The following is a 144,179-nucleotide window of genomic DNA, read 5'->3' on the forward strand; positions in this document are numbered from 1 at the left end:
TTTATAAGATAATCTGATGCCCTCCTCGAGATGGGCCGTTTAAAAAGCATCAAACTCAACAACACATAAACATAAAAAAACAGAACCTAACAAGCCCAACAATAAAAGACAGAACAATACAGGTTACAAAATAATGTCTCTTCAATGTAAGTAGATTATGTAAAATAGCAAACACAACTTCCTGACCCCAACATGCAGACCTAAGGTGCTCTCACATTGATCCTACCTTTTGGTTCAAATGATGTAAAGTTAGTCTGGTTGGTTTGGGCTGGCATTGGTAGCATTCTGATGCCATCCAAACACAACACATTGTTGTCATCACATGTTCTACTGTTCAGCTTATTAAATAAGTAATTCATGTAATGCCAACATTCACTGTGATTTATTTATCAGCCCTGAGTTGTAAAGGTTTTAGTTTATTTAAAAAAAAAATCAAAGTTACCAAAAAGATATCAAATGCATATTTCTTAAAGAAATAATCTTAAAAGTTATTCAAATCAGGATAAAGAATTCACTGCGCTCACCTCTCAGGCATATTCAAAAGACGTTAACACCGTCACACCTTAATGCTCAATTCTGATTTTTAAACATGACTTTTTAAATGTGGTCTGTATCAGACCCCTGATGGGATACGCATATGAAGGTAACCCAAATCGGATTTGAAAGATCACATTCCACGTGACTTGTGCTGTTCACATTGTCTTTAAAAAAAATCAAATCGCAGTCACATAGGAGCAAAAACACTTTTGACTGCAGTGTGAACGTCGCCTTTGAGTCTTTACCGGAAAGCTCAGTAACCTTCATGTTTGAGTTTAGATCTTCAGAAGTCACCAAAGATCTCAAGAATAAAGGGAGAATGTAATAAAAGGTCAGATGAATAACTATAGGGGCTTGTTCCTGCTAAATTATCAACACGTTACACTATTCTTTCTTACATGACCTCCAATCAACAGTTTCCATTGGCCGAGTTTAATTAACCAATCAGTTGAGACCATAGACTGTAAAAATAGACCAGTGTCGTAGTAGGTTTTTATTAGGTATATTATTCATATGTCTATATGTTCTTCATCGTCACACTGCTGGGGGCTGGGAGAACAGCATTTTGTCTTTTTTTTGATTTATGGAGATATATAAGATAAAGTATAAATCATTTAAATCTTGACTCTTGAACGTTGACACTGATGTGTATTAATGACAATGCTCTTGTTCCCCAGTAGGTTTTAGTTGAAAACAGTGGAAGAAATGTTGGTATATTCAGACATTTTGACCCAATAAGGGATTTCATGAAGGTCATAAAGATTTTCTAATTACGAGTAATCAATGCCAGGGTGTTTTGCTTGCAGAAGTAAGTCCTCTTTTGGTTCTAATTATTAAAAATGTGTTTTAAGAGTAGAAAAAGATTTTTAGAGAAACAAAGAACTATTGAGGGACTTGTTTTTAGTGTGCTTACTCACAGTTGAACCACAGTCTCTCTCTTTTTTGTAAACAGCTGCTGCTGCTTCAATGAACTGAAGCAGCTTCTGCTCAATGACGCTTAGAACTGCAAACAGAAAATCACCATTGAAGAACAATATCGATATTTTATAGTATGAGACAACGTAGTCAGGCCATAAGTCAGACCATAAGCATGCATGATATTGCACTTTATTCAATTAACCCAGGAGGTTACACAGATCTTAAAAGGCCTTCCTGTCAGCGCTCCGTGAGTTGTATTGAGTCATTAAGAATACAGGTTTGACTCTGTGCCAGCTTCCTTCATCTGTTTAACATAGGCAGCAGCAAATCACCCTCTTAGTGATATTGATCCCAGGTCTGAATTTTTTTCTTTAAGTGTCACTCTGTCAATTAAATCACCATCCAAGCTGACACTAATGTCCATAGTCCAATTGTAGGCATTGACATTCTGTATTGGTTCTCCATAGGTTGTGAAATAATACACTCAGACAGCTTTTAGGCGCTTTGATGAGACTCCCGGAGACACCGTCGGGAAAGAGAGCAGCGATCAGATATGGGGTCATCGTATTACAGCCAAGTTTACTTCCTCTTCCCTCTGTCTTAACACTGCATTACGTTGTTGCATGGAGTGATGTTTCACTGAATGCCATCTGATGTAGGCTTCAGCTAGAGCAGGAACAAAGTGTTTTGTTTTTGAGATGAGTGTCTGATCTGTTATTTTTAATGCTGGGATTAATGGTGTGTTTAATTCTCCTGATTCCTGGACTTGTTTCATTGAACATTATTTTTGACTCCTTTGTTTTGACTAAGAAAGATGCATGGCCACTCTCCGTTTTTAGCACATAATCAGTAATTTTTAATTAGTGTAATCAATATTAGTGAAATAAATCCTCCCCCGTGTGGTGCCTGTGGGTTCCCCTGAGCAATAACAAGGTTAGAAAAGCAACACAATGCTTAACCATTTCCACCACGACATGCATGAAATAATAATATTCTCAGATGTACTGCAGCTGAAAAGCATTAATCCGCTGTATAATTCATGTGTTTCTTCATCATTTGTGTACAAAAATTTCCCTCCACTATCCTGTGTGCTTTCATCTTATCCTAAATAGGACAAAAGCTTGTTACATTTAAAAGCGGTTGTCATTACTCTGTACTCCTGTCATCGCCTGATGCCAAAGTGGGAGTGATCTGAGTTGAGCATTGTCTGATCCGGCGTAGGCTGGTTTCCATCTGTCAGTAATAGCAAGTGATCACAGAGAAATGTTCCTGTGTCTTCCCCCCCCCCCCCCCCCCCCTCTCACATCCAGTGCTAACCCATTGGCAATTTGACTCCAAACATCTCGGCACAAATTGTTTGCTCGGTGTGGAGTTTTATCCTGTGTGTTTCTGCTTTTAAGATGTTGCAGTAATTTGTTTTGTATTAAAGAAGACGCTTCCTCCCCTGCTTGCTACCACTTGTCTTGTTAACCTTGTTTGCCTCTGTTGTTGCCGTCCAAGGGTACTTAGTTGGAAATGCATCGAGTGAAGTGCTGGGGCTCTGCACAGAAACATCCTGTGGGGTTGGACCTAAGGTAAACATTTGGAGTCTCTATATTTATTTCTCACTGGATTTAAAGTGACTGCATCTCAGAGTGGTTTCTTTACTAATAACATGAATCCAAATCAGATTCAAATTCACAAATTCTCTGCACAAGAAAACAGAAGAACGGTCTTAACTGGGACAAGTGAAATGAGAGTTGGACAGATACCATAGCTCAGTAGTTTGTTACCCAATGTGGGAAATGTGCTTAGCAAATGCATAGCCTCAAAATCTCACCTTAAATCAGTGAAACCCTGACTGACAACTGCAGATGTAACTGTCTCCAGTCCGGGTTCCTTATGTAACTAAAAAAAAAGTGTTGCCTTCCCCTGGTGCTCTGGCAGCTCAGAGCTGTTGAAGCAATCTGAGCAAAGGCATGTTAGACCCTTATCTGACAGCATGGGCCTGAGACAACTTCCTAACATAAAACCAACTGATTGCAACAAATCTTTATCTCCCACAGACCCGGAGTCAAAGAGACTCAGACAGCAGACCCATCCCTCCCCTCACCCCAGAGTAAAGAGACCAAACTCATGCCTGACAACAAATGTTCACAGAGTTTGATGCATCTGATCCTCGGCCTCGGGAGAAAAGTTGTACAAGTCTTCCAGGCAGTCATTTTGGATATATGGGAGTTGGGTGCTTAATCACAAGATTACATTTAGTAGGGGGTTAAGGATATTAAATGTGCATGGAGATATTTACATGCTGGAGGCTTTAAGCATTGCTTAGAGTCAAAGAAAAGTCACTGGGCTTAACTGGAGTAGAGCTCTTTAATAATAATAATGAGTCATTATATTGTTTTATGTTTTATGCCTCATCTATCTGGTTTTAATCTGGAATGACATGCTTAGAGCCACTCTGCAGACTTTCTATTGAAAGCTAAATCTGGTGCCTCTATTCATAAAGCAAACCTCTATTTATGTGCTTTAACTCACAATGTTTCCCTCCAAGGAAATTATATTATTTGTTATGTCTCAATAATTTATTGCTCTGATGTGGACTTATTTGATTCCTAATGTTTGTGTGTGTGTGTGTATGATCCTCAACACAGGCTTTTAAGAGTTCAAGTGCCTAAATAGCTACAATACCACAACCATCACCAAAACTAAAAGTTAAAAATAATAATACAAATGTTATCATACATGTGTTGCTCTGCCAAAAACTGTCTCAATGCTTAGTTTTTTGGGGCATCATGCACATGTTGTACTGGACCACTGGGGCAAAGGGTGGGGACCAAAAGAAGATGCAGATTCTGAAAACTGAGCGGCCATGTTTTTACTCCACAGTGGCTGGACATAGCCTTACAAATAGGGTGAGGGGGGGTCATCACTGATCATACATCTGTCCACAGCAGCATTGTTAACTTGATGAAAACACAAACACACAAAAAACATCATGGCCTTTTGATTTTATTATTTTATCCATCTGAGTGAGAAACACTATCAGGGAACAATTAATAACACAGTCTGCCTTTGTTCCCTCATTCTGTACCTGTCTGCCTTTACTGAGAAACATGCACACACACACACACACACACACACACATACACACACACACACACAAAGGTTGTAAATTAAGGTCTGATGAATCAAGACAGGTCCAACCATTGATTTCATCTATTGACGAGTAATATTTTCTGTTTAATAGAAAATCGACTCCTGTGGCTCTTTTAGAAGCTTGTAAAAAGTTCTAATGCTGTGCAGAAATTACGTTCTTTTCGATCGATTATTTCTGTCATTGACAAGAAGCTTCCTCCATGCGTGGCTCACGTGCTGTGAAGACTGATGTGGGGGGAAAAAAATTAACTTTTGAGGCTCACAAAACATTGATGAAGAGGGAGAGAGACAAACTGAAAGAGGGGTGTGCCGCTGTGCCGTGCTTCCACAACGCAGAAATGCAATTGGAATTCACAGACAAGGACACCAATATTACAGTAGGCCGTCAAAATTATACCGTTGGTTCAACTAAACCAATAGAGGATTTTAACTGTTATCCAGAGAAAGAAAAAACTGAGTCAAATAAACATGAACAGAATCCTTTGAGCTCAAAATGAGTGCAATTCTGGCTCACACAACAGCTCCAGCTTTTTTCAGTCTGATTGTTTTATCCCCTACCTGCATGAGTTTCAAAAAGGGGATTACATCACAAACTCAAATCAGTTAATTCCCACACCTGAAGCGCCTCACACTCCTCACACCTCGTCGCTGACATTAACACTTGCTTTGGAGAGAAATGTTGCAGGAAGAAGGAGGCTGTCCTGATATGTGTGCAGGTAAGTGTGACTTTAATTTGACAAGCTTTCACTTTGTGTTTGATTTTAATTTGATGTCTCCAGAACAAGTTACACTACTGTATCATAAACATCAACCAACACATTAATGTACTGTACACATAGATAGTGCAAACATAAAAATATGACTTAGGGCGCATCTGGGCAATCCGTACTAAAGTCCAGCTAGTTTAAGTAGTGTGAGAGCTCCGATCCAGCACGACACACTTCTTTTGCCCAGGCACGCTTCAGAGAGGTGTGTTTCAGCTCAGCACAGTTCATGCACGAGCACAAGCACGTGGGTACACAACGTTGAGAGCCTTTATTCAGGAGAAATCCCTGAGTGTTCTGTCTGTATCTGACTAACATGACTCAAAGTAAAGACACAAAGTATCAGTCATGCGGACGCGGACTCGACCGTGTGTCTCTTCATTTTTTTAAAATGTATTTACGGCTGTACCTGATTAGAACTGACTTAAAATAAGCCTCAAAGTCAGTAAAGTAGCTGTCATGTTCTCTGTGTTGTTCTCCGATGTGCAGACTCGGACTTGACAGCGCGTCCCTTTTTTTGATCTCCAGTCCGCCTGTTTGTAAACTGAGCACGTTTCATAATAACATAAAGCCATGCTTGTGCTGTATTACGATGTTATGTAGCCTACAAGAGGTAACCGTGCTTATTCCCGGTTATTCCTGGAGTAGTGTGAGCGCAGGCCGGCGGGGGGAATGGGGATCAATCATGCTAAAGCAAGGTACACTGCTAGTGTGAGTGCGTCCTGAGTGCACCCTGAATCTAAATGTGAGCTTTGTGACCAACATATAAACATTTGAAATATCTGAAATCTCTGTGTTCTTTCTTAATGAGTTTGTAAGATGTTTTGTTGACTGAACGTAAAAAGGATGCAGAGGCAGCCGGACCACAAGCCACGACATGTATTGCTATATTCCATCAGTACCTGGTTGTGTTTGTATAACCCCACAGCTACATACAAGCAGAGGAGTCAGCAATGAGAACAAACCTGGCACAGAGGGTAGAGAAAGAAAAAGCTTTCAGGATGTTGCTGACAGAGCGGACATAATTTATTAATACATATTACATCCGCCTTCCACTATCAGTTCTTTCCTGCTGTGTGTTTACTAAGACCATTGTGGAGGAATGAGGGAGGGATGTGTAAACACAATATTTCTCTGGAACCAGTGGTCAAGTAGTGTAAACAATACAGCGTTGGTACAAAAGAAAGAAAAGATGAAGGCCAGTCGGCTTGATTTGGGTTTCTGTCGGTGTAATAGCTTAAAGTGCTCTTGTGATTGGCTTGTTTGTTGCTTAATGAAAACAAACATTCAAAGAGCTCTTTGTTCAGTGTAGTGCCATGATGAAGGCCGCTGCCTGCTGAAACTCAGTGCAGTCAGTTTGTGATGTTCTTTTTCAAAAACAGCCATGCAATCAAAAATGTAAATTTCTGTCCTGAAAAATGCCAAAGACAACGATTAGAGTCCAGTGGAGAGGATACAAAACAAGGATTTGTAATGTTTGAAAACAATAACACTAAAGCACAGGTACTTGTAGAGGGTATGACCTGCGTTCAGGATCAGGGGCAACACGAGAGCATCATTAACTTAAATAATTGAGTCTGCTCTAACTCCTGAAATCAACATGATGATGATGAGAGAGTGTCAAAAGGAAGCCGAGTAAAGTATTAAAGCTCTTGTTATGGATAAAATGCTGACATATTAAAGCTGCAAGTTACAGATAAATAGCTTTGAAAGTTATCAAAATGTAATGGATACATTGTAGAGAAAGTGAGGAGGTAATTTCATGTTCAAGCTTTTATTGTTGTATTCTTTTAAATGTTCATGTCTGTGACAATTAATGAATCAAATGCTCTGACCTAAAAAGGTATCTGTGATATGATATCATTGGCTGTCATAGGTCTGTATTCAGTCTGTTATAGGGCTCAACAGTGTGTTTCTGGAAGTAAAAATCCTGTTCAATTTCTCCACAGCTGATTTGATCATCAGCCATAATGTCATAACCATAGTACTATGGTAATGACATTATAGTTTATGCTCCTGTAGGAGACATGAGTTCATATGATATCAACTTCGTTTAAAAAAAAAAACAGATTTTTTTTCGCGGGAACTACACTACCAACAATCAGAGTGTCGCTGTGACGTCTGTGATTAGTTGAACTTGCTGTTGCCATGGCAATGTTTCCCTCAATGCCGTATGCAAGACAGATAAGTTTAGTTAGTTAGTTAGTTAGTTTAGTTAGCTAACAGTAAATGTACTAATAACCTTGCAGCAGTGAATGTAGTTTATATTTTCACACAACACAAACTACAAGATAGAACAACATACGTTAACAACTACATTAACAGTATAAACACGATAACAACGACTAAAGTTACTTTTAAGAAGAAACATTATCATTCCCAATGGATTGTGGGATGGGTAGTTCATTGACTTCAGAGGAACATTTTGTACACAGTCTTGTACCTTTGCCTTTTTTTTTCCATATTTTAATGCTGTTTTGGCTCCAAATTAAAAGCACTTTAGTCATGAGTATTGGGGTAGCTGGTTGTCTGGGTTCCAGGCGCCAATCTCTTGATATAAGGATGTAGTGAAAAATCAAGGAGGATTTGAATGGGAAAATTTACTTTCGGAACCAGAGACGCTGAAAAAGTGTGCGGTCACTGTAGAGCTCTATTGGTAAGTTAACCTGAGTGACTACCAAACTGCCTACCTGCGCATGTTCTGCCCGTGAAGTCAGTATGTATGAGCGGAATCTTACAAATGCTAAGGCTAACAAAACAGCAGCACAAGAAGGGCAGAAATAAAGGTGTTTTCATTTGGGTTAGTGTTAAAGAAAGATGCTACCTCCCATACTCTCTCTGCATAGAGTCATGACACCCACCTCTACTGGTCACGTTTTTTTTAACCAAAGCTCCTCAAAAGGTTGGTCAACCTAACAGCATGTAATCATTAAATGTGTGCTTCTGACATAATGATGGAGAGGGTGTAAATAGCCGTGCTCTTCTTTCCTCAGTTGTGTACTCAAACTTAAAGCAATGAGTAATCACAAAAATCTACAAAAAATGTAATTATCCTCGAGTAAAATGTACTGTCATAATAATAATAATACTTTTATTCATGTAGCACCTTTAAAAACATATTAAAGCATTTAAGAACAAAGCCTAAGAACCCAACAGTAAAGGCACCCAAACAACAATAAATCCCCAACAGCAAAATACCTCATACAAAAACCCAACGTTATTAACCAAAACATTAAAAATAGTTAATAAAAAGTTCACTACATTTGAAGCTACTTGGAAATAGACTGTACTAAGGGAAGAGTATTGCACCTACAGCTTTATCTGTTCTGAGCTATAGTAGAATAAATCCAAACAGATCCAAACATGAACAGATCATTAATATAAAATAAACAATAATTAAATCCACATCTATAGTTTACTATATTTGATTTTAAATAAACACATTTAGCACATGATGGGTGATGTAGTTTGATTCCACCTTAGCTCATCAAACAGTGATTTTTGTTTTTGAAAAAACATTTATTTGTCAGCAGCCTCGACATGCAAACCTAAACTTCCACAGCCTGCCTGTAATAAAACGTCACTAAAGACTGGATTGATTTCTGTGGTGACTTTTGACATATAATGTTTTCCACGTCAGGGAGAGGACAACACAGCACATTACTTCAAGGTTTACATGCCACTCACAAAGTGTGACCTGACACTCCTAAATGAACGACACAGCACCATGTCAGCACTGCTGCTCAGTCAAGGATGCAAAGACTGATTTGATGCATGAATAACCAAACGACCATCCAGCCAAAAAGCTTTGCTTGTGTTTTTTTTTTTTATGTCGAATACACAGTAAGTGAGATGTCACAAAATGAAGCAGTCTCTAAAAGTTTGTAAACTCTCTGTAATCATCCCTCTTACACCCTCCATTACTTTTTTATTCCTGTTCATTAATGGAAGTGGCACCAAAACTGACTTTTTTTTATCAGCCCCAGAAGCTCAGGCTTGCACTTTTTTCTACTGTATTTCTAATTCTGCTCAATCACCAGTCTTTCCCTCTCATCCACCTCTGCTCTCTTCACTTTTTCCATCGCTCCATCTCCCCCTCCTCCTCCCCTCCCTCTTCTGTATGAAGCTGTTCCAGTGCGTGATCAAAGCACAGTGCGCTGAAGTTCTTTCCTCCCCTCCGTCAGAAGCAAAGAGACAGGGGAAACAAAGACCCCCACAGTAGTCTGCCACAAATAACCTCCTCGCAGCACAACACTCGCACACAGAAACGCGTACATATCGACACAGCCTATGGCGGTGGCAATAAAAGTGAGTGAGGCAGATCTGTTGGAGAGAGAGAGAGGAGTGTATGCTGCCACTTGTTGGGTCTCTATAGTGATCCCAAAACATAAAAGGATACAGCTTCTAATTATCTGCTATTCACACCAAGCCGACACAACACGTCGAGAATGACTTGACTGATAGGGGAGTCGGCTTCCTGCTTTGTGGTGCAGAGCGAGAATCTGAAATGTGTCGCAGCCTAAATAACAGCATGAGATCCGAAATGCAAGAAAAAGGGAAAGCATGAAGTCAGAAGAGAGAAAAACAGTTATCATTGTCCGTGAGGTTACTGCAGAGACCATCTTTTCTCTGTCGTAAGAAGGTGGCCATTCGAGGGAAATAGTCTATTTTAATGCAATTTCCACAGGAGAAAAGTCTGTGGGTATGGCCTTTGAAGCGGCTACAGCACAAATCTCCTGTGGACATGCAAATATTCCTGGAATCTCTCTGACATTTTGTCGATTTTTACACCATTTTCTGTCCGTCTCTGTCAGCGTTTGTATCCGTCTGTCCTCCATGAAACACTCCCAAACTCCCATCCACCACTTCAAACTGCCTATATCCTGCATTATGCAATGTTTTGGGGGATTAATCAGCAGCCAAATTGAGTCTTTCAGATCAGGTGCCTCAATCGAAAATGAAAAACCCTGCAGGTCCAGAAGCCTGACTGATGTTGGATCTGAGCAAGAGAATATGACAGGAAGGCTATGTGCCACTTTGACATTACTTGTTCCAATTTGGCCTCCGGCAGTGAGGAGGCTTGATGAGAGCCGTCTGTTGTGGCACCTGACGTCCCTGAAGCCCCAGCCACAGCCATCGGACTGTGTCGTCCCCACAGCCACCTCCGTCCTCATTCATGCACGGCCTGCTCCGACCTCCGACTCAACATAACAATGAGTAAGGTCTTTTACCTGCTTTTTGTAAAACATCTCAAGATAACATTTTTCATGAGAGCCAAAATCAAGGTCTGATTTATGACTTCTGCAATTTTAAGACAAGTGATGCAGGTGCTCAACTCTTTTGTGCTACTCGGTTTAAAAAAAAATGTATCACTATATGACAAAGTGATGTGAGTAAGTCTCACAAATGCAGAGATCATGACCCAGCAATTCACATCTTTCTCCTCTGATTTGCTCCCTCCATAGAGGGGGGATTGTCAGGGATTGCGACACTGTGACTCAGTGGTTACCAAGTCCCTGCTCCATGTCTGCTAGGCAGCGGGGGAACTGTGTGGCTCATTATCCTTCATTAGGGTTTTTTGGCTGAATCAGTGTGGAGGCAGCTCTGGGCCGTATAATGAGTGTGGCTGAAACCACAAAGGACAGGCTGCAGCGAACAGACTCACAGAGCAGGTGCCACTCCAACACAAACCACACCACTCTCTGCATCTCCGCCGGGGCTGCAGCATTATTACACAAAATCTGTTTTCTGCACAATGATCATAGGAATATGTGTTGTTTTTTTTGTTGCCTTTGCATGCATATCGCTGCACACACGTGAACAGAAAAATAAATGTTGTGCTTGCCTGCGCGACGATCGATAAAGTCATTAGAGGGAGAAGAAAAGCAAAAGGAACTCAATCTGACAGTAATGAACAGAGCCAGGATCAATGACAGAATGAGACTGATGCTTCCTGACATATCCTGTGAGGACAGATTTCTTGATCTTTTTCTCATTTCCTTAAAATGCACTAAGATGTCTCACTTACCCTATTTAACACTTAACGAACGCATCACAAAGCTTTCTCTGATCTGAAGAGGACACAGGTTCATCCGTCTTGATTTCTGTCTATGCTGTCTTTCTGCTACACTGGAAGAAGTTGCACTTAAGTTCTCTGGTATATACCAACTGGATTACATTGATAACTCTCATGCACCCATTTGTTTTCTGCTTGGAGATAATTGTTAAAGTAGCTTTCTCTCTGTGGCTCTCATTCTGTTATCTCACTCTGCTCACACCAACAAATGGGCTTCTGTCCCGGCTCCAAATATACATTTTGCCAAAATTACAGCAACTAAGAGTTCTATCGCAGAATATCACACCTCAGACACTGGAGATTTAGTACCATTAACCTTCTCCGGTTTTTAAATGTTATCAGAAAATTGTTTCCATGCTGTGGCTTAATCTCCTGTTTTGTTCATAATTGTTTTTTATCTCACCCATATCTGTTTGAACAGCTATTTGGAAGCGTCCGCACATTTGGTTTGTACTGTGGTTGTTTGTTTGAAATGCTGCAGTTACAGTGTTTGGACTATAAACATAATTGACTGTGAAACATGAAATTGACCATTGACTAAACTTCTTTCTCCAAACAGTTATTGTCCAATCAAAGTTTGGACCATGGTAACTAGGAAGAGCAGATCTGTTAAGCTCTGGATTTGTCAACACGCTGAGGGAGTGAACAGAGTGTCACTCTTTATATACTGGATTTGGTCTGTGTTTTTTTTTATTCTCTCCAAAATGGGAAATACAAGAGCCAAAGTGTAGGAAACAGATTAAAGCGTTTGTTCTCCTGCTCTGAGGTAAGCTGCAAAGTAAAAGCTCATTAGCTTCTTACCTGCAGTTTTATTTTAACAGTGTTAGTTCTGAGGCCAGGCACATTTCACACAACATTACTTTTGAGAGGAGACGGGTTACATTTAAAAAAAGCCCTCTTAACTAACAGTCGTATATAGACACTGTGTGTCATGGATGCTTATACATCATATTGAATGATACCAATGGTGATTTCTAGGGTTTTTTATAATTTACCTTTTAACTATCCATCATAAGGTTAAAAAGTCCAGTCAGTGTTTACCAACCATTATGCCTATGGATGCTGCAAAGACATATTTTCTTAACCATTAGGCTTTTTTTTTTTTAATCTGTGTAACATCACTATCTAGGATCTATAAACTAGTCAGCTGTTTCTCCTTGCATACCTGTCAAATGCTGGGTCGCTACACATAAATAAATGGACAGCATTCTTTTTTTTTTTTAAGATTTATTTTTGAGCTTTTTGAGCCTTTATCTGAGAGATAGGACAGTGGATAGAGTCGGAAATCAGGGAGAGAGATAGAGGGGAATGACATGCGGTAAAGGAGCCACGCTTGGAGGACTATAGCCTCCATACATGGGGCGCGTGCACTAACCACTGCGCCACCATTTATTTGGTCTGATAATACCTTCACGGCGTCACCTCCTTTACTTTTTCCTCTCAAAAATAAACTGTTCCACTGAGCACCCCCCACCACTCCCATCGAGATTTCTGGCATTGCAGTGTTTTCACTTTTACAGTATATTAATGTATTTGCTTGTTTTTGACCATGCATGCATCATAAATGTATTTGATGTGTGTTTGATGTTAATGCAGTTATCTCTGCTTTGTGCAGCATGTTTATTCCATATAGGGAATTTTCCGTCATTGCATTTGTTTTGGACTTTGGCATGTTACAATGTTACAACAATTCACTTAGCAGAATGTGCATGTGCTTTTGAAATTGCATTCTTTCTGAATATGCCGCACGTGTATCCAAATGTAAATCTTTTTGGCCGCTGCATGGCCATTGCTCTTATCAGCCACCATACAAAACAAAAACATAGAGAGAGAGGATTTAAAATGTAATCGACTACCATGTTAGTTTTAGGATCACTTCTATACACTATCAACAACACACCCCCTCTTCCACATCCATCACCTCCACCTGTTGTGTTGAGAACCGGATCACAGGTGAAGCAAATCCAGAACCCGAGCTGTGTTATTTGGACGACTTTGTCAAACAAACTGCTGATGGAGAAAGTGGGCAAGTATGCCAGCTAAACAGTTAACAAGGGTTTATAACTTCCTCTTATTGTTATTTCAAAATAAAGGCATTTGGATCTTGACTGTAATACACAAACAGTGTTGATTACCATATTATTTGTTCTTCATGGTTCTTTATGCTTGGGACATAAGAGTCTTTAAGCATTAGCATAAGAAGGATGCATTTGCTTTCCACTGACTAAATTGAAGACCTGCTGTTAATATATGGCTGATATCAAGTGGTCAATCTGCCACTGTTATCACAACAAATCGAATGTGTACGGTATGAGAAAGGGAAGTTTGATGTGCATGGTAACAGTAATTAAGTCTAGCTGAGCCAAGTACCCAGTCGATTGTTTATTTTCTGGCTGTAATGGGGAAAATAGATTTCCGTCTACTCCATTAATCATTTGAATTAAGGTTTCAGAAGTGGGAGCTTTACCGCTGCAGTCACCAGCTAAAGGCAGATATGTATTGTTCATATGATACAGAGAATATTTCATGGCTGTGTGCACAAGAACCTCTCGGCAGCTGCGACCACCGGAGCTAATCGCCCAGCAGCACCTTCACCATGAAGGAAAAAGTGATCATGCATTGAGATTCCTCCCTGTCTTTGTTGTCTGCTGGCTTACAGACTAAGTCAGAGACTGGGGCACTCTGTGGACGAGCTTAGGCTGAGATCTGTTCGCTAGCTCAGTCATCTAAGTGCTACAGATGACCCACAATATGCTAGAGTGCCCACATGGGAAATAAAGCTTCCAGACATGAGACTCCATCACTATGGCGCTCAAGTGAGGGAAATGGAGGGGCAGAGAGCGTTTAACCATGCTCGCTTCACTGGCCTCCCGCGTCTTGTTAGAAGCCGATGGCCACTTATGACAGAAGGGATAGCGGAGATGATGAAATGTAATGGGCCAAGAGGAAAGGGGCTTGGCTGAAGAGGTCGGTGAGGGTAGGGGGAAGAAGACACGAGAGCAGATGGGAGATTTGAATGGTCTTCATGGAAAGATGGGGAGTGTTGGGCTGTGCCCACACCTTGTTTGTAATTAAATGTATGTGTGGTTTAACGTGTTGCCTGAAGGGATTTGTTGCAATGCCTTGATGTAAACAAGAAATGTCTGTGGACAAATATACAAGGTAATAGTTTTGATAGATTTTCTCGTTTCTTTTTTAAGATGAGATTACACTATAAAAAGATACAGAAAATACTTTGTTTAGAATAAACCTTTTCCCCTTCCCGCTACAGGAAAAGATTCAGAGCCTTCTTCATTTTATCCAATAATACTTAAAGGTCACAGATCATCAGGTCAAAATACAATTTACCTCTTCTAACACTTATATGTGTGCCTACTCCCTAGCTAGTATTCCAATCCCCCATGTTGTGAGAAAAGTCCATCCTCTCCGTCTTTTGCCTGCTCCACTTTTCAGAAAATGTGTGCTCAAACAGGCCGTTTGGAGATTTTCCCTTCATGACATCACAAAGGGCAGTAGCCCCTCCCCCAGGTGGGTGACACTCCCACAGCTAGGTGTTTGTTCTGCCCTCTGAATCTCACCGTAAACAATAGGACATGGAGTGAGAAAGCCCAAGCCACCCAAGCCCTTCCAGAGAGGGGGCGTGGTCAGACACCGCTCATTTACATATTTAAAGGTACAGACACAGAAACAGCCTGTTCTGAGCAGGGCTGAAATAGAGGCGTTTATGGGCATGATCAAATACAGGATCAGAGAAACTTTACAGACAAGTTTTGGGAGCTATGGGACTTTGGAGAATTCAACTTTTCAATATAAATAATTTGCCTAATTTCCTAGAGCAAAGTAATATGTTTGATTACACTCTCATTTCAGTCAGTAATGCTGTAAACCATGGCTTATTCCTTTAGGACAACAGCACTTTTTTAACTAGCTCTGCTAGCTTTTTTGCTTCGTTTTAGTCTTCATGCTGAGTTATGTTAATTGACTACGATATGAGTTTCATGGCCTATGCTTTAAATATATTTATTACATTCACTTTACCTAGTTGTGAAAAATAATGGTTTAAAAAAAGACCACATTCATTGTCCTTTCGCTGATGTGTGTAAAAATACTGCAACTTGCTGTCAATATCTTTTCTAAAATGTCATCTGCCAGACTTTAACACAATCAAGCAAGCAAACATTACAGAGTCATTTATATAAGATGTTGTTTTGAACGCCCATTATGTCTCCCATGCAGAGTTCAACATACTGTAGATCCCACGCAGTCAGGTTGTCAGAGTACACATGTTCCCAGGGCCTTGTTGGTTTTAACCCTGCTGTTAGAAGGTCACCTCCTCACTGTTGTAGAAAGCTGTGCTTCCTCCTCTGGAAATGTTCCCGCCCTTATCAGCATGCCTAGGATATATTTGTGACACCTGTGTGATGCCGGCTGGTGAAACTTAAGGTTTATTGTGTGTGTGCCCTCTAACTGAACTCCTCCTGTTTAAATATAAACTAGAATCCTTTCTGCTTCCAACCAGGTATGAAAAGCGTGAAAAAACAATTTGTATGGAGGGTAGCAAGAGTAATAAAAGGAGACAAAGATCAGGCATAAACCAAATTTTAACATCAATTGTTAGGTATACCCACAGTTACACTGCAATATAAGCTTCCCTGTGTTCTCCACTGTGACAACTGTTAGGGCATCAAGAGGAAAATTACATTGTGAAAGAGGAGATGGGAGTCTTACAGCCAATACAGCTTGTCTCCAGCCTTTGGCCTCAGCTGTGTAAACCTAGGAGGACACAGACGAGACAGCCTTATCACATCTTCTGTGTAATGCCGGCAGGTTATGCCCATTAGGACCATAAGATGTGCTATTATCCCCCCTGAGGTTTATTTCACAGTCAGGTTTGTGTGAGTTTAACTAAATTTAAGATATTTTCAAAGTACATTTGATAGTCCCTCCAATGAGGTTTTTATTATTGTGAGAACAGCAATCAGTCAGAGGATTTCTTGTTGTCAATCAATTGGTCTTTTAAATCTGATCCCCATTTACTAAAAACATACGAAGTAGTGATCCAAATAGCTAAAGTGGCTGTTCAGTAGGTGTTGTTAAAAGTTCGTTCAAATGACAAAATAAGTGCAGTTACAGTAAACATGTGAGTGCAGGACCTATAGTGGGAAAGAGACTGAGGTGTATAGGATGAAGTTAAAGAGTCGTTTGACAAATATTTCAGGGCTAGAGAGACAGACGACAACACAGAAAACAGATACAAGAGTTATACCTTAACCAGTAAATAAGGATTAAAGTGTAGAAGAAGAACCGTAGGCTACTAGTAACATTAAGTTACCTATCCCACAACAACAAGCACATTATTGGTGTCTAAATGAAGATATTATTTTTTAACACTCTGTGATGGTGACTGGTAATTGTAAATGGACTTCAGCTTGACTACTCAAAGCATTTCTACCCATTCACACACTGATGGTAATCCATTCATACACATTCACACGCCGCTGCTTGAGCAACTTGGGGTTAAGTGTCTTGCCCAAGGACTCATTGGACATGAAGCTGTAGGAGCTGGGGATCAAACCCCCGACGAGTAAAATGACCCAGGCCTACCCATCAAAGAAATTGTCTGACTTGCCACTAATGTAAACAAATCAAGTGTATAAGACACATTTTGATATCTATTTTTTGATCTAAAAAGTTGCATTGCAACCCGACGCAACTGAAAATTCATTTAATTTCATCATTCATTGTATATTGCAGTCTGTGCTGACCAGGCTGGCAGCGCCACTTTTTAACATCTTGTCTCTGGTGCATCTAAAGAAAACGGTGATATACTGTTCAGTAAATAAAGCTTGTGGAGCGGTGGACTGATTGAAAAGACGCCTCAATTAAAGTTAAGATAGACCAGCCGCAGTGGGCAGCAGGATTCGAGGGACGAGGGTACATCACAACTTTCAGCGTAGGTTGAGAGATGGACTACCGTAATGTAGCTAGTAGGAGCGCAAACTCCACAAAGAGAAATCAGAAGGTGACAAAAAGAGCGACACATCTGCACAGAAACTTCACATGGTAAACTTTCACTTGAAACCAGGATGACAGTCTAAAACTTTTTCTTTCTGGGAGACCTCTAAAATCAGACACTGGGGTGACGTCTATTCTGGATATTACGGTAACACAATAACAGCTGCTGTATGTGTGTCTTTTTTCAATGTCTGATATGTTTATGTACAACACACATTTTGTTATTATGCCCTCTGTGGCATCTGCCTCCAAGTGAATATAGCCTAAAACTGCAACGCTTCACATCACAGTGCTGTTAGCCTGCCCATATTCACTGTAACGTTATACAGTGTGCTATTGGGGCCGCATGAAAATTTTGCCTACCTAATCTTTTTACATGATATTGATATTACTATGATATTTTCTGAGGCCTACCCAATAATAACTGAGGCCTGGCAGTTTAGAGGCAGGGTCAAAAGAAGGCCACTATGCTTGCTCAAAGGCCCCTAGATGCATAAGCAACCCAAAATCTAGAGACTTGTATCACACTTCTTTGGCTTGTGCCACATGGAGCTTTAAATAGAAATGAACAGGACCCTGTGTGTCCAGTTGTCCCCACACTCTGACCACGTTCTGACCATCGTCTTCTCATGTTAATCCAGAGGAGTACGAGGCGATATGATGCTGAAGAGAGAGGGCATACTTTTTTTTTAACTGCATACCCCTGTGTGAAATTAAATCAGTGCCTTTCACTACTTAATGATAATTCACAATGATAATAATTATCAGCGGTTAACAGAGAACTGCTCCATTATAGCAGTTACCGGTAAGACTTATGTGACTCAGGAGGTTGATGAAGTTGGCGATTCAAAAATGTATGATGTGCTCTACTTCCTCATGATTTAGGCATTGTGTGTTACAGATTGCTCATATTTTGTCCAAAGTGTTTCTTAAAATAAGAATTTGTGTTGCCTCTGCCACTTCCACCTCCCACTGTTACGCCTCGTGGGGATTTCTGCCATCGTTCTGTTTGACGAGACAGCTCAGGGACTCATAATCTGTGTTCAGCTGTCAAAATGATTTATCCAGCCAACTGCAAACATATGGACTTTAGTGTGTGTGTGTGTGTGTGTGTGTGTGTGTGTGTGTGTGTTGTGTGTGTCTTTAAGTCTATGTCAGCGCAAAAGAGCAATAAAAAAAAAAAAAGAGGCTGGAGCTGGTGAATTTGTTCAACCAAAAATATTTTCACTTCACATGGACATGATTGTAATTTCAAGCCTCTCGGGGGAGTCATCATGTGGCGCATTGACTGGGAGAAGATAAAGTGTCCGAGGCCAACATACGTATCCCTGCTCTATTCTATCTAACCGCTCCAGCCTGCTGCTCCTACACTGTTTATGTGTGTGCAGTGTGTGGAGAGAACAACACAGAGGCAAACGTCAAACAGGAGAGCTTATTGCTGTGAATGTTTTATGCATCACACATAATGACACGGTGTCATATCTGTCCCCTCTCGTGGATACCTGCTGTCACATCTTCAGTGAGTGTGCACACAGATATCTGCCGTCCCCACAGCCAAGCCGAGCTAAGCCAGGTGCCCTTGCTCCCTGCAGATAAACCCCTAAAGCTTGAATGACAGGTTGAGCACTTTAAGAACACACAACACACACACACATACAAAACACACACAAACACACACTTTCTAAGTCTTTTTTGCTGTTCTTTTCTAACTCTATCTATTTATCCATCTTTCCTCTCGGGGCTCAGCTGGGTCACTTTTGGTTCTTTTCACGCAGTAGAGGCACAGATGTCATCCTGTCGCATCATTGGCTTGCAGATTTTTTGACACAGTCTTGACTAACAGCTGGTCTTTTTCCACACATGTAAATGATCTGGTAACCATCAGCGAAGAGAAAAATTATGAATGCCAACCACATTAAAGTTTCTCAATTCATTCAACTTTTTAACTGGAAATAAAAGGATGTGAGATTGTCCCCTTGGCCTCTGAGGGATATGCAGTGGAATAGGAGGGAGCTACACTCGGAGCTAAAAGACACACACTTGATGGTCTTCAGTGAAAGATAGCTGAGTAATAGCAGAGTGGAGATAGCCGGGACATGTGTGTGTTATCAGGAGAGAGTTTAAATTAGGTTAAAAGGACAAGAGGCTCTGGCTGAATGTTAAATCAGGCAGCTGTGTGTAGCTGAGTGACAGTATTGATCATTACACAGGGTTACATAAAACTTTGCACCTTTGATATAGGGGATGTTAATGTTTTTTAATGTTTTCTGTATGTTGTAATTTTTCCTGTTGTTAATTTCAAGTGTAGAAATCTGTCTGTTTTTTCTTACATGGAAAACTTTGTTGTTTTGAAGAAAGTAAAAAAAAAAGAAGGCTACAGACATTTTGTGGAATTGTACCACATGATGCACCTCAGTGATGTCAACAAGCGAATGTTTGTTTTAACACTAGGAGTAAGCCGAGTTAGAAAATAAACATTCGGCTCCCAGATGTAGGAAACAGAAGCAAACAGCAGTAGGTTGATGAGATACAGGACGGAGCCCCCCGTAGGAGTCGGATAACACTCCAAAAACAAGAGCAACCTCTGTAACGTGGAGAGAAAAAAAACTACAAAGAGAAAAGTCACAACTTTTGTCACTCTCATGATCACATTATCTGTGAGGATTATTACATGATCATAGCAGAGGTTAAGCTGACGTGCACATGCTCACAGAGGGCTGCAATGGTTAAAATAAAGGGATTAACTCCTCTGATATCTTTCACAACAATTTGCACATCTAGACATGTCAATCTGATAACTGTAACATGAGTCTCATGTGACTTCAACAAATACCACGTATTATCAAAGTGTAAATCAAACACGTATACTTTGACTGCAGCCCTTAGTGAAACTGACATTAGTTCCTTTGATCTAATGCTCCAATAGGGCTGCAAGATTAATCAGTCAGTATGGTTACATGGCGCTAGATATTCAAATTTCTGATCGTATCAGACACTGTTTGGACTTTTTAAATGCATGTAAACATCTTAGTCCGACCTACATCGGACCATAACGGACATCTCATAATCGGAAAAGAACACCGAGATAAGTCATTCATAGTCGGCAAACTAACGGTGTGTAAACTCAGCCATCGTATCGTAATCGGATTTCACGTTCTGCGAATGCTCGAGAATTTCCGCCGGGGCTTTCACCTGGAAGTGGAAGGAGACGACGTAATAAATAGTAGTGTTGTTGCTGGAAACGGCGTCCTTCTGCTGCTATCGCCGCAGCCAAAAGATCTGTTGTTCTTCTAATATGAATTATTAGAATGTAAATAACCCTAACCCTATCAGCTGGCCCCCTCCGCAGGGTCTGGGGGCAACTGAGACAGGGGCACCCCTGCATCACACAATGGCTGAAGTAAAAAAAATTATAATATATATAGAAAGAAAGAGGGGGAGGAAAGGGGAAAGAAGAAAAAGGAGGAGAAGAAAAAAATAAAAAAAAGAAAGAAAAGAAAAGAAAAATGGAATGAAGGAAAGAAGAAGGAGAAAAATATGAATAGGGGTATAGAAAAAAAGGAAGAGGAAAAAAAAAATACAAGCATACACTCGAATTACACACACACACACACACACACACACACACACACATACACATACACAAGCAGGGCCCTTCAACACCCTCAACATACAAAATTGCTAAACGTTATTATTACTCCCTGCTTGCCTGTTTTGTCTCAGTCTATGCTGTGCATTGTATCGTCGTGTCTCCCCTGTCTCCTACAGACTATTGCTCTTGTCATGTCCCTCACTTGTCTTGTATTGTTCTGGATCACCTAATAAAAAAAAAGAATAAAATAAAAAAAAATAATGTAAATAATGCACAAAATGTATGTAGCTGTAGCGTCGTCCATGTCATCGTACACCGTCTTTGTTTGAATGCCGCCAGATAGTTTGTTGTTGCTGTGACGTTTAGGTCAACCGGAAGTGGCTCTATAACGAATATTCCACGTGTTGAAAGGGGTACAGCGCCACATAGCGTAGCGGAGTCAGTCATGCTTTGGTCATTTATACAATTCTCGTATCGGCATATATACTCAGACAAGTGACAGCTGTCCGTTCGAGTAGCAAATCGGTATATGGCTTAATCCTATCAAGCTATCCTATGTAAACGCACTGAGAGTATTATTATAACATGATAATAACTACATCTCAAAAGACTGTCTAAAGGGCCTTTCAGATAGGACGCGATGGGTGCTGCACCCTGATGTCAAGCCCAATCATTGTCTATTGTGTTGCTCCGCGCAAGAGCATATCTGCGAGACGGCAAGTTGAGCGCAGTGCAGGGTCCCGTTTGCCGTTCTTTCGCGCTGCCCGGAAGTTAAAACAGCTCAACGCACACCGCGTCCTATCTGAAAGACATTATAGCCTTTTTCCTAAATATAGCATGCATTAGTGATGTCACTTTTTTATTTGAAGTTGGACTGAATATTCAAAATCAAAATGTACAGTCTATCAGCACATCAGGCAATCTAAAGTCGTTAGAGCAGTTTGATCCAGCAGAGGGCGCTCTCAGCATAACTTGACCATCAGCAAATGAAGACGGTAATGTGGCAATAGCAACTGCGGAAGAATTCAAGAGATGCAAACCTACATGAGGGAGACTCCTCAGCTCACTGCTTTGGTGGAGAGACACAGGTGCTCTATACCTGCAACTTTCCAAGATGGCTCGCTAATATTTGTGTCCCAAGAACCTCTGAGCGCTCTGAACGGTCGTTCTCGACAGCAGGACATGTTGTAAATAAAAAGAGAGCTGCACTTCATCCTGATCAAGTTGATGGACTTGTTTTCTTGGGAATAAATTTTTTTCAAAAAGTATTTTCTTTCAAATTGTCAAAATTGGGCTGGGAATCTTTTGGGTGTCTCGATTTCGATTCTTGGGGTTTACGATTTGATTCAGAAACATGAAAATATTTTATTTTTTAGGAATGAGCTTCTTCTTTAATTCATTAAGGAGCAAAGTATAGGGTCTTCCTGTATCAGTCTCAAAAATGCAAAGATTAAATGAAAAACCCAGCATGCAGTGTATAATAAGCATGGCATTTTACAATGACATTGACAAAACTGTAATTTATATGGTTGTGTCCCATCATGGCTGATACTTAGTCTAAGAAAGCATCTGCAGATATCCATATGTATTATTTATATAAGTCACATGGAAACTCTTAACTTGGAAGAAATACAGGGATTTAGGGGACCTGAGGGGAAGGACAGGTTAGCCATGCAGGGGGTCAAACGTGGACTCACACCCTGCTGCATTGGCTGAAAAACAACAACACTCTGATCAGAGTAGGTCGGGTCAAATATATGCAAACACTCTCAGGAACACTCACAGGAAAGTACACTCAGGCAGGCCCATGCACAAGCCCACACAGGGCTTACTCATAGCTCTGGCAAAACAACATATTTCAAGGCGTTAAACGGAGGAAGAGATGGGGGGGCAAGGGAGGGGGTTGTCAACAGATCATTTGGAAACATCTGGGTCCACAATCAGCTTCTCCCTCCCTCTAATTAACTCCCCCCTGCATCCTCATATTTCTTCTCCATCCTGCCCTTTCCAAGATGCATCTTTTTCGCCAAAAAAATTCTCTCCTCTGTGATTCTTCACTCCCCCCTTCCCATATTTTTTTCCATCTTTTTCTTTGCAAAAACAGACCCATATTCCTCCAGTCTGACTCTCATGCAGCACTCTCAAAAGCAGGCACACTCGCTCAAAAAAAATCAACAAAAAATACCAGAGGAAGGCACAAATATACACACGGTTTGATGCAAGGTTGGTTTCTAATGCCATCGTCATGGTAACGCTCCCTCGCTCCTTTGCTAACACAAACGAACAGATCCCAGGAATCTGTGTGGATTCTTATGTAACCGTACAAACCCCACGCACAGATAAAGAGACAGACTAAAAGACAGACAGACAGATAGACAAGTGAGTCAGTGGTAGACCACATAGTGGGAGCATCTGTCATCAACGTTATACCTTTCAATGTGACAAGAACAGTATGTACCGCTGTGATACTTCAGCCTCATTAGGAGACAAGCTGGAGCACACACACACGCGCACACACACACACCCCCACACACACACACCCCCACACACACGCGCACATCAGAGGTTTCTTTGGAGCTAAGTTAACCTATCGAGAGGTGGAAATAGATGTTTAACAAATGATGGCAACACCACTGGCTCATGTAGCAGCATACTAATTACTGCTTCTCATCCCTGAGGGCACTGTACATGGAAATGGTGGTTGGGAAGTAAGTATGGGGGGGTGGGGGCAAGAACGGGGTCAGTAAAGGCATCACCATAGAAATAATGAAGTGGCTGCAAATTTCTTATGGCAGAGCAACATGAGAGAGAAGCATCGGGCGTACAAAAGGGAGATAGCCACTTTTGCTGGCCTATTTCTGTATGGTTTTAGTGTGAAGGAATGAGCAACGCACATGAGTACATGACATCCTGTGTTGGACTGCTTGGGAAAGGAAAGGCATTGGAGTGTCAGAAAGCTGCTCCAACTCCTCAGCAACTTGTTTACCTCAAGTATGGAGTATTACATCTGTTGTTTTTCAACGGCCTTGGAGCAGTGATGATACATTAGTGTGTCACTGGTGTTTTATATACCAGACGTCTGGTGTTTGATTTATTACAGGGTGCCACACAGGTGGACATGTTTAGGATGATTTAGTCGTTCCATTGTTGAGGGGAAGGCTCGTTTGATGCACGAAGACATCAAGTTCACTCACTAAGGAATTTAACAAACCTGTAGCTTCTTTTAAAACCAGTAGAAAAAGGTTGTAACTTGTGCACACGTTCATGAAATCAGAGTATGAGCAGAAGCAGTTTGGACCTGCAGCCTGGAGGCAGATTGATAGATATGCAATAACAGTTTAAAGGATAAAGGGAATGATACTTTCCCCACCTCATCACTTATCACAAAACAAATCTGTTAGGCATTGCAGTGGTGAGATCCACATGAGACATCCAAAGCTAAGTCATAATTTAAATCTTTGCAAATCCTGCAGACATACAAAACAAAGCTTTTAGAAATACAATAAATACTCCAACTATATGCCATATTTACCTTTGTGAAGACTTATAAAGTGGCCAGCAGCTGACAGTTCTTAAGTCCAAATAAAACTAATAGAAGTCAAAACTCTTTTTCATCTTATTGTCTGCTAACTTCTCCAGAGCGCATTTGATTAGGAGCCATTATGTCGTTACAGTAGACATACAGGTTTCTAGCTGTGGCTAATCTGCAGCCCCTGTCCTTGGCTAGGCTTTTATTACAAAAACAGAAGCATTAGACTTAAATAAATAATTATCCTGGAAGTTCAAAACACTATAAGTACACAAACTATGATATGATATATTACAACATTAGTATACCCAGTCTTGTATTCAGGTAGCTGGTTGACTTGGTTTCAGGATTAAAAATATTAATTTAATATTAATTAATATATATATCATACAAAACAAGTGTAATTTTCATCTGTTTTCAGGGGAACCAGGATAATAAGACAGAATAGCTAACAGGATTCATACCATTCAATCAATACTGTTCAATTTAATCGTGTTAGCCAATTACTTGCTCAGGAGCCACTCGCTGTGGACAGCCCCCTCACTCTGACATCTGTTTGTGCATGTGTTTATTTCTGCCTATGTTAGCATTTCTCAACAACAGAGTAAAAAATTGACTGCTCGTGGTATTAATAAAGATTATCCTCCTAATTTCCAATATGGAGAACACCATCGATGGGCTTCAAAAGTCTGCTTCAGAAACCAATGGGTGACGTGACTGAGACTATGTATTAATGCCATTTGACATCATATACATTCCTACATTTAGCAGTTGAAGATCAACACTGACGCAGCTGTAACTTCTTTTGCAACTGTGTGATGCAAAACATCATGCCTAAAACAACTCAGCATTTCTCCCTCCCCTTGTTCCTGCTCACTCTACTTGTGCCTGGGAAAGCCAGCTTCTATGTGAAGGTCAATATTAAGAGCTGCATGTATTTTACATTACAACACATGTTCAAAAGAGTGCACTTACTTATCATGCCCCACTATGGAGAAGGATTCAAATGTATATTGTACAACATCGTTTACTATAAGGAACATATTATATCATATTATATTTCACTGGTGGAAAAAAATGCTAATTAGCATTTTGCTGTAAACAATAAGAGCAGTGCATCTGCTACTTATGCATGGGTAAATGTAACAGCACCAATGTTAGTGTATGTCCATGTCAAATAAATGAATACATACAAATAAATAAATTGTTATTTAAATGTCCATACACTAATCTGAGCAGTTGCTCCATGTACCTGGTGAGGCTGTATCTGTGTCACAGCATGCTAATAGGATGCTAAACTGACAGGTAGCACAGACCCTGTAGCTGTGTTTCACGATGCTATGAGGAGGTGAGGAGGCATGCTAATCTTCTGCCAGAGGTTTGCTTACAATTGGCTCCTCGAAATCGTCCATGTTTGTGAAAGCTTTCTAGAGGAGCCAATCATCTCCCCTCACTCTAAGAGAGAGTGTGTCCGTTTATGGCACAGTCTGTGGTGCATGAAATCTGACTGTCAGGGTCTGCTGACACGCGCAGACAGATTTACGCACACACAGAGACAAACACACACCAAAGCTGATAATTGGTCTCATGAAGCTGAAGGACAAGAACAGCAAACATTTCACCCTCCTGTCTTTGTGGGGCGTCGGAGTGTGCGAGTGGTTTTCAGTGTTGCAGTTCAAACACCTTGGCAAAAAGTCTCGCCCTCGTGAAACCAGGCAATTTCCCTGTGAGGGCATCTAAGTGTGACAGCAGCAGGTGCCTAATGGGCAAAGCTTAGGAAACAGGGCATTACCAAAATCCAGCAAACTCAATTGTATTAATCCCCAGGATTAGCAGTTTTAATTCTGAACAGTTTGAAAAGTCTTATTTCCTAACGGAAAACGGCAGCAGCACGTGAGGGGAATGTTCGACTATGTTACGCCCTGTTTGAGCTGAAAGGGGTTGTTTAAACTTCAGACCGAAGCTGTAGTGACACAGTTTGGAAAAAAAAAGAGGAGCTGTGCTGGAGAAAAAAACATGACCACAAGTCTAGGACTGGAATCAAAGTATCCTGTCAGAATGTTTTGGACACGTTTACCTTCAAATCTCTGCTCTACCTGTCAGTGATGAGGAGCCCACTTCTTTCTAATTAACCCTGAAATCAATCCCTTGTTGACATCGAGGACCCATTATCTTAACCCCTGTCTGCACATTAACCCTAAAACCACTGAAAACTGTCAGTTTTAATCTCCATCCTTGCCCTGTCCTCCCGTCTCTCTTACACACACACACACACACATGCAGCTTTCAAGTACGGGATTTAGATTACAGTGAAGCGTCACATAGCTTCATGATAATGAAGTGTGTGTACTCCGTGGGTGAGCCTTATTGGAATTCATGTGACGTTTGTTGACTCCCTTCATATAAACAGGTGGCTGTGTGCAGATAACGTACAGCATATTGTGCAGAAGCACGCACGCACACAATCATCTGGTGTTTTTTTTTTTCTTTCCCAAAAGCAGTCAGAGGGACATTTAATAATCTCTCTATTTCAGAAGGAGAGAGCCAAAGTCTTTCAGGTGTATGAGCAGGGATTCCAGAACAGATGTCACCTGGTTTCCACACTGTGTGCAACTGCAACAACAAAACCAAACAACATTTGTTTTTGTTGCTACTGCTGCAGAATTTGTGTAAACAAAGGCTGCTTCTGTCTGTTCCCCACCCACTGCTCCTGGTCTCTCAGATATGCTTCCTTTATGGTATAAAGGCTGTGTTTGACCATGTTAGATGACTGCGAGGTCACGTGAGTCGAGTGGATGTGAGAGCTGGACACTTTTTTAATGAGGAGGATGGTGAATGGGTACACGTTTATGTTTGTGGTCTTTGTTTTCAGAGTGGTATAAATGATAAGCTGAAGCACATGTGCACATGCCGTTATTTACTCCATGATTGTTAAGTTAACAAGAACCTGACCGTCTCCTTTGTGATCCATTGGCCCAGCCATTCACTGGCCCCATCATCCACTGGCCCTGTCGTCCACTGGCCCCGTCGTCCACTCCATCATCCACTGAACCTGTCGTCCACTCCGTCATCCACTGGCCCCGTCATCCACTGGCCCCGTCATCAATGATTTAGGATCAGAACATTTAAAAATGACACACAGAGTATTTATGTTTGCATGCTTGTGTGTCTGTATCCGTGGGAGAGCTTCTTTCTATGATCATAACTAAAGAAACGTTTCTCTTGTGTACTCTGTCTCTTGGCTGTCTTTGCCAACACCACGTCTACACGCCGACCTTGCCACTTCAGACCTGGTATCCGACCTCGGTATAGATCTCTTGTTACAAAAAGCTCCATAAAACAGAGCAACAGAGCTGACAGTCATCATGATTCATCACGGCTGAATTAAACACACGTCACACTGAGCAGGAAGGATTTTAGAAACCTGTTAAAGGAGTTTGAAATGATGTTTTGTTTGTGTATAACCAGGACTCACATTTTGAAGGAAAGACAGATAGAAGACAGAGCTAAAAGTGATGTGTGTCTAACTGCTGCCCATTTTACTTCTGTTGGGTCTCAAATTAGTCAGCTACCTGGCTGCATTTCCTTCCATTAAAAAGTGCACCAGAGACTGTTACCGTCTAGGTCCCCAATAGACAATTGGACTGTAAGTTATATATAACTCAGTGCTCCTTTGACAAATAATGCTCGCTTTGAAAGCCGCTATGACTCACTCAGCCCACACAGCTTTTATTTCAATGTTACAGTTAATCATTATAGTCCTCTTACTGTATAAGGTCACCATGGGTATTGATAGAAAAAAAACCCAATGGGAAGGCCGAGAACAAAATGCATTTTCTGATTGATTTAGTAGAACAAGAAAATAACATGCTTTTAGCAGGATTATAATAAAGAGAGAAATGTAACTAAATATTGAAAAGACTTTCCCTAGAAATAGATGTATCTGGGCAGACGGCTGCAGCGCACTTTGTACTGTGATGCTTTTGTTTGTGTAGGAATACTTTTGATATATTTCTTTTACATTTTCCTTAATATTTGAGTTCCCTGTCATTTTCAAAATCCCAAACTTTTAGCTGAACTAGTCACTCCAAAGCACACACTGAGCTACCGTCTGCATTATGAGAGCAGCCACTCTCAAATATAACAAGGACTCTGATTGAGTTTAAAGACCAGACAGTGTGCTGCTCCTCTTCTTTTGGGAAAGGATTGTGAGAATGGAGAAGTGGTGACTTTGTTATGATGAATGTGTGTGTGACTGTGTGTGCAGCTGCTGAACCAAGATGATCATCATTTCCTTAAAACATCAAAATAGTTCCAGTTGTTTTGTTCTTTTTCACAAATAATGATACAACAGCTCTTCTTTGGTATTTATGAGGGAGATTATAGCAACAGGGCTGGTGGAAACATCATTAGAGTACTCCCTTACACTAACATCAGGATTATATCTACACCCTTAACAGGAGAAAACACTTTACTGAGCATTTGTGTGGATTCTTACAAAAATCAGAAACTTGCTATTAGCCAAATACTGCAAAAAAAAAAAAAATCATATAGACAACATTAAACATTAATGCAGTGAAGAGTTTCTGAGATGAATTTAAGATGAGCTTTCAGTTTTTCACATTCTTGATGAATTCAGCAGAAACTGCAAAACTATTTGAAAGATGGCTGACTTGTTGTTTGACAGTTATTGCTCCCGGCTAGTTTAGCCCGCAACACTGCTAAAGTCACATCTCCCTTTATGAATCTTATACTATAATGTTTAGAGTTTCTGAACTCGCAAAGAAGGGAGTGGACTCTCTCTGAATACAAAGGCTCTTCAACTTCTAGCTAATGCACTACTTTAGCTTTAGCGTCTCCCAAAGAGGTGAAACAGGGAGACGAATGAAAGTTTTCACCACAAGCGGGGTCTTAAGGGAACTAGTTGGTTGTCAGATTGAGGCTGGCAGTCAATCCCTCAGGACCTTTTTTCTTTTTTCCCTTTTCCATTAACGTGTTTATAACAATTCAGTGCAGCAGTGCTGAGCTCATATGGCACACCTTAGTTGTCACTCACAGATCCCTCTCTTCTGTTCATTTACATTTCCTTGAACTCTGAGAGTTATTAACTTACTATGAATGTGGTGTGTGTGTGTCAGGCCTGTTGGTGGATATACATCATCAATTGTGCAAACATGAATACTCAACACATGTCATGACATAGATGGTTCTGTTGGAAAAGGTTTGACCATGAAAAGCAAATTAAGCTCAAATCTTCATAAAAATTAAGAATTAGTAAGAATTCTGCAAATCTGGAAACATTTCAAACTACAAACTCAAGACACTAGATCAGTTAACAAACAATATTCATATCAAGTTAAATAGTTAAATCAAAGTCAGGGTCGATAAAAACAGAAATGCTACCATGGCCTGAATTATTGGAAGAATGTGTTTTCACTGTACTGGATCCAAAGCAGAGATAAAACTTTAACAAATGCTTTAAAAGAAGAATATATGATTTTTTGATCCAGTAGATGTCGCTGTTGAGCAACAGCATGAAACCAAAACAACTCACACTGCATTGTTGTGTTAGCATGCTAATGCTAGAATCTTCACACTGCATGTAAATTTACCTGAAATGACCGTGATCTAAAAACGCTTATGTGACATTCAATTAAGCAGTGAGTACAGTATGTTATTCTTCTTTTCTCTAGTCCCTCAATTAAACAACTTTTATACACGAGGGGAGGAGTCAGCCGGCCGTCCATGTAAACACGATGTAGATACGGCTTGGAAAGCATCAGACTCGGGTGTTACACTCATTGTAGACAGTCATGACTCACAGAGGATATACTTGATATCTGCTACACTTAAATGTCACACATTCAGCCTTTAACACACATGTTGCTGGCCTCATATACAAACCATACATCCAAGAAACCTAAAGAAGTCTGGACTCCATGGGGGGGGGGGATTTATTATGTCAACGCTCAGAATTGTTATTCTCCAAACACATCACCCACCCCATAGAGTCCAAGCTCCAAAGTATTTCAGTCAAGACACATCTCCATGTTATTCATTGTAATAAATAATTGTCTTAATTGACTTGTCTCTCCTGATTGATTTATGCTTCATTATTTCATTTGATAACTACTTTGTGTGACTGCGATGGGATGGGGGAGAGCGGAGGTGTGGCCAAACAGCAGTTTTTAATTTGTTTTGGTTTCATACTGGTGCTCAATGTGCGACATCTACTGGATCAAAAAGTCGCACATTCTTCCTTTAATGCTGTGTGCTTTATTTATTTATATATGAAATAATCCCCTCTGATACAGGGGGAAAGAAGCTGCCTTACTGTAGAAACATTTAATTCCTAATTGTTATTTTAATTGCTGTAATAAAAAACATTGCGACGCACTTAATTCTGGATTCCTCAAGGCAACATTTCATTCATCCTAAACTCTTCCTGCCTTTAGCTTTTAAACGTGTTTGTGTTGTCACTCATTTGTTCATTAAATTCACTGATGTGTGGATTTAAAGGACCGATGATTCGCTTAATCTACGCTAGCCACCAGTTGTGTGTGTGTGTGTGTGTGTGTGTGTGTGTGTGTGTGTGTGTGTGTGTGTGTGTGTGTGTGTGTGTGTGTGTGCGTGTGCTAAATGTTTTTCATTTATCCCTGAGAGGAAGTGGAGAAACACAAGAAGAGGAGACGAGGGAGTGAAGTTGAAAGAGAGAAGATGCGTGGAGGATATTTACTTTGATGTGTTAAGCTTTGTAAATAATGCTTAAGCTCACCCTAAAAGGAAAGATATTTCAAGAAGAGTTATGTCACTCGCACACAAACACACACACTGACTATGGTGGGCTTCAAACTCTTAGACTGCCATTTCTCCTTGATGCCTGAAAAGGTATATTACTAACGCGTTTGGCTTTTTATAGCTGTGCTCTTATCTTCCGTCCATCTCTTCCTCTCTTGGTTCCTCATCCCTCATCTCTGCCTCCACCTCCTCTGCTCCCTCTGCGCTCTTACCCTTCTTCTCTTTTCATCTCTGTCACTGTCCCCCCAGCTGGCTAGGTGAGATAACTCCTCCACACCGAGCTACTCGCAGCTCATTGGCCAGATGAGGGAACACAGGGCACCAATCAAACACAGAATCATCAGGTTGTGGAGACCATGAGCTGAGGTATAGAGCCTTTATCTGGTCCAGCTGATTCTTAACTATGTCCCAAACAATCTTACCAAACTCTCCTGAAACACGCTCCACTCTGCACATGAGCTCTGCTCAGTCTAACATGTAACTCCTGTTTGAACAATCAGATGTGTTTGAGAGATAACTCAGGACTCTCACAGTGAGGCTCCATATCGGACTTCCTTCCTTCTGTGGGTCTAAGGCTGATAAAAGTCCCTGGCTGTGTTTCATTTTGGTGAATGTGATTGGTAATTACACTCCTCACTGCCAACACTCACACTTACCCAGTACTCATCTTTTTATCAACTTGGATAATCCAAAATAACTCGACTTGTGTGCAGCGGTGAATATATCGGCGTGTAGTCTAATCCTAACGAGTCCTAAAGAGTACAGAAACTTTTTCACCCAAGCTGAAGAGAACGACATGAACCACGTCACAAAAACAATTATGAACGACATGATGGTAGAAAAGTCAAGGTGAATTGTCAACCATGACAAAACAAGACATTAAGATTCTACAGTCATGCTAGCAGCTCTGTTAGCCATTCGGTATACAAAAAGGAAAATGCTGATATCAGCATGTATCATATGTAGACCAGCTCCTAGTTACGCTGCTATAGACTTAGACTACCGGGGGGAACTGGCACTTTAATATCTTATCTCTACCCCCCTATCTGTACATCTCAGTTACTAACCACATCTTTTCCTGGTAGCTCCTGATCTCTCTCAGGTCCCTCGGGATCGTTGGTGGACGGCCTGCCTGAACAACCCCCCCGCCCCCTTGTTCCCTATCCCTCTTCCTGCATCTTATCCCATCGCCCCCTATCCTATTCTTCAAGCCCGGCACAGTTTCAGTAGATGGCTGTTCAGTGGTGAGCCTGGATTTGCCCAATATTTCAGCCTGCTAAAAGGAAGTTTTTTCTTGCCACTGTAACTTTTGCTTAATGTTGCTATGTTGCTCATGGTGGATTAAGCTGGTTCTTTGTAATATAGCAAAGAGTAAGGTCTTTTACCTGCTTTTTGTAACATAACAATGAGCATGGTCTTTTTTATCTGCTCTTTTGTAAAGTGTCTTGAGATAACAATTGTTATGAATTGGCACTATACAAACGAAGATTGATTGATTGATTGCATAGTTCAGCATGTTAGCATGCTAACAGTTACTGTTAAAAGCAGTGTAGCTGAGCTTGATGGGAGTGTCATTAGCTCAACAATACGTTTTACATCATAAACAGAAAGGTGCCGCTCGATCAGAAAGTAAAAGAATCACCAAAATGTTTGAATTCATCTTGAGGTGAAAAAAAAGATTTCTGCAAGTGCTGATCCAATAGCTGTGAAGAAGCCGACATTACCATCCACACAGCCATGCTGCTCATTTGGCCAAAACAGAACAGAAAAAGTGTGAAAGAGTGCAAAAAGAGAGCAGGAAAAGTTGGAGCTGGGTGAATGGTTTGCACACTATACATGCTCTGTGGAGTCAATACAGATGAAATAGACTGCTGCTGCTTATTTACTCACCTCTTAACATTTAGATATATGTTCTATCTTCATAAACCTGTTTCCTAAAATGAACATAAACCAGCACAACAAATCAACACAAATCGAAGGGGTCTTATAATGCATGCTTATCTGCCATGTTCAGGACTGTCAGTTCTGCTTGACTTGAAGCTTCACTGCTCAATTGAATCATTAATTTCTGCACTCATGTGAATCTCCTGCTGTCTCTTAGCTTCACGCTAAACCACTAGTCACTGCTAACTGCCGTGAAACTCTACTCCCCATTAACACGAGTATGAAAGAAAACTGTGTTGGGAAATGTGTGAAGAGAGTTTGTTTTAATCACATTAGTAACATTAGGACTCAAGCTGTTACGAGGCGCCATGACTGAGTGCTGAGGGTTGAGTGCCCCCTGGTGGTACCTCGCTGACTGTTCGTCTCAGAGCAGAGAAATGTCAAACAGTCCTGTGCTGCCATCAAGTGGTCAGACCGCAAATTACCATGTTTTTTTTTTTTAAACTGTGCACAGACTAATTCTCCTCTATATCTTCTAAATTGGTCAATGTGTTATTCCTTGAACATTATCTACTTTATAACATCTTAAACTGCACTATGTTGCCGTCTCACCCATCCAGAGACGAACAACACCCAAAGCTGGAAAAGGTTTACTGGTCTATAACCATCCACCAACGAGCGCCTGTCTGACAGTTCATTTGGCTGTTTAGTCTGACCTTTGTCAGCGAGCATCACTTCTCCAAGCTTCAAATGTGAAAACATTTCAAACAGAAAGGTTAATAGGAGGGCTGGGGCCAATTCAGAGAAGGTCAAAGATCTTTCCCTCTCACGTAGAATATCACAAAAAAAAAAAAAAACAACTCAATAAAAAACATCCGTGTGAAAGGCTGATTCAGAGAATGATTTGAAGAGCATTGGTACATAATTAGCTCCATTGGGCCGTCACTAGGACTAACTTATTAGGTGTTGTTTGTACTGATCAACAAGCTCCATGTAGAGTGAAAGCAAATCAGGAAAGCATGTTGAATGTGTTAGTTTGCATAAGGTTTCTCTTTAATAAGCAGTTCCACACATTGACCAGTAGGTGGTGCTGCAGCCTCTGTTCAGAGTATTCATGACCACGTTGTAATGCAGAAAAGCCCAAAGTCATCCAGTAATGTGATGTCACACATTAACACAGTGCTCACCAGGACATTGCTGGGCTCCCTTGTGTCATTTCAAAGGTTGAGGTCATGTTGACTCATCATCACTTTTCTATTCTGAGACGAGCGCCGATAGAAACGGCCTCCCTGGCTGCATCTGCAGGCCGTAACTGAACCTCTGTGAACATTAAACAGTTCAGAGCAGCAGGTTTCATGATGTCAGCAGAGGGACATGAGCTCTGCCCGTCATGCCTTTATTAAAGCCTGATGTAATCAAGGGGCTGCTTGATCAGTTGTAAAATAAAGGATGTGACTAATAATGTTTAAAGCTTGCACACAGAGACAGCAATGAAAGCTCTAATGCAGACAACATTTGACTGAAATAGGTTTTCAAATACACTTTTATTTGCTATATTTTTAAGGTAATATAAGCATATATATTTAATACAACTCATGAATACCTCTTGTTTCATGAATTGCTTGTTCTGTCAGGAAAAAAGGAAACTGCAGAAAATCACTCAATGAAAAGGAATTAGTTGGATGGTGATTTTTCTCAAATCTTTGTTTTATCTGACTCAAAAAGAAGAAATGAATTTAATAAAGTTCATAATCACAGGGCATTAAGACATAAATCATTTATTTTCAGATTTTCTTAAACAATGAACTAAATTTCAAAATAACTGCTTCAAGATTTTCAGTAATTTATAATCAAATAATCTTTTATTTATCGGTTGTTCTCATGAGAGATCAGCCTTGTAGTCATGAGTGATCAGGTGTGTGTCGGTTATTTAATGATGACAAGATGACTGAAGTGGTGTTTGGTATTTATTTCCATGCTGAATATTGTGTATTTGTGTAAAGGACCTTTTAAAGGATTGGCTAAATGACATTGTGACCATGAATAGTTTGGCTCTGCTCAGTGCTATAATCAGGTCTCTGTAAAAATAAACATAAATATGTATAAATAGGGTTCTCTACAGAGCTTTGACTTAAAGAAGCGTGACGGTATTCTTGGGTCATTTTATTTTTGAGTACATATTTGTGCAAAGAGGCAGCAGCCGAGCCAATCCAAGCTTCTATAAGAAGTTGTTAAATTGATGATTTTGTAAATGGGGTTTGGTGGCTTTAAAGAGAGAGATGTACCGGCTGTTTCTGGTTCAAAAAAATATATTTCTAAATATTTATTATTCATTTAGACCCCAAAATATATGGAAATAGGATCCAGGTTTCAAAATTACAAGAATTACCTTTTAAGCAAGAACTGGTATAAACTATAATACCGGCTTTAATTCTGAATGCTCAGAAGATATCAATACATGTATGATATCTCAGATCATTTTGACTAGGCACGTTGATTTGATGGTCATTTGATGGAATCATTGATCGGTTTTGTGTGCGTTTTCCTGTGAAGCTCTTGTGTGTATGAATGTCCTTCTAGGGATGGGCACTGCAGACCATCTCAGGCTATAACTGTTGTGGTATGCAGCACTGGTCCATGCCTTACTGGTGCCGGTAAAAATAAACATGACACATAAAAAAGTATTGAAATAAAAACATGTCCCTATAAAAAGAAAAAAAGTCATTACATGACTCAGTACAACGTCTTAAATATTCATACAGACACATTGATACCTCAGCATGTGATGGATATTATAGAGGCTATAGCTACGAGTCACAAGACATAGAAATCATTTACAGATTATTCTGATTATCTAGAAGAGAAGGCTCAAGACCATCTCATGCAGAGTCACTCCGACATGCTCAGCAGAAACAGATTGTTACAATATTACACAAAATCAATCCCAGATAAGCCTAACAGTACAGTTGCTTCCTATCAGTGGTTGGTTTCCCTCCAGTCTTTCCCTCGAGAGCATTAATATTGATGCCGAGAAGGGAGGCTGACCAAGCTCTCAGTCACTCTCTCTTGCCCATCTCTCTCTCTTTCTCTCCCCCCTCCCTCCTTCTTAAACCCACACCCTGGATACAGGCGGGCGTGCACACACCGGCAGATTGACTCAGCTTCCGTATCGCTCTCCCTTCTCCATCTCTGTGTCTCTATCCCTCCCTGCTCTCTCCGCTGGTGGATTTTAGCCCCCTGCTAACACACCGGTAAGAATGAATCAGCTCTCCTTCGAGCATTGTTTTTTAAATTTCTCTCAGTGTGTGCGTGTGTCTATTTGCTTTTATTTTAATGATGTCTAACAAAGGATCAGGGTGTGGCTGGGTGAAAAGAAGCAGGCTGCTGACGGTGGAAACGGGATGCTGAGGGTGATAGTGGTGATGATGAAAGAACAATGGAGCACATGTTTTGAAGAATTAAGGGGAGATTATGGATGCTAATGTTATCATCAAGACTTGGCAGAGCCGGATACACACACCTTTGTAGCTTATGACAAATGATCCAACGGGCCTCGTTTCAGGAACCGCATTGAAATTCTGGCCATGCGCTATGTCGCACTGATTCTATTAGGCCCCATTCACATTGACACGAGTAAGATTATTTAATTTTACAGTAGCTTGGTGTGCAGATGACTGGCTGAAGGCTGGTGGGCTTGTCACATTTCCACAGCAGTCTCTGACAGAGCAATGGTTCAGAGAGGCGTGACTGGGCCCCGACTGTGCAAGACAGATCAGTCAGACCTGAGGCTAGGTCAGGAATATGACTGCAGTGGAGCCTGTGGTGGAGCACTGGCTGGATCCAGCAGGCTGCAGGGGTGGATGCAGAGAGAGAGAGAAAAGGGAGAGAGAGAGAGGATGCAGAGGGAGAGAACAAAGACCTCAGCCTGGGAGAGAGGAGAAAAGGTAGAGACAAAGAAGATCAGACAGATGGGTAAAAATAGGTACATGTTAGTTGCATAGGCATTTTGGTGAGAAGAATATCAAGGCAGAGCGTGTGTGGGAGGCGGCCACCACTCACAGACGTGCATGAGAACGTGTCTGCACAGAAAGGGAGTGGCTACGACATGTGCTGCTCAGTCGGATACAAAGACAGAAAAATCTCATTAAGTGTCAGATAAAAAGATTACAATAAAGAGCCCTCGTTATGATTGTCAATCATTGCTATTATTCTGTAGAATATGTAAAATATGTGTATAATATCTATAATGTCACAGTGTATTATCTTTATAACTGCTGACAGGAAAGGTCAAATATGTATGCTCAGGTTTTTTCTCATCTTTCCCAGCTAAAATGTCTGACAAGCCTGACATGACTGAGGTCGCCCGCTTCGACAAGACAAAGCTGAAGAAGACAGAGACAAAAGAGAAAAACCCTCTGCCCACCAAAGAGAGTGAGTGACCCCTCGTGTCTACAGTGTGTCTGTGTCTCTGGGCAGAATGAAAGCCTCAGTTCCCTGCAACAATTTTCCTGTCAGTAGCTGCTCGTCGCCTCAAGTGCTGTCAGCAGAATACACGCTCGACAAGCAGAGCAGCAAAAAAGCTCATTGTTGCAACATCAGCAGATAACTGATGCAACAGAGGATCCAAAAGCATGAATGCCGCTAATGTATTCACTAAAACAAATTTAAGTCTAGCTGGCCTAATCCGTCTGCTTCTTTTTCTTCTTCCAGCGATCGAGCAAGAGAGGAAAGGCGATGCCACACCTTGACTTCTGAGCACACGAAGAAAAAAAGAAGCTGAGATGCCACAGCAAAAAAAAGCACTTTCTTTTGATTATCACAGTATTTCAATCTCTTGCTTTGTCTTCAGAAAAAGGGTGCTCTTGAGCTCCCTGGGGTGCTGTAAGGGGTATATGGCATCCTCACATGGGGGCTCTCTTACCACTAGGGAGGAAAAACTTTAGCCTGGGTGCCTGCCTTGCACTGTTAGCATGTAGCTAGCGTGTCTCAATCGTTGCCAAACTGGGGAGTGGTGTTAGTTGTGTAGTGGGGTAGCACAGGTAGTTAGAAAGGCAGGCCTCCAGGCTAGGGGGGAGGTGGGGAGGATAGGGACTTGGGACTGGAGTCTAATCATGTGGGCTGTTTTCTTAAAAAAAAAAAAAACTTTTTACTTTTCTTTTTGAAATAAATATGAAGACATTCAACCAGACTCTCCTGAATATTCCTCTCTCTGTGTTCTGTCCATGTTTTCATTTCAAGTTGATGCACAAACTCATGGGGAGGGGATTAAACAAGCAGAAATAATACACAATACGACTGAATAGTCTGGTCCACCTACAGCTGGTCTATACAGTTTATAAAATATTGCATTATATCATTATGTATGTGGCACTTATCATCTTATGATGCCATAATATAAATGCATTGTTTCTATGACAACCTAAGAACACAACATTCATCTACAGTGTTACGTTATGTATTAAGTTTTGAAAAGTTAATGCTCAACAGAGGGCCATATGTCAGATCACTCTGCTACTTATTTTCATCCCTAAGATTCCTTTAAGCTTACGTGCAGCAAACATTTGATTATTAAGAATAAACATAATTAATTAACACAAAGGTTAATACTCAACATTAAAATCATTATGCATTGATACAGATGTCTGAATGTACCGATACAAAAGAGTAAGTGAATAAGTCATTCACTCAACTCATGAAGAAATATTCTATCTTTTTTGTTATATTGATTTAACAAGGTAGCTAGCCTGCCACCAGTTCATGCTAACATGCTAACTGGTTTCCAGCTATCACTGGAGCCTCAGTGGGTTTATTATTGGATAAACAACTGGATCAAACTTCACCGTTAAAGTCGTCAGAAACACAAAAGAGGAATAAAGTGTTAATATGATAAAAGTTTAACAGATGTATTTTGGTTTTGGTTGAGACGTTTTACAGCCCAAACAATTCATTGATAAAATCATGACATAGGAAAGGTTCAGGTCACTATATTTGTATCTGTAGGTTTGTTTGTTGAGAGAGTTACATAATAAAGCACAAACTGTACAGTGGTGAGGTACATAGGCAAAAGTGCAGAAGTGCATGAAGTACTGAGACCCCAGACAAAGTAAATTGGCAGACTAACAGACAATCAACCCGTTGGGTATAAGAAGCCATGCTGATTCAGTGAATATTAACAGATATATCAGTGTAGTAGTTTTAAGACTGGAAGTTAAAAAAAAAAACACTATTGTGGTTTTTCTATTCTGTCTCTTTTGTTGCTGTGGTTATGATGGGCTAGCTGGTAGCTGTGGGAGCCTAATGGAGGCTGATGTGTTGATACAGTGAAGACAGTGAGGATTGATGACGCAACAAATTATTCAATCAAAGACACTATGAAAAAAATCCTTCATGAAATAAAAGTATAACTTTGAGAACAATAGAATTAGAACTAAAATAATATATAATAACATACAATCAATAAGTGAAAAACTAATTTATATATAATTGTATTATTTGGTCTGTATTAAAACAGATACGTTTTTAGGGTTAGGGTTAGCCTACTTTTTTTTTACATTTGAATTAAATAACCGAATTTCATAGCCGCCAACAACAATGGTCATTTATGACCCAGAATCCGTCCCTGAGTGATGTCTCTGGCTGGCGTCAGCAGTCCTGCCACCCTTCCTCAGCCTGACAAACTTGTCACCTCCTGAGCCTTTATTGCTCGATTTCTCTCACCTCACGCTGCCATAAATCAGCCGTCAGCCCTCCTAATGTGTCTGAAATGTCTGTTAGAACTCTTTAATTAATGCGCATTTTTACCCCATGTTATTGTAGGCGTAAAGGTCCAGACCCTGCAGTTTCCTCTCTTATGAATTAGCTGGAATACACATCGTCCAACCTTGAATAAAGAAAATGTCCATGAAATGACGAGCACTTTAACTACTACAGTTAGGATATGCGATAAATGGTGGTCATAAATGTATCAAATGATTCCTTTAAAAAGTGACAGAAATATTGTTGAATAAGACAAATGAACAGTAAATTAAATATATTTATTTAACAACCCACGTGAGGTGTCCTCGAGAGTTTCGATGTAGCACCCACGCTGAAACACGCCCAGTGACATACAGTCCTATTGTTTGCTGTTATTAACCCATTCAAATCGCTAAAGAGACAAATTATGAAGCATTTTGATCGCCCTGAATTATTTGGCAGCCAGGTGTTGAGGGGGCTCTAGGTTTCAGTCATATTGCAGTATGAATGAGGGCCATGTCTAATTAGTAGGGATTATCCTCACCTACACCTCTCCACTATTGTGTGCACGACCTCGCCCAGCTGCCCGGCCATTGTCTGGCGCGCACAGTGAATGGTTGTTTTAGCGGATTTTGAGTGGCTTAAAGAGGATTTGACAAGTGTAAGCGATTTCTTTAAAAAAAAAAACTCTTAATGTTCATCGCTAAGCCACTAACTTCTCTCTCATCAAATCACAAAATGAGTATGAAATGACAGAAACTGCAGTGATGACTGTTGATGATGATGATGGCAGTGATCACGGAGCCTAAATCAAGGAGGATAATCAGCGGAATTAAATTGGCTAATCGATAATCCTACAATTCTATAATAACAGCTCTACATGCTTTCAATCCATATAGGCTACTTACTTTTGCAACAGGTTACAACCATTTTTACACCGATATAAGTGACAATACGATATTAAAATCGCTTGTTAAAACTCCTATTTGTTTATTTGTGTAAATTCCAGACTGTTTTCACACCAAGTTGCTTCCCAGGGAAACATCTATTATCCTATTATCACGGCGATGCCAATGTCGCCACAGTGTGAGGCAGTATTTACATGACTATATACCGACAGCTCCTGAAAGACTTTATGGCTTTGTAGTCACTGTCTTTCCCACTGGGACACTGGTGCCATTTCCCAAATTCAAACTCCACATGTATCCTTTTTATCGTCACAGAATAAGGTTAAAATATGTCGACTACTCTTAACTATCTTTACAGTGACCCTATGCCCAAATTCTTGTTCACCAAATTGTCTCCTTGCACCGTTTTAATTTTAAGTTACATCTAAATAAATACGAACAATAAAATGTTTATTATAACTTTATGTTGTGTTCATTTTTTCGTAATGTCCTCCTGAGATAATATGCGATGTTAAAATGTGCTTGGTGTGTTTTATTTCGTGGGAAGAAAGTATGAGGATTAAGGCCTGGGAACGACAGGTGAATGAATGAGGGGCTGTTTCACTGTCTGCGTCACTTCTTTGAAGTGCACTTATGCACCGACGGCTCCTATTTGTCTCTATAGGACGCAGCAATCAATGTCGTCGTTGAAGCCTTTTCACAGCGAAACGTTACCTGCAGGACAAATCTGTCAATCAAAGGGGCATGACCATATAAATATCATCAGCGTGGAGTCCGGCTACAGCTTCAGTTGCCTTCTTCTCTCGTGGTACTCACATCTCTTGGATACAAACTAACAGGACTTAGTGTGGATTACAGCTACGATGGGACCTTTGAATTTTCTCCCAGCCTTGCTTCTATCCATGTGCTGTCATGTCCAGTTTACATTAGCTTGGTATGTCGTTGACTTTTGGATGAATTCGTTAAAAAAAAAAAAAAAAAACACTACACTACACATGTTTATTTTGTGAGATGGTGACCAGATTTTAACGTTGCTGTCTTGTTTCTCTTTCTCTCTATAGGACGGTGAATAACTTCCTCATGACTGGACCAAAGGTAGATATATATTTTGCTTCATGCATCTGGAACCTAGTTGTGCGTAAAGGCGCATCTGGGGCATCCAAACTATGCATTACCTGTTTTTCCACCAAATACTTTTTTATCTAAAGCACAACGCAACTAACTTTAGCCTTTTCTGTCCAAAGGCTTTTCTGACCTATGCCAGCAGTGTGCAGTTGGGCGCACAGAGTGGAATACAAGAGTGTAAACACCAGTTTGCGTGGGAGAGGTGGAACTGTCCAGAGAACACGCTCCAATTATCCACACACAACGGCCTGAGAAGTGGTAAGACATGTGTTTTCATATATGTGGATGTTGGCATGACATGCAGCTGTGAAGTGATGCGCAAGATTCCAGCAAGTGTACAATGTGTTTATAAAAAAGTATGCTTCATTACATGGAGGTAGTTACCAATGGTGAGCCCTGATTTCAATGGTTATTCAAATTAAATTATTTTAATTGTAAAAAACAAAACATACATACGTTGCTTGCTGGACCCACACTGCCTGTTGTTGTTCAATATTAATCTTCTATGAAGCCTTTACGCACGGTTTACGCACGACGTTTGAGAGTAGCCAATGCACATTTTTGTAGTCAAATTTGATCTCAGAGATTAAAATTGTTCTCTCCTTTCTTTGCCACTTGTTGTAGCCACAAGGGAGACATCTTTTGTCCATGCCATCAGCGCAGCCGGGGTGATGTACACGCTCACCAAGAACTGTAGCATGGGTGACTTTGACAACTGTGGCTGCGATGACTCCAGGATTGGACAGACAGGTACATTATTATATTGCTGGTTTCAAATAGACTATGTGAGATTTAACATTTATTGTAAGAGTTGAATTATTAAAGTATTATGATTTTGAATCCCCAGGTGGACGAGGGTGGATTTGGGGTGGCTGCAGTGACAATGTAGCATTTGGAGAGAAGATCTCCAAACAGTTCGTGGACGCACTAGAAGGTGGTCATGACTCGCGCGCAGCAGTCAACCTGCACAACAATGAAGCAGGCAGACTGGTAAGTTATGCTTAAATTCTGACTGGAATCCATGGATTTATTTATTAATCATTTAAATTATCATCAAAAGTGGTGCATTTTGTCGATGGGATTTAAGCATGTCAAAGTGGGTTTTAAATTTCAATATCTTATTCTCTGCGCAGGCAATCAAAGCTACCATGAGGAAAGCCTGTAAGTGTCACGGAGTGTCCGGGAGCTGCAGCATCCAGACCTGCTGGATGCAGCTGGCCGACTTTAGGGAGGTGGGGAGCTACTTGAAGATGAAGCACGAACAAGCGAAGAAGCTGGAGATGGACAAGAAGCCTGCAAGGGCCGGAAACAGTGCAGACAACAGAGGAGCCATCGCGCACACTTTTCGGAGCATCGCTCGGACGGAGCTGATTTACCTGGAGGATTCCCCGAATTACTGTGTCAAGAACCTTAGCCTGGGTTATCAGGGCATGGAGGGGAGGGAGTGTCTGAAGGGGAGTAAGAGCACGGGTCATCGGGAGAAAAAAAGCTGCCGCAGGCTGTGCTCTGAATGCGGCCTCAGAGTGGTGGAGAAGCGCATTGAGGTTGTGAGTAGCTGCAACTGCAAGTTCCACTGGTGCTGCACAGTCAAGTGTGACAAATGTATGCAGGTTGTTACTAAATATTACTGCGCACGTAGAGAGGGCGGAAGAAAACCACAAAACAAAACGAGGCGCAGACACCGCGAGCGTCGGCAATGAAAACCAGATGTTGTAAAGACTTCTCATTACACTCAGCGTTGGGGACATCATTGATTATAACTCTGTATTAGAACATGTTTATTTATATTCACTTGTTCTTATCACCTGGAGCCTTTAAATGCACTTTATCTGATGGATTTCATTTTGCTATTCTATCAGTTCAATTCTTTCAGGACCTAACTTTCCACGCATGCTCACACGCTGGTGTTCGTGATAAGGGACTGATGGTCAGATGTATTGTTTGTCTTCTGTGAAGACTGAAAAATGTCTAATATTTTATGTTTAAATTGTCCAAATAAATATTTTTTTTATAAAATATGGAGGACTCAGTCTGATATGTAAGAAGTTAAACTGCTCGCAGCTTGTTGTATATTGGCTCCCTGGACTCACACAGCCATAGGGAAGAGGATAAACTGCTGCTTAATGCCATCCTTTGAAGTGCGCATATAGGCGTTTCCTGAACCCGTCAACCAATCAGCTGTCTTGGGCCTATGAAACAAAGAACAAGAGATCCAGTTGTTCTTCATTCAAATAAAAGAGAAAGTTTCAGCACACAGGTCGAAATTAACTGCATCTGTGCATTGAGGAGTAACGGAACAGATGGAAATGATGCATTCCTTATTTTGGCTCCTGGCTCTTTTGCACACAATATGTCCGGGACATGCTTGGTAAGAGACTAATCACACTGTGGCTGCATGTTGTCTCACACTTCAGTTAAATTGAGCGCAATAATTATACTCAATCTTCTTCTCAGGTTGGCAGGCAACTTACTTATGACAGGACCAAAGGTAAATACAAATATTTGGTTTCTCGGGTTATAAAATAGATACGATGTTTTCAAATGAGGTCAGAGTATGACATTGCATTTCCCGCAGGCCTATCTCACCTATACAAGAAGCGTGCAGATTGGCGCACAGAGCGGCATTGAGGAGTGCAAACACCAGTTTGCGATGGACAGATGGAACTGTCCTGACAGCGCAATCCAGCTCAAAGGCCTGAGGCGAGGTAGGTCGAGAATGTAAATACAAAATAAATATGTATTAACGTACTGATGATGCAGAGCTTCTTAAAGCCCGTATGTTAAAGAATGCCCCTACATCCACATCATGAAGTGAAATGGAATGGATAGTTCTTTCTGGGGTATAAAATATGGTTGTCCGTGACCCATTTTTGTTTCACTCATTATCATAGTTTGCAGAGACTGGTTTGTTTTGGTTGCAATCATAATGGCGAAGTTGCAACCAAATACAAGTCGGCATTATTTTTTTTTTGTTTGTTTTGGGGTAGGCTAATTCATTAATATGAACTAATCTTTTTTTCGTTGACAGCCACCAGAGAGTCATCTTTTGTCCACGCCATCAGTGCAGCGGGGGTCATGTACACTCTGACCAGGAACTGCAGTCTCGGAGACCTCGACAACTGTGGCTGTGATGTTTCCAGGAACGGGAAAATTGGTAAGGTTTCCAGAGCCGAAAAATACATTAAAAAAATAATAATATTAACCTGTCTGATATGGCCGTTTGGTTTAGACCTTTAAAATCAATCAAATGATTGTTCTTTAATAATTGAAGAGAGTGATAGTTGGTCATTAAAGGGGTGTGTTGTGTTCAGGCGGTCGTGGCTGGCTGTGGGGTGGCTGCAGTGACAACGTGGATTTTGGGGAGAGGATTTCCAAACAGTACGTGGATGCGCAGGAGACTGGTCAGGACTCCAGGGCTGCCGTCAACCTGCACAACAACGCGGCCGGGCGCTTGGTAAGTCATGGTCACATGTAAAAAATCCCATTTGTTAAATAGAGCGCAGGTTAGGTCGTTTGCAATAATGATCTTTCCCTGGTTTCCCAACAGGCAGTGAAGGCAACCATGAAGCGTATCTGTAGGTGCCATGGCATGTCTGAGAGCTGCAGTGTCCAAACCTGTTGGACGCAGCTGTCTGAATTCAGAGAAATCGGAAACTACTTGAAGCTCAAGCACAATCAAGCGCAGAAGCTGGACATCGACAAGAAGCGCATGCGGGCCGGAAACAGCGCGGACAACAGAGGAGCTATCGTGGACGCGTTCAGCAGCGTCGCCCCCACAGACCTCATCTACCTGGAGGACTCCCCGGATTACTGCAGGAGGAACACCAGCCTGGGTCTGTACGGCACAGAGGGCCGGGAGTGTGTGCAGCACGGAGAGGCTCTGAGCCAGTGGGAGAGGCGCAGCTGCCGTAGGTTGTGTCATGAGTGCGGCCTGAGGGTGGAGGAGAGGCGCACAGAGGTAATGAGCAGCTGCAACTGCAAATTCCACTGGTGCTGCACGGTGAACTGTGAGGACTGCTCCCAGGTTATAGTGAAACATGTGTGCGCAAGGAGGGAGGGAGATGGACACAGCTTTAGACGGAGATACCGGGGACCCAATTCCCTGTCTAAGTCAGTAAATATGTAAAATAAGGTCCCATAAATATGTTGAATGTCTGTTTGCACTTTTCACCTAATTCCATGTCTCTATATGTATAAATAATGATATCTATTTATGAATATTGTGTTTTTTTAAATTGAAATAAAGATTAAAAAAATACATATTCCTGGATCCATCTTTCTTTACATTTCACAACTAAAAACAATTTGGTTATTTTACTTAATAAACCCAGGGGTTTGAATTTTATGACAGGGCACCCAAGCATTTATTAGAATAAGAATGGAGTGAATACACTTAACAGAGGATTACATGGATAACATGGTGCACTTCACACCTAACCCAGATGTTGATCCAGCAGTTGATCCACTATCACTTTGATGTCAACGTGTATTGATTTCATTCAAAGAGCAGGGAGGCTTTGAAAGACAAATTAGAGAAGTATTTCCAGGTATTTGGCCCCTTAATCCGGGACACCCCTGCCTATCCTATAGTCTTTGTCACATCCCACAGGCAATGCAAATTTCTCACAATACATCAAAGCCTTAAGAGGGGAAATGCACTGTCAGATTGTAACAGAACAATTTGATCACGCTCCACATTAGTTTGACAAAAAAAGAGAGAAAGAGAAGTTATAAATAAGCATGTCTTCCACTCCACCTTGGATACCAGTTCATTTCTAATCTTATAATTTGCAAGTAATTAGGTCTTAGAAGAGCCTTGTCTCCGCCCACAGGCCTATCTGTGTCTTAGGAGCCATTCATCTCCTCCTTCTTCCCTCTACCCCCTGTATCTCCAAAAATCTTCCTCTCAGCTGGACGTGTCATAAATCTGCCCCATCTCAGCTCAATGAGTGATGGAGTGGATATTACCTCCATAGTGCCCGGGGGTGTGAGGGGGTGGTAGTGTAACAGAGAGAGGGCTGTTCCACTATCTTTACAGAGCAGTCAGTGTAGAGGCCGTAAACAAGATAAGTGAGAAATTACAGCCTGGTTATCTTTACACTAGATCAACATGCTGTCATTTTAGATTATCAATGTTATAGTCAAAGGAGTGCCGGTAATCATTTTTCATTTAAGCAAACACAGCTTGCTGTTTAAATTTGACATTTTAGCTGAGAGTACAGAGAGAGCATATCCAAACTTCTCTAGAAACCCCTCTGAATAAAATGTCTAGCATTTGGGTAAATGTAAGATAGGGACAAAAGGGCTTTTTTTGCTTTTGAAACATCTCACAAGAAATGACAGAAAAGCTAAGAAACTACCTTTACACGCAGGGTAACGCAACCAAAACACAGACCAAAACGCTCCCTCCCATAGCTCCCATTTGTCTGTTTTCTTTGTGGGGATGTCCTGTATTTCCCATGCTCCCCTGCTGTGTGTTAATGAAGGTTTCACCCCACTGGAAGTCCTCACTGACCAGCCCCTTGTTTCTGCTCCCCCCCTGAGTACATTATTGCTACCATATTGGTCCCATATGATGTTATTGCTTGCTTGTGCTGTTCTTCTACTCCTGTCTGATGCTTTACTTCCACTAATTTGAAATTTAAAGGGGAAGGGTTACTCATTTTCCTTCAACATGTTTGTGCTAATGGCATCTTTCCTACCATCTTGGACATGAACTTTTCTAAACATCATCTTCGGCTGATTTGATACCAAGATAAGTGTTCCATGGTTTGTGTTATAGTTAAAACTCTATACTGTAACTATCCTCCACAGCAGCAGTCTCATGTCTTACTTAATCTTCCCCAATCAGGACAGAAGAGGAAGAAAACAAGAGGGGGATGATCTCCCACAAGGACCCCCCAGGAGGACTCATGTATTCACTCAGACATGCCTGGGGGATCTGAGCATGATTGATCATCCCTCCTCTCTGCTGCCCTCCTCTCTCACCTGGGTGTGAGATACCAAGAGGCCCGGCACAGGACAGGCTGGGACACAAGATCTGACACAGCCTCAGACAATGCAAAGTTGTAAATTAGAAGAAAATAAAAATGACATCACTACATGACTGACAACCAATATCTCAGAGCAGCAACATCGATCTATGCAGGTAAATAAACCTCAACATCCAAAATAGTCTGTTAAGATCTGACAGATATGATCATGTTTAATAACAAATCTACAGCTTACAACATCAGACATGCTAGTTAGAACAAACTAAAGTAGTGACCATTGAATTCAGATACCTGTCTATCTATAGGTGTATGAAAAGGAAGTAACAGCTTCTATGTTTAGAGGCAGCTAAACTCACAGTGCGTGTATGCGCTAGTTTTGTACTCCTTGGGTGCTTTACATAGCCACTGAAACTTTCTACTTTGGTCTTATTCAACAGGAAATGGACACGTGGTCCGTCTTGGCTGAGGACTTACAGAGCAAACCGTTTTGTGAGTCTACTGCAAAAGAAAAACAAGTTCCACTTAACAGGTCCACTTCATTACAGCCAAAGTGATACTAAGGAGAGACAGGCATGAGTTTAAACAATGTTCCCTCCAAGAAGGAGATGATGGGGTGGAATCCACAGAGTCTAGCTGACTACATGAGGAGGGTGAGTACGAGAAGAGGTGGAAATGTGACATTTTTACATCGTCAAGTTCATTGAAAAACTTGATGTTTGGCTCAAATAAAAAATCTAATCTGTGAAATATACATGAAACAAATGAAGCCATATAATACTTCACATTGCTCGTTCAATGTATTCTTACTTAGAATAGCCATTTTTGGCAAAACATTTCAAAACCAAAATTATTTAATCAGACCTACTAAATCTTATTTTAATTATACAAGTTCACACCTACTGGAAATACTTATTATACTGGTATTTTCATGGGTGGCATTTTCTCAGCTAAATCTAACAGGCTGTGACAAAGCAGTGGTGAAGGGCGGCATTAGTGGAGCACAGTTCATGGTAAGTGTGTCTAAATCTCTAGAGGACTTTGCATGTCTTCTGAAATACTTTGATTAACTGATTTTCTGTTTTTCCGTGATATTTAAATCATCATTCAGAAAATGACTGAGCTTGACCTCCAAGTGTTCCCCGGCCTTTATGTCCCGTGAGTCTGTCCAAAATGATTTATGGTGATGAATAGTTTCAGTGCTGTCATGACACAATATGTTGTCTATTTTTGACTGACCTCATCTAGCGGCAGCTTGAGTCATTATTATTTTATCAATTTTTTTTCTTTCAAGAGTAATTTCTAAAATCCAAAGTGAAATCCGCAAGGGAAACCAGAAGAAGGCCGTTGGACAAAAGTAAGAGGATAGATTTTTATTTTACAACTTTAACTGTTGTAAAATGTGTGAGTGTAACCAAACCGCATCAGATATATTTCAAATTATTCTCCTTTTTTTTTAGATCAAAGGCACAAAAGTTTCCACAACAAGGTAAGGAACAGGGAAGTTTCAACCAAGCAGCAGCTGCTGGTGTTTAAAAAGGAAGCAAATGTGCAATAGCTGCAGTTCCTCGAGTGTCCACTTGAGGCTGACTGCAAAAGCCCCAGAAGTCCCTTTGTATTAAAATGCTCTTTTTTACAGCAGAAATACACACGTTTAAAGATGGTTACAAAAACATATTTTGGTCTGAAAAGCTCATGTCTTTAATTGTTCACACTGCATAGGGGGTGATTTTTTTAACTGATCCGTTGTGATTGTATTAATCAATCAATCAATCAAACTTTATTTGTATAGCACTTTTCATACAACAAATGTATCACAAAGTGCTTTACATCAACATAAATCAAACAGCAACAACATGACTCTCACTTCAGATATGCCATTCTTTTGAAATCTCCTCGGTACAGTCCGTGTCAATATGTCCAGCAGAGAGAATGCCTGATAATATCCATGTACTGTCCCATCAGCCGACCTCTGATACTCTGACTCTAACTGACAAAGCACATGCAATCTATCAACAATGACATTAAGAGATAAATAACTTAGGGAATTAAAAAAGGACAAGTTGAGTGAGAAAACTGTCAAATCAAATTCTAATTTTATTTTTCAATGGATGTCAATGTTACTGAGTGTATTGAATGGGCCATATCAATCACAGACCCTTTAATGAATTAAATCAAGACTGTTCTGAGGCGGATTTTTGATCATTTCTCCAGATTTTAATACAATATTATATAGTGAAGGAGCGTGTGAACAATGAGGTTATGGTATTGATAAGAAAATGTTTTCACAGTTCTTTGTTTATTTTCCGCAGCATTTGTACAGGAGAAGGAGGTTTGGGACTCGGATGAGTTTGTAAGTGAAGTATTGAGAAGTACTTGAGACTCAATATGTCGGTTATCAAAATGAAACAGCATTAAGTGATCAAGCAAAGGGCAAACGCCCAAAAAGAATAACTCATAAAACTGAATTCTCCCATCTGAGTCTCTCCTTACTCATGTCACTTTGGTCAGGAAAATGAAAGTGATTATGACGAAGAGGCTCAACATCAGGCGAGAGGGGAAGATGGCTACATCTGTGCCCTGACTGAGCCTCAAGACAACGAGGAGGCCAGTTCAGATGAGTATGAGGTGGTTGAAGTCACAACAAAACCCCCTCTACAGCCAAGACCGGCTAAACTTCAGGACAGTAAAGACAGAGGTGAGAGAAAGCAAAACAATGTGAAAACACATCAGTTGTTCTCATGGTTTCTATTTGATATGTTTTGAGAGCAGAACTGGTGCTCATGTTTCCTGAATCATTTGCTAACAAAATGTGTCTCCGTACGCGAGTAGACCCGGTCCCGTTGCCTGCTGAAAGGACCATAAGACCTCCAATTTCTTGTCCACCAAAAGTTAATAATGTCCCTCAGAGACCCCTGAAAGCATCAGGTTGCCTTTATATTTAACAAATCCACAACCACAAAACTAATTTATGATTATGTTGATGTTCATGCTTGATGTACATGTTTTTCCTTTGGTATCAACAGCAGGCCAACCCATTCTGCCTATTGACAGGAGTAAGAAGCCTGGAAAATCTTGCCCATCAAAGAACGAACCTAAAATATCAAGTATGTGCTGCTTAGTATGTTTGGATTGGTCAGAACTTATTGAAGTTACAGGTTTAACCATTTCCATTTCATGTCCACAAGAGGGCAGCACTGCCGAGGCTTCAAGCCCATCCAGCAGCAAGGTTCCTAAACCGAGACCTCCAAAGCTCACAGATCTGTATAGCAGGTAAGCAAACTCCAACAATTAATGAGACTTAGCAAGACCATCACTCTGAAATGCATTTAATAAAGTTTTTAATTGTGTTATTTTTCATCTCCTCCATCCCAGAACAAGTACACCGATCCCACCCCCTCCATTGCCACCACAGCCAACCCCAGTTAACATTTCAATATCAGATTCAGAACAAAAACAAGTGAGAATTAAAAGCGGGTTCAAAAATATGACTCCCAAAAGTATACTTAGCTTTTTTTAGGTACATTCAGAATAGAAACAGCAGATGGCGATGTTTGAAAAAAATTAATGAAACACCTTTCTGTCATTACAGAAAAAAGAAAGACTTAGTTTACTTAGCCCTTACTATGCCTGTTTTAATCTAGTGCATCCAGGAGCTGGATCCCAGCTGGTATGGAGGACAGTGGACCAGACATCAAGCTGAAGTTGCTCTCAGAGAGGTGAACAAGGTCAGGTGGTGCCTCTCACACTCTCACCCTTCTTATCCCCCACTGGAGCAGTCTGGAGCAGACACACATTCACAAGCATGAAGCTGACATTTCAATGGATTGTAACCACTACTAAATCATGTTCGTTCATGGATTTGTCAATCTTTTTCTCTTTAGGATGGGGCATTTATAGTGAGGGACAGCTCAAAAAGTTCTGAAGATCATCCCTACACCCTAATGCTGCTGAAACAAGAAAAGGTTTTCAACATTAAGATCCGTAACCAAGGCAACTCCTACTCCCTGGGCACTAGACTTAACAACAAGGTAAACTTAAAATGATGATGCCATTATCTAAGATGTTAAAAAAAAGAGAGAAAATTATGTCTATGCTTCGGCAAAGTATACTGAAAAGTTCACATCTTGTGACGCCTCTGGGAGCGTCTGATGCAGACTTGTGCTGCGCTGCGTCATTAGGTCCCTGTCATCTTTTTTGTCTGCTGCTGTGCTGTAGAGTTTCCCTGGGGTGAAGGAAATGATTACCCATCACACACACAACCCGCTGCTGCTCATTGATGCAGCCGACCAGAGCTCTGAAGCACAGAGTCTGTGCTGTCTGCTTCACCCTGCGGGACTATGACCAGTACCAGCATCGGGATTAATGTGGGTGTTTCTCTATGCTAATTTGCGTGCATGTATACTTGAGGCTTGCTAAGAATAATTTCATAAAAACCTCTGAACATATGTCACAATTAAAGAGGTCCCTGTTTTGTTATTCCTTTTCATAGTGACTATAATTATACTTTCAGTACAAAGAATAATAGAAGAAGATTGTTTTGAAAGTGCAAATTGTTTTTGTATATTCTATTAAAGTATGTTTTTGCAGACACACAGCATTACCTCTGTTCTTCACGCCTCAGATTCAGACCAAGCTGGGGGCTGCTGCTGCTGCTTCAGTGCCTCCTCTTGGACTTTCAGAAACGCCAGCTTGTCAGGGTGGCCAACACAAACGATCAGATCACAAAGCTTCAGCTGGGTTTGCACTGCAGGCGGAAAACAAATCTCTTCCTTTACAACTGTCTCAGGCCCAAGATGTCTCATCTCAAGTTACTTAGCAGGGTATGTTTGAGGTTCCACACCAAGTTTGATAAGACCGAACAGGAAATGACCTGAATGATTAACTTCAATATGTACATTCCTTTCTATTCTGTCCTGTTGTTATAAAGTGAAAGTACTCATTGTGCAGCAGAAGAACATTTTAATATAAATAGCTTTGGATCACTGAGAAAATAATTTTATAATAATATTATATATTATTTATACTGAGACTAAATTAGATGAGTACGTGAGTCTTTTTGGACGTTAATTGCTCAGCAAAACAATGCAAAATGGAAAACAGAGGAGCTACTCACAGCTGGAATAATGAAAACAGTTAGGGGACAGGGGTGATAAAGAAGATTACATTTTTATGGCAGCATATTCAATCTCAGTGAAAATAATTATCTTTAAGTTTTTTATGGGTTTTTTTAATTGGAAAATGTCAATAACTCTCTAAAATCACAGCACCTACCCTTGTTCATATCTGAGAGCAACTTCAGCATGATGTCTGGTCACCTGTCCTCATTATCAGTTTGAAATCTGTTTAAGCATGTCTTTTATATTTATATATATAATATACATTTTTTGTACTGTTCTGAAAGTAGCTCAATTTGGTCAAATATACTTCATGTGATATCAAAACAAAATTCTATAAAAGTGAACACTTGCAGTATCAACTGACGAAGAACGAAAAATAATTCCACTTATGATAATTATATTATAAACATCTGTTGATTGTTTTCAGGCTTTGAGTGATTAAAGTAAACGGATAGTTCTGATCAGGTAAGACATCACAACAAGCAGATCTGACTGCTTTTTTGACTACAACCGTCCCCTCAGGCAAAAAAAGAAGAAGTTTTACATCATGCTTCATAACAATTCACCTGGCTGTTGGACATCTGTGTGTGAAATCCTTCAGTTACTCCTATCTACCCGTCAGCCAAGTGTGATCTGACAGACATCATGTAGCATCATGTAACTCTGCACCGCTGACATCTACAAGCAAGGCTAAGGTGCAAAGCAGTTGGTGTGGAAAACATCCACTTAAGGCTATCACATTTCAGATCTAGTGTAACAGTTACATCATGTGCTTTGCATATTTGCAAATCGATCATCAAGGTTATTATGCTGGTAAAATTGATGCTTCCTGACATTTTGGGGTTATAAAGAGGGAAGGTAGGATACACAGTCAGTCATACATACATGCCAGTTGATCCATGCAGTTTGACAAGGAGTCGAGCTCTTTCAATATGTGTTCCAGATCAATGCAGGCAGCTGAGGCATCTCGCACTGTGTCATTTCCTGTGTTCTCCATCTGAAAATACATTACATAACAACAACATAAACTTTATCATATGCCAAACTAAAGAAACAGACAACTTGAAATACAAACCTGTATGCTATTATAACACTCAAACTGGAAGTTGAACATAAATTAACCTCAGAACAAAAAAAGTACCAACAAAGTGTCTATGAATAAAACCACAGAACGCAACTGTAACTTGTTTTATTTCAATGTTTATTCAATAAATCAAGTTAAATACATGAGAACTATTTGCCTACAAAGAACACAAAAATTGAATGCTTATATAAACACACAAACAGCCAAAGTAGCTGAGCAGTGATGTAAAAAACATCATTTTAAATGCATAGAGAGTTCATGGAAGTCCAAAACTTGCTTGGAATAGTAAAATAAAGTTGTTACAATTGCAATATTAGCTTGAACACAAACAATTTCCTATCTGGACTGTGTCAACAAACCGTCCTCTTAACTTTACTGCAGTACTCTTAGTGAACTAAGAATAATTATTGTGAACTAAGAATCCCATCAGATGTGTGCTGCAGCAGAATCCCATCAGATGTGTGCTGCAGCAGAATCCCATCAGATGTGTGCTGCAGCAGTAGGATCAAGAACTTCGGCCTTCTCTGGCTGCTGGACTCCAAACACAGCAGCTCTGCATCTTCTGTAGGCCTCTTCCAGTTTCTGCAGAGAAGAGCCCAGCTCTGGACTGGTGCGGAGTGCCACCAAGTCATAAGCCATCCAGGTCAGCTGAACTACAGGTGGGGAGAAAAATTAAGATTTAAGCGCAGCTAATTTAACACTAATGTTAAATAAAGTCAATTTAATGCTACAGTGCAACATGGATACATACGTGATATATTCTCAACGTTTTCTATCATTGTCTCCAAATCCTTGTTTAACTCCAAAACGCCTTCGTTGTTGTCCCGTGGGATCTCCGGGAGCGAAGCTGAGCCGGTCATCTAAATTAAAAACCGGTTTATACTTAAATTATTATTTTTCGTTTGGCAAATAGGAAGACATAAAACTACCTTCAGCTTTCTGCCGCGTAGTTGTCATGGCAGCAAAATCTGGCGTTAGCTTACGTTAGCTTGCGGTGCTACTATCTGACGTAAGCTACGCCTTTCTGAGATAGTTGGCTTGGTAACGTTACGGTGATTAAAATTAACGTTTTTTTTTTTTTTTACGCTTTGTACAAATAAGATGGTTGTTGTTACACATTAGCGCAAGTTATAGCTAAAACGAATTAAAAATGTGAGAAACTTACGACAGAAAGTCTTCCTTTCTTTAGAATGGTAGGTCTCGCGATAGCTAGCTTGACCTGTAAAAAAAAAAAAAAAGCGACGCATTGCGCAGACTCAGTAGAAAAACAGCTGACTCATTCTGCACATTATTTTTTCTTTTTTACCTACAACAGCATTTTCCATCATAATAATGCTAGTGAACAATAATAATAATAATAATAATAATGCTACTGAATAATAATGATTATAATTAATATTAGTATTAGTAGTGATACACTTTGGCTAGCTTATTGAACATCTTGATAAACATAGATTGTTTGCAGTAAAACTATGCAGGAAAAAAATGAGCTGGTTAAAAAAATTCAAAAGGCTGCATATTTTCAGACTCAAGCTAAGTCACATTTTCTTGTTATTTTCTCCCGACCAGGCTATCCTAGGAGCACCGGTGACAGTGACAACAATAATATAGCAGGCCGGCAGAACTCCATCAGACCCAACCTGTCAGGCAATGACTGTTAAAAAAAAAAAAAAACAGAAAGAGGTGAGTGGATCCAGGTTGGGCTTTATAGTTACGTAGCCTTTCTTTAATACCACTTTGAATCTCTCTCACATGATAAATTCACATCTACAGTTTAACTGGATGCATTGTATAACATCGTTATTATTTAGAGTCTATGACTGGACTTAATAAAGCTATTTGTCATTTTCAAATTTAAAATTAAACCTTGCCAACTGGACTTTATGCCTTGAAAAGGATGGACAGGAATCATCTGCTACAGTGTTTAATACAAAAAATGTAAAGCGAGGTAAAGAGGTTGGTTAAGAAGGATTAGTCTATTAAAAGGACATTTTCATCATAATTGTAATACTTTATTTCCTTTCATTGTTGGAGAAACTCATTCATGTTCACAATGTGGCTGTCAATAGTATGCAGAAGAAAGAATGGTTTAAGTGTATATTCTTAAATGGCCAAGCAACAATATTATACTCTGTTTCAGTTCGCACCGTTATATTTCAAAATGTACGAATGACTAACTCCATTATTGTTAAAAAAAACAACTTGAGTGGAAAATTATTTAATTGAGGGTGTAAAAAAACCCCTGGGGGAACTGAATTAGCTGACAGCAGGAGAAAGAAAAAAAAGAAAGCAGGAACTGAATATTCACCTGAGAAAACAACCAATCGCACAGGCAAGGGGGCGTTTCCTGGGAAACAGATAAAGCCGGTATGACAGGTGACATCTTGACATACAGCAAGGGCAAACAGACAAGAAAGGGTTGGAGAAGAGTAAATTAGAAGCAGGGAGACCATCATTTGGATCAGCAACTAACATTCAAATACCTGAAGAGGTCTGAACAAGAAAGGACTTTCCTTGGCTGACAGAATCAAAAGAAGTTTGGCAGAGAAAGGAAGGACAACCAAAGGATTAAGAAGAGACACTCAAAGGTGAGAAGAAACCTTGACAATGTCTTCATTCGAGGCCCAGGGCCAGTCTCCTCCTAGGTGTGGCCCACAGTTCCCAAGCCTGGGCCAGGAGCCTCCCGAGCTCAGCATGTACAGCGACTGCTACTACCCTCCTCCCTCCCTGCCGAGTCCTCAGCGCACCACGCCGACCTCCTACGACCTGAGCGACTACACCACCTCCTCTCCAAACCCTTACCTCTGGTTCAATGGCTCTGGCCTCAACACATCACCGTACCTGGCCACCACCGGCCCACCTGGCAACCCCGGCCCTCCCTTTGTCCCTCAGCACTACGGCATACAGAGGCCTTACCTAGGTCCTACTGGGTCCGGGGGTCCGGGAGGGGAGCTGAGCTGGTTCTCTCTGCCCTCACAAGAAGACTTGATGAAGCTGGTCAGGCCACCGTATTCCTACTCCGCTCTCATCGCCATGGCTATCCATGGAGCACCAGACAGGAGACTGACCTTGAGTCAGATTTACCAGTATGTCGCTGACAACTTCCCTTTCTATAATAAGAGTAAAGCAGGCTGGCAGAACTCCATCAGACACAACCTGTCGCTCAATGACTGCTTCAAAAAAGTACCAAGAGATGAGGATGATCCAGGTAAGATTTTTAAGTTAAAGTCTATTTTATATTGTTTTGTTCTATGATCTGTTTTAATACCTTGCACAAGCTAGTAGATATTTGGATTTCATTTACATCTTTAGTTTAGGTGTTTGTTGTTGGTTTGAATGTTTTTTTACATAATAAATCGATATATTTGTTTTATATTTTAACTGGAACCTCACCAATTCTATATTTTATTTCTTTACAGGCAAGGGTAACTACTGGACACTAGACCCAAATTGTGAAAAGATGTTTGACAATGGAAACTTCCGCCGCAAAAGGAAGAGGAAGTCTGATTCTGTCCTTGCTGGTGATGGCGGTCCGGGGGCTCCAGAGTCAGGTGACAGCGAGAGGGGGAGCCCCAAACACTCTGCCTCCCTTAACATCTCCCCCACAGCGGACAGGATCCCCTCCCCTTCGCCGTCAGGTCCCGCACCTTGTCTAAGCAGCTTCTTATCTGAGATGTCTGGAGTGACAGCCGGGGCAGCTAATGAGGTAGGGGGTGATGGGTTGAGCCGGCCCCTGCAGATCAATCTTTCTCTCGACGGGCCTCATCGACCCCTCCAACCTGGAAGCTTCAGCAGCTACTCCTCCAACTCAGGTGGCCCAGAGTGGGTGCCACAAGTGCCAGGTACACCTGTGCTCTCCTCTTCGCCCACCCATTCTTCCCTAGGCTACACGAGCCCTATCCTCAGCCAGTACTCTGGCTCCAGTGGGCATTTCTACCCCACATTGGGCTCAACAGGAATCATCTATCATCGTGAGGGCACAGAAGTTTAATCAGACATTCAGGGGGGGAAAGTTTGTTTTAAAAAATGACTTTTCACTTGTCCGGTCACTTTAGTTTTCAAGAGGCTCTGAAAGACACAAAACACACACACACACACACACACACACACACACACACACACACACACACACACACACACACACACACACACACACACACACACACACACACACACACACACACACACACACACACACACACACACACACACACACACACACACACACACACACACACACACACACACACACAGTATGTTTGTGCTGACTGAGACAGTGGTCTCTATACCGTGTGACAGTCGAGTAAAAAGGCTTTGATTCCCACAGGAAACACTGAGTCAGCAGCAATGGCCGACAAGTGTCACTCCCTGAACCCACAGTCAGTCACGCTATCAGATCATCAGTCAGCTTTTATTCTAAGTTAAGCTAGTTGCTATCAGATCTGACTCATTATTAACTGATCCCAGATCTGATCTGCTGACATCAGGTCATTCACACACAGCTCTCTGTGATTCTGTGATGCTATCGACTCTATAACGCTCAGACAGCACATTTAGACCAGTAGTTAAATTACACTACATCAAGGTGTGAAGCCTTTGTGCTGAAAGAAAGGACCAAAGCTAAAGTGAAGACTTTCTTTGTAGAATTGAAACAAGCTATCTGCTGAATTTACAATCCGATACAGAAGTGGTACTTTGTAAATATGTCAACGTGATGTTTAATGTTAGATTTATATTGTGGGTTTGTTGGTATTTCTCTGTTATTGTACAAATGCTTTCCTAATGTATGGTGTAATCTGTTGTGTTTTTGATATGAATAAAATCTTATAGAATTCTACAGTTGAAGTTTCTATTATTTTTTTATGAAGAATAATTTATCTAAGCTTTGTGATTTCTCTTGAAGAGCCCACCCCCTTTTAAAAAAAGAAAAAAGAAAACTAACAAAGACAGTAAGCACCGACTGACAGAAAACAGTCCTGCCAGGAAAGCGATGACCAGTAGAGTAGAACCTGCATGTCGGTGAAACCTGATCTTTGTGTGATGGATAGTTAACTGAATCTTCTTAACAGTGAAAATCCACATTCCCATGCTGCTCCTCTCCGCTACAGTTAACACTAAAATCCCTGTCTTGTCACCCCATCTATACACAGGAACTGCTGACTGGGTGCAAGTGACAGGTTGATTTTTAAAAAGTGCAATGAAAGTGTGATTTTCAATGTTTTTTTTAAATTATCAAAAAAGTTTTACAACCTCAAAAACACCTTCAAGTGAATGAAAGCAAAACAAGAACATACTGTACAATAAATATATGTGTGAAGTTTTATTGGCTTATTCACATAAAAACAGGTCCAAACTTAACATTTTTTGTTTTCTTTATTCTGACCCTGCCATTCTTTAAAAAAAAAAAAATAATAATAAGAGGAAGAAATCCTTGGGAGCACCGATAGCCCAGCAGCTTTGTTGTGTGCCCCTGAAGACCTCGTCGTAGAGGCTGTGTGTGCGCTATGCTGCATGCCATCGCCCTCTCTCCTCCTAACATTTCCTTTCTCTCTTCAGCTGTCCTATCCATTAAAGGCTAAAAGGCCCCAAAAACAACTTCAAAAACATGGTTAAAAATAAAGGGGGGGGGAGAGAGAGAAGAAATACTCAAAGCAACATGTTGAACAAAGAAGAAAATGTAGTATAAATATAAAGACTACAAAACAATACTCTAAAGTTTGATAGTAAAGGGTGATTAAAACATGTGAAGTCAAATGTGGAGTAGGAGTTTCAGGTCGTACAATTGATAATATGTTACTCTTATTAACGTTTCTACACACAGCAGTTTAAATGCATTCACTAATGTTATAATAAAGATTATAATACAACCTGGAACACAAGTGTATAAGTCCATTGATGCTGCACTGTAGTTAATATTAGGGCTTCATTTTAAAATCTTAAAACTATTTGCCATTTAAAAGTAACTTTTTTTAACATTCATTAGTTTCACAACCAAAGATGGTCAGCTGTCATAAACGGAAATTTCCAAATATTAACCTTGGTTTTATTCCTTTTCCAAGCTGCCCTGTAAATGTGTAATTTGAATAAATATTAAGTTTTTGATCGGTGTCAGCCTTAGGCCTTTATTTACCCTGAAACACAGGCAGCATGACAGTCATTTACACTAAACACAAGACAGAAAGAAACACACACTGAGAGAGAGCAAGAGAGAGAGAGAGAGAGAGTACATGCTTAAGTGGAATTTAACAATCTGGCACAATTGACAAAGTGTATTAGTGGTTGGAGGTTAACAGGTCACCCTGTTAAAATTTGCATAACTGATTTTAAAACAAGTGTTGAGGTTGCATTCAGATCACACAGTCCTGCTTTTTGTTTTAATACATATCTGATTTAACTGTGTGGAATGTCCTGCCTCACATTGCGCCATAAACCTCAGCACTCTTTCTGGGAATTATGACTCTGCCAAACTCGTATGCAAATAGATCATCCTTTCCTGCAGATATTACAGGACGGATCAGGAGCTTCTTAAAGAAAGAGAAAGAGAGGGAGAGAAAGAAGCGGGAGATAAGCAGAGAAAAGAGGAGACAAAGGAGAAAAGCACTGTAAATATGGGAGGTATCGCTGTCCCAACATGTCACAATGCTTTCCCAATTGGTCTTGCCAACTTTAAGTACTTTAAGCTGCCAATTGTGTTTATTTTTTTCCTCCATATCTTGTTTAGGCTGACAGGTGAAAGATGTGGCATCAAGGAACAGGGGTGGCCTTCTGCCTCGTCGATCCAGCGCGCCCATCTCTTCTCTGCCAACAGAAACATTATAGGGCTTTTGTCTCGGAGACTTCATTAACAGCAGACGTCTCACCTTCTGCTGTCTTCTTTAGACAGTTTCAAATCGATGCAAATTTTGCAGCCGTTAATCACGCCACTGATGGGAATGACAGGGTCAGAGGGGAAAAAGGTGCTCCTCCAGATGGAGTGTTGCAGATAAGAAACGACATTTATAACCCATCTGTGTTTATCTATTTCCCGGTAGAACCTTGTATTAAAACTCTCCTCTCTTTCTTTAACTCGTAGTGCATCCAGTTTCAAAATGAAGCCATGCTGTATCTGAGCCCAAGCTATTCTACTTGTATCAGGGAACACCGTAGTTACTGTAAGCTGTGGACCTTCCTCGCCTCGGGCACTAGAAATTATTGCTTAACAGAGTGATGCGATTAAAATCTATAAATCCTCATCTCCACCTGCCGCCTGGCTCGTGGCAGTCATCCACACACCTGTCGATCTAACGGAACGCACTCACACACTAATGTTTAGACGTGCGTGTGTGTACGCGTTTTGTGAGGCGCAGGGCTTACAGTGTGTGTGTGTGGTGTTTATAATATAAACTCAGACAGAGACGATTATGCCTGAGCTGTCATGCATGAGAGGGTTTTTGTTAGTTAAAAAAACAAAGCTGTCCTGATTCTAGCTGTGCAAAGAAGATATCACACATCTTTCACAAAGACTGAAAAGTTGTGAATCTGTTCAGGCTTAGTGAGGAGATGCACGACTTCACTTTTGATAAATGCTACCCAAACAATAAGCTAACTGTCCTGGTACCAAATCAACCCAAAACACACACCTAGTCACAAACAGGCACGCACACACACACACACACACACACACACACACACACTTTCTGTATTTACTAAAACAGTCTTGTCCTATCAAGGCTGTTTAGTAAACGGCAGCAGAGAACGTCAAGCCTGGAGCCATGTCGTCATGCCCAGTGCTTCAGCGCTTCATTACCAGCTTGCTGTTATGTGTAAACACCCACACACACTCCAGACACACGCATACAGGTGATGAAAGGAGTCATGTACCGTGCCCTTGAGTCTGGAAGTCATTGAACAATCTTTGCTTTTCTTGTGCTCTTTAGAGGTCAATGGAAAACACTCAAATTTGTTACATTTCTCTCTTTGATTTTATCCCAGCGCTGTTTGCAGACGCTGACTGAAAATGAAATGCTCTTACTTTGAAAATTCTCTCATTTTCAACAGGAAAGTTGTGCTATAGAAAAAAATATGAAAACATTATAACTCCATGTTATTAATACTCAGACAAGCGTCAAATTGTAATCTCCAGTGTCCAGCATGCTTAGTCCATGGAAGAAGTCCCAGTTTGCCCAGTCAATCCCACTCAAGTTCTGGATGTATAAAAAGGAAGCAGCTCCTCTTGTGAAATAGAGAATCCCAGTGACTCAGACCCCAGAGAGAAAGGCAGTGAGTGATCTCTCCTGCCTAAACACAGCTTATATACACGATTTGGCCAAAAGTGAAGTTTAAAGACAAACAGAGAGTGCAGTGAGACGGTGTGTATATATCAATCATTACTATTTCACCCTAAAATATTTTCCATGTCAACATGAAGTAAACATGGCGATGTGAACAGGGCTTTGCAGTGAGGGAGGGAGTAGGGGGAAGAAGGGGGGATAAAGTGTATACATCTCAGTGATTATCTGATGAACTGAAGGGGGGTGGGGGGGGGGGGGGTAATGAAACTGTAAGCCTTGTATAATAAACAAGTTTCATTTCTGTTCTACTAATTCCTGAATTATAGACCTATTGCAAAGCTAGAATTTCTACATTTTGTTCTTTTATTTGAAATATCTTGAGATGGATTTCCATCAAATTTTGCACCGCTATCTATGAAGCTGTGACTTCGTTGTTAAATGTTTAAATAGCCTACCTGTCAGACTGGGGCGCCAATGGCCTAGCGGTTGTGTTGCACATGTGCAGAGGCTGTGGTCCTCGTCACAAGCGGCCCTGGGGTCGAGTCCGGATTGGCACTTTGTGGTCCCCCACTCTCTCCTCCCACCATTTGTCTCTCCATAGCTGTCCTAGTGAAGGCAAAAGGGCCATAAAGATAAAATATATAAATCATAAATCTAAATAAGTAAAAAAAAAAAACTATCGTACTCATTGTCATTAAAAAACACATATATAATATACATCAATGCCTCTGTATTTGTAATAATGTTGTTGCTCTCAAAACCTTTAATCCAGCACTACCAAGAAATGAAAATGTTCATTTGTCCAATGCTCTGCAAGATTTAAAGTGATGACACTGAACTTTGAGCTTAGTGCTAAATCAGAAAATGTTAGCATTCTAATATGCGAAAATGTGCACGCTAAACATACCAATCATGCAAAAAAATGCAACATTTTCAATGTTAACACAAAGATAACCATTGATCGTTTGCTCACTATTGCCTCTGAGTTGCTTTTATGGCTATAGGCTTTTATCAAGTCATACTTCAAGTATCTACTTGTGATCGAAAATTATGTGCAGGTGAAAACATCCTTTAAACACAAAAATTATGTTTCTGAAAAAGCAAAAAAAAGGTTTTAATTACTCATTTGCATTCCTAACTAAGGAGTTAAACATCAAATGGTCACATCAAGTCCTCAATAACACTCCTTCAGAAGGAAAAGGAGAAAAGATACAGTATGTAGTTCAAAGTAAGAGTGTGTTCTCCTTGTTTTATATTTAGGTACCTGAGTTATTGCCTCTGATAATATACTGTGGCTCTTCAGCGTTACCTGCTGGCTTCTCTGATAAAGGCACAGAGAGAATATTATAAAACAAGTGGCATTTTTATTGTTCTCAGACAGCTTGATCTAACATCATTCCTCCTGGATAAAAAAAGGGTTAACATTATTGCCTGAGTATAAAACCCAGCTGATTATATTTAGGTCTTCTAGATATAAGCTAAATTGCACAGACTTTATGAGTCTGTATCGAAGCATGCACAGTAAGAACTGTGTCTGCATAAAGGAGTGTGCACTAATGCACTCCATGTCACAAAAAAGAGTCACATTTATTTCCATTAACCAGCTCTGAAACAGAGAGATCCTCACTGTGTCAATTTAGATGATGAATCGTTCCACAGAAAACCAACGGAGAGAGAAAAAGAAAAACAAACATGGCTCATTTTCCAGTCTGCAAATACGGCCATTAACCTTCAGATGTGGACTCTCCTCATTGCAATTTCCCCTGAGGCAGATGCATCAAAAGAGCGGGCCTGACAGAAAGTTGTCTTTCTTAAAAAATGTCACTTGTCATCCTTACAGGAAGGTGTTGCAGAGGCACTGATGTCCGTACTGTAACCTCATCCTCACTGTTAGGCTGTGAGGTTTTTTAATTGGTTTCTTTTAGATTAATGAGTGTGTTTACATGGACTTGGGTATCCCAGTTATGAGCCTTATCCTGGTTTTGATCATATTGAGGATATGGCGTTTACATGCACAAAGAGAAACCTGGTTATTCATATCCCTGTATACATGATAAATATCCAGAATTCTGATTACTGCATCTTATTTGCACATATGACACATGACTTGCTCCTCCGTAGGTTATATTTAATTCTTCATTATAAAGAAACCAAACTCAGTTTCTTTGTCGCTCCAGAATAGGACGCTCTCTTTGCTGCCTCCATGTTTGTTTTGCTGATACGCTGGGGCCATGTCTGCCCAGGTAGCCAGCAGCTGTCAGAAACCAAGGTGAGGCGTATACATGCCACAGTATCCTGTTTTCTTTCAGAGGTCTCTAGTTAGAAAAATCGGGTTTCTCAGCACCGAGATAAGGGCTTTCAGCAAACGTAATATGTTTACATGCACTAACACAAAAATGGACAAACAAAAAAAACTATCAGAACCGGGAGACTCAAGTCCAATGATAAAGATAGTGCTCATTAAATGTTTGAGTGGCAATTTCCATTTGGACAGATTTTGAGATAACGCAGTAATCCATGTGACGCACAAACAAAGACACTATATGAACCCTTTTAAAGTTATTTTAAGGCTTTACATTTTCCCCTGATAACTAATATAAATGCAGTACACACTGAGATTGAATTGGCACAAACTGGGGCTGCACAGGGAAATCAAAGGACTTGAATCATAGTGTGAAGGCTCATTAGATCCTTTTTAAACTACTGACTTTGCATCGTTAAAACCTACACTAAGTACACCAGAAGTTATCTAAGGTTGTATTTCTTTTATGTGACTTAATGCAAACCATAAAGAGAACCTGCAGAGTTCCTGCCAACAAATCTGCAGGATGTACAAGGTGTCAGAAAGAATACATCTCACCCCAGACGGCATCACTTTTAATCATGAAGTCTCCACTTTGATATCGTCAAAGCAAGAAGGTTACCTCTGATGGATTATATGTCACACCTACAGTGAGGCAATAACAGTGTCTTAACAATACTGTGGGCCCTGCATGCTGAAACATCAGACAGGCACGTCTTCCAAACCCTCATGACCTGCTTGTTGTGACACACTGCACTGACTTCCATGACAAAAATAGAGGTTCCTGATGGTTAGATATTATCTGGGATTAGTGTGGCTTGGAAGAAAAACATATAGTCTTTGATGCGTTAACATGATAAGCTAACTAAATATTTAAAAGCTGCACTAAGTATGAGGCATAATGGTTTTCTTTTTATGTGTGGTAAATGGATGAAAGTACTGCTGAGTATCATGCTGGTGTGAAACAGTTAACATCTGCCTATAGTTTGGTTCATTTGGCAAAAGAACAGTTTTTTTATCATTAAAAGATTTTGTTTCAGCAGCTGCAGATCCACAGTATTATATACTATTATATACTGTGGATCTGGATTGTGTCCCTCATGTCATGAAACTCTAAAAGGCTCAGGAGGAGTCTACAGTCACACAGTTCTGCATATGATATTGAGCCTGTCAATTATATACACTGTTTTATGTGACCATGTGTGTTGTATAATATATATAGAATATATGATTCATTTGCCGACAAAGATTCTCTAAAGGGATTTTTTTATCTAACGTTCTGAAAAAGGAAAAAAGCTCAGAAGATTCAGTTAACCCAGATGTAAAAAAGAGTCTTCTTGAGTGTTTCTAAGAGTGTGTTGTGCATTTTAAAGAAGTGGAGGATGTTAGGATCCATCAGCTTCAAAGCCTGAGCTCACAGAAGCACCTCTTAACATATTAAAGTAAATCAGTGTTTAATACTTCTATTGCTTTCTTGCCACTTTAAGTTAATAACAGCCAGATTGGTTCTGACATACAGGGGCGGGTATTAAAAAGAAATAGTCGAGTTAACTATCACTGAAAGAAGCGTTCAAGTTCACACTTATTGAATAATTTTAGCAGCAGAGATAGGCGTGGAGTGTATGGATATGGAGTGCTGCATTAACTTTACGGTGTGTGTCGACCTTTAGCATTATTAACTCAACATTAGTGTCACTTCATCAGTAGAGCTCCTCTCTATCAGACTGCAGGTCTGTTAATGAAGATACAAAATCCACTTACCATCTTTTTCAGCCCATTTTTCATTATTCTGCAGATCTCCGAGGTTCAAAGTGTGAATCGATGGCGGATTAATTGCTTTGCTTTGTCCCGTTGGAGAGGCTTTCACAGACGGCTGATCTGGATAGATTATCAGTCCACTGGAAGACTGGACCCCTTGTATGATGGCCACTTAATTAGTCTATGAAGGCATAGCAAGCCGGGATATCAACATAACAACAATGATGCATGGTGTATGTGGATGGAGTATGAGTATTGCATGGCTACAGCTTTTGCAATGAGTCCTGTGGTGCCATTGGTTTGATTGCACCTTTGATAACTGGAGACTTAGGATTTGACTTAGGCCAGAAACCCTGACTGACAGATAGTTAATTGTTTCATGTGACTGTAAGGCATTTTAAATACATTTGCATAGTATTAGTATTTATAACACCCACTCGTTCAAGACTGTGACCGCACTGGGAGAACATCAGGGACAAATGAAGCTCCCATAGCAGGAATAAATGAATCCACTTTCCACACGACAAACATCAGATCAGAATATATTTTCTCAAGACGCAGGTCCACCAGGGACTCCAGCGAACACCTAAGTAGATTGCCAGCCAATAAATTGTTCAAACAGCCTGCTGACACCAAAAAGGAGTATTTACAGAGCCTTATACAAATCCCTTTATCAGTCAGAAGATATGCAGAATGGAAAGTGGCTGCACACTTTCAGCCATGTTGTTCATTTATTTGAGATTGGCTACATCTAAGAAAATCTTTACAAAATCATTTTTCCTGTCACACTGACTGGAGGTTCAAACATGTTTTTCTTCAGCTTGTGTCTTGAAACACCTCTACACAATGTGAGTGTGACACGATGTAAGTATTAAGATGGTGGTGGATTTGTTCTCATTCGCAGCATAAAGGTTGTAGTCCAATTCCAATAATGTAACTATGAATAAAACATGTAAACACATTTTTGTCCTCCTGGACAGCTACAGAGATCTCTGAAATCCCCGTATTTGTTAAGCTGTTGGAAAGAAATGAAAGCTGTCAGGGATCATATTACTGCAAAGCCTGCATTTTGTTAACATGGCTGGGATAATGCGTCACCTGATTGATATGTCATTTAAATATTTAGCACATTGACGCAGGAAAAAAAATATAATTTGCACCATTTTTTTTTCATCATAGAAACGGGATTGGAAAAGAGTAAAACGAGCCATGCCAGGGTGTATGTGAGCCTTAGTGTCCATTACCCAGTAAAGTCATTTCACCGCTGAGAAACAACTGCGGATCTAATTATTCTAAATGCCGTGTTACTCTAATGTATACACCCGAGACGTACGCTCAGGCTCGGCCTCCTGAACCTTGATCAGTCCTCTTGGGCTTTTCTCCAATTCCTGACTAAATCAACTTGTGCATACTAATTGGTGTCTTTATCCCTGTGGCTACTCGAGCATTAGTGCATACAGTATGTGTGGGTGTATGTGAGCAGGGGAAGCCTCCACTGGACCATGCTGATGAGTTAGCTCCTCCAGTAGCAGCAAAATGTTCATAAGCGTACATAGGCACTCCCAGGAGGCTAATCCCTTACCAGCTGAAGTTAAATACACTCACACACTCACCAGTTTTACACAACTAATCACATTTATGTGGTTAGTAGAGAGGATGCCTGCAAAGTTTGCTTAGCTGAACAGGGGATTATTTTCTATAAAAACAACCTGAAACATAATTGTATTGTAGACAACCATTAACTATCATTGCTGGTAAACATGTGCTTGCTCTGAAGAGGTAGAGTGGGATTTTCTGGCACAACTTCACTAACTACCAAGGTCGCATGATGAAGAGTGAAAGGTTTGAAGAGGTCGGACGATCAATTTGTCATAAGTGGTCCTCATACCACAAGAGTCTGCTGGAGCTTATTGACCTCTTCAAACGTGTGCTTGCTAGCATGTCTGACAAACCAACCTTGAGCTTCTTCCAACTCTCTTTCATCACTTGCATTGTGTTAAAAGCCAATAAAATAACACAGGTGTTGCCAAAGACATTTTCTCTTTTTTATGTCATTGACTGTCAGAAATGATCAGTAACCGTCAGTTGGAGGTACTGTTTATAATGATGCATCAGGCTATTATCGGGAATAGCAGCTGTGCAGCTAGATTGAAACCAAAATTAAGTAATCAAAGAGCGCAGAGCAGATCACAGAACGGAGCTTTGCTACTGTGTTCACCATGAAAATTGTGTTTAAAGCTTTGTTTGTGATCCACCTTAAGAACAAGTTGGAATTTCTTTCTAAGGATGTTCGCTGAAGTGCAGATGTTAATACAGATGTAGATGCAAATTTAGAGGTCAAATTACTGGAATGGGATAAATAAAATGTGCTTATTTTATATCGTTGATAAGTTGAATAATATAAGAAGCTAACAGAGCATGGAAACGCTTAGCTAATCCACAAGGTTATTAAAAAAGATAATGAAAACACCAAAATAGACGTTCCACTCAGACTCAATATACAGACACACAGATTTGTGATCTATCAGAGCTGGCATGATGAAGGTGACAGAGGTTTCGTTTTCCCTGTGGAATTAAATGAGATACCACCCAGGTCCAGACGATAACCACTCCTGACAATCCACTCATCTGAATTTCAAGTAGAAAGGCACAAAAGGGGACAGGACTTGCTCCAGGGAGAGAGGGTAATTCTAGCAGGAGAGACTATGGGTCAGTGGTCTGATTTGATGAAGGTAAGAAGTGCCATGATAAACACAATACAACCCAAAAATAACACGGAGAAGCTGATGTTGAATACCTATGTGAGTTTGAAGAAACAGAATGAAGGTAGAGAAAATTAGTCATAAAGTGAATCTCCCAGTTGACTGAGGAAAAACATTTTAATCAATAAGCTGAATTAAACACAATCACTACTTCTGTTCTTTGTAGGCGACTGGGGGTGTCTGCATGTATTTACAACCCTGACCTGGCCTTGTTGTTTTAAGAGGAGTGATTAGAAGAGCTGGACTGGTGTGAGATCTCCTGGGATCTGCCTATAGGGTTAATGGATTCACACTTCAGCTAGTCCATGTAACACACAGAAGAAGGGGGATGAAACATTCACCTGATAGGCAAAAGGAGAAGAATTAGAAAAGGAAGTCAACCAAGAGGAACAAATAGAGACGCCAAGAGACATACTTTGAAAGGTTAAAAAAAAAAGGGTTCAGGACAAGCCTACAGCTGTAGAGCAACTGTGATGTTTATAACATTTCAGAAAGAACATACAATTATCATCTTGTTTTTGGGGGTTTGAAAAGATTATATTTCTGCATAATGGTAGAAAGAAAAAGTGTATCCTTCTTTTATTCTTAGTTATGATTCCTGGAGCATCTCAGTGGTTGAGATGGCAGCAGACTCGACACCTTCTGGTTCAAGAGTGGGTTAACCATCTTCACAGAAAAAGATCTTCAGAGCAGAGAGATATAAAGGATGTGCAGCTGTGCTTTAGAAGATCTGATCTGAGTCTAAATAGGCTTGTGATCCAATTCAGGGAAAGTTCATTAAAATATGGTCCAAGTATCCATATCCATCTGATCCACTGCATATTAAGAGTTAAATCCCTTACTTGTTCAAGAGACTAAGTCTACTGTGTAAACCACCAATTTTGCTTTACATATAAACTAAAGTCGTTATCACAAACACATGCTCAGGTGTTTTGATTTGTAGTCAGTTTGGGGGGAGAAAAATTAAAATTAGCCGTAAATAACACGGAAATCATACCTCACTAAACTCAAAATATTGAATGATTATTTAATTCTCTCAGGAGACTCAAATTAAAGCATATTTAATAATAAAGAGGAAAAAGAAAAGATGTAAAAAAACACTATGATAGAGCTCTTCATGTACATGTATGCTCTTATGGGAGAAATAATGAACTCAATCAGGACTTTTAAACTTTTTCTCCTTTCTTAATTTTCTGCAATTGTCACATATGAAGTGGTGACACGTTTAGGCATTCATTTTCAGGATCTCTTGCTTCTCATTTAACAGATCATGGTTTTTGCTAATCCTTTTCTGGCAAGCAATTGACAAAATGTTGTCACAGAGGCCGTCACTCTCAAGGTCAGAATTATTAATTAGCAATACAACGGTACTGGGATATTCAAAAACAGCATCTTCATGCCTTCTCACCAGGTGAGATTATTCTGAATCACTTTGGAGATTTCTGACATAAAAATTGCATCTGCAACAGCACAGTATTTGTGTCCCATTGGTAAGAGTAATAAAAGAGCATAAATATCTCGACTTGATCTGGCGATACGTAAGGCGTAATGAAGGCAGGATAAAGACAGTCAGAGTAAATCAATGAGTTTCTGAAAGGTAACTTATCCCCAGAGTTTCAGCTGAAGGGCATCTACCCTGGAATTTCAAATATATGCCTTTAGAAAGACACCCACGCCCACTCACTCATTTGTGCTGTCACCCATCAGCCGCGACATCATACAGTCTATGTGACACACAAACACACACACATAAAGTGATTAGCAAGTTTAGCTAGCTTATTTAGCCATGAGCGACCAATGAGAAGCAGCAATGACACTTCTACGACAGAAAGGTTGTCTGAGGTAGAGTAGACTCCAGAGTCAACTGTAGGCCACACTGGAGGATTTTAATGTTATGGCTTTACCATTTATAAACATATTGCCCTGTTTTTACACTTTATTTCTGGGCAATCCATTTTCAGTTCAATCAAACCCTTTCAATCCACTTGACTCCCCACAGTTTGCGTCAGGTCACGTAGTGTGGCATCACAAACATCACCTGCCTCCCAATCAGCCAATAGAAAAATGCATTTTGCTGTAGCCTAGTTTCAACCTGTAGAGGGCAGTCACTGTGCATATTTTCTAACACAATATCCAGCCATTATCTATACGGCTTATTCCGTTTGGGTTTGCGTATAGCTGGAGCCAATCCCAGCTGTCACTGGGCAAGATGCAGGATACACCCTGGACTGGTCACCAGCCAATCACAGGGCTGACATAGAGACGAACAACAAGTCACTATCACACACCAATTTAAACTTACCAGTTAACCAGGGAACTTCTCGCTGACAGGAAACAGCTCTAACCACTATATTCATGTATATATATATATATATATATATATACATGAATATAGTGGTATATATATATATATATATATATATATATATATATATATATATACATATATATGTAGGTTTTCAGCTGGAAAAAAAGGTCTGGAGGTTTGCTTAATCTTTAATGACTAAAATTCCCCAGAGTGGCTCAAAAGGATGGGTATATTTTATACTGAAGTAGTACTAATAAAGTTTTCTCACCCTTGTGCTTCACTTCTTACAGTTTATCCTCACATTACTTCAGCTTCTATCCTATCCTACATGCTCCATCTGGTAACTTAGTCTCAATTGGTTTAAACATGTGCCTCTCAAAGCATTTCCCTGAAAACTCTATTGGGACAATTTCTTTACATTCTGTTTCATTGCTTGTTGAAATTTTTCTCCCATGATGGACATGTTTGATTGAATCAGCTTTAGACTGCAGCTCTAATTGGCACTGAAGTTCCTCAGAGTCCCAGCTGGATTTTCTGTGTGATGACTTAGGGAATTATGGATGACTCAGTCTCAAAGATACAAATAGAATTTCTGAATTGATACGATGACGCTGTGTGACAAAGTGGGTGAGATGCTCTTTTGTTATTCATCACTTGTCACTTAAATCTTCATTTAATATCAAATCATGTTATTCTTTACAGTTGTGTATTTTGCTATAATGTATTTTTTGCTTGTGTAACATTGCAGCACTTACTATCCCGGGTTTGTTTGTGTTAGCATTAAGTTACAGGTCACATCAAAGTATAAATCAGCTTAAAGCAAACACACAGTCTTGATTTAGTTCAGTCATTTCTATTTAGTTTCTGCAGTATATCATTGTTTGTCTGTTTTCCATACTTACTTTTATTTGTTCTGTCCAGTTCTTCATGTGGTCCCATGCAGTTAAAGGGGCTGGCCCAGCACTTCCTGGGTATTCATAGGGTTAATGATGTCATCGCTGACATCACTGGGGCAGACCATCTGAAATAAATGTTTTCTGTCTTATCATTTCTTTCTTATGTAAGTTACAGGTAAAATATAATTGAAGTATTTGAAGTTCATGTAGTTGAGTAAATGATCTGATGTTAAAGGTTTAAAGGGTTTATTTGTATTTCTTTGTGGTAAGAGAAAAGTGAAACTCCCTATGTGAGTTGTGCTTAACCCTGGTGCGGCCATTTTTTTAATGGGGCAGTCTATAAAACCAGGAGACATTTGTTCCTGCGGGGGAGAAGAGGTGAGGACGTGCTGCCTTTAACATTTTAATCTGATTTAGGTATGCGTTAATTTACCTGATTTTTCATTGAACTTTTGTTGTTTTATGAAGTTAACATGTGTTTGGATTATCACTGTAAATAAATGCTCACCTCTGGAAAGCCGTCATCTGCTGAGTTTGCCTTCCTATCACCTTCAAACACACTTGTGTCAAACTGCTTTACAGTCTGCTTCCTGTTAGGTCTTGATACATTTATATTGTTTAGGATTTTTGATGCAGATGTGCACTACAGAGTTTTGGTAGAGAAATGTGAAAGTTGGAGAGGTGTACAGATTCTGTGGTATACTGTATGTTCATAACTCTGCACACAAAGTGTCCTCAGAGGAAAATCTGGTCCCTGTGACACTGTTTGAAGATAAAATGCTGCGCGAGAAGCTATGTTGGAGGGCCTGCAACAGTTAAACCGTAACTCTCCTGGTAGCTTTTTAGCTCCAAACAGTGCTCCAGGGACCGCTTTTTCCTTTGAATAAAGTTTGTGTATTTAGTTCAGAACAATAACAAGAGACATAGTTTAATGATGTCATCATTGGTTAGTGACCACCAAAAGGCGGTACTTAGCCCTGAATGTGATCCCTTACAAACCTGTGCATGTGGAGTATCTTTTATCATAAAGTCACAAGTCCTGGGATATAGTAAGACTGAAGCTCATATATCATTAAAAAAGATGTCCCTATAGAGTATTCTCATCAAGACATCCAGTTTTCAACGAACTCTGGCAGTCATTCAGAAGATATAAAATCATAGTTACAGTTATACTTATTGTCCTTGACCACCAGTCAGTACCATGCATTGCTAAAACAAGCTAAGGAGCTTATAACCACTGTGATGTAGGCATATTAAAAAAGGATTACCTGCAAGAATGGGACAGTTTATGTCATCACAAGTCACATATGGCTTTGTCAATATGTGATATGGCGTTCAGGAAGACTGAAAAGAAGGAATTAAATTGGGCATTGGTTCCCAACATGAGGTCCCAGCTCTGTCTGCTCTGAGGTTTGTCAAAATAAGATTTGCACATATGAAATAAAATCATGTTTAAACATTTGTTCCCAATCTGGTAACCAACCTCTACATCACTGGGAAATGTATGCAAAGGTCTTTTGGTAAGAACAAGTGTGTAGGCAGATTCTGGTGGGATTTTTTATTAATGAAAACAATTTAAATGGATGTTACTTTTTGAAAGCAATGTATCTATTTTTGTTGTTGTTGTGTTTTTCTAAGATACCAGTAGGGGAGGCTCTTAGGAAAGAAGGTTGGGAAACACTTAAATAATGGATTCTCTGGGTTTAAACATTGTCGGAAGTAATTTGGAATATCAGTTCAAAGCTTCACAAAATGTGTATCATTGGTCAAATGTGTAGTAGACATACAATAAAAAGAAATGCAAATACTTCAATTCAGTATAGCCTACTTTCTTGATTAATATTTAATTACCTTCCTCTTCTGCTGTCCACAGAGAGAAGTTTCCAGTTTGTGCTGCTGACAGCTGTAATAACCACCTGAGTGAACCCGAGGGCAGAGCAGGAAGGAGCTGCATGGACAGGAGAGTTTGGCTCACTTTAATCTCCATGAGCATGCTCTCGGCCAAAACAAATTCAGCCTTAATTAATGATGTAAAATCAATATTATTATTGTAGCAATACAACATTTGCCTATTGGAGAATGTGCAAGTTTATCCCTGAGGACTTAAGGATCAATGCGTGGCTGATAAAGATATGGTTGGACGATATGATTGGATAATTCTGTGTTATTATCAGGAGAGAAGGATAACAGTCTGTCGAAATCATGCAAATATAATCGACCCTACCAGCTTAACTCAGATCAAAGACTCAATGACGTACTTCTTCAGGTGGATGCCTGACTTTATAGCCGGTAATGATGTCAGTTTGTTGTTCTGAAGATGATCATCACTGATCATTGGCCAATCAACCCCCAAACACAAAAACAAAGTGGAGTTGTTGTCAGTTGTGCCATGATGACTTCCAAAGGGATTGAGGCTTTTATAACCTCAGAGACACAGCAAGTGGCAGTCAACTGAAGATATAAAATAAGATGTTAACATGGAGGGAGTAAACAGTTTATATCCCTCTGGATTATTCTATTTTTCACTCCATCTGAGTTCCAAATCCCAAAAGTCCTTATTGGAAAGCCAAAGCAGCAGCTCTTATAGTGAACCACAAGTAAGGCTGGTGTGACTGTGACCACTGAAAACGTTTTCTCAATCAGGACCGCTTTTAAACTCATCTCCAAAACGTCAGCTCTGCTTCAAAAGGCTGTATGTGTCTTGTCAGAAAACATCCTGTGGAATATATTGATGTTTTATCAAGAGGCATAACAGACAAATAACAGATGACCCTTAAAGAAATCCATTCTGATTTTCCCCAAGCTGTTTTTTTTTTCAGGGACTAAGAGAGGAATTTTACGCTCAACAATCTCCCTAACCCTGAAAATGTTTTATGTTGTATTTTCAAATCACCTCTAGATTGAGAGCTTAGTTTTTAGTCAGATTTCCTTGAGAATAAAATGTAAAATAATGAGTGCTGGCTCTTTAACTGAACATCTTTTATTTGAATTGTTTGAATGAAAACAAAAAAATCTATAAATACGAAATCCATTCATAGTTCATGTTTGACAGGTTAAATCAATTCTCAGAAGGAAACTTGGAGCCAATGGCATAAACATAAAATATGTATTTTAACATTTTCAACAGGTAGAGCGTGGCAATTAACTTCTACATTTTGTGGTGACTGCACATTTTTTGTGTATATTTCCTGGTCTGCTTTTAGTTTGGCCTTAGCTTTCTGCACTCACACACCTGATCGTCATCAGTAATCACCAGCTGCTGCATTTATACCCTGGTTCACCTCTTCTAAAATGCCAGATTATTTCCGCCTACACTGTGGTGGATTGGCCAGTGTTTAAGTTTTTTTGCAGTAAATACCCCTCTTACCCACCACCCTGTCTCGGTGGTCTTTCTTTTGGGTCCATTTAAAGACTATAACACATTTAAGCCTGTACTGATGCCTTCATTACGTTTAGCATTTAGCTTTACACTTCTGAATCTTTCGGGGCTGTTTGGAGATGAGATTTGCTCCAGCAATTATTTGATCATGTTGTGCAATACTCCGAGGGCCAGTACTTTTAATAAGGTATTGTACTGAGGCATTAAATGCTGTTATGGTTAGAAGGCCTGTAGGTTGGTTTCTGCTCCCAGTCCCAAACAGAATGCTGTGCCATGCCCGATGAACATTGAACAAGGTTTTTAATCATACCTTTGTGGAGATGTTGCTCTTGAGGGACCAGGTGGCTAAAGACACACATCAGATCATATGCAGGAAAGGAATTAAAACTCTTAGCCAAAACTTTAGCAAAGAGATGCAAGGAGGAGAAATGAGTCCTTCAGACAGGTGTTGAAGGAGACAAACCACTGAAGACTTTGGGATCAACAGGTGCAATCACAGAGAATAAACTGAGAAAAAGCACAAACAGATCCACAAGAAGTTCTTCTATTCTGCCATTGACGAAGCCAAAGCACAAAAGACAACAGCCTGCACAAGTACATGTGAAAGGATGTGAAAGGACATTTAATTAAGAAGTTGTCCAAACAAAGCAGAAGACACTTCATCCGCTCTAAATAGATACAACAGTCATTGGGAGACATGACAGCTGGCTCAGAGCAGAGGCTAGCGCACAGTGCTCAGAGGCTACGCTATAATAATTCATATGTGTTCCTCCCAGATATGGCAGCCTTCACAAGTCATTTAAGAGAGATTTATCTCTGTCCCTCTCGTCATGTGATGTCCTGTGACATTTCCATTTGTCACATGACAGCAAATCACCCGGGCCAACGAGCGGGTAGTGACGTTTCCATTTCCTGGTGCCTGGAACATAACCTGAAACATGGTGTCATCAAAATGTTAATTCATACTGACAGAGACGGGGAAATAGAAATCCAGTTGAAGAGCCAAGAGAGGAAAAAAAGAAATTCAGAGAAAGACAATTACAGAAAGGGGACTTGATGGGAAAGGACCCAAAGTGCAGCATTGAGTTTCCATGACTGGACAGAAGATGATAGGGGAGAACGTGGCATGCATATTTTATTGGGTGGTAGGACTGAGGAATGGATGGCTGGAAGGGGATTTGAGAATCTGAGAGCTATAAAGGTGAGAAAATGTAGGTGGAGCAATCGTAGACATGAGTGACACATGTAATGGGAGGTCGATGGTGTTAACCATGTGGCAGTGGGTGTTGTTAGCACAGGAAACTGGTGGCATTTAAAATGAAATATTAACTAGGAGAAATGTCAAACAGGGGCCAGTTACAGAAATAAACATGAAGGACTTGCACACCTGATGCAGCACAAGCATTAGATGAAGAGTTGTGTACAATGACACTGCCTTTTTAGTCAGTTTCAAACTAGCAATTTACAATTTTACAATTGACTAAATTATTTCAGCAATGGGTCAGTTAGTGGTACTATAGAACAGTACTGTATGTGTGTTACGTTCCCCAAGATGGCTAGGGGATGAGGGGAGTAACAGTAAATTAAAACCCAGGGGAAAGAAATAGGAACCAAATATAAGCAAAGTTTAAAATGATTTATTAACAAACTAAATCAAAATGTGAAACACAAAATAAGCTTCTTCTAAACAACACAAAACAAAAGTGAAGCCAATTCAAGACTAACACTCAACATATGAACAATAAGTCCTTAATGAGAACACAAAATTCCTTCCACAGAAGGCTCACACTCAATTGCTTGTCAAAGACACACGCAGTCCAACAACCCACTGGCCACCACTGCCTCCTCTCCCCTGCTCTTTATAGTTTTGCTCCTGATTAGTACTCTGAGGCTGAGGAGCAACACCTGGGGAGCACACACAGGAGAGAGAGAGAGAACACACAAAACTACAGCACATAACAATGTGTTTCAAAAAGTCTGCCTTGTATACAGTTTTAAAGCCTATATCCTACTGCAGGCCTTTGTTAGCAAACTTGTTGCTACAGGGTGTTAGCTTAACAGACAGATCATATGAAAATAACTTCTTTTTTTTAAGTAAAAATATAATTTGAATACTCCTTTGAAATGTAACTGTTCTTTGCAGTTAGGAGTTAGCAGAGTTAGCACTAGTGCAGATAATTACAGGTAAAAATAGTCTACCTGGTGCTGGTAGCTACCTGCTAACCTACAGCTGTAGGCTAATTGCATAACCTTTTAGAATTGAACTGACCTACATTTTTGGGTAATGTAACTTTGAAATACTGAGGGTGAACATCATTCTTAAACAGTAGCAACCAGTTAGAGTACTTCCATAGGGGGTTATATCACATTTTATTTTTTACAGATTCTTAATTTCAAAACCAGCGAACTCAAGCAGTTGATTCAGTTAGCTGAATTGCAAAAACTGTAAAACAAATCTCCATTATAAGACTTTTATGATGAGAGATGATGAAATTAATCATCATGTAAACTATCCACTGAATAGACATAGCTACAGTAGGCCTACGTAGGCTAAGCTAGTGCATCATACTGGTCCAAAGGGACATTTCTTTGGCTCTTGAGTTTTGTGTCCCATTCAGGCTTAGGCCTCATTAGCATTTGGCACATTTCCAACATTTGTGCTGGACTAAACCCATAACCAAACTTCCAGTATATGAAGCTTCTGCGAATTTTAAAGGACATTTCAATTGAATTTACGCAGAGAAGCTGCTACAATGGCGCTTGAAACTGGTAGATTATGTGTGCTATGACATAAAGATGCGGACAGAGCGACAAACAAGAAAATATGTAAAGTAAGCTAGCTTATGAACAAGTTATAAAAATGGACAGGTGGGTAGATATGGATAAACAAGTTTGTTTTTTGTGTGAAAGAAATTAGAATCAAACCCGACTCTTTCATTGTAGATGTGACAGAGACATTAATATGCAGGCAGGTAGGCAGAGGCAACCAGGTGGATACTGAGTAACACTGACTCGTCTGCCACTCTGACGTCCCTGAGCTGACGATAATTATTCATTAGACCCTTAACTCACAGATCAAACATTCCCTCCCTTATCCTCAGGAACTTCACAGATGTCTTCATTTGTCTCTTTCACTGTCAGAGAGCAGAGAGCATGTGTGCTCTATGGTTCATATCATTATCAGGGTGGATGCAAATCCGATTATCCAGTGTTCATTTTATACACTCCTCCTCCTCATCATTAAGGGTAAAAAGAGTTTATTCAAGAATACAGACACCCGAGCATGAAATTAAGAATAAGAGAGCATGAGGACTACATGAATTATAGAGATGCTTAATAACCAATGATGGCCACATATCGGCTTGTTAGAAACCAGTAAATAGTCAGGACCGGAGAATACAGGCTGGGAAGCAATAGGTTGCTGCAAGTTGAGCGCCTGCACTGAAATCTCATCAGGTGTTATTAGGCTGTATACCCTCCAGGCTTTCTCACATAAAGTGGATCTCCTAGCAGTGGGCCCTCAGAGTTCAGGCTATATAATTAGAGCTGAATCTTTGCTCCAGAGCCACAGAACAAAGAGCTAATAGAGATTAATCACAACGTGAACAATCTGTAAAAGAGCTTTGGTCTTCCGGCTGTGGGTGACTGCTGTGATAAGCCAAAGCCATCAGGAATGTAGGACTGGGGGCAAAAGGGACCAAGTGAAGAAGGGGCTCAAAGATGTTTAAATGAAAAGTCAGTGATGCTGGAGGGTCGGGAGATGGTGTTTGTACAGGGTCCAGGATTTTATGGTATACCTAACGATTAATAGATGAAGTCCAGCATTCAAGTCCAGCACCCAGGAGTTTTTCCTCTCGTATCTTATTGAATGAAGTCACTGGCAAACTACACCAAGGGTAATCACAAGAGAATATACACCCCAACCATAGTACCACAGTGTATGATGTAAATGATGATATTACCAAGTACAAAAAGTTACAAGTACAACATTTGGCAGGGAATGACCTAAAAAGAAAGGGAAAATAGCTCAATAAAAAGTAGGGTTGTTGCCGTTCTTTTTCCTAAATATTATTTAAAAAACTATTTACTAAAATCCAAAAAAGATATATCTGCTTGGCAAATTTGTGTCATTCCACTATTACTTTCAGCACTCAGGCATGGGAAAAAAAACAGCCAGGTACATTAAAGACCATAACATATGTAAGCCACAGCAACCTCAGTTGGCAGGTTCCCTCGTAACAGTTAGGGGACTGCCGGGGTGCGGCCTGGACAGAAAGACATAATCGGTTCAACATTCACAGCCACTCCTTCCACAATATCATGAGCAGTCAAGCTTCTGTCTGAAACCCTTACACCTGCTACCCCCTATCCCCACTCACCCCCTACAAAAATCCCCTTTACGCACCCATTCAGAGAGAAATGCTTATTGATACATCCTCTCTCATTCTCATTACTAGGCCCCTTTTTTCTTTCTTTCTTTCTTTCTTCCCCTCCACCTGTTTCTTTGTTTTGGTTATTGTTTTACCTTTTTGTAGTGTTCTTCTTAATTTGTGCAAATATCTGTTGTCTGATTATTTCAAAACTGGTTTACTGTCCTCCCTCACTATGTTCTGTATGTTTTGTATTGTTTTGCAATTGTATTGGTTTCACCCTTTTTTCACAATCAAGTAAAAAAAAAGTAACATCAGCCAATTGAAACAACGAAAATCACAACATCAGCAGCTATAATAGAAAAGGTTACATGTGTGAATCTTAAATTGTGAGCTGCAGAAGTCAGGAAAATACGAGAAAACTATTTTCTAAGTTTAATGTCAGAAAAAAAGAATAATTGAAATAGTATTTTTATTTCATGGAAGTCCAACTGTGTCCTGTGACGATGGAGACGGGAGGTAGAGACAACAGGGAACTAACTGGGATGGTGACGTTGATGCAAAGGAACAGAGATGGAGGTGAGGGTGGAGAGGGCATGAGAGAACGAGACATGGGAGCCCAGGAGGCAGTGGAGTGTCGGTGTAAATTGCAAGAGATGGAAGCAGACGGAGATTAGGGGCTATAAGAAAACGAAGTGGGGGGGGAGGATGAGAATTGAAAAGAAGTGATATGGGGTATCAAAGTCAATATGTATTTTTGTGTGTGTGCATACATACGTAGGTGTGATTTGTGTATGTGTGTGGAGGATGGAGGGCAGTGAGCAAAGGGGGGGAGATGCAGCTAAATGAGAAGCTGAGATGGAGAGAGAGGGAGAATGCGAGGGAGGGAGAGAGGAGGGGTGCACAGAGTCTCTGTGGGGAGATGAATACAGCTGTGCAGAGAGACAGAGGGAGATGCACAGACAGTATAACCACCAACAGAAGCCCACACAACAGGACTTTAACAACAGAAGATACTGAGGTTTACTGGTAGGTGGAAGAAATACGGGGATTAAAATAATTTAATAACGGAGGAAGAAAAAAACAATCTCAGCCACTCACACAACATCTGGAACGGAGAAACGTGGGGGAGGAAACAAAGGAGAGAGCAGTGACCGGAGGAGGAAAAAAGAAAAGCTGAAGGCTGAAACAGGTAGGAGAAAGAGAGCAGTGATGAGAACAAAGAACAAAAAAACTAGAATAAAAATGAGTTTTATAAGTGAAAAATGTTAAAAATAATATTTACCTTTAAAGGGAAAAAAAATCAAATGTAAAAAAAAAATGTTTGGATTTGCATGAAGAGACAAAAACAACAAGATATACTATTTAACTAAATGTTTTTATTTCACACAGTTTATGCAAGCATTGAAGGAAGTAAGTGAAATTTGTAGAGAAATGAGAGGAGAGGCTAATTGAATCCAAATAACTGGGAGTTCAGTCTAAGCTACAAATTGGTGAAAGAGAAAGTGAATGAAACTAGGAAAACATAATGGCATGAATAAATCATCAACCAGCACAATGTGAGGAAAAACAAGTAGGACATAATTACATCTTTTGCCCTTGAATTCGAATTTATTAGCCGTTAGAAAAGGAAATCAAAAGTGCTCATATGCATCATTATTTATAGTGACAGTGCTGTGTGAATAATACAGTGCATATGTAATGGACATGCTTTTCAAAGGCTCAGGGTACTTGTCTAGTGTCTTTCTTATATTGCTTTGGGAACAGGTGGAAGCAAAAGCACATGTTTGATTTACTTTATTTGGATGAAAGTAATTAATAAATTAAGAGGAGGGAAGCGCTTTAGTGTATTAATGACAGAGAGACTGATCTGCAGAAGGAGAAAAAGAGGGAAGAAACAGGGCGAGAAAGTGTGACAACAGGGGAATCCTTGATGAGCTAGAGACTGGATTAGTTCTCAGGAAGGCTTTGTGAATAAACCATGAGGCAGGAGCCACATAACTCAACAGGTGACAAACAATAAAACATACCTGTGTGCACAAAGAAAACTCAAAAACAAGCTTTTAATGTAGCTTTAGTCACACTATTGCTGGTCTTTACTGTGTTTTCTAAAGTGTGTGAGTGTCAGCAAAATGGAGCAGCAACTAATGTATTCATGAAACAAGGAAGATCGATAGACGCAGCTGCTGCATTCTGCAAGTTTGAGGGCTGGAAGGAAGCTGAGTTTTATAACATCAGAAGGAGGGCGAGAATGTCTGCTGCGCTGCACATTTCCCCTGAGGTTGAGATCACGTTCATGTAGGCGCTGCCACCTAATGGAGAAACAGTGTTAGCCTATAAAATGTCAACGTGCAGGGAAGGTGATTTGTGGACTAAAGGCTTCTTGTGTTTTATTTTTCACAACTCCCTGAGCACAGCTGCTGACCCCTTACTTGCAGACCCACATCATGTCCACCCACCTGCAGACGCTCCTGATCCTCTGCTGGACCTTCACACAGGGGTGAGAGAAAACACAAGTAGAGGGTTAACAACATAAGCTCATATTGACATTTACTGTATATTGATCAAAGTGCAATTTATTTATGGCCCATTTCCTTCCTCCTGGTTCATTTCTTTTTCAATTCTTGTCATCTTCACCAGCGCGTATGCGTTCACAAGCCCACACTGGGGGGACTGGAACGACTCCCAGCTCCTGCCAACCATTCAGAAGCTGATGAAAGGATACAATCGCTACCTGAGACCTAATTTCAACGGTAATAAAAGCTCAATTTGTGATTTTTGGTACCTGCAAAAGTAACATTTTGACTTTGCTTGTACATGAAAAGTGGTTTATTTCCTAATGTTCCCTTTGACAGAGGGTCCTGTTGAGATTGGGATGAGCCTTGACATCGCCAGCATTGACGCCATCTCTGAAATCAACATGGTATTACACTCTTTACTCTTTTTGATTGTGCCTTAAGTTGAAATATTGTGTTAACTCAAGGCCTCACCTCCTTTTCATTATCATCTTTTCAGGACTACACTGCAACCATCTTCCTCCGTCAGAGGTGGCGTGATTCTCGCCTGGTGTTTCCAGGAAACGAGAGTGTCAGCGTGGACGGGCGTCTAGTCTCGCTGCTCTGGATCCCTGACACCTTCATCCCGGACTCCAAGCGCTCCTTCCTGCATGACGTCACGGTGGAAAACCGCCTCATTCGCATCTTCAGCAATGGAACTGTTCTCTATGCTCTCCGGTACATTATATCCTTTAAACGCCTTGGGGGGGTATTGATTTGAACATTTACTGATATTTGATGCACCTGAAGATGTAAAAAAAAAAAAACAGACTGAGCAGAGCTTGTGTGAGGAAATTGAGCTGGAGGAAGATAAATTAAACGATGAAGAAAGAAAAGAGAAAACATCTTTTTCTTGTTTTCTTCTTCTTCTTAATTTGCTGTTTTTTCTTCATTTGCGTGGTAATCAACCGTAAACTGGCCTTGGGAACTAGCCTACTTAAAAAAAGAAAGAAATCCATGATGTATCATCCCTCAGTCATATAACTGAAGGGAATGCCACCATGTTTTCTGTATTTCTTGCGCTCCTTGGATAGTTCAGATTGTGTTAGTGAAGATTGGCAGATTCCCCCTTGGCCACAGAACAAGAATGTGTCTTGCCTTTTAATCTGTCATGTCACCCTGATACAGACTTTTATTGTGACTGGACGGCTTCCTTCAGGGTCAGAAAAGGGCAGTGTTGTGCAAAAATGTCCTTATTTTTCCTGAGCAGGGGGGCTGACTTTTGTTTCATTTCTTTGTTTTATGTTTGTACATTGAATACTTAAGATTGTGAAAAAGATTTGTGTTGTCATTGTTTATGTTTGTTGGCCATGTTTCTAGCTTTTCATGCAAAATCTGCATATTTTGCTACAACTCCAACACAAATAGGACGCGACGATGTGCTAAGGGATTACTTCATTGAATCCCAACATGAATCTAACCGATGCATCAAGACGGAATCAACTAATGCTGACACGTCAGATATGATTGCTTGTTCTTGTGTTTGCTCTCATTGGGAGACTTCTTTGTGTTGATTCATTTTTAACGACCTTGTTCGACATCAAAGCCGTAACAGTGTTTCAGGGGAAGTATTTCTAATAATCTGTTACTTACACGGCAGCATTACAGCTACGATCGCCTGCAACATGGACCTGACCAAGTACCCCATGGACAGACAGGTGTGCACCCTGCAGCTGGAGAGCTGTGAGTACCTGCCAGCTCCACCGGCATCTCCATAAAACCTCCATCAAGTGTGTTAAAGGACACAGACAAATATTTCATCATCATCATCTCCATTTTCATCATCAGTGTAGTGAGTATCAAACTGAGGATGATCTGTTTTTCCCGTGGACAGTCAGATTCATCAGACCTTAATTATAAAACCTTTGTGTGTGTGTGTGTGGTCAGGGGGCTATAACCTGCAGGATGTGGTGTTCTATTGGACCAGAGGGAATGATTCAGTAAAGGGTCTGGATACACTGCGGCTGGCTCAGTACAGTGTAGAGACCTACTATACAACAGTGTCAGAGGCTGTGTATGAAACAGGTACAGTAGGATACTTTATTTGTAGCAACAAAGCCACCTTCTCCACGTCTTTAAATTCTTCCTGAGAAGCCATGCTTTTTTTTGTGTCTCCACACAGGACAGTACCCGAAGCTGGTGCTGCACTTTGCTCTGCGCAGAAACGTCTTGTTCTTTATTCTGGAGACGTATGTTCCCTCCATTCTGCTGGTGGTTCTCTCCTGGGTTTCTTTCTGGATCAGCCAGTCCTCTGTTCCAGCCAGGACCTGCATCGGTCAGTGACGGGTCTCTTGCTTAATGTTCCTGACTGTGATGTTTGCAGACTTTAGCGTCACCATGGCTAATCATCATAGAAATATAGAATAAAAAATAATCCTTTTACAGTCATTGCTAAACCAACCTCTTCTTTTGTCACTCAATAACTGATCCACTCTCCTACATTTGTGAGAATATATTGATCCATGATCGTAATTTAAGCACTTCAACATGATTGACCCTCAGCAGAAATGATCACCAGGTATATTAACCACTATCGAGGGGAGTGTTACTAAGTACTGTATCGCGTCCCCTTACTTTTTAACACGACATTCGAACCAATAATATTACATCACTACTGACAGACTGTAAGGACCAGCTTTGTCATCTTTATGCTTTATGCTGATGACACCGTGCTGTATTGGTTTACAGACACTGCACAGTTAGCCACTGAAATAATCAAACATGCAAAATGCACTTTTTTGATTGGAAATGACTATGAACACAGATAAAACTAAATGGATAGGATAGGATAGGATAATACTTTATTGATCCCCAGAGGGGAAATTCAGGCATTGCAGCAGCAAGACAGAGAAAGAAGTAATAATGCATGCGGTTCCATTGAGCCAGAGAATGTGAAGACAGTATTTTACCTAGTATAACGCTGGAGGGTCATGATATTAAAAGGGTCTCTCAGTATAAATATCTTGGTGTCTGATTGGATCAACAATTCACGTTTCAATTTCACATTTGTTCATTTACCACAACATTTAGACAAAAAAGGGTATTTGTACAGAAAAATTATACATTTACGTTTTCCTTTGGTGACAGCTATTTCAGTCATCATTGCATCCTATATGATAAAGTTGGCCGGCTGTTAACGGTCAGACATGTCAGGCATTGGCTGTTATTTATTTATAAAGCTCTTTCTGGAAATCTACAACCACAGAGCTCCTCTTTATTACACTGGGCTAATGGACATTATCAAACTCGCTCCAGATTCCAAAAGGAAGCACTAAACCCTTGGGGCGGCAGTAGTCTGTAGGGACTTGGGTTGGGAAACGGAGGGTCACCGGCTGAAGTCCCGGTACAGACCAAAATATGGAAGTTGGTCTGGTAGCTGGAGAGGTGCTAGGGCACCTTCTGAGCTCTGTCGAAGTGCCCTTGAGCAAGGCACCAATCCCCCAACTGCTTTGTTGCGCTCACTGCATAGCAATGTGTAGCAGCCCCGCTCTGACATCTCTTCATTAATGCATGTCCACAGGTCCTGTTTGTGTATGTGTGCAATCAGACCTGTGTGTGAGAAGCATGTCTCTAAAGTAACAGTGTAAAACAGAATTTCCCTAAGGGATTAATAAAGTTCACAAAAAATTTGTAAAAACATGATTTACCTTTTGTGCTGCACACACCTGAGACACTTAAACTCAATACATGTGTTACCATAGGTCAAATTTTAACATGATTAAAAACTACTCGATGTAACTGCACTCTGCTTTCTTTGCTTGTTAAAGGTCCCATATTCTTCTTTTTCTGGTTTTATATGCTCTTTAGTGTGTTTTCCTAGTGTCCTGTGCATGTTTAGGCACATCTATGTGAAAAAATTCAAAGTCCGCGGAAACACGGCTTCTCCTACCTCCTCCTGTTAGCTGTAGCATTAGCCGCATGTAACGCTCGGTTCCTTGCCCCCCTCGATAAAAATTTGTCAGTCTGACGTCTTTGTCAGTGTGAGATCAATGATCTAAGCCCATTGGCTCGTTGTGGCAAGCCCAGCAGCTCATGTTGAAATTTCCGAGACGCGTGCTGAGCAACTGACCAATAACGACAGAGCGGATCGGCAGACCAATCAGAGCAGACTTGGCCCACGTGGGGTCTAACAGTGTGGGCTCAGCAGAGTGTAGCTGACAGACTCAGAGCGTAGAGGGAGCAAGGAGGAGCAGTACATGAAAACAGACACTTTTTTCGAACTTTAGCTATTGTGAACGTACAAAAGTAGGTACATAGATTAAATATACCAACCCCAAAAAGGGCAGAATATGGGGTTTCCCGTAATCTGTATTTGTACTTTTGGGAATTGAAAATGAGGGCATGCCCTAAAGGTTGAATGTATTAGATTTACTGATACTAGTTGTCAGTTAGGTCAAAGAGCAAAAGGTCAGAATGATCAGATAATGAGATGAAGAAGCGTTCCTAGGCAGGGTCTTGACGACAAATATCTACACAACACCCTATAAGTGGAGAAGAGATTCAGCCACAATCTGACCAACCACTGTGACATGTTTTCCAGGAGTGACAACAGTTCTGACGATGACCACACTTATGATGGGCGCCCGCACTTCTCTCCCTAATGCCAACTGCTTCATCAAGGCCATCGATGTTTATCTGGGAATCTGCTTCACCTTCATCTTCGGAGCTCTGCTGGAGTACGCCTGTGCCCACTTCTACACCATGCAGAACCACACCATAGAGGACCTATACAGGGTAAGGACACTTATTACCATCAGATTAGGGGGACATTTCTTGATTAAAAGATGAAAGAATTCTCAGTTTGATATCTTTCTTTCAGGAGCTTCTGAAGGAGTTAAATGAATCCAACGGGAACGGCTCCATCCCTGTCGTCACCTCCACCCAACCAAACCAGTCTGTGGAGATCGGCTCCACCGCAGAGGAGCCCGCCGTGCAGTCTGCCAACACTGACACTAAGAGCAGTGAAGCATTAAAAGAGAAGGCTCCAGGACGAGGCTGCACTCTGTCATCAGTGAAGAGTGCATCGCGTAGGGCCGCGTCCATCTTCACCGTGGAAAATCCACACAACATTGATCGCCACGCACGCACCCTTTTCCCCACGGCGTTCCTGTTTGTCAATATCCTCTACTGGCTTTACTACCTCTTCCTCTGAGCGCTGGTTCGCTGGCTGCATTGTTAATTTCACCATCCTGAAGCTGCTCTACCTCCTCATTTGAGACCCAATACCAGTCACCACTGCCTGGATCCACACTGACCATACAACCGTTTTGAATCTCATGTATGAAATCTGAAGATAGCACTTCAATTAATAATCAGATTTTTCTTCTGTGTATTAAACTCTGAACGACTGCTGCTGTCATATTAGCATGTCAAAACAATGATACAAAGTCTCTGTCTGTCTACTTAGAGACAATTCACTACTTAAAATGAGGATGAGTTTGAAACAAAAGGCTGCCTGAGCTGCACCATACGACACCGAGCTGCATTGAAATGCCTTCATTCAGTTACTGATGTTTAAGTATTTATCTTGTTTTAGCTCTCATACATTGTTTTTATGGAATCACATCTTTTTTTTTTTTTTTTTTTTTACGGCATTTCATGTGAAATTAAAAGAATAAATCAATGAATCTGAACGTGTTGAATTTCAATGAAGAAGAAATCAGATGATTGCATTGTAATAAAGGATTATAGGGCGAAACATTTGAGATTAAAACACGTTTATTTTTCCCTCTTTCAGGGAGGAGAACAGTAAAGTGCAAAAGTCGACCATGGGTTCAGCCAAAAACATGTTTAAAATGACATAATAGTGGAGAAAAACATTTGTTTTGGTCACTTAATAGCACCACTTTGTTAGTTATTGAACCTCTAATGTGAGTTGTTACTGGTTTTGAGTGTGTGCCAAAGAGGGACAAGTGGGTGCAGGATTGTTTTATTCAGCAGATGTTTTTTTTTTTTGTTGCTGTGTAGTGTAGCACACCTTCAACCTGAGAAAGCTACACACTGCACACTGCACCCTCTTCAGCACTTACACTACATCCGAATGATGATGAGAACTGAAAACTTGAACAGAATGAAAGTATAAGACATACAGAACAGTAGTCATGGATCACTATGTACAGACAGAAAAAAATATCTCATATAAAAGGCACATTGTGGCTCACTGCTTCCGTCCTCTCATTGTCCATTAACATCACATTTCTTAGACTTTATCAAATAAACATTTCATCGTATGCAACACCAAATTAGTCATTTGTTGCATGTCCCTTACTCATCATTCACAAAGCTGTTCAGTATACCTTTCATGTCTCTGTCTTTCACTAAATCTGCTTCTCTCTTTTCTGATTGCCACATTTTGAATATCTGTCCCCGAAGACATTAAAAATACTGAGAAACGCACAGTGAGCGGATGATGTATTCCCTACATTTGAAGCAGTCCTTTTTAGGAAACCGGAGGAGTAAATATTTAATGACATGTGCCTCCACCTGGTGGCCAATTTATTTCATTGCAGTTTGTTTTCTCATTGCTATTACATGTAGACTCCACATCCAATAGCTACATTGAAGAGGGAGGGTTGAGTGTCACAATAGTCCATTTCTTCTTTCAGTCCTTTACATCACAAGACTCTTAAGTTCCTTTCTTTGACTCCCACTCCTGTAGAAAATGAAAACATGGAAGTGATTTAGACATTTTTTTAACATATATATCATGTATTAACTTGCTAAATCACACAGAGTTATTTGGTGTGACCTAGGTAAAATATTGTGGATATTCTGTTGTGACTTCTCCCCCTCCTGACAGATAACAGGCACTACATTTTATATGTCTGCAAGTGAGTGCAACAACACACACAGACAACATATTTATGTGAACCCATAAGATGATGATAAATTCTGCTCTGGGTTAGGTGAAGCCCAACAAAGAAATCTGTCCACAATGACAGGAAGAAGAATTATTTATGTAGTTACCTTTGCCTTCTGCATGACAGTTCCCGAAGAAGAAGCGTAAACAGATGGAGGTCTCCTCCGCATCTCGGAGGAACAGTTCACTGGTAAAGACTCACTGTAGATATTCTGTTTCTTTTTGCAGGAGCCCTACATAAGCAGAAGAAGTCATGGCATTGTGGAGGACACTTGAGGGTAATGTGTAGTTTTTAAAGAGTAGTGATTTTAGCCTATTACTGTTTTAATATCATATGTGAATTTCACTGTGGATGAATTTAATGCTGATGTAAAGAGGTTGTGTTTTGTTGTGTAGATGTTTTTAGTCTGTGTTATTTCTTAACAGATACTTGTCTCTGTCTCCTACACAGGGACTACAGATGTAAATTAGCTTAAAGCTAACTCTGGTACAGCTAAGTGGTTGTCCCTGACAAAATAAACAAATCAAATATATAAAAAAGTTAAGCATAACTTAAGCATTTGTATGCAAGTAGGGGTAAACATCTTTGAACGTAAGCAACATGTATACCTTCAAAGGTGGCTTTGCTTCAACAGGGGCGCCCAGTGCTCCACCAGCAAGGCTCTTTTTGAGGTTTTCTTGGACCTGGGTTAGCTGCAGCTCCAGGTCCACCCTCTCTGCTTCTTTAGCTTTGCAGGCTTCTTCCAGCTGAGACTCTCGCTTGTTCAGGAAGGGCTTCCTTCTTTCTGCTCCACAGCAACACAGGAAAACAAAATAAGACATGTTTTAGAAAATTATCTCCTACATGTCCTTCTGAGTCTGAAAGATCAGCATGCCCTGAAACAATGTTCATGAACCCAAGCATACGTACTGTGAGGACAGTTTGGAGTACTAAATTTGCTTGCACTGTTCTAATATGCTGAATTAAACACACACACACACACACACACACACACACACACACACACACACACACACACACACACACACACACACACACACACACACACACACACACACCCACACACACACAACCGGACAATTCATTCTGACCTTGTGCAATAATAATGTTATATTAATGTTATATTATGTTTAGCAATCCACTTTGTGCAATAACATGTTACACTTTATGTGCACTGTGTGCATGTCTGTGTTACACGGAATATTCTGACTACATTTTCGTCAAAACTGCAGCTCAGCTGATCTATTTTTTAAAATCTATTTTTTTAATTCTATATTGTGGTATCTATCTATTTTTTTGTACATTCTTAATTTTTCTTTTTTCTTTAAATTGTACTGTGTTCACTTTTTGTTTGCAATCTTTGCTCTTTGCTGCTGTAACACTGTAAATTTCCCCGTTGTGGGATAAATAAAGGATTATCTTATTATATTTGTGTTAAAATACATTTCAGAGGCAAATATTGCACTAATTTCCACTTTTAAGATACAATTTAGAACTCTAAATGAACTGCACAAATTAAAGCACAAAATAATAGAGCAGAGGTAGGAGTGATTCTGATGAGTATTTTGACTGTCCTTAATACTCTCTTACTCTCTTAAATCTGAATTCTGAATACAACAGGAAATGAATAAGACCTCAGGGAATCTCACAGACATATTTTGATTAAATGATAAAACCAATTAGATGTTTTATTTATCCCTGTAGGGGATTTCTGTTCTCACATGGACCTCTAATAATGGAGGTCACAGTGCAGGGTCAGAAACAGAACAGGGACAATTAACTCACATTTGACATGCAAGCATTGTGGTTAATGTGTAATATACTCAACCATCCAGGGCAAACTATGACTTACTAACTGATTTTTTTTTGTTTGGAAAACTGTTCGGCCCTATTTCTTTCCCAGCAGTAATCAGGGTACATTATCAGATGTTTGTACCTATGCTGTTTATTGTTACACCCTATTAGCTAGAATATGTGCAGCCTCTTCTTTGTTTTGCATCGTCTCACCAGTGGCCAACTTCAGCTCTTCCTTCAGCTCTCTCTTCTCCTGTCGCAGGGTCACAAGTGCATTTCGTATCCCATCCCTCTCTCTTTCCAGCTCCTCTTTCTCTTTCAGGTAACGCTTGGCGTCCTCGTCTGCTCGTGTTTTCCCATACCGTCCGTACTGGTTGGCGTCTGGGTGTAGATGTCAGAAGGGAGCAGAGGTGAAGGGCCAAATGTTCAGAGGTTATGGGAAGGAGACAGCACATCTTATGGTAATATTTCACCCTGTCCTTTCAGATGTCATGTGCCATATGTGAGGAGTATAACGCCTCCATTAGGACTCACAGTAGAGATTTTGCAAATAAATATGTCCTCATCATGATTCCAATAAAATTTTTAGAAGATACAGTGATACAATGCATGCATAAAAGATTATCATACACACAGAAACACACACAGCTCCTGCAGAGTGAGGGATCAGGAGGCATGACAGCGGATCTAATGCAAGTGTCCAATAAATCTCAGGTTACATCCTGAAGCTCTGAGCCCAGGAGAGCGCTGCTTCTTTGATGTGCCAGAACTTCCCAGTGACGGCCAGTGAAACAACAATTAGGAAAGCACAGACACGGCCGTCCACACCGATATCCCTTTCCCAAGCTCAGGATGCTCAACTCATTAATTTGAATGTCATTCACAAGCTGAAAGGATGGAACAAATGGGAGAGTCGAGTGTAGAGGGGAGGTATTGTGAATGGAAAGTGAGAGGATGAGTGAGAGATAAGAGGAAAAAGGAAATATTGAGCCAGATGAAAGCTTCAATTTTATGACCACTGGGAGGATATATATAAAAAAAAGTATAAGCTACAGTGGAACAAGATCTTAGCTAGCACAATCATGTGAATCAACTATAGTGTGAGGGGACATCTATTTCTTATAACTCTCCTCAAGGGTATCTTTTTTCAAAAGATGGAAAGCAGAGAACATGAATATGTATCGACACAGAGAGAATTTTCTTGAACATTTTAAATCTAAACTGGTTTGTTAGTGGTGGATGACTTTTTGAATAGTTTGGATTACATTTTTACAGCTGTTTATGGATCTTTCTTTGTGCCTTAAAACATTATGGATAACAATATTTTATCAAAGATATTGGCTAAGAAATAACTGATATACAAATCAAAGTATGCTGTTGCTGAAGGTGTGTAATAAAACAATAATTACTCAAAGGTGTTCCACAGGGATCATCTTTAGGCCCACTTAACGTCTTGTACTACATTTATGATCAAGGACGGAATATTATATATTTTTTCCATTTGTATGCAGATGACACATTTTTATACAATAACGCTGGCACGATTCACCAAATGTATGTGCGTATAAACTGCTCATTTTGCAGCACTTAGGATGTGTGACCATGTATTTACACATGAAAAAGTAGGAAAACATTTATATCTATATCTTGGCACATACTTTTATCAGTGAGCTATATTACAGTATTAGATAAACACTGATAAAGAAGATAAACTCAAATTGGCCTTTACATTTCTGATAATGTAACTCAGCCTCTGACCCTTCTGTTGGAGATTAGTTTATGTATTTGAGCTTTAGTCACTTTCTCTCAAAATGAGAAACACTTCTTTCAACGTATGGATATAACGTTGGTCATTTACAGTTCTCATTAAGAGTACTATGTAAACATTTTCTAAATCAAAACTGTAATGATATAACTTTATTTTCAGCTATGTAAAGGATTGATTGATAGGATATATATCACAATGACCTTCTCAGGTATTATTATACAAAACGCACATTTGAAGAATTAAGTCTCGTTTTCAAAATCATTACAATTATGACAACCAATGACTGATATCAGCGTTCATTTATCAATTGAGTTTTATTTTTTACCTTAAAATATGGAGAACCCTTCAGTATATTCTGGGACTGCTCAAATGTATACATTTGTCACTAATTGTCTCGATCATTGAGTGAGTGGTAAAATGTGATGCGTTGTAGTAAATTGAGCGATTACCATCCCTTTGTTGTCTTTAAACAGTGTACTTCCCAAGAGAGATTGGTGTTTCCTTTCCATAGCTGTATCAAAGTATTTAATTAATCCATAAGTACAGTTCATGAGAGAAGAAATCACCATTACTTTAGTAACAGCGAACATTACTTTGACAACCAAGTACATGCACTTACTTGATCCTGTGCGTTTGAGGGAGACTAAAGGCTTGATTCTGTCAGAGTCGCTGCTGGAGAAACTTGAGCGTCGCTTCACTTGACTCCCAGACTGCTGTCTGTGGTTCTCCCCTGACTGGTTGGAGCAGAGAGGGGGTGGGCATGACAGATGTGCAAAAGAAGGATGATGACAGGGAGAGAGAGAAAAAACAAAATTTGTGTAATTAATATCCAATACACTCATTTTCAAATGTATTGGTTGGAGACCATTGAGGTGTGTGTGTTTGTAGCTGGTGTGTGTGTTTGTAGCTGCAGGTGATGAGAGGTTTATGTTTAAGAGGACGTCAGAGGGGTTAAGAGAGGTGTTTACTGGCTGTAAAATCACCATGACCTCTCCCCTTCCTGTCACCAGTTGAATGCTTTTTCCTTTTTTTTGTCTTTTTTTACCTCCCTCATGCCCACACACTGCTTTTTCTCTGTGCTGCAAAAAGCTGTCATTGATAGACATGTAACAGAGCACTGTCTGTCTGCTGACTGATATGGGGTGTCATATATGACAGTCCAGACAGCTGCACACCTACAGACATGCAGCCTTTTAATCTTGTCACACCAAAGACTTTAGACTTTTGGGTTTAGTGAACTTAGAAAGTGAGCGTGTGAGTATGAGCACGTGCGACCCACCTGCATGTCCTCGTTGGGGACCTCGTCATATGTCCTGGAGTCTGTGGAGGTACCGCTGGAGGATGTGACCCATCTAGGATCAGAGAAAACGGGGAAAGGAAATCTGTGTGAGGTCCTAACATCAGTGCATTGGTCAGTGGCCTCGGTTTGACCCTGTTTGAATATTCCAACCCCCCCCCCCCTCTGTCTCACTCACAGGAAGGAATGCCTTGCAGCATCGCGGATGTTAGCGATGGTTTCCACGTCAACATAGTCGTAATGCAGCGACTCTGGGTCTGTTGTAGAGCCTGTCTCTGCTAACAGGACGCCAAGCCACCTTCCGAGCTCCACAGAGCTGCTAGCCTAAAACATTCAGAACACTCTTTATTTGAAAAATAAAAAAACAGATCTTGGGCAATTTGTGGGCAGCAGGACAAACTTTTTTTCCATCATGAGAGTTGAAGACAATAAAACCAAAACAGTGAGCTGAAAGACACTATAATGATCGATTACTGCAGCTTTAATGTAAGTAAGTACCTCCAGAGCAGCCAACTCAGCACAGTTCCGTAGGATTCTAAAGGCAAAGGGATGTTTTGGTCCCAGCCCGGGGAGCACCTCACAGCCGTGGAGAGGAAGTGAAGGCAGACAGGTACGAGGGTCTCCTTTGTCGTGGTAGAAGTGCAGGGAACCTCTGCATACGCAACACCACTGTTCCCTCCACACCTGATTCACCAACACGGACAGGTATCCTGCGGGGGGGGGGGGGGGGGGAATGAAGGAAAGAAGAAGAATGAGGCGTTTGACCACTTGGAATCATGAAGAGGGATGTTGAAGTCGGGTCTGACCTTGTCGAGGATCGTCGAAAGTCGTCCGGGGATCTCCTGGACGAGGGAGCTTCTTCTTAGAAAAGCTGATGATACGTGTGATTTTACGGCCAGCTGCGAGAGCTCCCCGTTTCACCTTACCTACAATAAAAAAATAAAATAATGAATGCATTTATATTTAGGGCTTCGGAAACGGAAATTCAGTCATGATACAACGTGCAGCTAAATCATTATCACCGTTAGAGCAACAACTCTAATTGAAAAGATAACTCAATGACAGCTTCACAACATGATCCAGACCTAACATCCGCATCTCATGGTCTTTATCAGTGAATGGCATTTATTCTGTTTATACAGAGGAAACACAGTCGTCATAACGAGCCTTGAACTTTAGTGTGACCTGTTTTAACATTTATATTCTTTTAACAATTAAATTGTCTGTATGAGTTCCTGGTTAAAATCAAAGTCATAATCATAACTTAGTCAGATATTTAGGAAAGCCCTGATTTTACAACCCTATAATGCAGAAGTGTTGAGAAAAACAAAGAATTCCTTCAAGGTAATAAAAGATTATGTTTCTTTGTCAAATATCTACAGCACTCATGAGTCAGTTCTTAAATCACACTGCTGTTTTCTATTGTGAAATTATGTTGCGAGTGTTAAAGATAATAAAAACCTTTCTCTATCTCTATCATTCATCCATCGTAAATAGCAGTACAGAAGTCATGATGACTATTGAGCCTGTTCTATGATGACGACTGTGAGAGGGCAGCAGCAGAAAAGAAGCTGCTAAGTGTTAGTGGTAGCTGCAGCATTGATTTTAAGGCGGTGTAGGATTCTGTCTCACCGTTTTCTCTGCAGTTCTCGCCAGTGGACACGCCCACACTGTCTGAATCTGATGTGTTCCTCTCAGCAGACAACCTCTGAGGAGGAAGAATATAAACACACATTCATACTGTCTCTCTGTCTTCCACAAACCTTTCATTAGCAGATTTAATTATGAGATACAGAACATTGGATGAGACATTTTTTTAACAAGCTAATGTGTCTTCTGGATTCTTCTCTTACTGTACATGTTGTCTTATAACCTTGAACTCCTGAAATAATGAGACAACAGACTCATTCTCCCATGAACTCTTCTCTCTCATCACCCTGTGCATTCACTGATGACAGGGTTAGTTTATGCTCTGACAGGTTGGTAAGACTTAAAGAGGATGTGCCTGTAACAACACTGACTCACCACCACCACCACTATCAACGCTGTCTTTACCACCCAGTTACAACGCAGATCTCATCTTTGTTCTGCGAGCCAAACACAGAGATCACTGTGAACTGTGAGGCACTAAACACTTGTTTAGGAAATCTGACGCTGACAACTCAATTGGTGCTTTTCCTCACCTCGGCTGCGACTGTATATAAAGTCTTAAAGGTAAAAAAAAAACAAAAAAAAAACAGACTTGCAGAAACAACATCATCTCTTCTGCACTTACTTTGTCAAGTTCAGTTTTTCTCTGAATGACAGGAGACTCCTCAGGGCCAGCGCTGTGACCACTCACCTCTCTGACAACCTGTGGGGGTATTAACCATGTCATTCTACACTCATAGATTGAAGCCTGTGTTAATAGGCTGCTTTCATGCACGTTATATTATAGTGTACCCTGAGCCATCGGTGGGCCTGCTCCTTGCTTTGTACTGCCAGCACCAGGGCGTCTCCATTAGGTAAGGTGAAGCGGAGTTCATGGTGCTTCCTCTTGCTGTCCTTGGGTGCATAGACCACAGTGCACTGGGGCAGCAGCAGGTCCACATAGGGGCTTGTGTCCTTAGAACTCTTATAGCACTGCAAAAAGAGGACACACAGTAAGCTGCTAATGTATCTGAATGCATGTTGTGCCGACGACTTTCAGAGATTCTCACCTGCAGTCTGTTCTCCCTTATGACGGTGAGTTGTTTTGCCCATTGGCCGAAACGCTTCTTACGCAGCAGGAAGGCACAGATGCGGCAGTCTCTGGCGGGAGGCATGGAGCTCTCATCAGAGGGCCACTGGTGAGTAAGTTGGATGCCCGGGCTCCTCTCCTCCTCGTCCTCCTCGTAGGACTCGTAGGAACTGCTCAGAGCGTCCGAGTCATTGTCTGTAAGAGCAATCACAGAGAAGATCAAACATGCTCTACTGTATTTCAAAGGCAGCTGTAGGCACTTTTTAAAGTTTCTGCACTCCACTCACAAGAGTTTTTGCGGTGTGAGTTAATGCAGGTGGTAGGGTAGTTGTTTTCAGCATCTTCATATCCATCTTCTATAGAGTTTGGAGGGCTAGGCCGTGCTGCAGAGAGGGAGAAAAAAGTACTAATTAGTCCTTACAGGATGTTCTAACATGCACTTTAATACGACTTGCACACTATAATTATGCTTGGAAAAATGCTGTATGACCATGTTTGTGTCATTTAAATTCTAAGCACTCGCTCTAAATGACTTTAAAGGGCACTGAGTTCAACATAGTGGGAGGATGCTGACCCCGAGTGATGATGTACTCTGGCATCTTTCCAGGGCTGAGAGGCACTGCCTCCTCGTAGTACTCCTCAGGAGGAGGTGTTGTAGGCAGAGGTGGGGGAGAGTCGGCTGAGTGCGGGGCTGGGGAGTCTGTACAGTTCTCCTGAATGAGGCGCACAAAACACAAGGATCAGATTTCCTCTACAAACATGAAAGACTTTTAAGTTCACAGCCTTAGGACTACATCATCTAAGAGACACAGAATTAAACTCTTAAAATAATATCCATAAATTAGACACATGGGCTCAGGGCGGACCCTGAAATCTTCACTCCTCCAACAGCCTGCAGAGTGATGAGTATGTGTGCACGGGGAAACCCCCACAACGTGGAATATAATCTCTGTTTTCTTTGCTGTTTCTCAAAAGTAATTTAGAGGCACAACAGTCCTCTGGAAAGTTGGATTTGGAAATGAAGTGCTGAAAAGATAGACTGCATTCTCCACAAGATGGATGCAGTTACATATATAAAACAACATAACCCCTCTGACACACTGTAGTAACCTGCCTTCAGGATTTAAGACAATAATTCATATTTAGAGGATATTTATGGAAACAAGTATGCCATAAATCGACTGTATTTGAACTACTTGCCTGTGTTAAGGTGTCCATTTGAACGCTCTTGTCATCTTTCAGCTCGTCTGTAACGTCCTTTAGATCTCCAATCTCGCAGTCTAAAAGAGAAAACAAACACACATGTATAACATCTGTGTAAAGACAACAAGGAATCTGCCCGTGATGAAGAGATAAGTTTGACTTTTTCAGCGCTTACATTGAGCTCAAACTCACCAAACGTTTCAAAGAGAGACTCCACAAAGCTGGTTCCATTCCTGTACACTGATGAGTTCATGTAAATGTAGTCTGTTCCCGAAACTGAAAAGAGAGAAAATATACACACAGACAGCATGGTAAGAAACAGATTTAACCCTATAAAGGTGATTCTAGAGCAGTGTCTGTGTCTGCCTTTTTATTATGTGTCCAGATTCCCTCTGATAGTTCAAAGTAATATCTCTGACCTGATGGTTGTATCTGCTGCAGGAGGTTCCACACAGAGGTCTTCTTCTCCTGCGTGGAGGAGCTGAGGTTCTCCTGGTCCAGCATCTTCAGCAGAGCACCCAGCTCACTCACCAACACCTCCATGGCTGCACGAGGGGGGGGGGGGGGGGGGGGCAAAGGTCAGAGGGACACAGGTTCAGTATATCATCAGAGAGGGCAAAGGTCAGACTGACAAGTCCAAACAAACTCAAAGGTTTATGTCAAAGAGGCTATCTCCCTGTCTCTTTCTTTGGTCTTCTGTCACTCTGCTTCACAGTTTGTGTATATCAAAATGTCGCCTTATCACGCAGACAGCTGTCCTCTTCTCCTCCTCTCTCTTTAACCAACCAGACTAAACAACAACAACAAAAGTGACAGGAAACAGCTTTGCTCATTAACCCAGAAAGAAAGTGAAAATTGCAAAAAATATCACCTCTCACACAGGATCAAAAACATAGCACCCCACACAAGCCGCAGAGAAAACTAGGATTACTTTTTGTCTTGCAGCAGTTCTGAGATGTTGCTGGCTCACACACGGCTGGGCACAAACCCAAATTTCAATCGTCTGTCACTCTGAATGCTGAGAAAGTAAATTAACCTCTGACAAGAGTTACTGAAGGACCACTTAACAGAGGCCAGAGCAGGCCAAATCTATCGGCGCTCACTGGGACCTGATCTCTATCTGACAGTCAGGGGGATTTAAGTCATAGAATCACAAAAGCCAGAGCTGGCTCAGACAGGCCGGCCTCTTTTCAGGGCTCTCTGCAGGTTCTCTAACACTGTGTGGCTTATAGGGATATAAACTACACCTCTCATGTTGTTCTGCGAGGTGGGACTGCTTGCTCCACTCCCTGTTTTTAGAAGAGAAATTAAATAAGCCGTCTGAATCCTGCAGCTGCTGGACCGTCTGAGAACAGGTCCACAACCTGCTGCTGGATTTGGATTCCTTCGTTACAGACAAAAGCAAATTCCACCAATCCTCTGTTATTTAACAAGCTTTTGATTTTTATACTTTCTGTCAGTATTGTTGCACCCTAACAGACATTTCTCTACCTTATTAATCCTAAAACCACGACAGTCACTGACAACTGGCTGAGTCACTACTCTGCACACTCTGCCTCCCTCTCCCCCATCTAATCTCTTCTCTCTTCTCACTCCCCCCCGTGCTCCGTTTGCACAGTCCAGCCACATTGGACCTGCTGAACCGTGCATCTTGCTGGAGGTCAGCCACGGGACAGCCACTGAGCCAGAAAAGTCTTTGTTCAGCATGGCGAGTCGTATGGCAACAAGACCTGTTGCTAAACAAACACAAAATACATCCACATAGACACATGCCCGCACAGAAAAATGTAAAAGAATGCTTGCATGGTGTGTGTTTAGTGGGTTGGTTTAAACTTCAGTAAAGGTGCACACAAGTCAACCTGTTGTGTTTGTGTGCAGGATGTCTCACTCTGACACAAAAATCCTGTATGTAATCACCACTGACAAGCAGAGCAGCTTGATAGCCTGGAGGACGTATCTGGTGTGTTTCATTGACTACTCCCACTCCTTAAAGACAGACATACTTTCCTGAGGTGGGTCTTCCTATGGGCTTAACAATGCCCAGCCGAGGCTACAGTAAAGAGCAACAAAAGCTACAGTAGGTGTGTGTGTGTGTGTGTATTCGCCTGGGTCTGTTTAACCACTTTGTCTTCTTTACTACTGCGGTTTCCGTCTATTGTCACAAAAGCACGCTTGCACTCCAAGAAGCGGGCATGAGGAATTTATTCATGGAGGGACTAGGAATGTGTCCTCGTTATAGGATCTGATTTACCCTGGGGCAAATGAGGAAGAGGATGAATGTGGATGAAGAGGTAACTCATGAGAGAGGGAAGTCTTGGCCCTGGTGAGAGCTGCGTCTCTGCCAGAGGTTCCAGCTGTTTAGATTCTGGCTCTAGCTTCACACTGGGCTTCCCCCTAATCGAGTGGAAGGCAGAACTTTATCCCGACATGACTCATTCCCAGCCGAGAGAAACTGAAATTTACACCAGTCAGCATTAAATCAAATATACAGAAATGAAGGCGTTACTTTTAAGGAGTTGGCGTCAAAACACTCGTAAACTATTTCACTATTTCACTTGGACCGGCCTTCTAAAGATCCGATTATCCAATCTGACGATTACAGTGTTTTTCAGTATGCTCCAAAATGTGCAAGAGAGGAATTACTACATAGTATTTGGCGTGTGAGGTCATAAGACCACCCTTAAGTCTCCAGTCGTGCCCTCATAATTGACACCACACTATAACTGCACAGCCAAAGCAGCACATGATCCTTTAAATCTGTGCCTCATCTGTTAACCTGTGTGTGTGTTGTGTGAGTGTGATGCGCCTTTGAAGCTAAAGATAAAACGTTTCTTTAGCCCACCACCTGAGGGAAACCACACACAAGCTTGCATAAGACCATAAGGTTGCAGAAAAACAAGTTGGTTTTTGTTTAATTTAAGCAACACATGTATGGAATATTTGCAGCGTCAGGAAGGATGAACTGACTAAAAACTGCAAACAAACATATCTACATTTAAATCCATAACACAAAAAACTTGATAGTGGATCATTAAAAAGGCACAAAAGATGGGTGCAGTCAGTGCACCATGCCTTCAGGAATCTCTGCTACACACTCAAACCTTTTACCTCCTCACACTAATCTGACAATCGCTGTTAAACACAGGACACATTCCTCACCTTGTTAATAGTGCCAGACTCTGCAGGTTGTGTTTGTGTGTGCATTGTGAAGTGAAGCTATACGGGACTAGTTTGTTTAACAGTGCACACTCAGACTATACAAAACGCTTACATTTGCAGACTTTCTGTACAAACTCTTTGAGAGAGAGGGGGGGGGGGGTATGTGTGTCATGTTGGGATGAATAATGTCAGCAGGTTGTGCACCTGTGCTAACATGTCCAACAAACCCTGATATGATGAATAATGTGACCTCAATCGGGGGCACAGGTTGTTTTTTTTACTTCCTCCTTTTGTGCTATTCATTTCATCCTCACAGTTAAAAAAAAAATCCTTCATAGTTAATCAACAGTGACTAAATTGAATTATAAACACAAATCTGTTTCACTGTTTACTTGCAGGCAGACGTTCAGACTCATCAACATAATTTGTATCCTACAAAGATTCTCTAGTGGCTCCAAAATAGCAATGTTTCATTATTAAGTCTGGATGGAATTATGATGCTTTGTCAAGAATTCAAAATATTTCAGCAGGTTGGCACGATACTTACGGCATGGGGTAAACATCATCATCTTCATCTCATCATCATGTCTAACTTAAAGTCTCCTCTTTTATACAGCTTCAGTCTCTGTTCATTTACATATTTTTTACAAATACTTTCACCTTCTTCAACCTAAAAGGAACTTTCTGTGTTCATAAACTAACTACAGACATTCCTCAAACACTTACCCTCCACAGCAGTGGATGAGAGTCCCACCATTACCCAAGGTTGAGGAGAGGAGAGACCAGTTCATTCATAAACAAGCAGATACTGAAGAAGAAGAAGATATTCCAGAGTGGAAGGCTCCCCGTGTCCTCTGCCTCGCTGAAGTCTGCCTACTGCTGCACTCACACTCCCCTTACCTCTCCTTTCCTCCCTCTGATGTGTTATCTCCCTCCCCACACTCTGTTCCCCCTCCTTTCTTTTCTTTAAGGGGGGGGGGGGGGGTGTTGGTGGTGCTCTGTTTGTGTGTGTGTGCCCTGCTGCAGCCCCCCCCAGCTGTAATCCTAGGGATCGTATAGCACCTGGGAAAGACTTGCTGTGTAAACACACACATGTCGACTAATAGCTTACTCACATTCTTTATTCTTTCACATTCTTTCCCTCAACACATTATTAACCTTTAACTAGAGCCACACATAGGGGGCTGCCACACAGAGGATGCAAGTGAACCCGCTGACTCACCACATACAGTGAGGTATTGTACTTGACATGAGAGCATCTTCATCTGATAACATAACACTAAAGCATTTAAAAAAATAATAATGATGCATTTATTTAAGGATAAAAAGTGAAAGAAACAGGAGGGATAGAGTGAAGACTCTGGAGAAGAGGTGGAGGCAAGTTGAGACTTTTCAGAGTTACACGTGGATGACTCGTTGCCTTGGGGCAGACTCATGCACCCCGACACGATGCAACACGCTGCCTTCAATCACACGGGCACTAACGCTGCACAAACAAACCCTCAAGCACACACACACACACACACACACACACACACACACACACACAGAGAACAACACACACACACACACACACACACACACACACACACACACACACACACACACACACAGACAGAACAACACACACACACACACACACACACACACAGAGAGAACAACACACACACACACACACACACAGAACAACACACACACACACACAGAACAACACACACACACACAGAGAACAACACACACACACACACACACACACACACACACACACACACACACACACACAGAACAACACACAGAGAACAACACACACACACACACACACACACACACACGCACACACACACACACAGAACAACACACACACACACACACACACACACACACACACACACACACACACACACACAGAGAGAACACAGAACAACATCCACAACAATGCAACTACTACTCACATGCACAGACAAAACAAGTGTAGGATTAACTGTACATCTTGAATACTGTCAGCTGGATGTAAGGCCGCTACAAGACTGCACGATTATCTCTATGAAATCACTAGTACAACTCAAAAGCACTATTTTCTTAAATCCTGGTTTGTTCCATTTCATCCCCCACTTTTTAATCCAAATACACCTTAGTTTAAGGGATACTTTTTTTATATATAAATGAACACAAATCACTTTTAGCTCTATATATCCAGCACTTTATCTCTAGATCTCACTTCCCTCCACGATTAAGACATAGCATGCATACCTATTTCTTATCTGAATATGGCCTCTTCTGGCTAAGAAAAATAACTAAAGAAGATTCCAATTAACAAGATGCCTAACTCTTTAAAACAGTACTTGACAAACCAAAGGGTGACGGCACGGTAACTAATCTTCCTTCATAATATTTACATGGTCCATAACTAAACATTGCATAGAAACTATCGATTGTGAAGTTGTTTTCTCCTTCTTGAGCCTCTCAGGATCTCTTTGAATGGATGACATTGAGTCTTGTTTTCCTGGACTAATAACACTCACTCTCAAGGAAAGGCTGTCAATGGAGAAGAATGGAAAAGAATTGACCTACAACTCCAGACAGGATGTTTTTCTTCCAGCTTACTACTTAAGAGCTTTCCCCAGAGGATTTATTTTTATTTTTTCCCAAAAAGTCTTTCAAGGTGTGACAAATGCCAAAGACACACCCAACTAGGTATGGTTATGGCTTTTCAAACTACTCCTCACTGTGACTAAATGTGACCTCTGACCACCTCTGTAAACTCACACAGGAGCGTGGATGCCAGAGGAGGGAAGGGAAGGCACACAAGGTTGTAAAACAAGACTTTTCTTCACATTACAAATGGATACAAAAGCTCTCATGTACTGTATATGAGACATATTCAAGTTACAGCTAAAACAAGATGCACAATTCATCTAGAAAAACAAATGCATTTCCCAGATAACAGTGAGCATCCTTACAAGCTCCCAGTGCAAAACTTAGTTGAAACCACAAAGAGGTAGCTCCTGCCAGACAAACTTGCTTGGAGAGACTCAAACGATTGTACCATCTGTGGCTCCACAAGAGATCAGAATCTAATGAAAACTGCTGGGTGTTTCTTGGAAGTGGCCTCTTCCTTATTGTCTTTGGACATGTTGGATATACAGCCTTTTCCCAACCTGATCTGACATGAAAGAGCGCTGCAGGTTGAAGACTTTGAGGTGTCCAGAAAACAGAGTGTGGGAGATTTTCTTTGTCTCATCACAAAGACCAGCGGAATGATATGACCCGGCAACTTACGAGAGGAGAAGAAAAGCAAAAAAAGTAAAAATCTTATCTCATGTTAAGTGAGTCATTGGAGAGGTTTTTCAGTTGAGAGACAGCAGGGTTTGAACGTTATCTTCATGCCATGTGAGGGTTATCTAAATACCACCATGCAACTCAGCTTCTAAAGCGGGAACATGCATGTTTAAAAGAAAACAGCTGAATCATAACATATATTAGAAGAAGATAAAAGTATCAGAAGTCACATCTGTATTTCTAGACAGATCACAGAGGTGTGTGTAACCAGTGCACGCTAACAAAGGTGAGGTAAACCCCATGACCAGATGTGCTTGGTTTTTTTTTAATTGCATTAAGAGCTGTGCCAACAATGACTTCTCTCACCAGCCTGTGTGCCCTATCATGATGAAATCTCCTCCCACTCTACTCCTCAGATTCCAGGCATTTCCCAACTCTGACGGCTCTCCTCTCCCCAGCTCAAAACATGCCTGGGCAGTCACATCTCCAAAGCCCATGATAGATAGAACAGAGACAGTGTTGGTCTATTGGGAAAATGATACAAATCAGGATGATGACTACAACTATGACTTAACTTTAATAGCTGTCCATGTAATACTGTAATTACCATCTGAATTAGAAAAGTAAATACAAGGACAATGATAATGTGAAAGGGCTCGGTCAAAGTAATGAACCCACAGGGAATTACAAAGTAGACAAGTTTACAGTTTGTTTATAAAAGCAAGAAGTAGTCCACTAAATGAGACTTTCAATTGGACTTATATTGGTCACATGACCAGACACACCACTCCATATGAACGCAAAGGATGCTCAGTATCTGCTGAATGTGTAAATCAGCAAGTTAAGTTTGCCTTTGAATGTCACTGTTGCATTTACAGATTGTGTCCACTGTTAAAAAACAATGTATATGTAGGTTTGAGTACTACTTATCATAACTTATTATGACTGGCCCTTTGCCTGTCAAACTCTCAGGAAGAACATTAATGTTCATTTATTTTGTTCATTTGACTGTCTGGGAAATGTTACAAGATTCCCCGGAGAAACAATGAAATTGAAGCTCATTGGAAAAAAAGCCTGGGAACCCGACTGATCTGTGAGTTTTATTTACTCTGGAAGATGTGTCCGATTCACCTCATGCAAATTTCCATATGACCTAATTCAGGTCAAGCCAATCAGAACCATTTATCTCATGTTAGACAGGTTTGTTACAATGATTTAATGGTATTATGTTTTTTTTTTTATTAAAGGTCACATTTTATGCTCCTTTTCAAATAGTTTAAACGAGTCTCAGAGGTTCCCAAAACAAGTCTGTGAAGTTTCTTGCCAACAGTCCACTCTGATCCATTTTTCTTAACGTGCAGACAAACCCCTCTATCACAGCCCTGCAGAACAGACTGTTTTTGTGACTGTAGCTTTAAATGCAAATGAGCTGTGCCTTCTCTGGAAGAGTGGTGCAAGGAGGACTCAGAGGGCAGAACAAACACCTAGCTGTGGGAGTGTCACCCACCTGGGGGAGGGGCTTCTGCCCTTTGTGAAGTCATGAAGGGAAAATCTCCACTCGACCTGTTAGAACACACAAACAGAGAGGGTCGACTTTTCTCATAATTCAGGGGGTTTGACAGGCTAGGGCTGCATATGAGTGTTAGAAACCCATAATAAAATGCATTTTGCAGAATATGTGCCCTTTAACAAACAAGATGCTGATGCTCATGTGGAACATTTTGAATCCACTGTTGTGTCAAAATGCTTTGAAGTGGAAAGGTCTTTGTAAGGAGTGCTGGCAGCAAGGACCCCCATAAGGAATCAGGAAAGTAGGAATCAGGCTGTTAGCATGAAGGTAATGAGGTAAACTGTCAAACAGACAACAGGCAGGTGATAGACAGGTCCAGGTGTAAGGGGAACAAAATGTTTAGCAAAACACAAAGTAAGACCAGAAATAAACTGGAAAACAAACTTAGGAAATGTAGTGATATGAAGTGGGGCTGATAGGGGGAGGGTAGCCAGGGGAATGGGGAAAGTGAGGCTACTACAGGACTGATTACTAGTGGGAAAAGTTGTCTACATGCAGAAAGGATGGAAGGTGGAGTAGGAGAAACAGAAAGACAGTAATTTACTTGAAATGGTAAGTGTCAGCTTCTTAATGATGCCTTACTGTATCAAGCATGTGTGTAACGAGAAAAAACATCTGAAATGGAAATTAGAACTCGCTACCTAACCTTGCAAGATACACATAATGCTTTGTGTCTCTGACTAGAGGAAGAATCCAAGAATATTTTGATCCATGCCCATTGACAACGCCAACTTGAAAACCAAACAAATAATCAAGAGGTTCGGTGTCACCATGACAGAAACCAGATGGGAATCAGAATAAATAGGCCTATCACACTCTGTCAAATAGAGAGAGGCTGAACATCATCAGAGCCCACAGTTAAAGAACATGCTGGCTCTGAGAAGCTTGAAACTGAAGACCCAATGAAACAGATTTGTATTCTACATGCTGCCAACCAAACACTCTTCCTGTCCTACATTCGTTAATGGGCTCACAAACTGTATTAGGATTCCCCATGTGCCCCCAATGGAGATGGACTTCCTCCCTCTACTGATGACATCACTTATCACCTCCGGCCTTCTGTTTCCTCTTCCTGTCAGCTGCCCCCTTTCCCACTTTTACTGCACTGTCTCTGGTGACCCTATTCTCGGTTCACTGTCTAGATGCTAAGCTAGATAGCATTGAATGTGCTTGCTTCTTTCAAAGCAGTGACAATATAATGGAGCTGTGTATTATGGTATAAAACATTACCTATATTTAGCAGCTGCAGGTGTCCCCCCCTGAGAGAGACAGAATGTGTTTCTCATGACTTTGGACATTCATCATGTGGCTGGACAATTCAGACAAACATACAACAATCAGCCTACTGAAAGAACAGTGGACTTACATGTAGCAGCAGGTGAGGGAAGCATGCATGTGGAAAAACTCATGTGGTTTAAAGGAGCCATAAAGATATTCTAATTAAGGGCAGAGGGGGGGAACATGTTCTCCCCACTGCTTTTATTGCACACAAGTAGATGCTTCAGGTTATCATAAAATACAGCACGGATCTCATCCCACACGCCACGATACTCACAAGTGTACACACAAGTACAGTTAGTACTCAAGGGATGGAAAGAGTGCATGGAAATACATGTAGATGCTTTGGATTTCTTTGTAGATGCAGCATATGTTGTATTTTGTCCTAGTTGTTTTTGGTTCTTTGACATACAAGTGAATCTTTATTTCAATAATTAAAGCTTTTCTTAATGAAAGCACACATTCCACAGCATAATAAATGTATGATATCCACCAGGTGTCTCTGACGGCAATCTGTGGGCAACAGCCCCCCTATACCTCCCCCTCCCCCCTCTACAACAACGAAGAGTCGATTTTTACTAAGTTGTCCATTGAGGCTTCCTTACAAGAAATGCTCGTTGAAAGTCTAAGAATCGCAGCAATATGCCCCCTACAACCAAGAGATGCAGCTGTAAATTGTATCGCAATAAATAGGAAATAATATTTCATGCAAACAAACATTACATTTACCTGTAATATGCAGGCCTGGGTATAATGACCATGTTTACACACTATATGGAAATCAGATAAGACTCAAGATATTTAACTCAGAATAATGGCTGCCAATTTAATGGTGAAACTTAAAACTAACTACTACAGTTTTGTTTTTTTTAAAGATTTATTTTTGGGCTTTTCATGCCTTTATTGTAGAGGTCGGAAATTAGGGAAAGAGAGAGTAGGGAATGACGTGCAGGAAAGGAGCCACAGGTTGGATTGAACCCGGGCCCCCCGCTTGAAGGACTACAGCCTCCATACATGGGGCGCGTGCACTAACCACTGTGACACCAAATCTAACTACAGTTGAACAGTTCTTAATATGAGTGTAAAAACAAGCAGACACATTTTGATTGATACACTCAATCCACTTGCTGAGGGGGTCTGGGATCATTTTGACCACAAACTGTTTGTATGATAAACACTGTGTACTAAAAATAAGGACATGAACAAAATCTGAATCCATGTGGTCAGCTGGACACCTTTCAAACACATTACAGACACAGTGAACAGATCCGGGATTTAAAAGATATTTAACCAAGAGATAACAAGGTCTCTCTTTCTAAAGAAGGTCTTTGGATACATTTCTCCTGTCTTTACAAATATATTTTAAACTATTCTTTCTCCTGCATTCAATGTTCAAAACACATTTCTAGTTTGAACCTCCCTTCTAACTCCTTCTAATTAGGCCACTGTAATGAGCTGAGCTTGTCACACAGAGGGAGACATCTTCTCAAAGTCATTAGGCCTCTTAAGCAGTCGGGACGTTTCCATGGTGATGGAGAGCGAGAATTATGGGTTGCTGCACTCCCACTCACCTGTTTAAGCATTAACTGCTTTTGAAGGGCAGCAATGGAGCACTCCAGCTTTTGAAGTTCAAGCACACAAACACTCAGACACACACGTGCACATACACACAGACACACACACGCACGCACGCACGCACGCACGCACACACACACGCACACACACACACACACACACACACACACACTAACAGTGGTTTCATGTGGTTTCACTGCAGCTGAGTAATCTGGGAAGCAGTGGTGATAGCAGGAAGCTGCTATCTCAGCAGTGAAAGAGTCAAGGGCTTTACAGGTCAGGTTAGTAAAGCACTGCTGCTCATTTTCCCTTCTACTGTTTTCCCTGGGCTTTTGAACAGTTTTAAACAGTAAGCTTTTTCATGGCAGAATATGAAGTGCTTTGCAACATGTTCATGGTGAGGCATGGACGAAAAAACAAACAATAAGTAATCTTTCACACATTTTGTCCTGATACAAAAAGACTGTTTTTCTTTATGTGACAGCGTTCTTTACTTATTATCCTATCAGATCTGTTGAGCCTAGATTCAATTAACTGGACTTTTTTTTTTTTTTTTTTAAACCAAAATATAGAAGAAAAAAAAAACACATAATTGATTTTTAATATTTGTAAACCTCAAACCACGTATGGATGTGATATGATTGCCATAAATGTTATGGGGTCTGGCTACACTGATGACATCATAACCTCAAAGCAAGCTAAGCTACTAAAACAGCCTGACTAAAGTTAACAGCAGCTGGCTGGCCTTGTAGACCCACTGAGGCTGCTCGGTGCTCTCTCCTAGCACCACTCCTTTATTTTCAGCTATTGCCACATTATTATTTAACAGAAATGTGTTTTTTCTTTCCCTTCTCAAAAACAGGTGTTGCTAGTAGCAGATACAATTGCTGAGTTGGCTATTGTCTTGGATAAGAAAAAATAAGCCTTTTTTTTGGTTGGTTTCAGTCTGGATTTTAATCCGAGGTATATTTACCAATATCGATGCCTCTGATGAATCAGGGGCATTTCTGAAACTGGCATTAGAACTCCACCTGTCCAGCTTTGGAGGGGACTTCCCCAAGGCAAAAAAATAAAGGATAGAAAAGCTAAGAAACATAAAATATCAGGTTTGAAGTTATCCAATTATAGGATAGCTGCTGTGGTGGTAACGTTTGCATCTAATTTTTAGTGAAAATGGAGTCAGGTCAAGGGTCAAAGTTCAAAGAACTGACCATGATTTAGGAGATGTCTCATGTCTGCTAAACCTCCTTCCCCTCTCTCTCATTTCTCATCTTGTGCCCTCTGATTTATTCAGGTCTGGGATGGCACAGAGGGCTTGACTCAGCCTGCTGCGAGACAAAGGCTCTACAGTGCACTCAGTATTATTCAGATCCTGTATCTGCCCTGAGTCCTATGACATCACCACACTGCTATGTCTCCCTCACACAAAACTATTGACACACTGAGAAAGATGCTATTCTGCAAGTGGAAGCTCTGTTTTACTGATGCTGCACAGACAAGGGTAAGATACACAAAACACACACACACACACGCACGCACGCACGCACACACACACACACACACACACACACACACACACACACAACACACACACACACACACAACACACACACACACACACACACTCACAGAGAGAATTGCAGTAACACGTACACAAAAGAGGAGAAGGAGCTGCTTTGTCTCCATTTGGTATTTTTCGTGTTAATGAGATTTTGACCGGGGCAGAGCCCTGTCTTCAGTTCTCCCCCAGAAACTAGGACACATTCTCAAACTCTCCTTGCTGTTGTCGGAGTCGAACTATCACATAGAATAAAGTTATTATTTAGGACAAATCTCCCTGACAGTGACATTAACTTCTAATAGTATTATGTTGCTGTAGGATGTTACAAAGTTTTATTTTTTTTATTTTGTAAAATCATGTGAAAAGTCATTTTAAATAAACACAATATGTACACTTTATATAAAAAGAGTACACATCCTTACAATCATAAGGAAGGAGTTGACATTAAGTTACTTTTTCCATTAGCTGGCCCAACTTTTCAAGATTACAAGATTATTGCAAAAACTCTCATCTAAACCAGTGTGATCAGAAACTAGACATACACTTGCTAAGTTTTGAGATTTGTCTGTGTACTGGACCCACCATTGTAACCACTGGACCATGAATATTACTAACAGTGAAGAATTTACTCTCTAAATGGAGGGAAAAAAAGAACCAATCTCATTCAAAAGTAATTTAATGTAAATAAAAAAATCGAATTGGTTGAGTTTGTTCTCCAGCTGCTCCCCAGTTGGCTGGTTTTGATTTCCTCTTGATGCCCAGGCTGAAAACCCTTCATCTGGCTCTTGACCCTCAAATCTTAATTGTGTTCCCCCACAGCTTGTAACTGGGTAATGAAGGCTTTAGGAAGTCAACAGTCATAGTGATTGTAGCTGCTTTTGGAAAATCTATGGTTTAAATAATGCCCTACAGAATAGTAGTTTGTATTTTTTATTTCCTGTATTGACGTGAATTCAATCTAAATGCAATTTTACAAGTGACATGATTCATGCCTGACATGGTCAGTTGTTAATGATGATACAAGAACAGGAAAAAGTAAAGTCATGATTTATCAAGTTTCTGATGTGTTCAACCAAAGACCATTAATAAGCCTAAATGAAGTACAATCTCATTTATAGGAATAAAATCAGAATAATCACATCTTGCCCAATGGTCATTCTGTTTCATAGATTCATTTGTATTCTCTCTTTTACATTTCTAATGTCTGTTATACCTAAAGGCAGACCTGTGATTTAAAAGTCATTTCTCGGGGGTGTTTAATGTTGAGCGAAGCCGATCATCAGAGGGCACTCCAAGGCTGCAGGTTAACTCTGTTCTGAATATCACAACTTTATTGATTTCAGTACCTGCAAATCTGTACACTGTGAACTGTTAATCTGAATTTAGCCCTACAGGCAAAACATGTCACTATAAACCTACATTAAGATACGTCATAAATCAGTGCTAAATCATGGCTCTGGTTCAAAAAACATATAGTGACACTGATAACAGGTTATGTGAGTCATTTTCTCACTGAGAATTTTATAATCTGCCAAGTCTCTCCTATAAACCTGTTGTAATGCTCTATATGCATGCACACCTCAGGCACAGTCACATGTGTACCCTCTGAAACAAAGTGAAGCACATTCTTGGAAGTGTCTGTTCACACAGTATACTCTATAGTCCCCTACTTAATGTTGTGCTGATTTTCTCCATGGTAACCCCGTATAAACATCTGTGCAGAGAATGACCATTGCCTATGTGCACACCCCCACATGCACATACAGCAAAATAGCCTGCACATATCTCAGCCAAATGAATCATAGAGATCTCCTCATCTTACAAGGGTTACAGAGGGGAATTCCACTTCTTATAGGGCTGGTCCACAATCATGAATGATTTATAGCTCATGCATGGTGGGGTACACATATATCATATGATACTGTACATATGAGTATCAGTCAGCATGTCTGCACAGTATCTTTAGGTTAAAAAAACAACATAAAGTCTGACTGAGCATATTAAATAAGGGGGGCTTGATAACCTTTGATGTATAAATAAAATGTATATGGGAGACCACCTCTTTATATCATATTATCTTAGCTGCTGCGCCAATTGGTTTGAACAACAAGCACTAAGAGTGCTGCAATGTACCGAGACTCTAGCAAAACTAAGACATATGAGATGTTAAAATGAAGGTTATTGTGGACAATTGTTGCCAGAACATTAACTTATAACAGTAAAACATTGACATCACCCTGAACCACAGGATGAGCTTTTATTGCCTTGAGGCTCCTGTTTCCTCATCTTAAAGCTGCGCCCAACTGACTGAGCATGTGTGTCTCATATCTGAGCCATGACAGCTCTACATTTCAATTGCAAACTTTGACCAAAGAAGTTGTTTAATGCTGACATAGGCAAAATCTTTTGGAAAGATAAAACTTTGGAGTCGTGGGGCTTCCACAAAGTCTGCTTTTGCTATTTGAAAATGCACCAGTACACTATACATAGTGAGAGATACAGGACTAATGAATGCACAGTGAAGTGTCTGACATCTGGATATGACGATAGCGGACCGCTTTTCAAAAGGGCTCTTTCACCCTGCTGACCTGCAGCCATGACTTAATTTAGCTTTTAACAATGCACATACTTCTTAATACTCTCAAGGACCTCCTCCACAACCATCAACACCTCTATTGATGTGAGTCATGAAAAAGTTTGAACACTATTTAGGTAAAGAAACAAATCTAAGAAAAATGAATCAAAGGCACTCTTTCAACAAACACACTCTCTATAAATCACAGGAAAGACAGAGACAGAGAATGGATTTCACTACTGAGCTTAAACAAGAAGTTTGTTTAATTTATGCATCATTGAGCTCAAATCCAAGCAGATTACTATTTTGTCCACAAGTTATTCCATATGCTCAAACCAGCCTGACAATAGCTGCAATTCATCCTATCAGCTGGGCTAAATCAAAGACAATCCCACCATTTCAATGCATCTCTGCAGGGACAGCCTCTCCCCTCTCACACCCACCTGATGCTCTGCTTCCCACAGTGGAAACAAAATCTGTATTACACTGTTTGCTCCAGCTGGCTTGGATTTTGCATATTAAGAAGCTTCAACCTTTCATGCTGATACCTGCCTCTCATCAATCTCACTGCGCTTGAGATATGAACTCGTATGAACTCCACAAAGCAAGATTTAACATTCAGAAAAAGTGAAAAATAACTTTGGGACAATTAGTTGATCAATTGATCACTCTCTTCATGGAAAGGATTACAAACTGAATCTCTTTGTTGTTGTTGTTTCTTTAACTGGTTCTTTAAAACGTTTGAAAGTTGACAGGAATCAGACCAGAGTTTGTGATAAACAAAATTTGATAAATTACCATTAGTTGTATCTTTTTTAAGATTATTGAGAGCAGCGGGCCAGCAAATCAGGAGATTCAAATACATCATATACAGTTAGGAGATCCTCAGGGATCAGTAGCCGTCACACTGTGTTTTCTCCTGTGGTGTTCACAAACCTCAGATAGAAGGTAAGTCCAGCTTAATTTATTTGTGTGTTTGTTGGTGTGTTTTTTTTGTGTGTTTGCATGTTTGCTGACAAGGATGGAAATGACAGGCAGGGACTTCTCCCTACCAGGACACTTCCTTCTTACAACATCTGTGTACAAATACGCTGTTAACAACATCCACAAAATCCACTTAACTCACAGGGTGAGGACAGATGCAAAGAGCAGTGTATGGATGGGGAAGGCAGGAGTTACATTAGTGGCTGAAAAGGTCTTTTCCTTGCAGGCAAACAGCTGTTTAAAGACATCATGCGTGCAGTTTGTCCAATTTCCTTTCACCTCAAGTGAGTTGAGTTTAAATGTTAATTAATGCTGTAATCACTGTCATATGTTTTAAAACATGCAGCTGGCAACAAGTCGGTGAAGACCTCTCTAAAACCAGTAACATGAAAGAGCAACACCCACTAAAATGTGAAACAAACAGAAGAGTCAACCTAGAAGGGAATCGTAACACTATTTTTTTTTCATTCTGAGCTGGGTCACACTTTAATCGGGTTATGTTGTTGTCATATCTGACATCACACTAAGCTCACACGGGGAGCAAATGTGTTTGTTTTCAATTACAATGTGGAAAATGTGCTTTGCAGGGGGCAACTGTATCCCTCCCAGGGAAAAAAAATCCACAGGCAGAAACACATGCTGTATTTCTAGATTTTTAAATATAAAAGCAGTGTATCAGAGCAGATAAGCTCGCTGCAAGTAGTGTCCCATATCAAACCATATTACCACATTATCTCCAAATATCTCATCTCAACATCCAGATAATTGACTTGACTCAGGATGAGAGAGATTCACTTTCTGTAACAACAATCCAACTGCAGATGAGAACTTGGTTTTCTGCCTCTGAAAGCAGCTGGGGGGGAGACCAACGGAGTATTATTTGTTTTTAAAGTGCTCTACCATTGTGTCTTCTTTAGATGAACATCAGGAGGGAGAATTACAGCAGGAAAGGGGAGTGTCCTGTCTGTATGGGTGTTCTCAAACAATTGATAGATGTAAGAGTCACAAAGACATAAACTTAGAGATAATACAGCAAATATAGAGAAATTAGGACATAAATAACAAAAAATAAAAACATTTTGGTGTTAATAGCCCATAGGCTAGATATAGGAATCATGAAGCCTATTCCCTGTAAAACATATCAAGTTTTCATTCAGGCGTGAGGAAAGAAGATACTAGTAGAGTGGTCCCCTTCGTTTAAAAAATAACAAAAAAAACCTAGAATTACATTTTGACACACAAACCTGCACCCATAGACTCACCATGCACCTCTGCAACCTGAACATAAGCTCGCAAAACTCGCATTCAAAGCCTTCAGCATCGGTCGAGGATTTAGAAAAGGGAAACTTACATTTGGTGCCTTTTGGGTCCATTCTGGTGTTGTCCATGAGAGAGTTGCAGATTTTCACTATGGGGCCATGAGTGACTGTGAGTGTGTAAAGGCGTGTGGGGCCTCTGCTGACAGATTATGTCGCTACATTACAGATCTGGAAAGTCGGACAGTTGTCTTCTCTGCTGGGTCCTAGTGTCAGCTGATACTGAGCTGTAGGCTATGACTATGTGCAGAGGGACATAGCTGAGGGTTTTTTAACAGTTTGGACTTGTGTGGACCTTAATAAAACAATCTATGGTGTGGACCTTTGATCTGTAGGTGGCGCTGGCAAACTGTGACCAGCTAAAAGGGGGAGAAAAGGCGAAACAACGATACAAAACTTTCGAGGGAAAGCAAAAGTAGAATTGCAGTTTTCCCAAAGTAAACACCACCATATGAAATGTAGTCATCTTAATCCCTGCAAAGAAATATAAAACAGAATTGAAAAATTAGATGTTTTACGGAAATTTACGTGACGCAGAGCCAGAAGGCTCACCTGTACGGTCGTCACTGGTTGCCTGGCAACAGCTGTGACATGGGATAAATGTGTTTTCACCATAGACTACAGATCTATGGTTTTTACCTTTACTTTTAAGAGCAAAGTCACTCGCTATATATTTTCAGTTACAGAGTTTTAGAGGTGCTGACATTGTATTTCGTTGCCTTTGAACAACTAGGTTAGCTCTTTTTTAACCTTATGCTTAAAGATCCAAGAGGCCATCTGTATTGGCTAACATGCTAGGCTACTATGCCAACTTAGCATATTTTGACACGAAGAATGAAATAACAAAAGCGTCAAATATAGACATTCTGTCGCGATTCCAGAGTCTGTTGGGGCCCTAGGCAAAAGTTAATTTGAGGGCCCTCCCACCAGTGTTCAGCAGGGCAATGATAGTGAACTCTGTCAGATGGGGCCCGTCAGGGAGGTTTCCTATACTGTCATTGCAAAATTTGCACATTTTGGGTTGCTGCTTCGGTTCAAAGTTTGTCAGCCCTCTGGGGCCCCCCACTGGTCTGGGGCCTCAAGCAGTTGCCTGCCTTGCCTGTTGACAATCAGCCCCCCTGCAAACATTTGATTCACAAAGTAAAAATCAAGAAAAAAATCAAACAGTTTTTTTTTAAGTTTATTTTTTTGTGACAAAATCAAAAATAACAGTATTCAAAAGAAATAAAGTCTTCAACAACCCTGGATCTTTGTCAGCGTGTCAAAACCTTGCAGAGCATTTCATTGTGAGTGAATAATCTCTTGAGCTACAAAATATGGGGTTAATCTCAAAGAAAAGGCTATAAATAATAATGCATGTTTGAAGTTGATGGATGACTACAGTTCACATACTAAAACATTTAGTCATCATTCTATTGCAATGGACTGGAAAACATGGAGCTGGAGGACTTCATTTGTGTCTATTTTATCTATTTAATCTACGGAATTGCACATTAACATGTAAACAAGAGGGACACAGCATTGTTTGTGAAAGAGAAAAAACAGTAAACAAAATTCAACCTTATGAACCAAAGCTAATGGGTGCTGTATGCTCAATCATTCTTCCCATCTAATCATTCACACCCGTAAAGTGTCAGAAATGATGTACTGGTCTACATTCTACTCATTCAGAATGCTGGTGCTGCACACTCATAACTAAGAGAGCATAACAAATAAGGCAAAGCCAAAAATCTCCTCGTAGTATATTAGTACTGTGGCTCTGGTCACGAACCCCCTGCTCCGACCGGGCCTCATGCCTTCCTCCATCTGTCAGGCTAAAGAAAAGCACAGAGCTACTGTACTACAGTCTATTGCTTACACGCCACTCAAGGACACATCCACAGTTGCATCCACAACCATGGATCAATTTATCAGTCCGTCATATCTGTGCATAATGTCTCTGCAGCCTTCTTCTGAATCCTAAGGGTCCACACTGGTGCGACCAGAATTTGGTTTGTCTTTTAAGGAGATATAGAACAGGTTCTCAGCCATGGCAGTGAAGCTGTAGCGCAGTCTTCCCAGCTCTCTCCTCCTACAGTCAGTGAGGATGTGGCAGGATTCAATAATTGTCCATCATTTTTTTGTTTAAAACAGTCTGGCTTGTTTCTTGAGCTCATTTCTCTTCCACAGAGCCAGCCGGTCAAAATCCTCTACGGTCATGCCAAACACTTGTACAAACTCCTCTGGGGACAGGTGACGCTGTGAACACAAGGATCAGAGTAAGACAAACAGTTATCACATGCATATCTTTCTACATATCTAGCAACAAAAAGTGACTCACATTCCTCAAATATAGGCTACTATTTTAAAATAAGCCTTAGATGTCATTCAGGCCATCAAGACAAAGTGATGACAAAGTCCATATGAATAAGTCCTTACTCTCATAGTGCTTCCAAAATCTTAAAGGGGATCAGACATATTAAGAAAATTCCTTTTCTACAGTGTTTTTGAACATACAGTATATTTGGTAACCTGAGTGTCTACTGACCCACAAAATGTGAAATAAACCCATCCAGTCCTTTGTTTGTGCTCTGCATAAGTCTTACAACACAGAGAAAAATGTGCTCTCCTTGTGATGTCACAGTGGGATTCTGATAAAAAAAATACCCTCCCCTGGTATCTCCACCCATCCCCAGCCTAGTACAAAACATTTGCGCAGGTCTGCCATTTTTATTCTCACTACAGAGGAGTGATGTCTACCGGGAAAACTCAGGGGGGGTCATTACATTTAAAGAGACACACACACCAAAACGGAGTGTTCTGAGAGAGCTGGTTTATACAGGGTCACAAACCTCCTCTGGTGCTTGATTCATGTTATATTTTGACCAAAGCACAGCACAGATGTTTCATTTAGACCACAGGGGACTGTTTGAAAAGGTGGAGAAGGGGGATAATATGTCCTCTTTAAGACTAAAATTGTTTTACATTTATGCAAAAAATAAGATTGAAATAACTGAATGAATCATCAATTTAAAAATAAATAAATTCCTCAGTTCAGGGAGCTGACAGAAACTACAAATGTACAAATGACAACTTTTCTAAACACTAAGAACATTTCACAAAGATAAGTGGTGATCTGACATCTGTTTTAATGGTAGATGGGATTCTGCTGTTCTAATTTAACAGAACCAGGAGCAACTTCTACCTCACACATTCACTTTAAAGCCTCATTCATATTTACCTCCAGTCTTGCTCTGTCTACATCTTTGGGCAGCCTGTTGCGACCTCTTGTGGTGACAACGAGCGCTTCATATGGATAAACCTGCACAGAAGGAAAAGCAGCCCTGATGTATTAACCTTTAGACTTTTCAGAAGAATAACACTAGGATTAACATCTACCTCACATGAAATAAATTATTTAAATAATGGTTTTAACACCTTACCTTGTATTCTGCTGGGAGGACAAAAATAGATAGAAGTCAGTACAGAGGTAAAAAAAAAAAAAACATTGAAATAATTGCTTGAATCTAATAAGATGTGTGTGATTAAATGTGAATCAAATTACCTCTGCTTCCCCAGTTGACCTCACTGCTGCTGTCGTAGCGGTACTGGTAGCAGTCTGCACTCTGAGGCTGCAGGTGTAGAGAGGGACAGTACTTAAACATTATCAAATACTTTCATGGCTTTGTCGTCTGAGTCAATATTTGGAGTTAACAACAGGCCAGAAAAACCCCTTGATTCCAAAGTTTCATAAAATGTAATGTCAGTTTGTCTCACCCTTTGGATGCCGTTGCGTCCGTATCCTGGTAGCGACGCCGATTTACAAACAAAATCTTTAAAAAAACAAAAAAACAGAGAGAAGTAAAAAAAGAAGTATGAGTCATTGGTTGCATTGATTTCCAATCATTTGAATACATTTTGAAACACTGAAAGCAGTGTCAGGTCTGTGCCAGAAGATGGCGCTGATGACCAACCAAAACATTTCCAAAGTTCCAGATGTGTGCACATAACATTAGAGCTTTGTTGATGTAAGGTCATTAAACTAGACGTAAACACATCATTAATGGACCAAAACGGAAGCTGAGTATTAAAACAACAGTTCTGATTTAAAAGAACACAAACATGAACAGAGCTGGTTTAATTTGAAAATATTTGATCAAATCTGAATGTTAAACTCACCACTATCAGCACTGTACTGGGATCTGGGAGCTGTGAAATAAATAGATAATATTGTAAAATTACATCTTTTTATCGTGAAAACAGACATGCTGCAACATTTTGAAGCTTGCCGCTCCTCCTGCGTTGAAGTTTGGTAAAAAATATTCAAGGAAAATCACAGCAGAGATTTGACAGCCATCTGTCTAGTTAGATGCAGAAACAAAAAAAGAAAAAAGAAAAAAGAGAAGGAGCAAGTTGGGTAACCATGAAGCCCTGGGAGGCACACAAAACATCAAAGGGGCAAGAAGGCAGAAAGAGGCCAGGCAGGACTGGTTCAAGAAAGGAGTGGGGGGTGTAAAAAAAACAACAACATACAAAGACACACTGCATACGCCAACATTTAATCACACAACACAGCCTCTGCTGCTTTTCAACTGTAGCCAACGGAGTCCTGTTCAGTTTTGTCCCCTCCCGTCAGAGAAGCAGCTTTAATGAGAGATCTTACAGCTCATAAATAAACCAGGATATGGGACACCAGCTGTGTGAGCAAGAGGGTGAGATAGACACACAGATAGTTGGATGGAAAGATAGAGACATGGAGAGTTATCAGTGCAGGAGAAAAAAAAAACATAATAAGGAAGAAACTGAAATAGAAGATGGCAAAAAGATTACGCAAGGAAGTGGAAAGACGAGAGAATTGTTGGATGCCGTCGTGAAGACGGGCTGGTGTATAAATGTCATGGGCTAAAATAAAACTCTGGATCTAATGCGTGAGAATTGAAGGTTGGTCCTTGGAAAAATAAATAAGTGTGGTAGCTTCAGGTCCAGCTTTATCACATCTGGCATTTCTGCACTATAGAATCAGTGTGATAAGATATACCCCCATTAATGTCAGGCCACATCTGCTGCTGGCCTATGACAGTCTCTACAGCAGCTGTTAAGCTATCTTAGCATCTTTCCATCTCAATCAAACCGCCTCACCTACAGCAGCCATGACCTTTCTTGACCTGCATCCACAGCCTCACTGCCCTGGCCCCAAACTCTGATGACAGCAGATATTGAGGCCCATAAAAAAAAGCCCTGATGGCAACACATGTGATCACACTGGGAGGGGCAAAGAACACGGCTGCTTGTACGCTTTTAGACTAAGAGACAAAGGAGGGGGGGGGGGGGGGGGCATAGGGGGCAGGGTGGATCCTTACAGCCATTGACAGTGTTGTTGTACGCAGTGGTGCCGTAGCCAGTAGTGTTGAGTGTTTCCTTGCTCCCACTACGAGAATTCCTCGCACTGCCCCAGGGGTCGTTGTCATAGGAACCAGATCTGGCTTTCATCTCCTCCTTCAGGATCAACCTCCCGATGCCACTCCCAATCTGAGCAGGAGCGAGGAAGGATGCAGAGGGGAGAGGAGTCATCAGGGAGAACTGACAATTAAATGTACAGTGAATGCAAGATGGAGGAAGAAAAACAAATAAATACAAGGCAGTACAAATAAGCATCATACAGTAAGAAGTGCATTATTTATGGATGGTTCTTAGTAGGTGACTTTCTTAAAACCAGATGCTGAAAAATAATGAAGCTCTCACTCTTTGAAGACCGTGACTCCAACTCTCTTCATCTCCTCCCGTCGAAAAGCGTCTTCTCTGCACCCGATAGGCTGAGAGAGAAAACAGATGAAAGAGATCTCCATGTGTGAATATAGATCTTGATGTTTTAAGATCTCAGAGAGAAACACAATATCAGAGTGGGTGTGTGAATAAATATGACAACACAGAGTTACAAAATATTTTGTAACGAGTGGGTGAGTGAATAAATGTGATAAAACAGAGTTTCTATACTGTACTTCTAGAGTATGTGTGCATTTCGTCCAGCCAAAAATGGAAGAATTCCATCTTGCTTGCAGCTTGCTAAACCAGATTCAGTAAAATGACTCAGTTTCTTACTCCTAGGGGAGCTGGTGTAGGGGTAGTAGTCCGACTCCGACTGGGAGTATGGCTCAGGAGAGTAGGTGGACAGTCTTGAGGACCTGAGGATGTCCTCGCTGGTCCGGCTTTTGGTTGCTGCGTCCACATGAATATCTGTGAAGAGATGTATCAAATTAGGAGAGAGGAGAAAAACAGACAGAACCATAGTAAATGGGTTCTCTGTTAGGAATTTGGAGACAAACACCTATCAACTATTTATGTCGAGAATTGGAGTCTTAAAGCTGAGCAACTTGCAGTTTGTGTCGATTTTGGCGACCCCCTGTGGACAAAGTTTTACCTTCCATCTCTTTGAGTGATCCTGTCCTAAACTAGTGTAGGCTAAGTAGTTTTTCTGACATTAAGACTTCTGTTGTCTTTAAACAGTCAAACGTATCATTCACTGTGACACTGTGTGAGTATATTTCTGCAGTGTGCTGTTAATCTCCTTGTCTGACACCGACCTGGTGACATCACTAACACACATTCAAATTAACACAATATAAATAATAATCACTCTTGTTCCTGGTGCTCTGGTTTGATATTGTAGGTCATTAAGAGGCATCAGGACTACTTTCAGTCTGTTTCATAACCAGATAAAAACTCCTCACAGGAGCTTTACGTCTGTACCCTAAATGTTAAGCCAAAACCACAAGTTGGTTAGCTAAGCTTATAGCTTAGCGTCAAATGGGAAAATAGAAAGTCTGTTCCTGTCCAAGGTTAAAAAAAAACCAAATATGCCAGCACCTATAAGCCTACCAGTCAAGAAGTTGTTTCTGATGTGTTTAATCTGCATTAAAAAAAGTGTAAAAAGTATCAAATTTGATGTGCCAAGTATTTAATGGACCAGGAGATAAGATCTAAAGGGTTAATTGGTGAGCTTTAGAGGTGATGGTAGGCAGATTTTATTTTTAAAACTTTGGACAGTGCTGAGCTAGTCGTTTCCCCATTCACCCGTCTTTTACCAGACTGCATGTCTCGTGTTTGAGCCTCTCATTCCAAGAACAAATCAGAGAGTGCCACCTAGCTGACCCCAAGACTGTTATTCTGGTTTGTATAGTGAAAGACATGGTGGAAAAACTGATCTGCTTTACACAGGTTTAACTTGGACTGCATATGATTATTCACTTTGTTCAGTTTTTGAAGGGGAATAAAATATATAACATTTTAAAAAGACAGCTTCAGAGGTGCTGGTTGGAAGAGCTAGGCTAGCTAAGCTAATTCCCCTCTAGCTCCACCTTTACATTGAAAACAAATAGGCCAATCAGAAAGGTTTGAACACTCTTCTACAGCTCTTGACAAGACAGTTAAAACATTGTATTTCTTGAACTGTCCCCATAAGTCATCACGTAGCTGTGTGAAAATGTTTTAATGAATCTCAAAAAGATGAACAGCGAGAGAGAACATTTACGCCACAGAGTCATCATATACACCATTCCTGTCAGAGGAAATCAATATTTCAGCCAACAGCACGAAAATAACCAGCATCAAAGTGAGTTCAGTTACTGCTTAGCCTGAGGCACGCAGTCGCTCCACGAGTCGTGAGGCGGTGATATTGATGCCACTCTGCACTAAAGCACAGTCAATGGAAGTCAATGGGGTGACATGCAGCGTAATGTCAGATAGATCGCTCTTCACTCTGTTAGCCATTAGCAATGCCAGCCCCCAATCCATGATCCATTGAATTCCTATATACATGACACATGACTCCAATGGCAGACATTCTCATCTTTGAGGCACACACTTATAGCGAGATGCTACACTCTGACTTCTGTCAGAGGAAGTTTGGATGTCCAGTATCGACATGCACTGACATGCAAATAATATGTATGTACCAACAGTGAGTGAAATAAGGAGAGGAGGGAGATACTTACAGCAGCAAGGTCATCGGGTAAAGTGGTGCAGGAGGTGGAGGGAAGTGAATAAAGGAATTGGATGCGATAAGAAAGAGGTGAAAAAGAAAAGGGAGACATTATTGGGCCTTTGTCGAGGAAGATCTGACAATGTGAGAGCTTTGCTACGCATACAGAGAACAGGGACAGAACCAACAACTGAGCCTCTTACATCTCCTCTGTTCTGTACAAGTAGCAAACTTGATAACTGAATAGTACATAAAAGGCCTGTGTAGTGTACAGCAACACACGTTCACATGTGTCTTTGGATTGACATCAATCCTGCTTAGTGCTGAAACAAGAGAAAATGATCATCAATAGCTGTTCAGGAAGACATAACGAACGAGAAGGATCAATGTGACTGATGTTGAAGTGCACGCTGGATGTCAGTGTTTTTACAAGTCAAGCTCAAATGTTTTTGAATGAGCTATCTTTACATTCAGTGACTGTTTATGGAAAAAAAAAACATATGGCCAGTGATGTACTAATATCTGAGGACTTAAAGTGTATTACATAGGTAGACACAATCGGATAAACACCCCACAAATACAAACACATACCGTTCAAAGGAACATGCAGGACAACAACAAAGATAAACTATCCTCCATCAAGAGATCTGAGGTCTTGTGACTCTCAGCTGAAAGGCCTTTCAGACTCCAATTTGACAAGGGGATAGTGAATCTTCTTCTTATGAATGTTTACACTGGAGCACGCTGCTCAGATGACTGAAGTGCATCTAAGTTTAATGACTTGTTTAAAAGGCAAAAATAGCATCTTGTCTCAACCACACTGCCGTGCTATTCCACCGCACAACAACATAAATTCACACGATTAAGAATCCAGACGTCCCCAGTCACATCCTCGCTCTGTTTTCACCAAAAAAAAACGTAACCAGAGTCAAACAATTAGAGTTACATGGCTTTAAATCACACTGACTGCTGGCTAGGCTGGGAAATAAAAGTAGACTCCACAGAAAATATAAATTCAAGTTAGGCTGTGTTTTCCTGTGCTTGTTCCATTGTTCTGTTATGTTCTGGTGAATCGTGTTTCCTGAGAGTCCCATGTACTCAACACTTGTCACGCATGAGCACCCTGAATCTCATTCAAGGTCTATTCCCCCGCCCTACACACTGACAAAAACCTGTTGTGCTGCTGGAGCTGCACGCAGAAGCAGACGTGTGTGCTTGTAGCATGCACATTTAACATTTTACTCTTGCATTCAGCCAATAACTAATGCATTTTGAAAAGAGTCGTACAACCCTATTTCCTTAATGCATTTTGGAGCACAGACTGAATCCTTTCCATTTATCTGGTTTTTGCAATTGATGGCTTCAATTTCATGATGATTGGAACATCAATACCACTAAATCACAAGGGGCTGGTGTAAAAACATCGATAGAGGGCAGTAAAAAAGCATCTACATCAAGTATTCAAGCACAGCATGACTACACTGACAAGAGGACAGGCAGGCTAAGGCGGGGCTAACTGCACTGTACCCGCTCGCGTATAGATGGGAGGCTTCCTGTAGATGTTGGGGTCCCCTGTGGCTGAGGAGAGAAAGAGGAGATGGAGAGGTGAAAAGTGGAGGAGTGAAAGTGAAGAGGGGGAGTGAGTCTGTTGGGATGATCGGAAGGGAGAAGGTGGAGTTTGGAATAATTGTATAAATGCAATATAAGGGTGAAGTATGCCAGATCAAATATGTGTGGTATAAAAATACGACATAGTCACATTTTCACACACCCTCATTCCCAGAAAACTCAAGACCTTTTCTAAATGATCAGCGTTAGTGAATAATGGTGAGTGAAATCCTCCCTATGGCATAAAAAAAACAAACCATGACATAATGAGAAGAGGGATGAGGAGATGAAGAGTCCTACCTGGTACATGAAAATGTTTAGGGGGCTGGTTTGTGGTGGGTGTGCTTGACCGCCCCTCTTGGCCGTAATAAGGAGAACTCCTGCCACTCTCAGAGCCTGCAGCCAGCCACAGCCAATCACAGCAAAGGAAACATGAGCATGAAGGAAGGCTTCAAGGCAAGTGTCATCCATGCAGATGAAAACAATCTTTCAAATTACAAAGATAACTTTTCCACTTGTGTGATGACAAAGACAGTTCTCTTGTGGTCTTATCACAGTCGTTTCAGTGTCAGTGCACATGTGTAAGAGTTAAATGAGATGAATGCAACACAAGATCGCAGAACAACTATTCTGGAGAGCCGGGAATGACATCCAGGCCTAAGGCGGCGAACCTGTCAAACATATGTCACCACTGATATTCTAGGATAGTATGTTCGGAATGGCGATGATAAACAAATGGAAATGACAAGCAATTTGATCAATCTGTTAGGGACAGCTTGACATTTTGGGCGATACTGGTATGCATATTTGTTTTGAAGCTTCAAGCAGAAGCTGGTTAGCTTAGCTTAGCTTAGCATAGGACAGCAGAAAAGCAGAAGCAGACAACCTGGCTGTATTCAAATTTCAAAATCTGCCATTCAGCCCCTTTAGACCTTTAGCTTGCTTGATTTTTTTTTATTTGTATGAAAAATAATGTTGAAAGATGATAAAACACTTGTTTACAATGTTATATTTATTGGCCTTCAAGTCTCCGCTGGTTGTCTGTTAACCTTACAGTGAAGAAAAGGCTTTAGCTTACCAACATTAGTGGATTTTGTTACCTTTGTACAGAGCCAGGCTAGCTTCTTATGCTACAATAAGCTAACGGCTTCTGACGTTATCTTTAGACTGAGCAGAGCCCTATGAGAGTGGTATTACTCTTCTCTCATTATCAGCAAGAGAACAAAGAAGTATGTTTCAAAAAACTATTCCATTAAATCATGTTCAGTAGAATAAATTCATACATTGAGAAAATAACAATATGTTTATATATAAGTGCATTTCACATTAAGCACATTGATATGTGATCAAATGTCCAACAGAGGTTATAAGCAGAGGCCACAGATTTAATATCATCTGACTCACCAGGGTAGCCGTAGTGCTGCGGAGAGCGAGGCATGATGGGTGACATGCCTTGACGACTATATGTGGGCGAGTCAATAAAACCTGGGCTAGAGCATCGCCTCTGCTTAATGTCCAGGCTGTCGTAGTCCTGAAAAAGACAAAGGAGAAAGGTTATGGTTAAAGAAGCAAACGTGGAAATGAGGAGACAAATACCTTAATGACAGGACCAAAATGACAATTTGTTGACTTGTTTCAACATGTCCTCAAATGAGGGGGGTTGGGGGTGCTCACCTGAGAATAGGGGGAGAGTGTCCCAAGTGACTGGAGAGTCAGAAAAGAAAGAGTTATTATATGTACTGTACCACAGAAATGAAGAACCAACACTATGTCATCACACATATTCAGAAACACAAGATAATAGCAGGTAGTGTCAGTAGTTGAATCTATGCTGTGATTGAGCCCTCAAGGAGATGAGGGGTTTCCTACATGGCACAACCTTACTCCCTATAGCAGACGCTATTATGTTGAAGACAGTTTAGTTGGCATTTAGGGAAGTCATGATTCATAAACTTCAAAATGTAAAGATGTCAGTCTTGTGAGCTTAAAAGGCCGTGGAAGGCAGTTACAATCCAACGCTATTATTTAATTATACTTAGCAGAGCAAATGTTATGCTGGCTCATATAGTCATTACAAATATGAAAGTAGTACTGTTTTTCTCTTAATTCAGTCACAAAGCAAACAAGTGTATCTCCTAAAAAAATATTTCTTTATGTATGGTGCAGATACAAGACATTTACCAGACACTGTGTCAATAAAACCTTCTACAAAGTATATTATTCAGTTTTATGTCTCATCATTTTCTAATTAAACTATTTCATACAAACTCACCAGAACTTTTAAAATGAGTTTGGTTTAAAGGTCACATATTATCCATGTTTGAATAAGTCTCAGAGCTCTCCAAAACATGTCTGTGAAGTTTCTTGCTGCCAATCCACTCTGATCCTGTATTTGATCATGTCTATAAACCCCTCTATTTCAGCCCTGCTCAGAACAGGCTGTGTCTGTACCTTTAAATATGTAAATGAGCTGTGTCTGACCACGCCCCCTCTCTGGAAGGGAATGTGACTTGGCTTTCTTGCACCATTTACGACTCAAGAGTTTTGCAGGAGTTTTCTGCAAGTGTGAAAGCCCTATCAGAGGGCAGAACAAACCCCTAGATGTGGGCGTGTCACCCACCTGGGGGAGGGGTTACTGCCCTTTGTGATGTCATGAAGGGAAAATCTCCAAACGGCCTGTTTGAGCACACATTTTCAGAAAAGTGGAGCAGGCAAAAGACAGAGAGGATGGACTTTTCTCATAATTGGGGGGGTTTATAGTCAGGCTAGAGACACCTATTAGTGATAGAAAAACATGGTAAAGTGTCTTTTGCATAATATGTGACCTTTAAAATGACTGCATCCTAATACGAGAGGTGATGTGATCATGTGTTTCAGTGAAAAAAGGTGCTCTTATTAAAAAGTATTAAAAAATGAAGATAAAAAATGACTCACCACAGTCCCTTTGATCTTTTTTAAAATAAGTGAATTTGTTTAAATATTATTTTAAGAGCTATTCATCCTTCATATTTTAAAAATCAAAATAATGAGTCTTAAAACTACGACATGATTAAGTTGGAATGATAAAACACATTTCTTGTCAGCACAGCTCCATCTAAAAACCTTAACAAAGTGTGACGTTAATGAGTTCAATCCTCAGTCTGGCCTGGAGTGTGTGGCAGTAGTACCTCCCCATAGCAGTAAAAGTCTAGCCTGTCATCAGAGGTGTATCTGTGGTACGGCTGGTATGAGGAGGATATGAGATCTGGCTGCTGGACCTCGTATATGGCCTTGACCTTTGGCAGGGCAGCTAGGTCCTTATAACCTAGGATCTCATTCTTCACTCTGGCCTGGAGAGAGGACACACACATACACCCACCAAAGACAACAGCAACCAAGACACAACATCAACCACATGGACGATGCACAGTAACAAAGTAGAATGAAAAAAAACATCAGCCAAAGCAAACCAGATCATGCAGTGGTGAGAGGGTGAGAAAGAGCTGATGAAGCACACACAAGCCTGCACCCACACATGCTTGTGTGTGTCTGTGTGCGCGCTCATCAAAAGTACACATGTACACCGCACAACCTGACAGCGGTGAAAGTTGTTGACCTTCAGGAGCTCAGCATGTGTGAGAGAGAGAGCAGAGGAGCTAAAGAGAGAGAGAGAGAGAGAGGAGACAGTATGGACGAGAAGCATGCTTACACTGCATTTCTGCCTCATCCATCACCTTAAACAGAAAGGTCATTGATTATGAGACGAGAGCAGAGCAGGGCAAGGGCTTAGCAGAGAGTGGTGACTCCTGCTTGCATGCAGACAACCTTTGACATGCTAATACAGCCGGCATGCAGCAACACTCAGCAGACTGCCAAGCAGCATGGTTCCAAATCAGGCCAAAGTCTCTTTTTTAAAAAAGGAACTGGTCAAACTTTAAAATGTGGCTACCTTCGCATAAACGTTGTAATCAAATTAATCAGCCTTAAGAGATTACTTTTCATTTGTTTGTTCATTATGTGTATTTCAATCACAAACCAGGAAGCTATGATTTGTTGATTTACACTTTGAAACATGTCTGTTGATTAGGTTAATATGGGTACAATATATATATTTTTTAAATATATATCTTGATTACATTTACTATTTGATATGCGTATATGTATCACATGTTCTAATAAATGGTACACTGTTTCAAAATAGGGTGGCCTGTATTATCATTGCTTCATAATTTAAACGATACCTGTGCATCACACAGCTGCAGGATTCAAAACACAGGGGGGAATTGTAAAAGGAAAAAGCCTGGGGCCTAAACCCAGAGGAAGTTCATCCTGAAGTCAGTCTGTGTTGGGCTAGTGCAGTCATATTTTTTCTTAACTTAAAGCAACTTTCAGTGCTTTGACTTTATATTGATTCCTCGCCTTTCTTGAGGACAGTATTTTAGCCTATTTGTGATTTAGGATGGATACTTTCTAAGCTGAATGTCATACTGTGTAGTCAGATTTGGAGTGCACATTGAAACAAGTGGTAGTGAGCTTTTCTTACAACTTCATCCACAATATGCTGATATCACGTCTACGTTGTCTTTTGAATGATCCTATATGCTGTGTCAAATTATCCATCTTTAAAACTTATTTTTAATCATCACCAAATCATAACCAAAACTTTTAAACTTCTAGTTAAGCCAATAAAAAGTCAGCTGTTACTCCAGGCAGAGAACACTGATTTCTAAGCTTCTGTTGTTGCAGGTCCAGCCTGATTTTCATCTGTTTTAAGCTCTGACTTTGACGCTGATTTGAAAACCACATTATGGGTATTGTCTGGGAACTGATGACTTGATGCAAAAGACTTATATTATAATGATGTTTTAACAGCAAGATAATATCCTCACATCTGCTGCTGCATCACTGACGACGACAGAGGTTAGGACACAGACAAGTGAACAGGCCAAGGGAGTGAGCAGCCTCTCTCTTTGGTGCTGCTAAGTCATTCAAGCTTTTTGGGGAGTGCCTGTGTTTTAGGTGTAGCAATTGTGTCTTTACCGGACAGTTGGTGCTAGTGGCAGCTTAAAGTGACACAAGTTATACTTACACATATGACTCTATTGGGAGAGCCTATGGAGGAGCCGGGCGGAGAGATGGAGGCCTCCGACAGGCGTCTGTGCTGTGAGGCACAAAACACACAAAGCGACAAGCAAGAGGTGAGACATCGCAGTGATGGAAATTACAGATTTCATTTTCTTTCAACATTTTCATTTCAAACTCTATCTCACCCTGAGTCTCCTCTCTGCCCTCACTGCCTGCTTGCATAATGGGTGCCACACCTCACATCCTGAGGAAGAGTCAAGAGAAAACAGATTGGGTGTTCCCACATGCCATGTGTTTGTCTGCATGGGCATGGACTTTGTGTGTGTGTGTGTGTGTGTGTGTGTGTTTGTGAAATGATGTATTGGCATCAAGATTCACCTGTCAGGTACATCTCCTCTCCCTCTTTGAACATGAGGTTACAGCGGGAGCATCGAGCGCAGGTGGGATGGTAGTGTTTTCCTCCAGCCTGGGAGAAGAAGAAGAAGAAGAAGAGGTGTGACTGAACATAAATTATCATCATAAACAGCTACACAAGGTGTGGGCTAATCTACCAATTGCGCCCCTACCTTGAGCAGGTCATTATCTCCATATGCTTTCTACTGTACATCACCTGACCGCCAACGGCCCCTGACTGTGTTAAGACATCATCTCTTAACCTGTAGTGTTTTCAGCAGCTTACACCACCCACCCTGCTGCACGCCTCAATTAGAGCAAAGATCCCTATAGGTCTCGCACATGAGGATAAAGTGTGTGTACATGTGTGTGTGTTCAGTACGCAGAGACAGAAGGAAGTAGGTGGCCATGTAAGTGAAGGACACAAGAGTGTGACACATGTCCTTGGACACTCAGAGCGCCCCCGAGGGAACACATCCAAACACACGTGGTGCAGGTGAAACAGACACATGAAATGATGCAGTGTGATGTCACTGTGTGCATTACTCCAGCCCACTTCACAGTCCTGATGTTTGGGCGTGGCCCCGCCCTGTCACCTCTAACATCCTGACACACCATTAGAGAATTTCTATTCATATGTGTGTGTGTGATTCACCTCAACACACCCAGGGTGTGTGTGTTTGAGTGTGTATGTGGAGTCTTACGTCATTTTATAACACTGATAATTGAATGTGATCTGCAGGAAATAAGGCCTCTTGGATGAATACACTCTGTCGACCAATGATCAGCATGCTTCTTAATCATATCTCAGCTGCATTTGAAGCGATCCCCGCTCTGCCTGTCTGTCTCAGGTTTCTCTGAAAGGGAAAGCCAGCAAAGGATGCAGCCTTTCAGTCGTGTGCTTTCCAAGCAGCAGAGCGTTTACCGTCTGTGTTACTGGAGTATCAGTTCAACAGCTGCTGTTACCGTTTCTAATGAGGCCCCCCATTCTCTCTGCTGGCATTAATATGCTGCTATATTTATTGGTGAACTAAGACGCAGAGGAAGGAAGAAAGGAAGGAGTGAAACTAAAGAAAGGAGATTTTATGATCCCTTCCTTCCTCTTCCTGTCTTTTCATTTCGTACCTTCTCTATCTATGCTAAAACTTCTCATTAAACTAACAACCTTAGCTCTAGAAAGTTGGACAGAAGCGGGGTCTCTGTGAAATGAGCCTCGTCGTCAGCTCAGACGGAAACAGACGGACTATTCAGGGTTTTAAGTGTAGAAGAGAAAGAAAAAGAGAAACCATTCTGGCCAAAGAACCAAGAGACTCAACAGACAAATAGATGAAAAACTGACAAGACACACACCGAATAAAAGATAAAAAAGAAGTACAAACGTAAGCATCTTATTGTTAATAATTATAAAGTCATACTGAATGACCTGCAGGTATCTGTGGAATCACAACCTCTTCATATTTGTGCAAATTACAGCAGTGGTTCTCAATGTTTTTTTCACTATTGTACCACATTTGAAACATTTTTTTCTGCCAAGTCTGCCAAGAGAAGTCTCTCCTGACCATCCCACAATATTTTGGGTTGAAAACGAAAGCCTACAATGAGAGGTACAGTGCAGCAATATGCCACAGAGTCTGAATTATTTAAAAGAACAATGATTGAAAAAGACTTCATGACGTGCAATTGTTGACTAATTTTTCAAAGGAGCATTCCAACATGTTCCTCCAGATACTGACTTTATTTGAGATGCTTGTTCAATCCTGAAACTAGCTCTGCCTCAAAGGAAACAACAAAACAAACAAATACTAGAAAGTGTTTTAGTGTCAGTCAACAGTTTAACAGTTAAATTAGAAAAAATAGAAATCATAAACACAAAATACATCTTAACAAATGACATCACTTTTGTTTGCTGAATTTCTAATATCAATATTTAGACTTCCACATGACTGATATGTTTTAAAATACCATTTCAAATGTAACTGTTGTACACAGATTATATACAGTAAGTACCCTGTGGGGTTCTTGTTCCTCCTTTTGAGGAAATACTGCCTTAAGCGTTTCCCTAAGAAGTGGGATACCTACATGGCACAATTAAGTGCTTGATGACAGATATTAAAACAAAGGCCTAACACCTTAACTCCACTGCAGTAAAACAATAACTTCACTTTGATCCGCAGTAAAACAAAGGCAGAAGACCTTAACTCAGTTTGAGCATTCCGGAATGCTGTAATACAAAGACAAAGACCCTGATGAGGGAAGTTACTGGACTCTGTCTTGGTTTCTCCAGGGCTTTTGGAAGTTAAGGCAAATACAACCTACTATTTTCTCAAAAAAACAACACAATTAACTCAAGATATCTGTCCACATGATAAAGCACATCTGTAATGTTCCAAAAATGACAAAAGTTACTGCCTTTTGCCTTTGTAGGGCAGTATATGCCTTAACCACATCCAGAGACAGTGTCTATGGGACCCTTATTTTGGGGGTCACAAGCTGCTTTACAGGACATAAAGAGGGTGTAACTGCAGTAAAAGTCAACCTCACATCTGTATTTGTTTACAAAGCAGCATGCACAGATGACAAGTTTCTCCACATGTAGATACAGACTCTGATTATGATTATTTTCAAAGACCGTCAATTCCCTGAAACTCAATAGTGGAGTGGAAGGTGAGATTTACAAATACTGAAGATACAAAAGGAAGATATGAAATTCTCCTTTAAATTTATGCTGACACAAATTAAACAACTAAAATTGTACTTCTATGTTTGTTAAAAAAATAACCTAAAAATCAGGCGTTGTTCTGGTTCTCGGTGTTAAGTACGTTTCTGCAGAGTTGGTGTTCCTGAATCTGACTTTCTCTGAGTCAACTCAGACGCCTGCTGAATCTTAAAGAGTCAAACATTATGATATCAAAATCTGACAGGAGAAAACATTTGACAGGAGCCAAGAATGAATGTCACGCGTGCTAGCACACATAAATGCTAAAAGACAGAGAGACAGAGAGAGAGAGAGAGAGAGAGAGAGAGAGAGAGAGACACACAGAGATTCACAGATAAAGGCTGACATGTCCCCATGTCTATAAATAGCCCAGAGAGTCTGATAGGCAGGAACAAAGCACTTTATACCAGCCATTCTGACAGGCAAAGGAGCACAGGGACAACAAGGCCCCATGTGTGTGTACGTATGTGTGTATGTGTGTGTTTGTTACAAAGTTTCACCACATCTGCTCCCTTTTTCCGCTGGTCTCTACAGACAACACACACACTCCTCAGACAAAACATGTAATTAACATCTGCACTTCATCACTTTCATTCTTCTTAACCCCACTCCCCTCATCATTCCTCTTCACTTCTTCTGTAAACCCCTCTCGCTTACTGTGCCTCAGCTCCTTCCCTTCTTCTCTCTTCTGTCTCTAATGTTTACTCCTTCTGCGCCTTTTCTAATCTGCTCCAGTGTAAGATCACGCAAAGAACTAAATGTGCTTCTCTATCTGCCGAATTTGCTTTCTGTGTCTCTCCTTCTATCTTCTATCCATCACTCTTTACCCTCTGATCTTTTTATAACTTCCTCTTCCCCTCAACTCCTTAAACATTGTTATGATTCAATCTACCCCCCCTCTCCTGTCAGTGCTTCCTGAATAACTTTTCTTTCAGAATAATCAGTGAAAAAGTGGATGTGCACCAATGTGTGACCAGGCTCACACACTGCAGATGATTTTGTTTTGGTGTTAGTAACGCGGGGAAAAAAAACTGTTATCACCTTGCGATCTTAAGTCGCTCGCTCCCTGAAGCACAGCGGGGGCTTACAGGGAAGGGAGAATAGAATATAACTGCTCAACTCTGATAGCGCTGATTACACTCATTTAGCACAGTCAACTCCCTGTTCACATGTCTGTGCTGCTGTCTAATGATGTGCTGCTAAATCTCTCATTAACTCTGTCCCATCTTGTTTGGCTTCTCACCTCCAGAACTCTTCCACTGATATATCTGCTGCAGGTCTCACATTTCACCCCGTACTGGGCGTGGTAATCGGCCTCGCAGTATGGCACTCCATCCCTGCAACATTAAGACAAAATGAACTGCTGTAATAATGTGAAATACAGTGTGTCTATATGTACGTCCGGTCACGTAATAACCATCATCTATAAAGGGTAAATAAGGGTAAATAGATAGTTAATTAACCATTAGTTAATAGTTATTTACTGTTAACGAACAATGAAATGATAGTTAATAATGTTTGCTAATGATTTGTAATTCTATAATTTATGTTATGTTAACAGTTTATTGATGCACACATTATAACATTTCATACACTTTATAAAGTGTTTGTTAATGATGACCAAATTATTTATAAACCTTTAAGAGATGGTTTATAAAACATCTATAAACATTACAGAGACACATGGACCAGATATTTGTTCATGGTTTGTAAATATTTTATAAAGCATCTATTAGCATTATTAAGATGGTTATTATAAAGTTGGAACTGAAGATTATAATCCCTTATTATACTTTGTAAAGCATCTATAAATATTTTTTAGATCGATAATTAATATTTTATCAATGATTAATAATTGGTTTATAAACCATCTACAATCATTATCTGGATGTTATTGTAAAGTTGGAACTGAAGATTATACAACTAACACTCCTGTATCAATAAACTGTTAACATAATATCAATTATAGCATTACAAATCATTAGCAAACATTATTAACTATCATTTCATTGTTAAATAACTATTAACTAATGGTTAATTAACTATCTTTTTACCCTTATTTACCCTTTATAGATGATGGTTATTATAAAGTGTTACCGTACGTAATTTTTTCCGAGATTCCATACCCTCATGCTTTGAGATGTTGTGTTTGTGTTCACTCACTTGCTGATGTACTCTCCTGTGAGGACCATGCTGCAGGTCTGACATCTGAAGCAGCTGACGTGCCACTGTTTCTCCAACGCCAGGAGAGACTGCCCCTGCTTGATCTCGGCTCCACAACCAGCACAGTCTGCAGGTTAAAAGAATGTGGACATGAGAACGGACACAAGAAGAGAAGAGGACGCAGACAGAGGGATGAAAAGGAAACGTTGAAGAGGGGGTAAGAAGGTAGAGGAAGAGACAAAGCAGAAAAAGTGAGCAGACATGTTATAGCACATCTTTAAAGACCTCCTAAGTGTAGAGTCTACCCCTGTGGCACAGCAACCTCCTTAATCAATAGCTGCTCTAATGCGGGATATTGCAGCGCTGTGAGGCTTGTTCTCTCAACTGTAAGCACTGTTAAACATGATTGAATGCAGGCAGGAAGAAGTACCACCGTCACAGCCTCAGGGTTAAAACAGTTGCATAAAATCCCCCCTTACATGAGATCATGCATGAAGCTCCCTTTGTCTGTTTCCTCTCAAAACCACAAACACAAGCTGTATACTAGCAAACTGTGCATTCCCTTCCCCTCAAACTGATGCCCTCAGCAGGCGTTATTGACCAGCAGAGAGAAGCAGGACAGTGCAGAGGCTTCAAGTGATGCATGGCAGCAGAGTGTCAAAACACTGGGAAAAGGTCAGCGCTCCATTTGTTTCCATTTGGAAGACGTTTGGCTTAGCTTAACCTTTTTCTAACCCGCCCCCGCTGCCCCTGAGAGAAGCCCGCAGTCGCAAGGGACGACTTCACTCGGCCCTGTCAAGCCAAGACAAACTGTGTTTTTTTCAGTAAGGAAAAACTGCGGCGTATTGAGTTGGGTTTCTGCAGTCGAGATAAATCTTAACTGTCATTTTGTGGGGGGATAGTGCTGAGTCTCTGGGTCAGGATTTCAGCCCTCAGACTGTGAGTGCGCACAGCTGATCTTCCTCTGAGTCATGAGACAGTTCCCTATTTTAGCAACCAAATGAATACAGTATTCAATCATCTAAAAATGATGTTACAGCGCTCGAGACAAGAAATCATTAGGTGTAGTCGCATGAAATCAGAATTACAGGGGAAAGAAAATGCTTTTAGTATGGTTTTTCATTTCTGACGATGTGATGTTGCAGCGCTTTTGTGAATCAGCAGTCTACAGAACAATGTGATTTTTTTTTTAAAGGATTCTTTTTTTTTTTTTTGCATTCATTGGATAGGACAGTGGATTAAGTAGCAAACCAGGGAGAGAGAGAGAGAGAGTGGTGAATGACATGCGGGAAAATAGCCAGACTTGAGCCCGGGCCATCCACTTAAGAGGACTGAACAATGTGATTTTTATTTAACGATGTGGGGCAAAGCATTTTGTGAAACATGCTTGATTTTTAGCCTCGTTTAACCCTCATGCATCACTATGGACAATTTTGTTAATTTGGTCAAATGTTTCCTGTTCATCTGGCCATCATTTTGTCTGTGTTAGTGCATATGGCACACATTTTTTGTAAGAAAGACTCTCTTGACAAATTTTGGAATGCACATTTTAATTTTTTTAAATAGATCAATAGAACACTGGGAAACACATTGACTACCCTCTTAAGTCACTTAGGACAAAAATGTCCACTTTTAAAGGTGTTCATGAAGAAGCCCAGTCGTGTCAAGTTGCTCTTCTGTTTTTTCTTTTCTTTGCACAGGTATGCGAGCCCTCTCTTTAACATTACATACCATGTATCTGAATGTCAGGTTAACTGTTTAAATTCACTTTTTGTAGTTCATAAACACAAAAATAGCCACAGTTGAGTTAGAAATAGGCCAGACTTTGTGAAAAAGAGAAGAATCTCCACGATCAGAATCACACAGAAATGTGCTGTATTTCCTTTAATGTTTGGAAGTAAAGCTGCCATATAGATCATTGGCGTGGCATACACATTTAGGGGAGACATCCTGAGACCCCGCTGAGGAGACGTGTGCATGTAGAAGCCCACAGTCGTATAAAGCTGCTGTACTCAATGGATTTGATTTTGGACAGTGCTGGTGTGAAAATAAACCTGCTCCAGTTGACAAGCTCTGGTCGTCGTCTCAGCCTTAATCCAACATGCAGAGAGGTTTTTGAAGCATGACAAAGTGTCAGGCCAGACTGGCAACAGAGGCAAATGAGAAAAGTCATTCTAACATCTAACATGTGGATAAGAGTGCTTCCTTGGTAAGAATTAAAAACTCCTGTGAGGAGCTGTTAGCTGTAAAAAATACTGAAATTACTATTGCTGGATATTTATACCCTTAAAAAAGTAAGCAGGACCGTCAACAGCATGACGGACTATTACTGCTGCTACAGGGTAGGCTTAAGACGATACAGTGTACTGCATGCTGCAGAAACTGCCTTTTTTTTCCCACATCAAAAATTCACATTGAGGGATACGAGTGAAGAGTGAAAAGAAATCGATCTGCAGAGTCCCTCTGTACCTTTAAGAAAAAGCTAAAGACCCAGCTCTTTCATGAATACCTACTAACTTAATGATGATGGTCTCCATATTATTGATGATGATGATGGTTGTGACGATGGTTTTTGTTTGATAACGACGACTTATAAGATGGTTTCTATACTGATTAGAGCTCTCAAGAACTGCTGTCAATGTTGTGCTTTGCCTCTGGTCACTTCCTGTCAGCACCTGTGTGTCCAATCAGACTCAAAGCTGATCGTTTGCTCTTACTGACATTGTTCCCTTTTTTTCTAGATCCTTGCTTGTGTTGTTCTTACTCTCTGATGTACGTCGCTTTGGAGAAAAGTGTCTGATAAGTGAATTGTAGAATTGTAGAAAGCAGGAAGAGATTGTCAGAATACACTACCTAGTAATGTACAGGACTAAATGAGAATAATAAGATGTTGACCTACAGCTTTGACCACAAGAGGCACCAAGATTGACACAATCTTGATAGTTTCAGACATGAAACTAAGACTTTGAAGTAACAAAACATGCATTTGTTAATTGAAGAGTTTGGTCATTTATAGGAAATAAGTACACACTTACTGAAATGACTTTTCACACTTTTATCTGACGCCTGCTAGCAGCCTTTTTCCCTCAAGTAATCACCCTGTACAAGCTGACTTAATGTGCTTCAGCACTCGGAGCACATTTGCATTTTTACCTATAAAAATGACAGAGGAACAGTCTGTAAAAGCAAGTGCATTACGTTTAGTGTTTGCACTCTGTGTGCCGTCTCGTACACTGCCTCCTCCTCCTAAGACAGAGTGATGAACATGTACCTGGGGAGCCGTTTGGGTTTTTATTCTCCTGAATGGAGCTACTGGGGAGGACAGTTAGTCACTGCCTCTCCAGCATCTGTTTTTACTGCACAGCCAGTGAGCAGCCGTCTGCTGTCTGTACGCCACACTTAACAAATGATTCACTATCAATCACTAGTGCCCTGTTCGGGGATCATATTTGAAAATAGGCTAATAACACAGGACGTTCAGTTCAGCATTCACTCAACCAACTAAGCAGTGCATTTGTGAAAATGTGTGTGCTCATGCAGGAATATGTGACCAGATGTGCAGTGAACAGATAAAACCATCTTCTGTCTGCATGTTGACAGTAATGAATGAATTATGTGCCTGTTTGTGTTGCGTAATCCTCGGCTGGCAGATCAGTGTGACAGGTCAAACCACTGATATGACAGACACTTGATTAGCTAAGTGAGCTAAATGGACCTCTTGGAGACATGACATTAGACTTTGGAGAACACTGTGTGGTGGCCCCTAAGAGGACCAGACAGAGCGAGGAGGACGCTTGACTTACGGCTGGGCCCGTGGATCTTGATGGGTTCATTTGGCTTGACGAGTTTGTGAGAGCAGTGCTGGCACACGCAGTCCTTTCCACTGAACGTCACTCTGTCTCCGATGGGGAAGGGTTTACTGAGGAGGAAAATAAATACCAGGCAGAAAGAAAGAGAGAGAGAGTCAGAAAACAAGCCACACGATAGGAGATTACAATGCCAGCAGTCATCCTGTGTGTTTACATCACATCCAAGTGTACACAGAGTAATAACAAATAGAAGCTGGCAGAAACATGATTGGGTGACAGACAGGCCGTAATCCTGCCGACACAAGCTAAACGCAGTTTGATGTCCTCTGTGAACCAGAAAAGTGTGTTTCCAGACGGTTGTGTTTCTGCGGGTTAATAGGACGTTGTTTGTTGCAGGAGCACCTGGCTGCTCTGTGATTAAAGAGCCGATAATGCCACACTGCTGCAGGCTCTTGAAAGGCAAAGTGGCTCTCTCATGGAGAATGAAAACTTATTTGTCAGACTGTGTGGAGTGAATACTGAACATAACTGCCTCCCCCAGTCTTTCCGCCCGGGTCGCATCTGCCATTGTTCACTCCATACACAGCTGGGGCCACCAGGTCACCGTGTTTGTGTAAGCTTCAGACTAATATTAAGTAGATAAATAAACACCAACTACTTAGCAGAATAATTAAGTGATACAAAGTGCAGTTCTTGAAATGGTCACTAGAGGCTGGATACAGAATCGTGTGGATCCCCTTAGAGAAAAATTACACAAAAAGTGAGTCTGGACTCTTAAGTTAGCTTCATGTCTGTGACTTCTGCAGAGGACGGGACTTTGTATATGAATCAAAAGTCTACATTTACTGTGGCTCAATTAGCAGCTTATGAGAGAGTAACATATTCTCTGTTGGACAAGCTAGATCAATATATGCTTACGTGAGGCCCTTTTACTACTTGGCTTTCAGTGTCTGTAACTTAAGAGGTCAATTTAGTAATTTAGTAATTTGATTCATTTTGATATTGGACAGATGTATTTAACCTGGGGAAACAGTGTGTGCACTATTATTTTATTTTGTTTATTTTTTATTTAATTTTTGTTTTTTGCTTTGTTTGTCTATGTCCGTTTCTCTCACGTTGTATGTTAAGTACAAGATTCTATGTACGATATGGGAAATTTGATTTTTTTGTGATTCCATGTTTAAAAACCAATAAAAATGTTGAATACAAAAAAAAAGCCTACATTTGCTGAATAAGCTATATGCTAGGTGTCACCTAAGCTAATACCAGTCACTGAAATTAATATCAAAGCGCTCCTCCAAGATTTTTTAATCGTATCAACTTTGCTCTGCTATTACCAAAAATAGAATCTCACTCTGTGGGAAACACTGTGTTAAATAATTCAGTTCACCAGTGAATGAATTAGCCTTGAGCGCAGACCATTTAGTTTTATTAACTTTGCCTTTTTAAAGCCCTTACTGGGGTCCAGTTTTTATATCCAAATTGAGTCACTTAGCAACTGCGCAAAAACTAGTCAGCAAAAGCAAGAGTGCAAACTACAGGCTTCTAAAACAGCAGTCTGTCAACAGAGGCGTCTGACATGCTGACAAGCTGAGCGCATGACAGCTAGACAGCGTCCACCAAATTAAATGTACAATATAAAATTGGCACCATTTTGTCTCTTTCCTCCTCAGTAGTATTTTTTTCACAGAGCCATTGATTTTTATGACTGAGGAGGATGTGAGAATGAATGGAAAGCTAAAAGGCTTAGGGAAGGCTGTTTAAAAGACATAGACGACAGTAATCCTTTTACTCCCTCGCCGAGGCCTGGAGCCGGAGCCAAGACCCAGAGGGAGGCTAGAGTCTCAAGCAGAGCTCGCAGTCAGCACACAGGAGTGCAGAACATCCATGAACGCACTCAAGAGATGTACACACGCAAGCATGAATAAAGGTTTGGCCAACACACGCACACACGCACACACACACACACACGCACACACGCACGCGCGCGCAGGTGCAGAGGTGGTAAGCCCTGGAAAGTGTGTTCTAAGGAGCTGGGAGGATTTTACAAAGTGTTTCTGCCTGAGTATTTGCAGAGGGATGCGGCTCATACAGATTTCTAGGTTTGCTCCTTTGTGCTTTTGTATTATTTAAAGGGGACTCCGTCTATACATGAAACAGAGAGGAGGGAAAAGCAGGAAGAGCCAGTAGAGACATTAAATGATACAGAATAAGGTTTCATTTAAAAATGGTAAACACAAAAAATAAGAAGTCTTTTAAAAAAACATTCTAAATTTAACATTGTATCTTAATTTCACTCTTCAGAGGGTCCTAAATGTAACCATTTGAAGTTTCTTTTAACCAACATACCACACTGAGTAAAAGAGAGAAAACTGTTGAGGTTTAATTTGACACATGAAGCTTGTTTTCGAGGTTTTTGTATCTGTGTCCACTTCCTGTCTGGACAGTTTAAATCTTCCTCATGTACAACCAAAGCTATCCCAGTCCACAGTCCATTTGAGGAAGCACTGCGATGCTGCAGAAGAGTGAGTTAGCTTGACCTTGTCTTTACCTGTGTGTTCCTCTCACTCCCTCAAGACACTCTTGCCTTGTCAGCCTTTCTCAGCGCTTTAAAAATTGAACTGTCTTTACATATTTAATGCATGTTTTTTTTCCTCTTTTTGGGGGGGGGGGGGGGGGGGAGAGAGGACTGGCCACAGAAATAAAAAGCTATTTCTGGTTTTAGCGGTGTGCCCTCTGGCTTTGATCACCGCCATTTCTTAAAAAAAAAAAAAAAAAGAAGAAAGTCTGCCTGGAAAGTTGCAATCTGCCTTCGTTAGGATGACAAGAGAGAGACGGAAGATGATGAAGACGTAAAGGAAGATGATGTGATGTGAATGATGATTAAGAGACGGAAGAGAGATGATGACTGTAATGATGATGATGAGGAGAAGACGGATGAGGGGGACGGGGGGGGGGGTGTGTGCTTGGAGAAGACAGACAGGAGGAGAGGAATAGAAGTGGTACAAGAAAAGGACTGTAAACTATGTGACAGAGGGCAGACGGAGCAGGAAAGAAGAGATTCACCCCTTTGGCTTCTTGCTGTCTCTTCCGGTTGACTCCCCATACACTGACACACACACACACACACACACACACACACACACACACACACACACACACACACACACACACACACACACACACACACACACACACACACACACACACACACACACACACACACACACACACACACACACACACACACACACACACACACACACACACACACACACACACACACACACACACACACACACACACACACACACACACACACACACACACACACACACACACACACACACATCACTGCCAGGACTGCTCCACTGGCTGTCTCCGGCCAGTTGGTGTCAGCTCTGTTTTTTTCTGGCCCCTCAGGCGTCTGTGCATGACTGCATGTTTATTAGCCAATGTCAAGCAGATACACGACAAACAGTGCTCTCCTTAAGGGAATGAAGAGAAAGATCACTCTTATTTAAAACCTAATAACAAGTCTGAGCAAACAGGGAGGAGGTGGGGGGAAAAGCCAAACAGAAACAAATGCTCTATTATAGGATGAATTTATGAGCACACTAAGAAAAACGAGGAGCTTCTTTAAGATGCAAGACGAGAGCCAAAGAGGAGACTAAAAACGGTGAAATAAAAGAAGAAAAGGAGCCAACAGGGGATGCTGGCTTTCAGTTCATTCAGGAGGAGCTTAACATGAAAACTGACGGAGGTCAGAAGAGAGATGGCCTACTTTTACAAAAACCTATCAGCGTGAAACACCGGGTCAGCTTTCTTTTTTAGAATCGTGTCTCGACTGAGCAAAACGACAGGCCCAGCCTGAGCTTTAATCAGACATTTATTGACATTCAGCAGCTGAGGTAAGACTGATTCATGAGCTGTTCTATCTGATACACCCACTTTAAAGCAGTGAATCACACTCCTTTTTCTATTTTGAATATGTACCTTATGTAGCTTCATTTGAGGAAGGATTGCGTGCTCATGGGGCATAAACAGTGACTCATGGCAAAGAAAGACAACATTCATACATTTGTATCCAGTACAGGGAGTCCACAGTTGATCCTCTCTTCTAGTTAGTTTTGTTTTCTCTTCCCAGGATTCTTTTACTGTTGAATAACGTGTCTGCATCATCATCACGTAATGGATTGGACACAGATTAGTACAAATGTACCCACTAGAGGTGGGGTAAAAAAATCAATACAGTATAGTATCGCAATATTTTGACAAAACAGTTCTTGATTTATTTTAGTGTAGTGGACATCAGCATATCGCAAAATGTGTAAAATCGCAATAGAATCGTATCGTGTCTCGAGTATCGCGAAAATATCGTGGTATGGTGAATCCCACCCTGCTCTAGAGCTAAAGGAAAACGTCTGTGTGCTGGACGGCAAGAGGGTCAATAATGTCAGTGTTGTGATTATCGCTTGTTGCACACAGGTGGCCTGACATACAACTCATTATTCAAAGTCCAGTTGTACATCAATGTGAGTTTTGTGAGCGTAAAACATCTGTATTCACTGGAGGAAATGAAAGTTGGCTGTTACAGAACAAGCAGTGCCAAACAAACTGAATGTATGAGTCCAAGAGCAACAGTTGAATCATGTTACTGAACCCTGAGTAAGACTGTAGTGGGAGATTGAAGAGCACTGAGCGTTTGTGTGTTC

At 40.7% G+C, this 144,179-nt stretch overlaps 8 protein-coding genes across 17 annotated transcripts in view; 5 read left to right on the forward strand and 3 right to left on the reverse strand.

Moving 5' to 3' along the window:
- The first annotated feature begins 40,823 nt into the window (after nt 1-40,823).
- Nucleotides 40,824-44,008, forward strand: LOC132981541 (protein Wnt-8a-like). Its single transcript, XM_061047475.1, has 6 exons — nt 40,824-41,831; nt 41,959-41,992; nt 42,142-42,280; nt 42,647-42,772; nt 42,870-43,012; nt 43,156-44,008. The coding sequence occupies exons 1-6, from the start codon at nt 41,761-41,763 to the stop codon at nt 43,720-43,722; spliced, it is 1,080 nt and encodes a 359-aa protein (XP_060903458.1). The 5' UTR covers nt 40,824-41,760; the 3' UTR covers nt 43,723-44,008.
- Nucleotides 44,009-44,253: 245 nt separating this feature from the next.
- LOC132981543 (protein Wnt-8-like) lies at nt 44,254-46,202 on the forward strand. The gene is made up of 6 exons (XM_061047476.1): nt 44,254-44,390; nt 44,477-44,510; nt 44,598-44,727; nt 45,051-45,176; nt 45,334-45,476; nt 45,570-46,202. Exons 1-6 carry the CDS (start codon nt 44,323-44,325, stop codon nt 46,146-46,148), a joined length of 1,080 nt encoding a protein of 359 aa, XP_060903459.1. The 5' UTR covers nt 44,254-44,322; the 3' UTR covers nt 46,149-46,202.
- A 2,277-nt stretch (nt 46,203-48,479) lies between these two features.
- On the forward strand, nt 48,480-52,605 carry lcp2b (lymphocyte cytosolic protein 2b). 2 transcript variants are annotated; one of them, XM_061048971.1, is made up of 14 exons: nt 48,480-48,665; nt 48,963-49,025; nt 49,124-49,170; nt 49,307-49,369; nt 49,473-49,501; nt 50,325-50,365; nt 50,524-50,710; nt 50,845-50,940; nt 51,039-51,119; nt 51,201-51,285; nt 51,388-51,472; nt 51,657-51,740; nt 51,897-52,043; nt 52,231-52,605. In XM_061048971.1, the coding sequence occupies exons 1-14, from the start codon at nt 48,588-48,590 to the stop codon at nt 52,354-52,356; spliced, it is 1,212 nt and encodes a 403-aa protein (XP_060904954.1). In that variant the 5' UTR covers nt 48,480-48,587; the 3' UTR covers nt 52,357-52,605. The 2 variants fall into 2 exon arrangements, with proteins under 2 accessions (XP_060904954.1, XP_060904955.1); XM_061048972.1 differs by having other exon boundaries at nt 48,585-48,665; nt 48,976-49,025.
- A 2,026-nt stretch (nt 52,606-54,631) lies between these two features.
- Nucleotides 54,632-55,379, reverse strand: syce3 (synaptonemal complex central element protein 3). Its single transcript, XM_061047477.1, has 2 exons — nt 54,968-55,379; nt 54,632-54,869 (listed from the first exon to the last, which is right to left on the reverse strand). Exons 1-2 carry the CDS (start codon nt 55,074-55,076, stop codon nt 54,697-54,699), a joined length of 282 nt encoding a protein of 93 aa, XP_060903460.1. The 5' UTR covers nt 55,077-55,379; the 3' UTR covers nt 54,632-54,696.
- A 1,223-nt stretch (nt 55,380-56,602) lies between these two features.
- foxi3b (forkhead box I3b) lies at nt 56,603-58,439 on the forward strand. The gene is made up of 2 exons (XM_061048973.1): nt 56,603-57,424; nt 57,636-58,439. The coding sequence occupies exons 1-2, from the start codon at nt 56,824-56,826 to the stop codon at nt 58,205-58,207; spliced, it is 1,173 nt and encodes a 390-aa protein (XP_060904956.1). The 5' UTR covers nt 56,603-56,823; the 3' UTR covers nt 58,208-58,439.
- A 22,720-nt stretch (nt 58,440-81,159) lies between these two features.
- On the forward strand, nt 81,160-88,432 carry gabrp (gamma-aminobutyric acid type A receptor subunit pi). Its single transcript, XM_061048974.1, has 10 exons — nt 81,160-81,453; nt 82,679-82,761; nt 82,902-83,014; nt 83,117-83,184; nt 83,277-83,494; nt 84,417-84,499; nt 84,704-84,841; nt 84,939-85,091; nt 87,357-87,550; nt 87,636-88,432. The coding sequence occupies exons 2-10, from the start codon at nt 82,709-82,711 to the stop codon at nt 87,966-87,968; spliced, it is 1,353 nt and encodes a 450-aa protein (XP_060904957.1). The 5' UTR covers nt 81,160-81,453; nt 82,679-82,708; the 3' UTR covers nt 87,969-88,432.
- Nucleotides 88,433-88,516: 84 nt separating this feature from the next.
- Nucleotides 88,517-102,519, reverse strand: afap1l1a (actin filament associated protein 1-like 1a). The gene is made up of 19 exons (XM_061048976.1): nt 102,343-102,519; nt 98,877-99,002; nt 98,650-98,733; nt 98,455-98,534; nt 97,829-97,967; nt 97,542-97,637; nt 97,235-97,449; nt 96,978-97,157; nt 96,811-96,888; nt 96,168-96,243; nt 95,342-95,461; nt 95,034-95,245; nt 94,714-94,859; nt 94,518-94,590; nt 93,858-93,972; nt 91,684-91,851; nt 90,285-90,460; nt 89,783-89,908; nt 88,517-89,468 (listed from the first exon to the last, which is right to left on the reverse strand). The coding sequence occupies exons 1-19, from the start codon at nt 102,371-102,373 to the stop codon at nt 89,442-89,444; spliced, it is 2,268 nt and encodes a 755-aa protein (XP_060904959.1). The 5' UTR covers nt 102,374-102,519; the 3' UTR covers nt 88,517-89,441.
- Nucleotides 102,520-117,124: 14,605 nt separating this feature from the next.
- The window catches only part of ablim3 (actin binding LIM protein family, member 3), a 50,050-nt gene continuing 22,995 nt past the window's right edge, over nt 117,125-144,179 (reverse strand). For 2 of the 9 annotated variants that reach the window (XM_061048978.1, XM_061048977.1), the window contains 20 exons: nt 139,459-139,574; nt 135,656-135,782; nt 134,736-134,829; nt 130,762-130,849; nt 130,569-130,627; nt 130,388-130,459; nt 128,487-128,648; nt 126,994-127,023; nt 126,724-126,850; nt 125,620-125,715; nt 125,239-125,289; nt 121,833-121,949; nt 121,476-121,546; nt 121,094-121,262; nt 119,913-119,942; nt 119,511-119,566; nt 119,299-119,365; nt 119,177-119,187; nt 118,975-119,055; nt 117,125-117,992 (listed from right to left, as the gene is read on the reverse strand). In XM_061048978.1, the coding sequence (XP_060904961.1) occupies nt 117,879-117,992; nt 118,975-119,055; nt 119,177-119,187; nt 119,299-119,365; nt 119,511-119,566; nt 119,913-119,942; nt 121,094-121,262; nt 121,476-121,546; nt 121,833-121,949; nt 125,239-125,289; nt 125,620-125,715; nt 126,724-126,850; nt 126,994-127,023; nt 128,487-128,648; nt 130,388-130,459; nt 130,569-130,627; nt 130,762-130,849; nt 134,736-134,829; nt 135,656-135,782; nt 139,459-139,574 (1,738 nt within the window). In that variant the 3' untranslated portion in view covers nt 117,125-117,878. Of the gene's footprint in view, nt 117,993-118,974; nt 119,056-119,171; nt 119,188-119,298; nt 119,366-119,510; nt 119,567-119,912; nt 119,943-121,093; nt 121,263-121,475; nt 121,547-121,832; nt 121,968-125,238; nt 125,290-125,619; nt 125,716-126,723; nt 126,851-126,993; nt 127,024-128,486; nt 128,649-130,387; nt 130,460-130,568; nt 130,628-130,761; nt 130,850-134,735; nt 134,830-135,655; nt 135,783-139,458; nt 139,575-144,179 lie in introns of all 9 variants that reach the window. The other 7 variants (XM_061048982.1, XM_061048986.1, XM_061048981.1 and 4 more) reach the window with 7 other exon arrangements.

The sequence above is a fragment of the Labrus mixtus genome, chromosome 10 (genome assembly GCF_963584025.1).
Source record: "Labrus mixtus chromosome 10, fLabMix1.1, whole genome shotgun sequence".
NCBI classification, from domain to species: domain Eukaryota; kingdom Metazoa; phylum Chordata; class Actinopteri; order Labriformes; family Labridae; genus Labrus; species Labrus mixtus.

Coding starts and splice junctions, on each gene's coding strand:
- LOC132981541 (XM_061047475.1), top strand. CDS start 41,761: ATGGGACCTTTGAATTTTCTCCCAGCCTTGCTTCTATCCATGTGCTGT. Junction 41,993..42,141: donor TCCTCATGACTGGACCAAAG/GTAGATATATAT, acceptor TTCTGTCCAAAG/GCTTTTCTGACCTATGCCAG. Junction 43,013..43,155: donor ACAATGAAGCAGGCAGACTG/GTAAGTTATGCT, acceptor TTCTCTGCGCAG/GCAATCAAAGCTACCATGAG.
- gabrp (XM_061048974.1), top strand. CDS start 82,709: ATGTCCACCCACCTGCAGACGCTCCTGATCCTCTGCTGGACCTTCACA. Junction 83,015..83,116: donor CCTGAGACCTAATTTCAACG/GTAATAAAAGCT, acceptor TCCCTTTGACAG/AGGGTCCTGTTGAGATTGGG. Junction 83,495..84,416: donor ACTGTTCTCTATGCTCTCCG/GTACATTATATC, acceptor CTTACACGGCAG/CATTACAGCTACGATCGCCT.
- syce3 (XM_061047477.1), bottom strand. CDS start 55,076: ATGACCGGCTCAGCTTCGCTCCCGGAGATCCCACGGGACAACAACGAA. Junction 54,870..54,967: donor AAACGTTGAGAATATATCAC/GTATGTATCCAT, acceptor CCCCACCTGTAG/TTCAGCTGACCTGGATGGCT.
- LOC132981543 (XM_061047476.1), top strand. CDS start 44,323: ATGGAAATGATGCATTCCTTATTTTGGCTCCTGGCTCTTTTGCACACA. Junction 44,511..44,597: donor TACTTATGACAGGACCAAAG/GTAAATACAAAT, acceptor CATTTCCCGCAG/GCCTATCTCACCTATACAAG. Junction 45,177..45,333: donor TTCCAGGAACGGGAAAATTG/GTAAGGTTTCCA, acceptor TGTTGTGTTCAG/GCGGTCGTGGCTGGCTGTGG.
- lcp2b (XM_061048971.1), top strand. CDS start 48,588: ATGAGTTTAAACAATGTTCCCTCCAAGAAGGAGATGATGGGGTGGAAT. Junction 49,370..49,472: donor AAGAAGGCCGTTGGACAAAA/GTAAGAGGATAG, acceptor CTTTTTTTTTAG/ATCAAAGGCACAAAAGTTTC. Junction 50,941..51,038: donor GAGACCCCTGAAAGCATCAG/GTTGCCTTTATA, acceptor TGGTATCAACAG/CAGGCCAACCCATTCTGCCT.
- foxi3b (XM_061048973.1), top strand. CDS start 56,824: ATGTCTTCATTCGAGGCCCAGGGCCAGTCTCCTCCTAGGTGTGGCCCA. Junction 57,425..57,635: donor AAGAGATGAGGATGATCCAG/GTAAGATTTTTA, acceptor ATTTCTTTACAG/GCAAGGGTAACTACTGGACA.
- afap1l1a (XM_061048976.1), bottom strand. CDS start 102,373: ATGGTGGGACTCTCATCCACTGCTGTGGAGG. Junction 95,462..96,167: donor CGAGAACTGCAGAGAAAACG/GTGAGACAGAAT, acceptor TTTTTATTGTAG/GTAAGGTGAAACGGGGAGCT. Junction 89,469..89,782: donor CTGTCATGCAGAAGGCAAAG/GTAACTACATAA, acceptor CATTTTCTACAG/GAGTGGGAGTCAAAGAAAGG.